We start from the raw sequence: 142,027 nt of genomic DNA, 5'->3' as shown, positions 1-142,027 counted from the left end.
GTGAGTAAACTACAGCCTAAGGGCCAAATCTGGCCTACTGTCTTTAAAAATAAAGTTTTATTGAAGCACAGCCATTCCCATTTGCATATGTATTGTTTATGCACCGCCTTACGACCAGAGTAGTTGCCAAAGACAGCCCATGGCCTGCAAAGTCCAAAGTATTTACTATCTGGCCCTTTATAGAGAAAGTTTGCCGAGACACTAATTTCGATCTCTGAATGACCATATGGAGGACAGCCACCGTGTTGACCTGAACAACACTATGGTCATTTACTTAGGCAAAAAATAAGCTGTTGAAATTCTGGGCCTATTTGCTACCATAGTTTACCCTACTCTCACTAATAATCCTTGCTCAGCAGTCACAGGGTGATTGCCTAACGAATGTATATGGCCCAATTTCCGGTTGTTTGAGCCACTGAGGGTGACTAGTTATGCCCATAGGATTACAAGTCTCTCCTCTACGACCCACCATCAGGCCAAAATTTCCTCCAGATGCTCGAACCAGTCAGTCCTAGGACCTGATTGACACCAGGGAGTCTGACCCCCTAAGTATAACACAGCATCACGGTCCTGGGAAGGTGTAAACATAATACAGTTTCTGCCCATTGAACTGAATGTTAACAGGAAGACGTTCCGCAAAGCAGAAGGAAATGACCTTGGTGATGATGACCCTTGCCAAAGGTAGGTAACCCTTGCCTTGTCACCTACCTGGTGGTCATGATGGCGATCAAGGCTGGCCCTGCTTTCATGTAACTAACTGGCCTTCAATGGTTCACTTTTCCCATTGAGTGACTTTTTTCAGTTACACACTTTTGTAAACTAGAAGTGCTTTTACTGGCATTTCTTTATGCACTGCTTTATTTTTACCATCATTTTAATTTAAAAAATGCAGTCACACATTTTCCATGCATACCTCTAATTTATGGCAGGCTATATAGGTCTTGCACTTATGGAAATGGTATAAAGTCTCCTTTTTGAGTGAGCATGTTGAGGTAAAAAGAGTGACTTCATTTAAAGAAAACTGCTCATAGAAGTACAGACGATACGCTGATGAGGCAAAAAACCATGATATTAGTGTGAGAATAACTGAGGTTCCAGAAACACTGCATATGCCTAGGCTGCAGTGGAGAATGTCATAGAATCCTGGATTCATGGAGTGCGGAGCCACGGTGAAGGGTGCGTGAGAGAGCCCCTCCCCCAGAGCCACCCCCTGTCTTTCCACAAGGAATTCCTAAATGTCACCCAGTGGATTCTCAGACTTCTGTCTCCCAGTTCAGTGTTCTCCGCCACAAAAGCTACACCTGATCAATCCCATGGTTCAGAGACTAAGCTGAGTGAGGGGCCCAGCAGGACATGGACTTGCTGTGCCCAATGCCTGCTCTAATACGAGCTCTCCATGTTTCTGCTGAGTAAACTGTTGGAGGTGGAGAGGTTTGGGGGAGTCCAGATATGACCACTCTCCCAAGTCCTACCCCCTGCTCAGAAGTTAAGGCCTGTTCCTAGGATTTTACTTTCCACGTCATATAGTTCCTCATGGGAAACCAGAGGGATTCCCCAGGGAAAACAATAACCCCAGCCAACTGTCACTTAAACAAGAGACGTATTGCTTACAGCTGAAGTGATGCAGGGGAGTTATACGTATTAAGCAAAAATGAGATCTATTGTAAGGCTTGGTAGGCTGCGGCTTCACCCATCACAATGTGCAGAGTCATCATGAACCAGAAATGGGCTTCAGAGGCTGCAGCCAGACCCAGGCAAAACCTAGGAGTGGCCAAAAAAGATCTCTGTTTGCAGAATTGGCTGGTGTCACAAGCGGGCATGTGATTGAGTAGTGGTTCAGGAGAAGAACTAATCCTTACCTTTTATATTTTGTGAACACAGCACCACAAAATCTTCATCGGCCAAGAGCCAGGGCTGCTTCCCAGGTTGCAAAGGTCAGCTGGCTAGGGCAACAGGGCAGGATGGCTAGCAGGCATGTGCATGTGCACGTGTGTGTGCATTGTGTGTGTTGTGCTGAGTGAGTGGGACTAGCCTTGCTTTCTACTTAGGAGGACCACCCAGATTGTCCCTTGTGGATACACACAGGGATGCTTTTTATTAGCATGCAGTTTATCAACCAGGTTTCTGTCCTGGATAAAAGTAAGGAAGGAACCCTAAAGCTCAGGTCAACTTTTGTAGAGTCAAACAGCTCTGGGGACTGATTCTCATGCTGTCACAGCATCCTCATTTCCATCACAAAATGCCTCTCACCAGCCTGCACATGGCTAGAATGAGTGCTAATGAGCATCTCTTTTTGAATTTGAGTCTCTAGAAGCTTCATTTCAGCTACAGCTCAAGGCCTTGGGCAAGAATCCATCAGCAGCTCAGGGACTGTCGTGTACTTTATGGCTGCTGGTTGCCCAATCTTTCCTGATGTCAATTGCAGTCAGGCCTGGACAAGGGCAGGCTTGCCAAGTGACATTGGGAAAATAGAACATGGCTCCCCAGGTACCTGGTACCTGGCTCTCATCTTTCTCTCTTTTTCTTTCCTTCTTCCTTTCTCTTTCTTTCTTTCCTTCCTTCCTTCTTTCTTTCTTTCCTTCTTTCTTTCTTTCTTTCTTTCTTTCTTTCTTTCTTTCTTTCTTTCTTTCTCTTTCTTTCTTTCTTTCTTTCTCTCTCCTTCCTTCTTTCTTTCTTTTCTTCTTTCTTTCTTTCTTTCTTTTCTTTCTTTCTTTCTTTCTTTCTTTCTTTCTTTCTTTCTTTCTTTCTTTCTTTCTTTCTTTCTTTCTTTCTTTCTTTCTTTCTTTCCTCTCTCTTCTTTCCTCCTCCTCCTCTTCTTCTTCTTTTTCTTCTTCTTCTCTTCTTCTTTCTTCTCTTCTCCTTCTCCTTCTTCCTTTTTTTCTTCTTCTTTCTTTTTCTTCTTCTTCCTTTCTCCTTCCTCTGGTAGATATAGAGTCTTACTATGTTGCCCAGATTGGTCTTGAACTCCTCTCTCAAGCAATCCTCCCACCTTCGCCTCCCAAAGTGCTAGGACTGTGGAGCAGGAAGGGTTGCCACGGTGCCCAGTCTCCCCTGGCTATTTCTATCCCTTCAGTCATACCATGCTCAGCCTGGGTCAATGAACTGACAAGGCAATTTGCCTTAGATAAGGCTACCAATGAGAATATCTCCCTGATGTATAAAAGCAAGAGAAATGGCTGCCAGCCACACTGTGCTGGAAGGCAGAAGCCTCAAGTTCTGGTTTTGACTTTGCCATTGAGTGGCTGTGTGACCTAAGGCAGTGCCTCCCCATCTCTGGGCCTTAGTTTCTTTTGGGAATAAATAACAGAATTGAGTTGAGCCTATGTATTAGTCTACTTAGGCTGCCAGAACAAAATATCACAAACTGGGTGGCTTAGACAACAGAAATCAATTTAAGATCCTGAGACAGCATTAATCTCACAGGGTTATTTTGAGAACTGAGATCCTGCATACAAAACTCTCGGCATAGTGTTTGCCACACAGTAAGCTCTCAGTAAATATTTGTCAATGAATGTATGAAGAAATAAAAGTGGAAAATGCAAATAAGTAAAAACACTGACAAGATTACAGCCAGGAAATGGCTGTTGTAATTCTAATTAGATATATAGCCTTCCAGTGTTTTCCTATGCAAATAAAGACATATGTTACTACTAAAACAGGACCATATCATACCTGTCAAGATTTTCAAAAAATATTTCATCATTTTATTGAAATGTAAGTCACATACCATTAAGTTTACCTTTTTAAAGTGTACAATCTAGTGGTTTTTAGTATATTCCCAAAGTTGTGCTAACATCATCATTATTTAATCCCAGAACATTTTTACCACCGTGAAGATAAAACTCATACCCATTAGCAGTTACTCCTCATTCCCCTCTCTATCCCCTTCCCCCAGCCCTGTCAACCACTTTCGGTCTCCATGGATTTAACCATTCTGGAAATTACATATAAAAAGCATCATACAACATGTGACCTTTTGTGGCTGGCTACTTTCCTTTACCATGATGTTTTCCAGCCTCACCCACATTGTAGCATGTTCTTATGACTGTATGATACGCCTCTGCAAGCATAGACCACACTTTATTTACACATTCATCAGGTCATGGACATGTGGGTTCTGCCCATTTTTTGACTAGGATGAATGACACTGCTCTTTGTGTACCAGTTTTTGTATGGACGTGTTTTCAGTTCTCTTGGTTACACACCTAGGAGGGGAGTTGCTGGGTCATATGGAAACTCTATGTTGAACTTTTTGAGGAACTGTCTGCACCACACAACAATTTATAACCTGTTGTTTTCTCCTTCACAACGTATCCTGTCTTCATTGTTAATAAATAGCTGTGCACATCACTATTTTGAGTGAATACATCATATCTCCTTAGCCAGCTATACCAGAGTGTGTTTAGTTAATTCCCTATTGTTGGACATTTAATGATCCCATGAAAGAGGCTTTGAACGACATCCTTGTGTCCCCAGCAGCTTGTAAATGACAGTTTTCCAGGTGTGCTCAGAGCGCTCTGTATTCCCTTAATTTGGTGATTTCACATTGCCTTGATATCACCCCTGTGGCTTCTCCACCCCATCTGTCTTGTCTACCAATGGTGAGCCCCCTGAGAAGCTGAACCATGTCTTGAAATAGCCTTTGTATTCATTATATGTGGTCAGGTGCCAAGTATTTTGGTAAATGTTCACAGAGTGGATGGGTACATGGATGGATGGATGATTAGAGCCAGGGACTCTGGGACGACAAAGTTCATTTTTACGTTTTGTCCAAAAATTCATGCTTTGGAAAGTCGTGAGTTCTCTGATACTGATGGTGTGTAACAGGGGCTGGGCCAGTTGGCAGGATATTGTGAAGCTAATTCAGGCCTCAGGGGACTAGATGAAATTTAAGATCGCTTCCAAGCTTGAGAGCCTGGAACGCTATGAAACACAAGCTCTGGGAGCTGAGATATGTCCTAACTTACACAGCTGAGCTGTGAGGTGTCAGTGGCTCTAACATTTTCCAAATTTTTTCTGAGGACCTCAGATTAAACCTCCCCTTTGCCTGAAAGCATCTGCCTGCTGGTGCAGGACTTTGGGGGCCCTCACAGCGCACTGAGGTTAGAGTCCTGCAAGGGAGAAACCCTTATGTAACAAGTAGTTGGGCGAGTCTACAGCTCTCTGTAATCTGAGAGTGTAGTCCAGAGTGGTTTGATGAAAGAGGGTGAACTGTGGGTGGGCGTGGCTTGAGGTCCCAATAGAAGCCCAGGGAAATCTGGGGAAAGGCAGCAGGGCTTTTCTGATATCTCCCAGTTAGAGGATTAGGCAATTGGCATCGCAGGGCTGTAACTCGCGGGTGGGGCTGGGCTCCAGGGCTGGACAGCGCAGTCCCTCCGAGCTGCAGGGAGACCTCGCAGGCCCCGAAAACTGTCGCCCTTCCACGATGTGGCTCCGTGCTCTTGTCCTGGCCACTCTTGCTGCTTTCACGGCTTGGGGTGAGTCCTTCTGAAATCAAATATGCGGGGCACTTTTTGAAATCCTTGTTCTGGGCCGAGGTTGACGCAGATGCATAGAAAGGCAAACACAACAGGTCCGGCTCGGCGGCTGTGCGCGCCCTCCGTACTTGGACTTGGACTTGGAGCAGCTGAGCCTGGCCAGCCCGGTTCGCGCAGAGATGCAGGGAGCGTGAACATCCTGAGACCGCCCTGCACTGCTCCCCCCATGCAGGCCGGCAGCTGGCCCACCTCAGACCTCACACACGAGAAATTTAGGCAGCTCAGTTTACTGTCCCTTAATTAGTGCCGTTATGGCTGGATCACGGAAAGCGGCTCAGCAGAATATTCAGAGCATTGACTCTGGAGCCAGAGTGCGTGGGTTTGAGTTCCCACTGGGCGCTTCACAGCTGTGTGTCCCTAGGCAAGGGACTGAGCTTTTCCCTGCTTGGGTTACCCCCTCTCTGAAATAGAGGTGGCATTGCTACCTACCTCACTGGGCTTTGGTGAGGAGGAAATGAGTCGTTGTTTCTAAAGCACTCTTGGCAGCCCCTGGTATGTAGAAAGCTCAAAAAAGGGGTGGATAAATAAAGGCTTTGTTTAAAAACGTAGTATATGAATAGAAAATTTGAGCTGTGGTCAGGCCACTATATCAGGACCTCTTGCCATTAAAAAGACAGTTTCTTACTCATGTTCTCAACAGGAGGAGGACACCAGTGGGCGGGGCACAAGGGGAAGCAGCAGAGCATGGGGAGGGGACAGGGCGGATCTCAGGCCAGGGGGCTTTTACTGTGGCTTCCACTGGAAAGAAGCTGCAAGGCAGGGCAGGCAGGCTGAGGACTGGCGAGTTGGGATAATTCAGGAGGCTCTGGGGCACAGGGACTGTTCCTGGTTGTCTGTACCTAACCCTGGCGTGATTAGGGCAGGTGGGTAGTGGCCAGGGCGTGGCCACCCGACCAAAGAGGCGGTTGGGGTGTGGGCTCCGGGTTGGCTGGACTCTGGGAGGGACAGTTTCTCCAAGGTCAACAAGGCCTCAGATGCCAGAGCATCAGAATACAGAAAGCAAAAGACATGGTACATACAGGGGTGCAGCGAGGGGCCTCGAAATGCCCCCGTGCCATTTTATAGATGGAGAATCTGAGACTCACACAGGGAAATGTACTTGCCCAAGATCAACCCGAAAATCCTGCCTGGGCCTGTCTCTGGGTCCTGAATCCTGACAGCCCAGGCCCCGTCTGCATCCTGTCTTCCTTCTGGCAGCCTGACAGTGTGAGAGCTCTGGAACTGTGGGGAAGGGCAGAGGAAGAGAGGAATCCTATTTGAAACTGAATGTTCCTTTACCTCTGGTTACTCCTGGCGATGCCATCCATTTCCTTCCTTAGGAAGACCATACAGGCTGCCTTCACTTCCTCAGTTTCCTCCTCTGTATAATGGACATGTTGATGCCTACCCAGCAAGGCTTCTTTGAAGATTAAACAAACTGGAATGCATGCCTGGCTCATAGTAGGTGCCCACCATGTTCATGTTTCATATAACAACAGCGGCAACTGCTCTTGTTCTCATTCTTATTTCTGCTTCCCCCCATTCACCCACTTTTTCACCCTTGGCATTCTGGCTGTCATCCTCCTCATCCCGTTGAATGAATCCCTGAGCTGAGAAAGACCAGCCCAGGGGTTTCTTCTCTGCCTTGGCCTTCCTCCACCTCCCTGAAGCCCTCAGCACTCTTAGCTGGTTCCTCGACCTCTTCTTCCCTGGGCTTCCAGGACACTGGAATGTTCTCTCCTCCCTACACTGATGGATCTTCTGTCCTGGCTGTAGTGGTCCCTGTGTTTGATCTTTGTTCTTTTCCCTTCCCTCTCACACTGACATCTTCGATGAAGTCATACACATCCATGGTGTGTATGCTCACTGTCTAGGAGAAGATTCTGCCCTGCTCCCCCACAAACTTCCAGCCTTGAAGTGCGCTTGTCCGGTGGCATCATCTTGCCACGATACCTCACTGACATCTCCACTGAGCCTGTGTAAACAGGGATCCAGCATCACAAGCCATCTCGGTCTTCTTTCCCTTCCATTTCCCCCACCTCTGGTCAGGGACTGAGTCTTTTTCTTTTCTTTTCTTTTCTTTTTTCTTTTCTTTTCTTTCCCTCCCTCCCTCACTCCCACTTTCTTTCCTTCCTTCCTTCCTTCTTTCCTTAGTTCCTTCTTTCCTTAGTTCCTTCCTTAGTTTGTTCATTCGTTCCTTCCTTCCCTCCTTCCCTCTCTTTCTTTCCTTCTTTCTTTTTCTTTCTCTTTCTTTCTTTCTTTCTTTCTTTCTTTCTTTCTTTTTTCTTTCTTTCCTTCTTTCCTTCCTTCCTTCCTTCCTTTCTTAGTTCCTTCCTTCCTTCCTTGTCTCTCTCCTTCCTTCCTTCCTTCCTTCCTTCCTTCCTTCCTTCCTTCCTTCCTTCCTTCCTTCCTTCCTTCCATCCTTCCTTCCTTCCTTCCATCTCACTCTTTCACCCAGACTGGAATTGCAGTTGTGCAATCTCAGCTAACGGCAACCTCTGACTCCTGGGTTCAAGTGATTCTCCTGCTTCAGCTTCCTGAGGAGCCAGGATTACAGGCACATGCTACCATGCCCAGCTATTTTTTGTATTTTCAGTAGAGAGGGGTTTTCACTATATTGGCCAGGCTGGTCTTGAACTCCTGACCTCAAGTGATCTGCCTGCATTGGCCTCCCAAAGTGCTGCGATTACAGGTGAGCCACTAAGCCTGGTCTCCAAGTCTTTCAAAATACCTTTTAGACATAATCATATTTCTTCATATTTTTTCTTTTTTTATTTAAAAATTTAAAATAATTTAGATGGGGTGGGAGGATTTCAGGTGAAGACCAGAAATCCCATACAGTGCAGAAAACATGGAAATCACCAAGGAAACAGGCCACCTGTAATGCCACCACCCATTGCTATGTCGCTAAACATGCTTCCAAGGATGTTCATCTCAGTATTATTTGTAATTAGCAACAACAACAAAAGAGAAGAAGCTAAATATTGACATTACAGGGTTGAATACTGATAAGATGAGCATGGAGTCTGTTGTGTAACTGGGCTTTGCATAAGAGGTTTCCATTGTGATTGGATATTCCCCTTTAAGACCAAATCCGAATTGTTCTGTTCTGTTCTAGCCCCACACCTTGAGGGAGGTGTTGACGTCTTGTCTGTATCCAAAGCAGAGCAGCTGGGAGGACAAGAGGCTGGAAATGATTTCCTAGGAGGGAAGCTTAGATCAACTGAGGTCACTGGAGCCAGATAGGACCTGAGGGGTGGGCAGCAAGATCAAGTGTCTGAAAGGCCACAAGCTGCAGGTCAGATCAGGCCAGTATAGTCCCATGACAGGTAGAACCAGGACTGATGCAGAGGATGCGGGAAATGAATTTCAGCTCAGTGGGGAAGCAGTGTCTGTGCTGCAAGAACGGAGCAGACCTGCCCAGGGCCACCAGAAGAATCATCCTTGACCTGATCACATCCTTTATCTGGAACGGTTCCTGCTGCTTATTTGTCCACTAAAGAAAACTCAAGTGCTTAGCCTGGCATTCTAGGGCCTCCCTGACATGTGCTCTGTCATTCCAGGAATATTTTCCACTCCCCACACACTCCACCTGGTGCACATGGGCCAGCCCCCTCTCCCAGACAGGCTCTGCGTTCTGCTGCTCTGAGCCTCAGCACATTCTCTTCTCTCTGCTGTGTACCACCCTCTGCGTCTCATCTCCTCTGATTCAATCCTCCCCTACCGCAAGTCCCAGCTCCTCCATGATGCCCACAATCAGAAGGCCTTGCCCCTCTTCTAATTCCTAGACTGTCTTATGGGTACCTCTCCCAGGACACGGCCACTTCCTTCCCAGCTGTAGGCCCAGGTCTATATGTGACCCTTCCCTATAAGGGTCAGTGCTTCTGAGAATATGGGGCACCCCTTGTTCGTCCTCTCATCCAGCATGCAGCTCAGTGCCAGGATTGTAATGGATAAATGTTTCCAGAGGCTTCTAAGGGGAAAGCTAAATGTCTTGTTCTTTCCTAGTAGCTCTCCTTCTTGCATTTATTTTTGGCTGGATGTTTTTATGCCTCCAATTCTAATTTGCTCCTTAAACCAGCTCGATGAGTTAGGAAGGACATTGATCCTCATCCCTATGGTATATCAACAGAAACTGAGGCCTAGAGGGTTTAGGTGACTTATTTAAGATTACTCACTTAGAAAGTGGCAAACCCCACCTGGAATCCAGGTCCAGCCTTTTGCTTCTGATGCATCTGATTTCTTCTCCATGTCCAGCAGGGCACTCGTCCTCGCCACCTGTGGTGGACACCGTGCATGGCAAAGTGCTGGGGAAGTTCGTCAGCTTAGAAGGATTTGCACAGCCTGTGGCCGTTTTCCTGGGAATCCCTTTTGCCAAGCCCCCTCTTGGACCCCTGAGGTTTACTCCACCGCAGCCTGCAGAGCCATGGAGCTTCGTGAAGAATGCCACCTCTTACCCTCCTATGTAAGCCAGGGATGGCTGTGGCATGTGTCTGTGGGGGATGTTTGCCTCAAAGTGATGAAGGAAGGAGTCAAGGCAGTTCCCCCGATGGGTTGATCCTTTGCTCTGGAATCCTTAAGATCATTTTAGATCCTTAAGAACATTCCAGAAGTCTCACAGCATTCTGGAGTCCATTATTTAACACATGTTTATTGAGCTCCTACTGTGTGCCAGGCATGTTCTGGGTTCTTGGGATCCATTAGTGAACAAAGCAAAGATCCCTAGGTTCATGGAGCGTGCATTCTAGCAGCGGGAGACAGAGAAGAACAACATGCAAATTACTCCATAGATTATGTGAAATATTAGAACGGGATAAGTGCCTTGGAAACAAAGAAGCACTTAAGCAGGCCAGGGAGATCAGAAGGAAGGATCCCATGAATTCCTCTGTTCTGAATTTTGACACAGTGGGGAGAAGGGAGGGCCAGAAGGTGTGTGGGTGGCAAGTGTACTGAGGTGTCCGCTCAGCAAGTGCTCAACTCTCAAGTGTGCCCAGTTCCGTATTCCTGAGGAGAAGGATGGGAGGTGTGTCCATTCACCCTGGCCAGGCTGGGAAGAAAAGCCCAAAAGTCCATTCACCCTGGCCAAGCTGGGAAGAAAAGCCCAAAGGTTCTAATGGGCCTCACCACCACTCCCCAGGGTACCAAGGACCCTACAGGCATCAGAGTGGACCCCACTCATCTCAGTAGCCAGGCATTCGGAGGCTTTCCAGCAGTCCACCTCTGCCTTCTTTCTTTCCTTTTTAAAAAAATAATATATACTGTTTTTATTTTGTGACTGCAAAAGTAATATATACTTATTATGGAAAATTTAGGAAATTCAGAGAAGGAAAAGTAAGAATATTAAAATCACATACAATATCCCACCACCCAGCGAGAACAACTATCAGTGTTTTAGATGGTAAAGTATTATGATCTAATATGTTGTTCGTATTCCAGTTTTTTGCCTGTTGCTATACTTTCTTCCTTTAAAATGTATGTCATGAGCATCATTCCATCCCATGAAATAGCACAGCCTGATGTTAACAGCTGCATTACATTGGGTATTGAACCATAATTAATTTCCCCAAGCTTTTATTTGGGGTTATTAAGTTACATATGATGTTTTTAATAATATAACATCATGAATGTGAAACCTTTATGCACACTCGTGAATAGTTTTGGATAACTTCTCAGAAATGACATTTCTGAGTGAAAGAGTATATATCTCTTGTTTGATTTCCCTCCCAAAATATTCCAACTACACTCCTCCCACTGATGTATGAAAATCTCCATTTGGCAGACTCTTGGCAATGCTTGGGGTTATTAAAAATGTTTTGACTATTGGATAGGCAAAATAATAATAACAATAACAGCAATAGTATTTTCCTCTTTAGTTTGTGTTTATCTGAAGACCAGTGAAGTTGAGTTCTTTTTCCCTTTCTTCACATTGGAATGTCTTTTGATTATTATTATTATTGTTACGCTGCTTGTACTGGGTATTCTGTAGGAAAATCTCCCAGGATGGAAATCAAGAAGTCATCTTTGCTGGCTCTGATTCTGTCACTTGACAGCTGTGTCATCCAGAGCCTGAGTGCCTCAGTTTCCTCATGTACCTACTGGGGGCAGTGACGCCTGCCTTCCGGTACTTTGAGATCTGGGACTGTGGCTTATAATATACTTGTGTATAAGAACCACATGGCAGGAATCTTCCTGGCTATGTAACCTTGGGTAGGTTCTCTAACCTCTCTGTGCTTCAGTTTTCTCATTTGTAAAATGGAGATAATAGAACCTATGTAATGGGACTGATCTGAGGCTTAAATGGGTTAATATACAAAGGGTACTTAAAACAGTGCCTGGAACACTGGAAGGACTCAATAACTATTACCAGTGTTCATCTATGTTGTATCCTTGAGATCTTTCATCAGGGTAACCAACAGCACTTTCCTGAGAGAGGCAGATGGTAGAATCTTGGCGTGTCAGGGCTCCAAGACCCATGTAGAAATCACTCCCCTCACTTAGACCTGGCAGATTGGGACCCAGAATGGGAAAGGAATTCACCCAAAGTCACCCTGTAAATGCGTGGGAGAGACAAATTAGAGCACAGTTCTCCTGATGTTGTCCCACAAAGATTTCCCTCCTCAGCTATCAGGGAAATGTCACCTCCCAGGGAGGATCAGTGTATTTGTTGTCTCCCCTCCTTGATGCTGGGAGTCCCAAATGCTCCGGGAAGGGAAGAGGTGTGAAGCCCTTCTCACTCTGCTTGGTCTTAGGAGACCTCAGTAAATCCCAGCGCCCCCACCTGGAGCCCCTGATAGCCTCCTACTCACTACAGTGTCGTGAGTCTGTAAATATCTAGTCCATTTTCAGGCTTAAATCTCCCAGTCCAAGGCGCTGCCTTAGATGACACCTGGCTTAGATGTGGTTGAACTTCAGGGGTTCTTGTTTCCCCTTCCCCAGGTGCTCCCAAGATGCCATGGCAGGGCAGGTACTCTCAGAGCTATTTACAAACCGAAAAGAGAACATTCCTCTCAAGCTTTCTGAAGACTGTCTTTACCTCAATATTTACACTCCTGCTGACTTGACCAAGAAAAACAGGCTGCCGGTAAGCCTTGGGATCCCCCGGTCAAGGTGTGTCAGTTCCAGGAACCCGGATCTTCTAGTATAGATGGGAAGGGGATGAAGGCAGCTTGAGGAGGGAACTGCACCTCAAGGCCAGGACCTCAGGGCCTCCACAGGAAACACAGGCTTTCCACTCCTCAGTTTCCCCTCGTGACACAGGGACTCTGGAGGAGTTTGCTGTGCATCTTTAATGAACATCCTAATTGTTCCAAGTTCCCTCATGCTAATAGAAGGATGAGAATAATTACTTTTAGTTACTAGATGAACAATCTGATACACAGAGTGGGTAAGACATGATTTTCAATAATGTTAGCAGTGGAAGAAACTTAGAGAAAAACCAATACCCCAACTCTTTCTTTTCAGATAGAGAAACTGTGGCCCAGAGGGAAGGGGAGGTCACCCAGTAGGGTAGTTTTGGTTCAAGTCTTCTGATCTTCAAACCAGTGCTTTTGACACGGAGTAGGGCATTGAGCTTGTATGTGGCCTTTCTCCAGCACACCAACATTAATCTGGGGTAACTTTCACTGTCCAGGTATGGGCTTTAAGGGAAAAACGTGGGACAAACCCAGAAGCACTTCCTTTTGCCTTTGGCCAAATATCTGGGATTTTTTTCTACCTATTTTCCCTCCCTAATTGTCTTGGCAAAGGCTGATGACCCAGTGAGTCAGCATGTCCCAAATAAGTGAAGGGCAGGAGGTGGGGCAGGCTGCCAGCTGCAGGTTGCAGGATAGGTAGAATCTTCTGGCAAAGGAGGCCACTCCAGGGTGTAAAAACAAGGGGTGTTGTGTCCAGCCAGTCTCCCAGGGGCACCGTGGCATGGTGCCCAGGAGTGGGGGAGCAGGTCTGCGAACGTGGGACTAGAAGTTGTCTCTACATGTGCTTTGTAAGACAGAGGAAGTGGGGAAAAAAGTTTCTTTCTTTCTGTCTTCCTGTCTTCCTGTCTTCCTTCCTTCCTTCCTTCCTTCCTTCCTTCCTTCCTTCCTTCCTTCCTTCCTTCCTTCCTTCCTTCCTTCCTTCCTTTCTCTCTCTCTCTCTCTTTCTTTCTCTCTCTCTTTCTTTCTTTCTCTTTCTTTCTTTCTTTCTTTCTTTCTTTCTTTCTTTCTTTCTTTCTTTCTTTCTTTCTTTCTTTCTTTCCTTCTTTCTTTCCTTCTTTCTTTCTTTCCTTCTTTCTTTCCTTCTTTTCTTTCTTCTATTGTGTACTCAGTGCCCCATATACACAGTCAGACCCGGTGTTTCAGCAAAAGGAGGAACATGAACCCACTCCACACAGCCTCTGCCTTCAAATATCTTGCCATCTGGGCTGTAGAGACATATTCTCTCTTCAGTATGTTATTGCAGGCCAGCCTGCGGGCTCAGCCTTCACACAAAGATGGATGCACACTCAGTCCCTCCCCAGGAGGCAGGCAGGGATTAGATGTGTGGGAGAAACAGGGGCTCTGGGAACCTGGAGGCAGGAGAACCTCCAGGAATGGCCACAGGTTCTAGAACTACATGGTCTAGGTTTAAATCCTGATTCTGCCTCTGCTGAGAGACTTGGAAGTTTCTTAACTTCTCTAAGCCTCTGTTTCCTCAAAATGGAAATCATCACATATGATCAGTCAAGGGTGACCACTAAGCTTGATCTCAGTCCCTGGCTAAGTAGGCAGAGGCAGGCTCGTACCCCTACCCTAACAGTGGACTCACTGCTCTGTGGCCGGCGCCTGCAGTATGCTGGGCAGCTCAAAGTGTGGACTCTGGAGCCAGACTGCCTGGGTTAAAGTCCTGCTGCTACCATTTTTGATTTGTAGGACCTTGGGCAGGTTAAGTGCCTCCATTTTCCCACCTGGAGAATGGGACAGAATTAGTACCTACCCAGTGGATAGTTTATTTTACTGTGCTTAGAACAGCACTTGGGACATAGTTTATGAGTTCTTTTTTATTTTATTAATATTATTATTACAATATTATTATTTTAACCCATTTCACTTCTTCCCTGCTATGTGGACTTTTAAAATGCAAGAACCATGCATGAGGAATTGTTTCCACTCTCATCCTCAGGTATTAGCAGAGTCCCTGGCACATAGTAAGTTCTCAGACAGTGTTAGTCCATTGATTGAAGGCATCCTGAAGCGGGTGGGTTTTAGGCTGCGCTGTGCAGGATGGATAGGATTTGGGAATGCAGAGGCATAGAGGAGGCATTTAAGGGAGAGACACCATCACAGGCATGTGTGCTTCTCGAGACAATCATTCAAGCACAGAGAAGTTTACTTCACCATGAGAGAGTAAACTGAGATGAAGCTGAGATACAAGGGCTCTTCAAGGGTACGCTGAGCTGCATGAACAGTTCAGGCTTGAGGGAGTGAGGGGGAGAACACGACATCCTTAGCCTTTGCTATACCCATGATGATGTTCTCAGCATGAAGAACCTTGGGAGGAGGAGGCACTGGAGGCTGGATAGAAAGGAAGGGGCAGCCAGGGTATGTGCAGTGGGGTGGTGGCTTGGGCCCCGGTTGGGAGAATTTTGGAGGAGAGAGACTGCCTTTTGCAACCTTGTTGGGCGCTGGTGAACTTTGGATAACATCCTCCTTCAGTTGTGACCAACAGGTAGGTCACCAAACAAGACGCCTTCTGAGTGCTCCCTTGCTCTGTGTCCTATAACTGGTATGTTGCTTCCTCCCTGCCCAGGTGATGGTGTGGATCCATGGAGGGGGGCTGGTGGTGGGTGCAGCATCAACCTATGATGGGCTGGCCCTTGCTGCCCATGAAAACGTGGTGGTGGTGACCATTCAATATCGCCTGGGCATCTGGGGATTCTTCAGGTAAGAAATTAGACTCTCCTCACTGCACTTTGACCCCCAACGTGAGGCTGCTGGGACCCAGCTCTGGTCATGTCAGCCCTCAGGGGACCTTAGCTAGGTTCCATAGTAAGGCATCCAAGCCCCTTCATAATAGTACACTACCTACCCTCTCACTCCCCAGCCACACTCATCCGCTTGCCTCTGAGCTTTTCCATGTGCTGTTCCCTCTGCCTGGAATGCTTATTCTACCTAAAGAACTCCTCTTCATCCTGCAAGACCCAGCCCCCAGTTACCTCCACTGAGAGACTCATCTCTTCTTCACCTATGTTTATCCAGCACATTGCGTTTCTCTGTCATGACACTTAGCAGGCAGCCCAGCTCTTGAAGGTTGACACATCTGACTTCTCATGGAAAGCAGGGAAGGGGCAGAGTCACAGAGGGAGCTCAGAGCATGTTGTGGGTGAAGGAATGGGGGCTGCAAAAGGTGGGGTTTGGGAGCATCTGACTCCTTCCTGGAGGAGTGTTGGGGTCCTCTCACCCCATGTTCTGCTTGAAATCTGGCAAGTGCATGAAGCAAGGATGGAGTCTTCCCCATCAGGTCTCCATGGGGACAGGAGTCAGATCTCCTTCAAGGTACAAACTACTATGAACCTTTTCTAAGTGTTACCATCCCAGCACCTCAACCCTAAGCGAGTGTTGGGAGGGCTGTGGGAGGGATTCCACTCACTGATGAGAATATTTGCCTAGGGAGATGGAGGATGGGTTCTGGTCTATCCATGACCAAGGCATCCCAGGTCAGTCTTGGCAGTATCATCTTCATCCCTTTCAGCCACAGCCTGTGTCTCTGCTCCCCATTATGATAAAGCTGCTTCACGATCTCTCTCCACTTCCTCTCCTCCGTGTGTCTCCTCGACCCATGCCAGTCAGGTTTCTTCCTGAACACGCCACTCGGCTGGTCTCATCGCAGTCACCAATGACCTGCCCCTGCTCTCCATCCAACCTCACAGGACCTCGCAGCAGCAGCCAATGGCCGCTCAGCCACTGCAACATGCTTCCTTCCCAGTCCCTTTCCTGGTCCCTCCTCCTCCCTGTCCACAGGCCTCTCTTATCTCCCTCTCCCTCCCTACTAATTCCAGTGATCCCAGGGAGCAGCCCAGAGCCCCTGTTTCCAGCCCATCTCACCTTTGAATCCCGCAGGCGTCACTCGCTGCCTTTTCCCCACCCCTGGCTGTCTAAAGGGCGCCCCACTCTTCCCAGGGACAAGCTGAATCCTTGACTCCCACTGCCCCTCCACAACAGAGACCCCCTGCTCCTCCCACCGCACGCACCTCCACTCAGTTGCTGCTGTCCCATCCTCCCAGGGGCTCAGGAAAAGGCCTCAGGGTAGCCTGGACTCTCTCTTTTCTCACAACCCTCTTGGCTCCACCTTCAGAATCCACTACTTCGCACCTTCTCTCTGGCTCCTTACCCGGTCAAAGCTCTCTGTCTCTCACCTTGATTATGATCCTAACACTTTCAGATTCCTGCCACTTTTATCCTGAGACTATGTCGCACAGTACTGAGAGTGATCACTTAACATGTGTGTTGAATCTTGCAATGCCCCTGCACAAAACCCTGCAGGGGTTCCCATGTTCCCTACGATGACAGCCAAAGTTCTTATCAGGGCCCCAGGGCTCCTCTAGCTGCACCTCCTGACTCACACTTTCCTTCACTGGGCCCCAGGGCCTTTGCACTTGCTTTTTCTTCTTTCTGGAATTCCTTTCTTCGGAGAGTTACAAGGCTCATGTGCTCTTTGTGCTTGTTTTCTGAAGGTCTTTGCCTCCAAAACCTCAAATGCCACTGCCTCCAAAAGGCCTTCCCTGATTGCAATCTGAAATGGCACCCCCTGTGCCACCCCTGTTTTTTTTCTTATTCCTTTGTATTTACCTCAATGCACTTTGACTACCTAACATCATTATATTCTCTCTATACATCTGTTTATCTGCTTGTGATCTGTACTGGGAGCTCTGTGTCATCACAGGTGTTGCCTGTTTTGCTCTCGGATGTGCTCTAGCTCATAGGATGGTGTCAGGCATACAGTAGATGCTCAGTAAATAGTTGCCAGTTGAGTGAATGTAGAACTATACATCACCACAATGCTGTAGGAATAAAGGCAGGGTCTCAGAGATGCTGAAGCCCAGTCTTATTCTTAAAGGCTCCCTGAGAGCCCCCAGCCCCATCTCTAGTCCTGAAGGTCCTGCCATGACATCTCTGCTCCCCACCCTCAACCTGTTCTCTTCCCTACAGCACAGGGGATGAACACAGCCGGGGGAACTGGGGTCACCTGGACCAGCTGGCTGCCCTGCACTGGGTCCAGGACAACATTGCCAGCTTTGGAGGGAACCCAGGCTCTGTGACCATCTTTGGAGAGTCAGCGGGAGGAGAAAGTGTCTCTGTTCTTGTGAGTGCTCCTGGCACCAGGTCCAACCCCATGCTTGATGTGATGCTGATGAGACCTCTTGGATACCTGTCAGTCCAGCTATGGATACCTCTGATTACAATACCTGGATTTGGAACTGACCCTACTCACTGCCTAGCATCAGGAGGTGGAAAGCTAAAGAACAAGCTCTCCTTGACCCCCAGGAAGCTCAGAGCTCAGCTTAGTGTTGCGGGGCCATATGAATCTCCAGTTGCAGCCTGCAATGGTGGCATTCTCCTCTTCTAGCTTGGTTCAGCTCTCTCTCTCTCTCTCTCTCTCTCTCTCCTTCCCACTCATTTTCACATAAGTACTCACATCCCTTCTCTTGGGAAGTAGGGATAGGCATAAATTATGAGTGAGGGCAGGCAAAGACAAGAGGTGGACAGAGCTCATTGTTTAGTTAAAACAGAACTACGCGTGGAGGGGACATGGACACCGAGCAGGCTGGGGATTCCTCTGGGGTGGTCTGATGGCTGGTCCATGCCCAAGAAGGAGGCAACAGTCTCTGTGACTGTTGGGCCTGGTGGGCTAGGGGAGGCGGGCAGAGGAAGGAGGGATGGAGCCGGGGATAGGGAGGGATGGGGCAGGGGTTGTGGGACACAGATGCAACCTGGGGGTGTGAGGGGTCCTGCTGGAGTGGGGGATTGGGTGCGGGAGAAACGGGGAGCTGGGGTGAAAAACCAGATGAGAAGTGCCGGGAGCTGTAGGAAGCCTTCTGCCTGCCTCGAAGTGGGCAGAGGGTCAGCCCACTGCTGGAGTCTTCAATCCTGTGTTGGTTTTGTACTTGAATACAAGAGGAAAAATTTTTATACTTTTTAAAGTAGAGAAAAATGAAAAATACAGATAAGCCTAAGAAAGACAAAAAGCCATCTACAATCCCATAACCCGGGGATAGTCACTGTGCTCAGTTTGACATGGATTTTTCTAGTCTTGTTTCCTTGACTTTTTATTTATCTGTCTATCCATCTATCCATCCATCTACCTATCAATGAATCTACCTATCATCTATTATCTATCTTTGTCTTTTTTATTTACAAAAGTACTTTCCTGAATATTATAATACAATGCAACTATTTTACTAAATATTAAGTGCTGTCCCTTAATAGTATCTTTTACAGTTGCACAGTATTCCATGATAAAAATGAAAAACCATTTATTAGCCCAATTGTATAATATTGGAACTGTGAGTTATTTCCAGTGTGTATCATTATAAACAGCAGAGGCATTCTTAGAAATATTCTTGTGCCGCCAGGATCACTTTTTAGGATAAACTCTGATTAATGGAGATGCTGATTCGGAAGTTGTGGCTAGGAGATGCTAAGCTGCCTTTCCAATAAATTTGTTGGTTAGGCTCAGCTGCCACACACCTCCCATTATGTCCCTGCCCTGTGCTCTGTCCCAATCCCGCTGAGGTTCCCTTGGGTGGCCAGGTGGGCGGAGAGCCTGGCAAGCAGGCAGGGCCAGGTGAGGAGCCATTGCGTCCACTGAGCCCCAGGGTCTCAGGGGAATGGGTCAGGGCAGAGGTGGGGTAGATGTAGCCTGGAAGAGCGAGCAAGTCACTGACCCCACTCCTGAGCATGAACTCTCCTCTCCTCCACTCTGCTCTCAGGTTTTGTCTCCATTGGCAAAGAACCTCTTCCACCGGGCCATTTCTGAGAGTGGCGTGGCTCTCACTGCTGTTCTGGTGAAGAAAGGTGATGTCAAGCCCTTGGCTGAGGTAGGTCTCCTGGTGGACGCCCCCACCCCCTTGGCTCTATGCTCCTGAATCCTCAGGGGTCTCTCTTGCGGTGGGTTCTAGCTAATGTTCTCCTAGAATCACTTGAGGCATCAGTGGCTGAGCAGGAAGGGCGAGGAGACACCTTGATTAACGTCCCAGTTTCACAACCAAGGAAACCGACACGGGGCTTGGAGGGGGTTTGCCAAGGGCAGCAGGTGATCAGGGCAGAGCTGGGACTCCAGCTCATGGTCCAGCAGGCAGTACAGTGCCCTGTCAGTGCCCACACTCCTCCTATGTGCCAGGGCCTGGTGCCATGTTGGGCAGTGGGCAGGGGGCAGTGGGCTGAGATGATGTCTTGTATCTCTCAGGGTCTGAGTTCTGTGGACCCACTTGTGGGCTGTCGGCCTAGAACGGTTCCACACTGAGCGCCTGATAACCAGGGTTGGTTCCTGGAGAATTCACTCATTGTTTCATTTGTTCACACAACAAAACTAGGTGAATAAGTGAAGGCAAGAACAAGAGGTGTGCAGAGGTCATTGTTTGGCTCAAAGCCAGATGTCTGTGTGGAGGAAATGTGGACACTATATGGCCTTATGTGGCTCTGCATTCTAGCCAAACACCTAACAACTCCCCAAGCTTCTGCTATAATGTAGGGAATAGATGAGTAGTTACAGAATCACACAATTACAAAGCGTCACCTATGACAAGAGCAGTGAAGGTGAGGTACTTGCTGCTACAGCAGAATCTAAAGAGATCAGTGAGTCCCGGGGCGGGAAGAGGTTACCAGAGAAGGCTGCCGGAAAAGTGACCAGTGAGTCAGGAGCAAGGAATGTCCAGGGAGTGGGAGCAGCACATGCGTGTGTCCTGTGGCAGGAGGCCGCATCCCAATCGCGAGGGAGAGACAGAGACAGGGCCGACGGGGCCAGCGCAGGGAGAGCAGGGGGAGCATGGCGAGTACTGAGAGCTGGGATGTTGGCAGGGGTCACACTGCACAGGACCCTGGCAAGGATTTTGTCATTGTCTGGAGAATGATTGGAAGCCAAAGGAAGAGGTGACAAATAGGAATCCAGACCTAGGCTGAGGAGTGCCCATTGGAGCCAGTGGCATGGAGGATTTCAGTAGATGTGAAAGCTTGTTTGAGGACAGCATCCAAATTTAAAGGGCTGGTACATAGGAGAGAAAATGGGGATGTCAAGAATTTTTAGAATTTTTGAGAATTTTTTTAGAATTCAATGGTTATAAGCAACAGTCGCCCATTGACCCAACTTAAGTCAAGAAGGAGCATTAGCCTGGTGTGGTGGCTCATGCCTGTCATCCCTGCAATTTGGGAGGCCGAGGCAGAAGGATTGCTTGAGCCCAGGAGTTCAAGACCAGCCAGGGCAACAAAGTGAGGCCCTGTCTCTACAAAATATCAAAATATTGAGCTGGGCATGGTGGTGCAAGCCTCTGGGCCCATCTACATGGGAGGCTGAAGAGGGAGGATCACCCGAGCCCAGGAGGTCTAGGCTGCAGTGAGCTGTGTTTGCACCATGGCTCTCCAGCCTGGGAAGCAAAGCAAAACCTTGTCTCAAACACTTCTTTATAAAGGGAGAATTAATTTTTCAAGGAAATAGAGGTCTGGGATGAGGCTGGGCTTTGTGAAAAAATAGGAAACAGAAATTACAAAATGATGGGAATCGTAGACTCTCTTTTTTCTCTCTCTGTCTGTCTGTCTCTCTCTCTCTGTCTCGCCCTCTACTTCTCCCGTTCCCTGTTTATTTACTCGAGAAACACCCTGGGCATTGATTCTGTCCCAGAACCTGCACCAGACTCTGGCGGCCTGTGCACTTGCTCTGCCTCCCCACCATGGAGCCTGCCTGCTCTCCCTCTGTGCCCTTCTTTCTGGCTGCACTTTGTTTCCAGTCTGCATGAGCACCCTATCTGCCCCTAAGCTTAAGGACTCTCTTTTGGTTCCAGAAAGTAGTCAGGCTGTCTTTTCTGTTGTGAAAAATGAGTGTGTTTACATTAGCAGCTCTCCGCCCCAATTTCAGGTCACTTAGGAGAGAGGCTCACTGTCCTGTCTTTGTTTCGATGTCCCTGGACTCTTAGAAAAGAAGGAAACCAGAGTGTGCTGGGCAGACTGACTCCAATCCCCAGGACAGGCATCAGGGAGCCTCACTCTCAGGAGGGCTTTTTTTATTTTTACATTTTTTACATATTTTTAAAGATTGAAGGAGTTCTTGGTGCACTAATTTGTGTTGCTCTGTGGCTTGACTTAGGACAAAGGTGAACAGACCATCGCTCATGGTCACATTGGATCTATGCCTGCGTGGCCCTTGAGTTAAGATAGGTTTTTAAAATTTTTTTGATGATTGAAAGGAATCAAAAGAAGAATAATATTTCATGAACCATAAAATTATATGAAATTCAAGTTTCAGTGTCCATAAAGGAAGTTTTCTTTGAACACAGTGACACCCATTCATTTACCTCATGTCTATGGCTGTGTTTCATGTCAACAGCAGTGTTAAAGTTGCAGCACAGACCACGTGGCCCACAAAGCCTCAAATATTTACTATTTGGCCTTGATGGGCACATTGCTGACCTATGCCTTAAAGAGTTGTGCTTGATTACTGCTTGCGACTCTAGTACACAAATGAGCAGCTGGAAACTCCTGGCTGTGCCACAGACGCCTCACTCAGCTGAGAAACCCCGTCTATGTCTTACAAGGGAAGACATCGTGTTTTTCTTTAGAACTCACCTTTAAAGCACATTCGCTACCTTCTGAAGTGCCTCTGTGTGAATCGTCTTATCTAGGCCTCCTGCAATTCCGCACGTGTTTATTGTGTGGGAGACGTGGCACTCTCCCATATGTATTAACTCATGAGGTAGGTGCAGTCTTTATTCCCATCCATGGGTGGAGAAACCAAGGCCCAAAGAAATCAGGTGGACTGCCTGCGGCCTAATGGCTGGTAAGTGGAGCAGCCGGGATTTGAAAGCAGACAAGGAAATTCAGGATTCCATGCTCTCTACCGTAGTTCCACCTCGTCTTTCTTGACACATTCAGCTTGAGATCATTACGTCCATTGCAATGGAGATAAGGTAGCAGAGATGAGAGATTACATAATTGACCCATGTTACAATTGAGACAAGTAACGGAGGCAACACTCTGTGGGATCTGGAACCCACACCCGCGGGTCTACAGTATCTTCTGCTGCCCCCTGCCACTTGTACAAGGTGGGCTTGGGATAGTATGCCACTTTCCACTTTGGTGGAGGGAAGGGAAATAGCTCTTGAACTCTGCTGTTGCCTGTGATCTTTGCAGCAAATTGCTATTGCTGCTGGGTGTCAAACCACCACCTCAGCTGTCATGGTTCACTGCCTGCGACAGAAGACGGAAGAGGAGCTGTTGGAGACAACATTGAAAATGGTAGGTGTGCCTGTTCCCATAGCCCAAACCCTGTAAACTTCGTCCCAGACTTCTTCATTTTAGCTCTACTCTTGCCCTGGGACAGTTACCTGGGACAGTGTCTCACCTTTCAGGAACCTCAGTATCTGAATGGGGAATCTGATTTGTCCTTTTTTAGTGTAAAATGCCACACATGTAAAAAAAAAGTCCAAAAACAACATGATAAAAAATTGTGTAACAATCCTCAATCCTGACCAAAATTTATTATTTTGCCATTCTTGTTTTCACACTTATCGTTAAGAAATTAAATGTCATATATTCCCAGGGGACACCATCATTCTGAATTTGGGGGATGGAGATATTAAGCTCAAAGATTTTCAGAAAGATGTCACGATTTATCTTGGTTGACTTAGAAACTGTCTGTATTAGACCTGGTGGTGGTCCAGTTTTCTAGATTTTCTGAGACTCTACCTCAGTTTTCATCCTAGGATAGTCATCTGTCCACCCATTTGTTAATCCATGTACTATGATCTTCTTATCCATCTACCTGTTCACTAATCCATCCAATTAACTCATATCTTTTTATCGATCTAATGTCCACCTATTCATAACTTTGTATTTATCTATTTTCAATCCATCCACCATCCATGGATCATCCAGTCACCTTATATCTTCACTCCATCACCCATTCCTCCCCAACAATCCAGTTATCACCTATCCGCTAGTTTTCACCCATCTATTCATGTAGCCATCCAATTCATGTGAACCTCATATATTGACCAACTCCATCCATCCCTCCATTGATCCATCCATCCATCCATGCTCAGTATGTAGGGGTGGGTGTTAGTGGTAGCGAAACAGACATGAAGTGGACATGCTCCCCGCTCACAAGGAACTATCCAAAGAGAAACACATTCGTATACTTCGCAGGTTGAGTATGGTGGCAGCACAGAGGGGACGCATTCATTATAGTCATCAGGGATGCTTCACAGGGAAGGTGGAGGAGCCGGGTTTGAGACTAGACAGTGGAATTCGGGAGATCATGCCCTTAACCCTGACTCCACCTTATCTTTCTTGAGAAATTCAGCTTTGAGATCATTGTGCCCATTTTAATAGAGGTAAAAAAAAGGATGAATTTTGTAATTGGCCCAGGTTACAGTTCAAATTAGTCACAGAAGCAACACTGTGGGATCTACAACCCACACCTGCAGGTCTAGAGTATCTTCTGCTGGCCCTGCTATCCTCACATATTAGGACTTGTGGACCTTTAGGATTGATGGACAGCCATGGCAGTCTCTCATCACAGGGAAGCCCAGCAGGACAAACACCCAGATGACACAGCACCCAGGGACACTGCAAACTATTGCCTTTGAGGGAGAAGGGTGTAAATTCCAAGCTCAGGAGTGGCCTGATCCCTGGACTCTCTCCTTGGACCTGAGGCTACTCCTGGGTCTCAGGGCCAGCCTCTACCACTGGACTCTACTTGTGTTTCCATGGGTTGAGTCCAGTGTGGTCTTGGGGCTTAGGTCTTGGCTCAGGCTCTAAGTGACCAAAGTGCTCAAGGAATTAAAACACACCTGTTTTCTCATGCCTGGAAGGAGGCGAATATTCCAGCAATTCTGCATGTGGCATCAGAGGACTCAGGTTAAAAGGCAAGAGTTGAGTCTTTGGGAAAACCCATCCCTAAGATCCTGGAACATCCTTTTGAGTTTTTCTGAGATCTTGTGGAAGCGCCTCCATGATTACCCACTGCCTCCTGTACACACACATGCACACACACACACACATAGACACACACACAGACACACACACACAAACACACACACACACACACACACTCCTGACTAGTGGGACTACAATCCTTAATGGAGGGAGCTGCACTGGTTACATCCTGAGCAGAGGTCTGACCTGTGAACTACAGGGCAACATTACAGTCACTGCAATGTTGGTGAACACACACCAAAGAGAAGCGTGGGGTAGGATGAGACTCAGTGAGCTTGTATGAGTCAGGGCTCTCTAATGGGAGATGAGGAGACTCTCCCAAGTGCCTTGAACAGAAAAAGAAATGTGTTGTAATAGCATCGTCTTGTAAACTGGAAATCTCAGGAGTTGATGGCTTCAGGCATGGCTGGATCCAGATGATCACAGGATATTATTGAGAATCTACCATTCTCTATCCTTCAGCTTTGCACATCTGTGTTGGCTTCACTCTTAGGCAGATATGTCTCCTGGAAAGTTTAAAGACAGCATCCTCTCTGCTTAAAAACCCTTTCTTTTTTTATTTATTTTTATTTTTTACTTATTTATTTTATTTTGTTTTTTGTTGTATGATATATGTTTATTTTTTAACGTTAGTCCATCATCCATTCCTACTCTGGTAAAAGTTACTACTTCCATTTTTTATTTTATTATTTTATTTTTTTAAATTATACTTTAAGTTCTAGGGTACATGTACACAACGTGCAGGCTTGTTACATATGTATACATGTGCCATGGTGGTGTGCTGCACCCATTAACTCGTCATTTACATTAGGTATATCTCCTAATGCTATCCCTCCCCTCTCCCCCCTCCCCACAATAGGACCCGGTGTGTGATGTTCCCCTTCCTGTGTTGAAGTGATCTCATTGTTCAATTCCCACCTATGAGTGAGAACATGCGGTATTTGGTTTTCTGTTCTTGCAATAGTTTGCTGAGAATGATGGTTTCTAGTTGCATCCATGTCCCTACAATGGACACGAACTCATCCTTTTTGATGGCTGCATAGTATTCCATGGTGTATATGTGCCACATTTTCTTAATCCAGTCTGTCACAGATGGACATTTGGGTTGATTCCAAGTCTTTGCTATTGTGAATAGTGCCGCATTAAACATAGGTGTGCATGTGTCTTTATAGCAGCATGACTTATAATCCTTTGGGTATATCCCCAGTAATGGGATGGCTGGGTCAAATGGTATTTCTAGTTCTAGATCATTGAGGAATCGCCACACTGTTTTCCACAATGGTTGAACTAGTTTACAGTGCCACCAACAGTGTAAAAATGTTCCTATTTCTCCACATCCTCTCCAGCACTTGTTTCCTGACTTTTTAATGATTGCCATTCTAACTGGTGTGAGATGGTATCTCATTGTGGTTTTGATTTGCATTTCTCTGATGGCAAGTGATGATGGGCATTTTTTCATGTGTCTGTTGGCTGTATGAATGTCTTCTTTTGAGAACTGTCTGTTCATATCCTTTGCCCACTTTTTGATGGGGTTGTTTGTTTTTTTCTTGTAAATTTGATTGAGTTCTTTATAGGTTCTGGATATTAGCCCTTTGTCAGATGAGTAGATTGCAAAAATTTTCTCCCATTCTACAGGTTGCCTGTTCTCTCTGATGGTAGTTTCTTTTGCTGTGCACAAGCTCTTTAGTTTAATTAGATCCCATTTGTCAATTTTGGTTTTTGTTGCCGTTGCTTTGGGTGTTTTAGACATGAAGTCCTTGCCCATGCCAATGTCCTGAATGGTATTACCTAGGTTTTCTTCTAGGGTTTTTATGGTTTTAGGTCTAACATTTAAGTCTCTAATCCATCTTGAATTAATTTACGTATAAGGAGTAAGGAAAGGATTCAGTTTCAGCTTTCTACTTCTGGCTACAATTTTCCCAGCACCATTTATTAAATAGGGAATCCTTTCCTCATTTCTTGTTTTTGTTAGGTTTGCCAAAGATCAGATGGCTGTAGATGTGTGGTATTATTTCTGAGGGCTCTGTTCTGTTCCATTGGTTTATATCTCTGTTTTGGTACCAGTACCATGCTGTTTTGGCTACTGTAGCTTTGTAGTATAGTTTGAAGTCAGGTAGCATGATGCCTTCAGCTTTGTTCTTTTGGCTTCAGATTTTCTTGGCAATGTAGGGTCATTTTTGGTTCCATATGAACTTTAAAGCAGTTTTCTCCAATTCTGTGACGAAAGTCATTGGTAGCTTAATGGAGATGGCATTGAATCTATAATAAAAGAGGACACAAACAAATGGAAGAATATACCATGCTCATGGATAGGAAGAATCAATATTGTGAAAATGGCCATACTGCCCAAGGTAATTTATAAAAACCCTCTTTCTAAACAATTCCTGCACAAATTTTGGGGTAAACTCTATTGGATTGACACGGGTGTATGTCCATTCCTGAGCTAATATTCATGTTCAGAGAGATGGAGCACACCAGGTGGCATATAGATGTATGAATTCATGGAGTGATGGGGGAAGAAGGAGGTCTCCGAAGGAGAATTGCATGTTCTTCCCAGGGGAAGAGGAAGGGGAGAGCGATTGGGGGCTGGGCAGCCACAACCAGTGGGCATCCTCTCCAGAGTTCCATCAACTCTGGCTCAGAGTCCCTGGCCCGTCCTTCCCATGCGGATGCCCAACCTTCCCTGCTATGCCTTCACCCTGTGCTCAGGCTCAGCGGAGCCAGAGTCCTGCCCACTTCTGTTGACCCAGTCACTCAGCTCAGTGTTCTCCTGGGAAGCCTCTAACCCATATACTCTGCCTTTGTTTTCACAGAAATTCTTCTCTCTGGATTTACATGGAGACCCCAGAGAGGTAAGGACCTTTTGTTTCTTGATTACAGGTTTTGAGTCTTAGCACCTTTAAGCTCCAATTAACTGTGAGTGAAAGAATCCTCTCTTGGGTAATTATAGTAACTCCTGTGTGTTTGTTGCTGAGGCCCAGAGAGGGGCAGTGACTCACCTGGGTAACACAGCCAGGAGGACTAGCGGCAGGCCTGGAACCCATTTTCCTGACTCCCAGTACAGTGCTCCTGGCATCACCTCTGCATGGAATGGACGCTGCCCACTCCACTTCTTTTTTACATTGTCTGCTCCTCAAAATGGCACTATGGGAGGAGGCTGAACCAGAACCTTCCACTATCAGGAAGCAGAGATAGCAGGGATGATTAGGCATGGAGAGGGGAAGCCTGAATCTCAGTCCAAGGACACTCGCCTCCTCCCAGCACGCAGGAAACTCCAACATATCCTCCCGATCTCCTCACCCCCACCCCCACCTCCCAGTGGGTTGACTGTTTCTGGTGACAACACCTCTGCAGCATCTTACAATCCTGTCCTCTATGCTGCCTCCCTGGAAGTCACAGCACTGTCCTTAAATGGTCTTGGGAGGAGTACGAGATTCATTCAGCAAAGACTTAATAAACACTTCATATGTGCCAGGACTTGTTTAGGAGCTGGGGATAAAGGAGTGAAACAAGAAAGATTCCCTGCCCTCTTGGGACCCTCCATTACAGTGCAGGGAGAGTGCAATAGAAAAGCAAATCAGGTGTGTATTCTGTTTGATGGTGTGCAGCATTAGTTTGTGGGGGGTTTCAATTGAAGTAGCAGGATCAGGGAATGGGTCAGTGAGAAGGTGGCATTTGAGCCAAGCTCTGGAGAAGGCGGGAAGTCAGCTGTCAGGAAACCTGGAGAAGCCTATTTCAGACAGAGGGAAAAGCCACTGCAAAGACCCTGATGGAAGTGGCCAGTCTGGATGGAGAGGACCGAGTGTGCAGACAGGCTGGCCTGATGCTGAAGAGGTAATAGGCAGTGGGAGAGGGATCATTTAAAGTATTTGGATTTGGATTCTGAGCAAGATGGAAAGCCTTTGGAGGTTTTGCACAGAGGAGTCACATGATCTTAGATCTCACAAAGGTCTCTGCCTCTGGTGTTCAAGTAGGCTGTAGGAAAGGGGCAGAGTGGATGCAGTTGACCAGCTGGGCGGCCTCTGTGTTGCCATAAGCCAGGCAAGGGTTCCTGGCTGCTTAGACAGAGCTGTGGCAGTGGGGATGGGAGGAGTGGTTGGAGTCTGGATATCTTGGAAGGAAAAACTGAGAGGATTTGCTGATGGACAGGATGCAGCAGGTGAGAAAGAGAGGGGAGTGGAAGATGCCCTGAGTTTTCTGACACATGCAAGGTCATGCCCGCACAGGGCAGCCACTTGAAAACTCTGAGTGGACAGCGGCAATCACTTGTCATTGTTGCTGATGGGAGTCTTCCACATGGCTGCCGCCCAACTGGGGTGCTCCTGTCTCTCTCCTCAACATTTATCCTCTTCTACTTCAGCTTCCCTCCCCATTTCCACGTCTTTTGGTGCAGCCTGACTCGCCTTCCTTAACAGAGTTAGAGTATGTCACCCCCACTTCTTAAAAGCCTGGCCTTCCTTATGAGACAAATCCCCTTCCCTCCATGGAGTTAGTCCTTCAAAACACAACTGCATGCGCACTGTGTGCCAGACTGTGCAGAAGGTAGGCTCTGCACCTGTCCGTCCCTCTAGACCCTGCCCCACCGCATCCCTCCAAGCCCAGGACTCTAGGGTGTTTCTGGAATTGACCCTGCCCAGTGACACCTGCAATCTTTTGCTCATGCGATTCCCACTGCTTAGAAATTCTCACTCCTTTCCTCACCTGTCAATACAATTCACTGCCCAGAGCCCACCGCAGGCGGGCGGCGCCTCCTCCACATAGCCTGCCCTGCACCTTCCTTCCAGAGGGTCTGCTCCTCTTGCTGTCCTCCCAGAGCAGGCCTTCTTGAACAGCCTCTCAAAGAGGCAAAACTTGCACCCCAATCCTGTTCCGTATTGTCAGCCATTTTGGATTAGGATCTGCACCTTGTCCAGCTGGGTCTGGTCCACTTCACAAAATATCTCCCCCAGGCAGCCTGAACTAGCTCATCATTCATTGATTTTTGTAGAGCAGACCAAAGGTCCTGGAAGCCATAGGGTCTCAAAGGCTAAGAATTGTCCAGTTCCATCTGATCTCCAGGAGGGAAACACAGCCCATGGGGCGTGGAACTGGGAAGATGGCACAGAGGATTGGGGTCTAGGAGAGGGACCCACAGCAACCCTGCTAACAAGTAATACCTAACATTCATTCAGCTCTTCCAGACACCAGGTGCTGTGCTAAGTATTTCACATGTGTTCAGCCATTTAATCCTCACAATAACTCACCTCTTAGATGAGAAAACTGAGGCCCAAACAGGTGAAACTCCCAGCCAGTAAGTAGCAGAGCCAGGCTTCAGATCCAGTTCATCTGCTTTCTATGTCCATGCTCTATCTTACCAACTACACCATTGTGACTAAATATGAATTATGAAAATATAACTGTACCCAGAACCAGCTGCCCTGATGGCAACACGTGAGTCGGGCTCTCTCTAATCTGTGACAATATAAAAATTATTCATCAAAGGTAAAACCTAAAATTAAGACATGGATCAATATACTGTGAGTTCATCACTGATTCTTTTCTTCATGATTTTCTCTCTAATAGGGAATCAAGTCTTAGTCTAGGCTCCTTGAGTGATGACGATTCAGTACCTCCTCAAAGCCACCCATGGATCAATAACAGTTCTTGTTTAAATACAGATAGATAGCACCATCTCTCCTCATTAATCATGGATTCTGCGTTTATAAATTCACCTGCTTGCTAAAATGTCCTTGTAACCCCAAAATCGATACTGGTGGTACTTTCATGGTCACACACAGGTAGGCAAATAGCAGAGGAAGCTGGATTTGCATGATGGGCACGTTCCATCTGAGATCCGGTGAGGCCACCTCTGTCTTCTCGTTTCATCTCTCATGCTAACAAGTGTCCTCTTCACGGTCTATTTAGTGCCATGTGTTCTGCATTTTTGTGCTTTTTGTGGTGATGTCACTGCTTAGAGTGGCTCCAAGAGTAGCGCTGCTGTCTGGCATTCCTGAGCTAAGCAGGCTGTGCTGTGCCTTACGGGGAAGGTGCCTGTGTGAGACAAGCTTGGGTGAGGCAGGAGCTGCAGTGCTGCTGGCCATGCATTTGGTGTTGAAAAATCCACAAAATAGCACGTGCAGAAAAAGGAGGAAGAAATGGGCCAATTCATACAAAAGGCTGTGATGGAAAGGGCTAAAGTAACACCTCTTGTGTGAGATGGAGCTGTGGAAGTGTCTTTCAACAGAAACCCACACATAAAAGAAGGTTGATGAAAATGTTGTGGCCAGAGGTTTGCAAGAACCTAACACATTATTTCCCCTTGAGTGATGACTCTGTATTCTCTAATTCAGCACTCATGGGAGCTTTATCGGAAGCAACTGCCGGGGCTACCGAAAATCAGCTGTGGACAGAGAGAGGGAAATGCATGCACTTCAAATTGAAATATATAAACATGTAATTTTATATAGATAATACATATATTTCAACCTGAGTGAAGATTTCTTCCTCTTCTCATCACCTGACCAGTGTCAGTCTCTGCCTGAAGTTCTACCCCTGAGTCACAGAGACCTACTCCCTTAAGTTAGGACCTTGAGCATGTGCAGCCATGGCCCATGGCCATGCTGGTCTGTGGTACTGGTCTCACCCTCAGACAGGCAGAGTTGGGGACATGGGTGTGACCAGGGAGGGAATCACAGGCACTGCACTTTTGTCTCCCAGAGTTACCCTTTCGTGGGCACCGTCGTTGATGGGCTGCTGCTGCCGAAAACACCTGAAGAACTTCAAGCCGAAAGGAAGTTCAACACTGTCCCCTACATGGTCGGATTTAACAAGCAGGAGTTTGGCTGGATTATTCCAATGGTGAGAATGTGCAGGCTTCTTGGAAGGACTCACCCACCCCCATCAGCCCTCCTGTCTCTGGTCCCAGGAGTGCTTCCCTCTCTGAGCTTCACTCTGAGTCCTGGGCAGCTGTCCCCTTCAGCAGGAGTTACCATTTCCATGGAAACCTTCTCCAGGAGGGCACAGGGGCCACCTGGGTATCAGGACCCTGGGATTCCCTCTCCCTAGATTCTCTGATTGTCTTCCTATTGAAGAATCCTGAAGTGTCTGTTCTGGGAGGGCCAGTAGAGAAAATAATTGTGCAGATGGGAAAACTGAGGGGGCCTAGGAGTGGGAAGGAGCTGAGGAGTACAGAGAGGCAGTCAGTCAGGGGCTTCCTGGCTTCCCACCTCGGGCTGCCTATGCGTAGTTCCCCCAAAAATCACTCGTGCTCTTCATCATATCATTGGAAATATTCAAAGAAAGTGGCTTCTTCTTGAGTTACCATTGACTTCTAGGGAATAGTAGACATCAGGGTCTACTTGAGAGTGGAGGGTCAGAGGAAGATGAGGATGGAAAAGCTACCTAATCGGGTGCCATGATAAATACCTGGTGATAAAATAATCTATGCAGCAAACTCCAGAGACCCAAATTACTCATGATCAAACCTGCACAGGTACCCCTAAACCTCAAATAAAAGATGGAAACAAATAAATGGAAAAAGTGATTGACTTCTAGAAGTAAAGAAGGGTTCTCCTTCCAGTTGAAGATAAACAAAGCTGACCCTGGTTAAAGTTGTAGGACGGGTTTATTCAGTAACATGATTGCAATAGGGAAAACAGTCCAGCATGGACTGGACTCACATCCCCGAAACAGAAGCCTGGCAATGTTTCATAGGCCAGGTGTGCCAAGGGAAACACACTATGGTCTGTGGGGAGGGGCTTGGTCCGTGTGGCTAGGCCACTTGGATGTCTTCATCCTGGCTCACCTGGGGCAGAAACAAACTTCTCTTATCTTCAGGACAGGAAGCCATGCGTTAGACTGCAGGAAGAACCCACTGAAGTCAGCCTCTACTCCTTCCACAGGGACTGGGAAGATCAGGAGTGAGCTCCCTGAATGTTTGCATTGCAAAGAGAAGGCTCTCAGGTCCTCTGGGAAACAGGGTTGGGTGATAGATTCACATCCCAAAGGGCAGAGAAAGGGTTTATGATTGCAGGCTTTCTAAAGTAACTGCTCTAGTTGGGTTCAGGGGCCTGTCTGCTTCTCTCCAGGTTTTGGTTGGAGCAGAGTAAATTGTCCTGGCAGGGTTGAGCCTTCCCAGGCAGGTATGTTAAGGATACTGGGGTCATTCTAGGGACACAGCCTTAAGCTGCTATAAGCGATGCTAGAGTTTGGTCTGAGTGCAGAGGTTTGGGAAGAATTGTTATGTGCATAGAGATGTGCAGTTCGCCCCTCAGAAGGATTTCAGAAGTTCTACCAAAGACCAAAGCCACGAAGGCAGGATCTAAGGCTTTCAGTGTCATCTGTGACACGTGGCAGTACTTGGGAGGTCTACATCCTCTTCTCCAGAGTCCTCCATTCCACACAGGCCTGGCAGAAACCTTGGCTCTCCATGTCACTGACCACTGTAGGGATCCCAGCCAAACACACACGTGCGCGCGCGCGCGCACACACACACACACACACACACACACACACACACACTGCAAAATACTGCCACAGCTTCTCCTAAAAGAAAAAAAAAGTTTGGTAATCTTCGCAATGCTTGAATTTCTGGATGTAAGCCCATTTGATTAATTGATTTTGCCCATTTCAGTAAAGACCCATGCCCTTAAAATCCCATCAAATTAGAGGACTTTCAGTCTGCATTGGTTTGGTCGGTTGGTTAGTTTGTTTCTTCTCATTAATTCCCAATGATTCATACATGGTTAACTTTTTTTTTTTTTCTTTTTTAACAGTTGATGGGCTATCCACTCTCTGAAGGGAAACTGGACCAGAAGACAGCCATGTCACTCTTGTGGAAGTCCTATCCCCTTGTTGTAAGAGTCTAAGAATCATGGGAATTGGCTGAGACGCAGAGAGGGACAATGACTTGCCACAAATCGTGGAGCAATTAAATGGCAGAATGAAGACTGGGCCTCAGGTTTCCCCCATCTTTCTATCCTTCCCACTTCACTTTTCACCCTAGCAGGGAGTTGCACAGGGCTCGTGAGATTCACCATTGAGGCAGCCCTTCCTGGTGGGCTGGAGAAACTGCATCACTCACCAGGGGGTTGTGGTCACTTTATTGATCTATTTCAGTACATTGCTAAGGAACTGATTCCAGAAGCCACTGAGAAATACTTAGGAGGAACAGATGACCCTGTCAAAAAGAAAGACCGGTTCCTGGACTTGTTAGCAGATGTGATGTTTTCTGTCCCATCTGTGATTGTGGCCCGGCACCACAGAGGTGAGTCCCAGAGGTCGAACAGGGGAGGGACATGGACCCCACCAGCTTCTGTATCTGACCCACCTACCTCCCAGCATAGACAGACCTGGAACCAGCCAAGGGTCAGACTTCAAAGGCTGATTCCATGTAGCACGGTGTGAGGTGCTGTCTGATTTTGGTTTTTGTCAGCAACAGACTGTGAGAAAAGAAAATCCAGAGGCAAGTGGTTCTTTAAGTTGACGATCCCAGATAACCTCTGTAGGGAGTTGGGGAAGTGAGCGAGGAAAGAGATGGAATCCAATCCATGATGCATTGCCAAGCGAGTATCCACTGTGGACAAATGGAGCTGGGAAACTCAAGGAAACAAGGACAATACAGTGCTCAGGGGCGTCCCATCTGAGTGGCAAGGGAGCTGCGGTATTTATCCACCAGCTTCCACTTGTCATTGTTTGAAGGCTCTTGGAAGGAGTTGTTTATTGCCTGTGACTTTGACCTGCTGCACACAGGGCAGAGTAGTCTCTTGTGACCAGACAAAGGCCTCAGGCCGGGAGCTACAGATGCTGAAGGTGGAAGTCAGGCTGGCATGATCAGGAAGTGGGAATATGGGTGAGACATTGACAGCATCTGCTGCCAGGGCTCCATGCCTGGAGTGATCGTGGGACATCGGGCTGCTGTAGGACAAATATTGAAAGATGAGTCGTGGAAGGTTTTTAAGGTCCAAGCCGGCTGCAAACAAGTTTGTTAAGTATTGGAGCTGGATAAAAAGTGGGAGCCCTGCATGGGATCCAGAAGATTGTCCAGCACCAAGAAGTCCAAAGGGAGGAGCCAGGGTGTGTGTCGGGGAGGTGGTCTGGAGAATGGCAATGTCTGAGGCTGGCTTTTGTACATCTCAGTGTGTGCAGTAATGGGCAAGCACAGGGCCAGGGCAGGGTCTATACAGGACCTTCTACCACTGACCCAAGGCTGTGTGGGTGGGGCGTGAGGTTAGGGATGCGCGGGCTCACCTAGAGAGGAGTGTCCTTTCCTGGGTGCCAACCAGAGGAGGCTCACAGGATTCTTTTTCTTTCAGCTGTCATTCGCCTAGTCTGCAAGCCAGGAAATGTCCTCTCTCTAACCATGCTGGAAGGGTTTTTAAATTCGGAACTTAATAAGCATGATAAAAACTAGCTAACGCTGATCTAGCAGGTGCCTAGACACTCGTTTGCACAGGAGGGGGCAGGTGCTCATAACCCTCATTTATTCACAGGGTCCTGATAAAACCATTTAACGAAAACCACTGAAGTTGAATCTGTTCTTTCTTAAACTTGGCCTTGCCCCATGCTGTGCGCCTGATCTATATATAGTGTTTCCATCTCCATCTTCTGATGGTTTGAGCAATACGGAGCCTCTGTTTTCCATCTGATTTCCCATGACTTTGAGTTCAGGTTTTTTTTTTTTCCCAGGACTACACAGATTTTATCAACTTTCCCCTATTGTCGTGTCTCACTCCTTTTGATAAAAATAACATTTCTGAATATAAAATTAACGTGTAAAATTATAGAAAGTTTCAAAAATATGGAAACACAGAAAGAAGGAACTAGGTATCACTCATAATTCCACTACCTGGAGGCAAGTGGTATAAATTTTTTGTGTTTTCATCTAAAGATTTTCCATGTCCTATACACTTTAAGAATCAATTTAATATTTTACTTTTGTTCATACAACACTATGTTGTGAGGATTTTCTGAATGTTGATATAAACTCATCAAAGCATTCCTTCTTCCATGGAATGGCTGCATTAAATTGACTTTAATATTCCTATCCTATTATGCATTTAGCCTGGCTGCCCACACTCTGATGCTACAATAACATTGTGCTCAGCCTAATGTTCGTAAGTCTCTAACCACATGTCTAACAATTTTCTTTGGATTGTTTCTAGAAGTGAATAACTAGGCTGGGCAATAGAAACATTTTAGAACTCTGGGCAAATACTGAAAAATTGCATCCATTGCATAAGAATGTGAATTTCGTAATTTTCCTTCTCATTTGGGATGCTAAGGTTAAATATTAACATAAGCTGCCAGTTTCATAAACCTTCCCCACCAACAAGAAGCACATCAGCCTGTTTTAATCTGCATGTCTTTCATGACTAGCCCTCTCATTGTCTCTGTTTCTCTTATTGTGCCAAATTGTCATTACCCATATCTGTGCCCTACTTTCCTCTGAAGACTTGTGTTGTGATTGTAAGAATTGTATAAATATCAATGGCTTTAACCAAAGAGTTTTACAAAGTACATTTTGGGCAGCATGCTGCCTATAATAAGTTCTCTCATTCCCAAAAGCTCTTTCTTCTATAGTTGGCTCTGAGTTTCTTTGGAAAATGTTCAAGGGGCAAAGGCGAGGTCAAACCCTCCCTTTAGCAAGTTTTGCTTGACCTTGAGGCAGCCATTTAACAGGTGGATTACAGAGTCACAGAAGGATGGCATCTTCCCAAGCACATTTCCTGCTGAGCCGAGGGTGCAGTGAAGGAGACTGACAAAGATGAGTGAATAGATTCTTCTTCATTCTCACATTGAAATGACATGTGCGGGTGGGGCATGAGGTTAGGGATGGGTGAGCTCCTATTGTTAAATCCTTTTGTGGATGAATATTTAAGGATGTTAAGAAATGATGGTTGGAGGTGGTGGCTTATGCCAATACTCTCAGCACTTTGGGAGGCTGAGGTGGGAGGATTGTGAGGACCTAGGATTTCAATACCAGCTTGGGCAACATAGTGAGATCCTGTTTATACAAACACATTTAAAAAGGAAATAATTATACTAAAAAATACCGTATATAATATATGGTATATATACACTATAAAATACCATATATAATATCATCCCAAGTTTATATACGTGAAAGAGAGGTATGCTAAAATAAAAAAGAAGCATTCTCTGAGTGGTAGAGTTATGAGTGATATTTTAAATTTGATTGTTAAAATTCATTTTTAAATGATATAGGATACGGAAAAATTTTAGAAGGAATTACAAAAAATACAGCCCTTGCCTCAGGTAGTGGAATTATGAGTGACATCTAGTTTTGCTTTATGGGTTTCCATATTTTTGTCTCTTCTAATTATTCCTAGTTGTTTTTGTTTTATTTTCCAAATTTCTTACTGTACCCAAAGGGGAAGACGTTGTAAATTTTCTCCACCAGCCTGGCATTGCCCTGACTCTTTCCTTCTTAGTGTCACTTCTCAGTGGATATCATGACCAGTGCAAAGTGCTGAGGCACAGGGCCGGGCGGCCCGCGAGGTAGCCCTGAAGGGGCAGCGGTGTGTGGCTCCAATGAGCCAATCATTGGGAAACTGGCCACTTCTTGGGGTTGGGACAGGAGAGCTTTGTTGCTGGGATAGGAGGGCAGAGCAGAAGGAGAGAGGACAGGGGAGAGGCAAGGTCACCCTTGCTCAACCCCCTCTTTTCTCTGCCAGGACTTTAATGCCTTAACACCCTAACACTCCCTGGCCAGGCAGGCAGCAAGACACATGGGGACAGTGAGATATAAAGCAGTGAGCGCCACAGATTCCTGAGACACAAGAGGCAGATTGTTCCCTCTCTGCGTATGTTTGTATTTAAATAGCCTCACATTCAGACACGCAACTTGGATTTGCTTCAGTCTTCTCAGGATGGGTGAGAAAAACACTGGAAATGCTCAAAATGAGGCAAAACAGAAGACACCTGTCAGGGTGGAGATGGCGTCCAAGTGAATGAATGCGAGACTGTTATCAGTGAATTGCATCCAGTGTAACCAGATGTAGAGAGATTTTCTTCTGTGAGAATTCATCAGCAGGCAAAGGGGTTTATGAGGCTGAGTCAGTGTCCCTGCATTGGCAGTTATTTTAAATGAATTGACCCAGGGTCTCCACATTCATTCATTAAACATTTGTTCATTGAACAAATATCTGGCTCAGATTCCAGTTCCACGTCAACTAGCTATGCAGCCCGGAGCACATCACTGAGCTTTCCTGTGACTCTGTTTCTCTACTGTGCTGACAACCCGAGGTTTCCTGCAGAGCTGGAGACCTTGGTAGCCTCCAGGTGTGTGTCGGGCAACATGAACTGAGCATGAATCTTTGCCTTCTCAGATGCTGGAGTGCCCACCTACATGTATGAGTTTCAGTATCGTCCAAGCTTCTCATCAGACATGAAACCCAAGACGGTGATAGGAGACCATGGGGACGAGCTCTTCTCTGTCTTTGGGGCTCCATTTTTAAAAGGTAATGGCTCCTTGCTGTCCGTGAGCTTGGAGTTAGGAGACCTGGGTTCCAGTGTTGGTGTGGTGGGCTTCAGCAAGTTTCTCCTCTCATAGTCTTAGTTTCCTGATTCTCTATAACAGGGTTGAACATCATTGGGTAGTCCCTGGGCTTCCTCCCACTCTAACACATGTGAGGCAAGATGTGTCTTCATGTGCCCTTTGCACAGACACTCAGAATCCTGGGCTGTGTCATCAACAAGACAGGTGAGGGGTAGTCTTCCGCAGGATTCACTATGACGGGGTTCAATGTCATTGGGTTGTGCCCCAGGTTCCTCCTGCTCTAACACACCTGAGGGAAGATGTGTATTCAGGTGGCCTCTGCACAGACACTCAGAATCCTGGGCTGTGTCATCAACAAGATAGGTGGTGGGACACATGCAGGGCCCTGCTCTAGGTTGAGAAGCCACCGATCAATTTCCCTCTCCCAGGAGTGCTGAGAATGTGACTGAGGATGAGGTTAGAATTGGTGTTAACCCTGAGTCAGGTCTAATGTGTGTCTGTTTGTCTTTCTGTCTGTCTCTAACAAAAATGCATAAACCTTTAAATTTAATACATTTAATAATTATTAATTTAGAAATCACAGGATGCATGAATTTGGAATAGGAGAGGAGACTTTATTTTTGATATGCTTTATAGGCAGCAAGGTGGCCATCCTGCAGGCTGGGAAGGTGCCTCTGGTCAAGCCCAGACATAGGCTCATTGATCGAGGAGGGGTTGGGTAGGAGCTTTATGTGAATGGATTTGCTAAACACACATGTTCAACAGGTTACAGGGGGAGCAATGGATATTCGTGAAGACAGTCCTGACACATGTGTATTAAACATGCATGTAACATGGCCCATGTTCACCTGGTGGTGGAGACCTAATATTTAAATATATTATAATTAGGGCCTATAAGTCCAAAGGTCTTCTCAGGACATAAAGCCTAGCAAGTGAGCAGCCTCTGTACACCGGCCAGGTCCAGTGCATGGTTGGTGATGTTCCTATCTGGAGAAAGTTACTGAAATCAGTCTCTTATGCAATCAAAGCCGTAGTTAAGACTGGAGGGACAGGGTTCTGTTTGTCTGCGTATTCCAGCTGCAGCTGTTGTAATTGTTTTCATTTTGCTTAAGTCCAAGCCAATGCTTGTTTAGCAACTAGAGAAACAGAAGCACCTCATGGCAGTGAGAACAGAGTGGATTCTTTAAGGGGAGAGATATAGGCCAGAACCCTTGCCCTACGTGGCCTTAGGTCTTGTTTTTAATTTGGTGTCTTATTGCCACAAAGAGAGTGTTCTGTCAGAATGACGACCTTTATTTTAATGCTGATGCTGGTCAGTGGTGTCTAAACCACAAAAGAGACGGAGTATTATGAGGCGTGTCTGACCTCCTGTCCGTTCCCAGGCAGGAACACAGTTGAAGGATTTTCTGGGCTCCCCTTAGCCCAGAGAGGGTCTGTTCAGTCAGCTGGGGGTGTTAGGATTTTATTTTTAGTGTACATTATACAATATTTTAAAAAGTCCTCTCACAGTGTCTTCTAAACCTTAACTCTCAGCAGTTACAGATCACATGGGACTCACCCTATGGCTGCTCAGAACGCACCAGCGCCTCTGGGCATCTCACTGTACATGCTTAGGAGCCTTGCGGTTCTGTTGTTTTCCAGAATGTGAATTGTGGGTGTGTGCTGGGGAGGGAGAAAAGACCCAAGAGAGAGCAACCCTGGGAGGTGGGGCTGCCATAGAGGAAACCCTGGGGTGTGGCATTGCCTGTGACCCTGAGCAGGGAGGAGGCAGGCGAGGGTCACAGGAGACAAAGGCAGCCAGCACATGGAATGACGCATGCCCATTGCTGAGCCCTCAGTCAGATATACTCAAAGGTAAAGTACACACAAATGCACCAGGATCTTCTAGAACTGCAGACCTCAGCTCAGTGGGTGTGGAGCATTTGCCAAGACTATGTTTCTAGCAGGTTCGCATGTGATGTTGATGCTGCAGGTCTGCGGACCACACTTTGAGTCACAAAGGCTTTTTTTCTTCTTCCCCACAGAGGGTGCCTCTGAAGAGGAGATCAGACTCAGCAAGATGGTGATGAAATTCTGGGCCAACTTTGCTCGCAATGGGTGAGGCTCTTGGCAAAGACAAAGCAGGAGTGGTGAAGGTGGGCAGGGGTGGGGTGGGGTGGGGCATGCCTATTGGGAAGGGGCAGCTTCTAAGGTTCTAGTGGGATCAAACTCCTGACCCTGTGACCATAGCACTCTGACAATAAGAACTCTCTACAAATGGAGAGGCCACTCCCAGAGATAGTCAGCTCCCCATCTCGGGAGGTATACAAGCCTCTTGACAGAGATAACTTGGGCATCCTCGCACATCTCAGAAGATTGTTGGGAACACACAGCAGCTGTGGGGTAATTCTATTTGATTCTGTTTCCAGAAACCCCAATGGGGAAGGGCTGCCCCGCTGGCCAGAGTACAACCAGGAGGAAGGGTATCTGCAGATTGGTGCCAACACCCAGGCGGCCCAGAAGCTGAAGGACAAGGAAGTGGCTTTCTGGACCACACTCTTTGCCAAGAAGGCAGTGGAGAAGCCACCCCAGACAGAACACATTGAGCTGTGAATGGAAGATCCAGCCAGCCTCGGGGGCCTGGAAGAGCAAAGACTGGGGTATCTTGTGAAAGGGATTGGAGGTTCAGAAGGCATCTTACCGTGGCTGGGGAATTGTCTGGTGGTGAGGGGCAGGGAACAGAGGCCATGAAGAAGGAAGTTTTGTATTTGTGACCTCAGCTTTGGGAATAAAGTATCTTTTGAAGGCCAAATTAGTGTTTGTGTCTCATACTGGAGGTTAATCAATTGTCCTCAGAGACAGAATAATGCTGAAATAGGCAATGTGAGAAGGAAGGTGGCTCTGCTGGGGATGACCAGGCCTAAGGATGAGCAGAGCCCAGAGGGTTGGGCCATGGATGGTGCTCAGGGGAACTCGGCCTTTTGCATATTTCTGGGCCCCCAACAATTTCCAACAATAGGAGTTGGGATGGCCAGAGTGTAGCATCCAGATCCTCTGTTTGGAGCTGTGTGTGGAAATGGAAGTGGCCCAGGCTGAGAATGTGCCTGGATCTGGGAAGAGGGAGACATGCTGAGGTGATCCTGTGGTACCGTTGCATGGCATTTGCTGATGCTTGCACAGGCCTACAACACCTTTCTGAGTATGTGCACTAGCCTCTCAAAACCCCCCGTGAGGCTGAGTCTTTCAACAACTGGTCTAAACTCCTTCTGTAGCCTAGACCACTTCTGGTGTGGGCAGTGACCACCTGGGAGTAAGTCTCCAGAGGGTCATCCTAATACTGTGTCTTTCAGAATCCCACAGGTGATTTCTGGATTCTGTTAGTATGTAGAAAGCTCTAAAGCATGTCATTACCACCTTATCAGCAAGAGGAAGCTGGATTGTCCTCAAAATCATAACTTTTCCTGCACCAAGGAGCTGAAGTTGCAAGGCACATGGTTCCCTTGAAATGGAAGGGAAGACAAGCACTAAGGGGGAGTGGTGGGATGTGAACACTGGCTTACTTCTCACCTGTGTAGGAGACGGGGTGACCATCATGAGTGGAAATACTCTGTGAATTTTAATCAGTGCTGAAGGCCAAGTGTGGTCCACTGTGAGAGTATAAAATCTCTGGGAACCATGGACCCATGAGGAGGTTGACTCCCATTATAGACTCTACTCCATGGGTATCTATCAGGGCCCATGAGAAAGATTAGGGTAGATAGTAAGACTGGAGAAAATCTGCCTTCAGGAATGCAGGCATGAGCCCTGCTCACACCCTTCACCCCTAAAGAACAAAATCCTTCAACCATTGCAGAATGGCCAACAAATCTTGTCCTCCTCAAGGTACTTGTAGACACATACTGAGTTTGAAGATAAGAAATCTTTTAAAACTCTGTAGCCCTGGGAGAGGGACAGGGAGTCATCTTGGGCGCAGATTATTGGTCTTTTACTGCTGGGGATGGTCAATATCTCTGAAAAGCTCCATCTCCAACAGCAAGAAATGAAGGTCCTACATAAGGTGGAGGCTGGATCACGACAAGAGAAGGCATTCCTGGCTGCTACCATGGAGTTAGCAAGTCCCAGGTAACAGAAATGTACTGCTGGGGGAGAGAGCAAAGCATGCAGAGCAACCCTCTGGTAAAAGCAGGTAAACAGAAAGGGCCTAAAGCTGAGAGTGGAACAAGACATTAGGAAAATCCTTCAGAAAACCAGCCCTTACACAAGTGCACTAGAACCAGCACAAGGTAGCACTGGAAGCATTTGAAGCAGATGGTGCATTCAAGATAGCCATAGCAACAACAAAACTATTCTCTGATCACCATACTTGAAACACACACACACACACACACACATACACACACAAAATCAGTGTAGCAGCAGAAGAAAAGATATGTCCATTTCCTGTCACGGATACTACTTACTTCAGTTTCAACTCACTTACCCATGATGTCAAGTATTGAATTCAAAATCACAAACCTTATAAAGGAAGCAAAACCTATTAACAAGAGACAAAGCAGTTGGGCACAGTGATGCATACCTGTAGTCCCAGCTACTTAGGAGGCTGATGTAGGAGGATTGCTTGAACCTGTGAGTTCAAGGCTGTAGTGCACTGTAATTGCACCTATGAACAACCATCTGCACCATAGCCATGGTATTATGGTGAAATAGCATCTCTTAGAGTGAGACAGAGAGACAAACAAAGCAATCAACAGAACCAGATTCAGAGATAACTTAGGTGTTAGACTAACAGACTGGGATTTTAAAAAAACTACGTGGAATACTTCCATGAACAGATGGGTAGTTTCAGCAGAGAGGTAGAAACTATGAGAAAGAAGCAAATAGAAATGTTAGAGATGAAAAAGAAAAATAGTAACAGAAATTAGAAATGCCTCTAATGGATTCATCAGTAGATCTGACACAGCTAAGGAATGAATGAGTTCAGCTGAAGACAGGTCAATAAAAATTACCCAACTTAAAACGAGAAAAATCAGTGGAAAAAAAAAAAAACCCAGGGAATCAAAGAACTGAGAGATAATATCTAATAGTCCAACATATGCATAACTGGAATCCCAGAAAGAGAAGACAGATCAAGCAGAAGAAAATATTTGAAGAGATAATGGCTGAGAATTTTCCAAAACTAAAGAAAAACATCAACGCACAATCCAAGAGCTTGGAAATCCCCAAGCGGGATTCAACAACAATACCAACAACAACAACGACAGCAACAACAACATACACATTTAGACACACACTGAGAAAATATTGACGGCAGCCAGAGGAAAAAGACATTGCATACAAAAAAAGGGATTAGAGCAGACTTCTCATTGGAAACTGTGCAAGCCAAAAAATAATGGAGTGACATGTTTAAAGTATTCAAAGGAAAGTAATCTTTCAGAATTCTACATCCAGCAAAAGCACTTCTGAAAAAATACAAAGAAAAATGTTTTCAGATGAACAATAGAGAGAATTTATAATTACATACATGTGCTACCAAAAATATAAAAGGAAATTCTTCATGCAGAAGTTATATGATACAGACAACAACTTAGGGCGATGATCATGGGAACCCTCAGCTGGTAGGCAGTTCCTCAGAAGCACAGGTTAGTGCAGGACAGGCCTCCCTCTTTTCTCACTTGCAGTTCTCAAAAATAAATGTAGAATGTGCTAGGATGCAACGTCCTGACATGGGGGGACACGGAGGGACTGGCCATCACAGCCCCGGCTCTGTCCAGTCCCTCCCCGGGAACAAGATGTTCTTCAACACTCTAGCCCAGCATGTTATGGTTCCCCCAAAGTATGAAACCCTGGGTGGGCTGTCTTCACAGCCCCGCAGCTGCAGTACAAGCAGGGCATGCGCAGCTAACATTCCATCTACCCCAGGCAGCCTTCTGTTGTCCATTGCTGCCTATGCGTTTGGGTGGGAGTTTCCCAACTCTTATTCCTCCGTCAAACTGAGATTGAATGCCTTCTTGCTACAAGTAAAAACACAGCTTCATAGCTTTGTTGGACGTCGGGTTGTTGTGTCACACTGGATCCAAACAGGCTGATAACAGGCCTGTGGTGAACCTGCATCACAGTTACAACCTGGGACTTGCGACTGGTCTCTGACATGGGGGCATTCTTGTGGGACTGAGCCCTTAAGTTGTGGGATCTGGCGCTGTCTCCAGGCAGATGGTGTCAGATGGGACTGCATTAGGGGATGCTCAGGGGGCGTGCACTGGAGAATTGGTGTGTGGGAAAAGCCCACATCTGGTGTCAGAGGTGAAGTACTGAGGTTGGCGGAGCGTGGAGAGGAAAAACAGTTGGGTTTTTAAGTTCGTGAGTTTTAGACTGGTCCAGGGAAGAGGAAAGAGATGGACCCTTTGCAGAAAAATGCTAGGTAGATGGAGTTTGCTGAACACTTCTGACATGCCAGGTACTGGATCGGATTTGTGTTAGAGGCTGGGGAGGACCCTGAGCCAGAAGGCATTTAATCTCAGTTTGAAAGAAGAATAAGATTTGGAAACTCCCACCCGAACAGCCCATGCGTGATGACGACTGTAGAGACTGAAAGAGCCAAGAGACGAGGCTTGATGCTGTCCCTGCATGTGTCAGTCAAGGCGTCCGCACCACTATCTGGGGACATTGCTGGGAGCCTGGGCCTGAGGTTGTGGTTCTGACTCTGCCCTGGAAGCAGGGTGGCTATCTGACACTGCCCACAAGGGGGCACCAGAGACTCGCTGCCAAATGGGCGCCCTTGGCCAGAATGAGGACCCTGCAATTAGAAACCAGGACAGGCCCAGACAGGGATTTCAAACACTGCTATGGGTGAGAAGGCAGTACTGCTTGGCACCTAAAGACTCAGGCTCTAGATCCAGGCTGCGCAGCTTCATATTCCAGCATTGTGACCAGGGCCGGCTGGTTTCCTGGGCCTGAGGCCTGTGCAGTCACAGGGCCCTGCTGTCAGGAGGGCTGTCTGTGGCTTTAATGCTGTGCTCCTGCTGTCCTGAAATTCTTCAAAATTGTTAGAATGAGCATCCTGTATTTTTTGTGTGTGTTTGTTTGCCCAGCAAATTCCACAGCAGGTCCTGTCTGTCACTTTCCAGCCCAGTTTTCTTGGGCCTTGTGGTGACGTTCACGTGGTTGATACCAAGTGAACTGCTCCTAGGGTTTCTGTGAAGACTCTCTGAGTTACAATGGAGAGTATTTTATCATCAAACACATAATAACTATGCAGTGAGTTTTACTTACTGACTTTTACTTACTTCTATTACTGCTATTATTCTCTCTTCCTTCCTTCCTTCCTTCCTTCCTTCCTTCCTTCCTTCCTTCCTTCCTTCCTTCCTTCTCTTCTCTTCTCTTCTCTTCTCTTCTCTTCTCTTCTCTTCTTTTCTTTTCTTTTCTTTTCTTTTCTTTTCTTTTCTTTTCTTTTCTGAAGTTTTGCTCTTGTCGCCCAGGCTGGAGTGCAGTGGCGCAATCTTGGCTCACTGCCACCTCCACCTCCCCGGTTCAAGTGATTCTCCTGCCTCAGCCTCCCAACTAGCTGGGATTACAGGCACCCGTCACCACACCTGGCTAATTTTTGTATTTTTAGTAGACATGGGGTTTCAGCATATTGGCCAGGTTGGTCTCGAACTCCTGACCTCAGGTGATCCGCCCACCTTGGTCTCCCAAAGTCTGGGATTACAGGTGTGAGCCATCACGCCTGGCCTATTACTGCTATTATTATAGAGTTCAAGGGTACCATGGACTGTTTAACAAAGGCCAATGTGCACTTCCCTGGGTACAGATCCATCTGCTGGGCAGCTCTCAGTCCATCCACCAGGTCGCATTGCCCAGCACTTCTTGGGGAGCCCCAAAATGACTTTGACCTTGGTCCTGACCCAAGGATCCCACAGTCTGACAGGTGAGGCCTCTGGGCTTCAGCTTACCGACCCCTGCTCTGTAGTGTCTCCCCCTCTCTCTGGACCAGAAGGAAAAAACATGCTGTTTCTTCCCCCGCTGAGGCTCAAGGAGCTCTGGGACGCCGTCTCGGACAGGACCACTCGGTGTGGTATGAGGATTCTGCACTGGGTCTGTGGTCAGCTTTCTCATGGTAAGCTTTGAATTTTCCTCCAGCGACAAAGGAGGAAGCACCCAGGCTTTCTTATCAGCTTTCCAAGTGTCAGCAGGAGGGGGACAAGGGAAGGCTGAGACATAAAAGCCACCAGGAGTCAAACACTGAAAAGTGAGTTTGGACTCACTATGACACAGCATTTGGTTGGGTTTTGTGTTTTCTTTAATCCAATCTGAAAATCATTTTTAATTGGGGTGTTCACATCATTTTTGTTTAATATAATTATTGATATGATTGGATTAAAATCTGTCATTTCAGGGGTACTTTTTCATTTGTTCCTGTGTCTTTGTTCTTCTCCTCTCTGCTTGTTTGTGTAGCGAGTATTTATGATTTCATGTTATCTCCACTATTGTGTTATTATTCCTATCTCTTTTTAAAATTATTGATTGGTTTTCCTGGGTATGCAATATACATATTTGATTAATCACCTTATACCTTCAGATAAGACCAATTACACAAAGTGTAAGAATCTTATGAAAGTGTACTTCAAATACCTGTCTCTCGTCTTTCCTATTATTTTTATCGTATATTTTATTCTTACATATGATCAAAATCCACGGTTCATTGGTGCTATTTTTGTTTTAAACAGTAATTAAATATAAGGGAAAATAGCTTACATTACCTTTATTTCGAAGTTCTATGAAGAGCTTCACTTCTTTGATAAATATCCAAGTTTTTGTCCTGTATTATATAGCTTCTGCATAAAGAATTTCCTTTTATATTTTTGGTAGCACAAGTATGTAATTATAAATTCTCTCTATTGTTCATCTGAAAACATTTTTCCCTTTATTTTTTCATCAGTGTTTTTGCTGGATGTAGAATTCTGAAACATTTTTTCCTTTGGCTACATTAAAGGTGTCACTCCATTATCTTTTGGCTTGCATTTTTTCCAAAGAGAAGTCTGCTCTAAACCCTTTCGTTGTATGCAATGTCTTTTCCCTCTGGCTGCCTTCAATATTTTCTCAGTGTGTGTCTAAATGTGTATGTTGTTGTTGCTGTTGTTGTTGTCGTTGTTGTTGAATCCTGTCTGGGGTTTTCCAAGCTCTTGGACCTATGCCTTGATGTTTTTTGTTAGTTTTGGAAAATTCTCAGCCATTATCTTTTCAAATATTTTCTTCTACCTACCCTGTCTTCTCTTTCTGGGATTCCAGTTATGCATATGTTGGACCATTAGATATTATCTCACAGTTCTTTGATTCTCTGGGTTTTTTTTCATGGATTTTCCTCATATTAAGTTGGGTAATTTATATTGGCCTGTCTTCAGCTGCACACTATTCATTCCTCAGCTGTGTCAGATCTACTGATGAATCCATTAGAGGCATTTCTAATTTCTGTTACTATTTTTTTTCATTTCTAACATTTCCATTTGTTTCTTTCTCATAGTTTCTACCTCTCTGCTGAAACTACCCATATGTTCATGGAAGTATTGCATATAGTTTTTTTAAAATCCCAGACTGTTAGTCTGACACCTAGGTTATCTCTGAATCTGGTTCTGTTGATTGCTTTGTTTGTCTGTCTCTCTCTCCCTCTCACTCTAAGAGATGCTATTTCACCATAATACCATGGCTATGGTGCAGATGGTTGTTCATAGGTGCAATTACAGTGCACTACAGCCTTGAACTCACAGGTTCAAGCAATCCTCCTGCATCAGCCTCCTAAGTAGCTGGGACTACAGGCATGCACTACTGTGCCCAACTGCTTTATCTCTTGTTAATAGGTTTCGCTTCCTTCATAAGATTTGTGATTTTGAATTCAATACTTGACATCATGGGTAAGTGAGTTGAAACTGAAGTAAGTAGTATCCGTGACAGAAAATGGACATATCTTTTCTTCTGCTGCTACACTGATTTTATGTGTGCACGTGTGTGTGTGTGTGTGTGTGTGTGTGTGTGAGAGAGAGAGAGAGAGAGAGTATTTAGAGTGTGGTGATCGAGGGATAGTTTTGTTGTTGCTATGGCTATCTTGAATGCACCATCTGCTTCAAATGCATCCAGTGCTACCTTGTGCTGGTTCTAGTGTGCTTTTGTAAGGGCTGGCTTTCCGAAGGATTTTCCTAATGTCTGTTCCACTCTCAGCTTTAGGCCCTTTCTGTTCACCTGCTTTTACCAGAGGGTTGCTCTGCATGCTTTGCTCTCTCCCCCAGCAGTACATTTCTGTTACCTGGGACTTGCTAACTCCATGGTAGCAGCCAGGAATGCCTTCTTTTGTCATGGTCCAGCCTCAACCTTAGGTAGGACCTTAGTTTCTTCCTGTTGGAAATGGAGCTTCGTCAGAGATATTGACCATCCCCAGCAGTAAAAGACCAATAATCTGCGCCCAAGATGACTCCCTGTCCCTCTCCCAGGGCTACAGAGTTTTAAAAGATTTCTTATCTTCAAACTCAGTATGTGTCTACAAGTACCTAGAGGAGGATAAGATATGTTGGCCATTCTGCAATGGTTGAAGGATTTTGTTCTTTAGGGGTGAAGGGTGTGAGCAGGGCTCATGCCTACATTCCTGAAGGCAGATTTTCTCCAGTCTTACTATCTACCCTAATCTTTCTCATGGGCCCTGATAGATACCCATGGAGTAGAGTCTGTGATGGGAGTCAACCTCCTCATGGGTCCATGGTTCCCAGAGATTTTATACTCTCACAGTGGACCACACTTGGCCTTCAGCACTGATTAAAATTCACAGAGTATTTCCACTCATGATGGTCACCCCGTCTCCTACCTGCAGGTGAGAAGTAAGCCAGTGTTCACATCCCACCACTCCCCCTTAGTGCTTGTCTTCCCTTCCATTTCAAGGGAACCATGTGCCTTGCAACTTCAGCTCCTTGGTGCAGGAAAAGTTATGATTTTGAGGACAATCCAGCTTCCTCTTGCTGATAAGGTGGTAATGACATGCTTTAGAGCTTTCTACATACTAACAGAATCCAGAAATCACCTGTGGGATCCTGAAAGACACAGTATTAGGATGACCCTCTGGAGACTTACTCCAAGGTGGTCACTGCCCACACCAGAAGTGGTCCAGGCTACAGAAGGAGTTTAGACCAGTTGTTGGAAGACACAGCCTCATGGGGGGTTTTGAGAGGCTAGTGCACATACTCAGAAAGGTGTTGTAGGCCTGAGCAAGGGTCAGTAAATGCCATGCAACAGTGCCACAGGATCACCTCAGCATGTCTCCCTCTTCCCAGATCCAGGCACATTCTCAGCCTTGGGCCACTTCCATTTCCACAATCAGCTCCAAATAGAGGGTGGGGATACTACACTCTGGCCATCCCAACTCCTATTGTTGGAAATTGTTGGGGGCACAGAAACATGCAACAGGCCCAGAGTTCCCCTGAGCACCATCCATGGCCCAACCCACTGGGCTCTGCTCATCCTTAGGCCTGGTCATCCCCAGCAGAGCCACCTTCCTTCTCACATTGCCTATTTCAGCATTATTCTGTCTCTGAGGACAATTGATTAACCTCCAGTATGAGACACAAACACTAATTTGGCCTTCAAAAGATACTTTATTCCCAAAGCTGAGGTCACAAATACAAAACTTCCTTCTTCATGGCCTCTGTTCCCTGCCCCTCACCACCAGACAATTCCCCAGCCACGGTAAGATGCCTTCTGAACCTCCAATCCCTTTCACAAGATACCCCAGTCTTTGCTCTTCCAGGCCCCCGAGGCTGGCTGGATCTTCCATTCACAGCTCAATGTGTTCTGTCTGGGGTGGCTTCTCCACTGCCTTCTTGGCAAAGAGTGTGGTCCAGAAAGCCACTTCCTTGTCCTTCAGCTTCTGGGCCGCCTGGGTGTTGGCACCAATCTGCAGATACCCTTCCTCCTGGTTGTACTCTGGCCAGCGGGGCAGCCCTTCCCCATTGGGGTTTCTGGAAACAGAATCAAATAGAATTACCCCACAGCTGCTGTGTGTTCCCAACAATCTTCTGAGATGTGCGAGGATGCCCAAGTTATCTCTGTCAAGAGGCTTGTATACCTCCCGAGATGGGGAGCTGACTATCTCTGGGAGTGGCCTCTCCATTTGTAGAGAGTTCTTATTGTCAGAGTGCTATGGTCACAGGGTCAGGAGTTTGATCCCACTAGAACCTTAGAAGCTGCCCCTTCCCAATAGGCATGCCCCACCCCACCCCACCCCTGCCCACCTTCACCACTCCTGCTTTGTCTTTGCCAAGAGCCTCACCCATTGCGAGCAAAGTTGGCCCAGAATTTCATCACCATCTTGCTGAGTCTGATCTCCTCTTCAGAGGCACCCTCTGTGGGGAAGAAGAAAAAAAGCCTTTGTGACTCAAAGTGTGGTCCGCAGACCTGCAGCATCAACATAATGTGCGAGCCTGCTAGAAACATAGTCTTGGCGAATGCTCCACACCCACTGAGCTGAGGTCTGCAGTTCTAGAAGATCCTGGTGCATTTGTGTGTACTTTACCTTTGAGTATATCTGACTGAGGGCTCAGCAATGGGCATGCGTCATTCCATGTGCTGGCTGCCTTTGTCTCCTGTGACCCTCGCCTGCCTCCTCCCTGCTCAGGGTCACAGGCAATGCCACACCCCAGGGTTTCCTCTATGGCAGCCCCACCTCCCAGGGTTGCTCTCTCTTGGGTCTTTTCTCCCTCCCCAGCACACACCCACAATTCACATTCTGGAAAACAACAGAACCGCAAGGCTCCTAAGCATGTACAGTGAGATGCCCAGAGGCGCTGGTGCGTTCTGAGCAGCCATAGGGTGAGTCCCATGTGATCTGTAACTGCTGAGAGTTAAGGTTTAGAAGACACTGTGAGAGGACTTTTTAAAATATTGTATAATGTACACTAAAAATAAAATCCTAACACCCCCAGCTGACTGAACAGACCCTCTCTGGGCTAAGGGGAGCCCAGAAAATCCTTCAACTGTGTTCCTGCCTGGGAACGGACAGGAGGTCAGACACGCCTCATAATACTCCATCTCTTTTGTGGTTTAGACACCACTGACCAGCATCAGCAAAAAAATAAAGGTCATCATTCTGACAGAACACTCTCTTTGTGGCAATAAGACACCAAATTAAAAACAAGACCTAAGGCCACGTCTGGCAAGGGTTCTAGCCTATATCTCTCCCCTTAAAGAATCCACTCTGTTCTCACTGCCATGAGGTGCTTCTGTTTCTCTAGCTGCTAAACAAGCATTGGCTTGGACTTAAGCAAAATGAAAACAATTACAACAGCTGCAGCTGGGATACGCAAACAGAACCCTGTCCCTCCAGTCGTAACTATGGCCTTGATTGCGTAAGAGACTGATTTCAGTAACTTTCTCCAGATAGGAACATCACCAACCATGCACTGGACCTGGCCGGTGTACAGAGGCTGCTCACTTGCTAGGCTTTATGTCCTGAGAAGACCTTTGGACTTATAGGCCCTAATTATAATATATTTAAATATTAGGTCTCCACCACCAGGTGAACATGGGCCATGTTACATGCATGTTTAATACACATGTGTCAGGACTGTCTTCACGAATATCCATTGCTCCCCCTGTAACCTGTTGAACATGTGTGTTTAGCAAATCCATTCACATAAAGCTCCTACCCAACCCCTCCTCGATCAATGAGCCTATGTCTGGGCTTGGCCAGAGGCACCTTCCCAGCCTGTGGGATGGCCACCTTGCTGGCTATAAAGTATATCAGAAATAAAGTCTCCTCTCCTATTCCAAATTCATACATCCTGTGATTTCTAAATTAACAATTATTAAATATATTAAATTTAAAGGTTTATGCATTTTTATTAGAGACAGGCAGAAAGACAAACAGACACACATTAGACCTGACTCAGGGTTAACACCAATTCTAACCTCACCCTCACTCACATTCTCAGCACTCCTGGGAGAGGGAAATTGATCGGTGGCTTCTCAACCTAGAGCAGGGCCCTGCATGTGTCCCACCACCTATCTTGTTGATGACACAGCCCAGGATTCTGAGTGTCTGTGCAGAGGGCACATGAAGACACATCCTCCCTCACATGTGTTAGAGCGGGAGGAAGCCCAGGGACTACCCAATGATGTTCAATCCTGTTATAGAGAATCAGGAAACTAAGACCAGGAGAGGAGAAACTTGCTGAAGCCCACCACACCAACACTGGAACCCAGGTCTCCTAACTCCAAGCTCACGGACAGCAAGGAGCCATTACCTTTTAAAAATGGAGCCCCAAAGACAGAGAAGAGCTCATCCCCGTGGTCTCCTGTCACCGTCTTGGGTTTCATGTCTGATGAGAAGCTTGGACGATACTGAAACTCATACATGTAGGTGGGCGCTCCAGCATCTGAGAAGGCAAAGATTCATGCTCAGTTCATGTTGCCCGACACACACCTGGAGGCTACCAAGGTCTCCAGCTCTGCAGGAAACCTCGGGCTGTCAGCACAGTAGAGAAACAGAGTCACAGGAAAGCTCAGTGACGTGCTGCGGGCTGCCTAGCTGGTTGACGTGGAACTGGAATCTGAGCCAGATATTTGTTCAATGAACAAATGTTTAATGAATGAATGTGGAGACCCTGGGTCAATTCATTTAAAATAACTGCCAATGCAGGGACCCTGACTCAGCCTCATTAACCCCTTTTCCTACTGGTGCATTCTCCCACAAGACAATCTCTCTATATCTGGTTACACTGGATGTAATTCTTTGACAACAGTCTTGCATTCATTCACTGAACACCATCTCCACCCTGACAGGTGTCTTCTATTCTGCCTCTTTTGAGCATTTCCAGTGTTTTTCTCACCCATCCTGAGAAGACTGAAGCAAATCCAAGTTGCGTGTCTGAATGTGAGGCTATTTAAATACAAACATACGCAGAGAAGGAACAATCTGCCTCTTGTGTCTCAGGAATCTGCGGCGTTCACTGCTTTATATCTCACTGTCCCCATGTGTCTTGCTGCCTGCCTGGCCTGGGAGTGTTAGGGTGTTAAGGCATTAAAGTCCTGGCAGAGAAAAGAAGGGGCTGAGAAAGGGTGACCTTGCTCAAAGGGGACAAAAATATGGAAAAAGAAAGGACAAAAATATGGAAACGCATAAAGGAAAACTAGATATCTCTCATAATTCCACTACCTGAGGCAAGGGCTATGCATTTTTTGTATTTCCTTATAAAATTTTTCCATATCCTATATCATTTAAAAATCAATTTTAACAATCAAATTTAAAATATCACTCATAACTCTACTAATCAGAGAATGTTTCTTTTTTGTTTTAGCCTATCTCTCTTTTATGCAAATAAACTTGGGATGATATTATTTATGTTGTTTTGTAGTACACTATAATCATTTCCTCTTTAAATTTTTTTTGTAGAGACAGGGTCTCACTATGTTGCCCAGGCTAATCTTGAAGTCCTAGGGTCTCAGAGTACTCCCACTTCAGCCTCCCGAAGTGCTGAGATTGTAGGGATGAGCCACCACCTCCAGCCATCATTTCTTAACATCCTTAAATATTCATCCACAAAAGGATTTAACGATGGGAGCTCACCCATCCCTAACCTCATGCCCCACCCACACATGTCATTTCAATGTGAGAATGAAGAAGAATCTATTCACTCATCTTTGTCAGTCTCCTTCACTGCACCCTCGGCTCAGCAGGAAATGTGCTTGGGAAGATGCCATCCTTCTGTGGCTCTGTAATCCACCTGTTAAATGGCTGCTTCATGGTCAAGCAAAACTTGCTAAAAGGAGGGTTTGACCTTGCCTTTGCCCCTTGAACATTTTCCAAAGAAACTCAGAGCCAACTATAGAAAAAAGAGCTTTTGTGAATGACAGAACTTATTATAGTAGCATGCTGCCCAAAACGTACTTTGTAAAACTCTTTGGCTAAAGCCATTGATATTTGTACAATTCTTACAATCACAGCACAAGTCTTCAGAGGAAAGTAGGGCACAGATTTGGGTAATGACAGTTCGGCACAATAAGAGAAGCAGAGACAATGAGAGGGCTAATCATGAAAGACATGCTGATGTGCTTCTTGTTGGTGGGGAAGTTTATGAAACTGGCAGCATTATGTTAATTTTTAGTCTTAGCATCCCAAATGAGAAGGAAAATTAAGAAATCCACATTCTTGTGCAATGCATGCAATTTTGCAGTATTTGCCCAGAGTTCTAAAACGTTTCTTTTGTCCAACAATGGTGGAGAAAAAAAAATACTAAAAAAAAAAAAAAAAAAATGCAATGGTGGTGGTGCCTTTCACAATTCCATTCAGTTCATCAGTCTGGCTGCTGCAGAAGTTGAATAACCCCTGGAGAATGACCGTAGACTACCGCACACTCAACCAAGTGGTAACTCTGATCATAGCTGCTGTGCTAGGTGTGGCATCGCTGCTTGAGCAGGTGAATAAGGCTTCTCCTATAACGTATGCTGCAGCTATAGATTTGGTGAATTCAGTCTTTTCCATTCCAATGAGAAAAATTCGCATCTACATGGGATGAAAATTATTCAGTTACAGGGATAGCTGCCTCTCACAATATAGTCCAAAGACATCTACCCTGCCTGGATGTCCCAAGAACATCACACTCATATGTTCCATTTACCACTTCATGCTCAATGGACAGGAAGAGCAAGAGGTGGCCAGCCCTCTGGAGGCTTTGTGCTCCAGAGGGTGAGAGATAAGCCCTTTGGAAACTCAAGGAAGGGACATATCAGTGAAGGCTTGAGGAATCCCATGGGCAGAACATGCTAGGATTTCTCCTCTAAAGTAGAAGAAAAATCTAACCATTTTGCAACTATTGCTCAAAAGAAGGAGGCAAAGTCTCCTTGGCATGTGTAGGCAGCACATTCCACACCGAGACATATGGCTCTAGCCCAAATTCCAGACAACATCAAAGACCACCAGGTTTGAGTGGGGTAGGGTCTGAAGAAGAAATGGCACTGGCAAGTCCAGGCTGTGGATCAATCAGTCCTGTTGCCTGGGTGATGTGATCTGGCAGGCCTGTGATGGTGGAAATGTCAGGGATGGGAGAAGGTGCAGGTGGAGCTCATGGCAAGCTCCAGTGGGAGGATCATGATCTGCTTCCTGCAATTCTGGTATAAGACTATGCCTACCACAGTAGGGAATTAAACCCCTTTGAGAATTGTCTCTGCACATTAGTGGGTCCTGGTATCAAAAAATGCTAGACCACAGGCACCAAGTGACCGTGCATCCAGAACTTTCCATTAAGAGATAAGTCCTGGCTATAAATCACTCTTGGGAAGTATTGTGGGTATGTTAATAGTCACTTTATCTATAGTGACGTTGCATAGTCCTCTCTTGAAGGACCCAGACTGCTTAAAACAATGAGCTCAGTAGGTTTGAGAAGTGGTTCAGGTCTGGAAGGATCTAGTAAGGGATTGTGATTTTTCATTGTTATAGCCGACAAAAACTTCTAATCATCATCTATTGACTTTCTCTGATTTTACAAGTTAAACAATATTCAAATTGGCTTCCTGTCTACTTTACTTCTAGGAATACCGTGTTCTATTAGCCACTGTCATAGATCTCTGTTGGACAAGGCATCTTGGTTGCCACTGTTTTTTTACCCAGTAAGGTAATTATCTCCACCTTACCTCTGGTTATGCAGCACCACCTGGTCTCTGCTATTCCAGACTCATTCACATTGATACTAGGGAGTCTATTTCTATGGTAGCTAACAAGGATTATCACCACTGAGCTTCTCAAATAATTCCTTCCTGCCTAGCAAATTCCTTACTGCCCTAGTGAAGGGATCCTCTGTCACTCTCAGGAAACATTTTCAGATAGTGCGTCCCTATTCTAGGAGATGTATTTATTTTAACAGTTCCACATCCCTGAACCTTCTCATCTCTTCATCAATACTTGGCCATTCTAACAGGCTAATTCTAACATCTCCATCGCATTTGCTGTAGGCTGTCATTATGTCCATGCTTCATGGGTCCACTCTCATAGCATATTAGCATCTGCCCGAGGCATTCTCTGAGGACAGTAAGTCCTGCACCATGAGAATGTGTTCTTGTGCTAATAAATTCTCTCTACCCAGTCTTACCTTCTGCTCCACCCCTCAGGCTCACCACCCTCCAAGACCCACCTCCACGCATGTTTTTCTCTGTTCCTGTCAGGACATAGTAGCCACATCATGCGATTCATTCAGTAGGAAAGCCCTTTTCTCCTGGGAAAAGGACTCATGTTCTTGTTTAAGCTATGCTTAAGGTTAGCCCTTGTTACTGGCCTGGAACGATGAGAGGATTGGGTGATCTTGATGAGGAAAAGCTTTATCTTGGGAAGTATCTATCACGGGTCAAGTCTATGCATTGTTACCAGAGTACAAGTGTCTGGTGTCCCCTAGTAAGGAGAGGCCTGCTTCTGCCAGGCTGGAGAGTTTAGGAGAAGTCGGGTATTCATTGTTCTCAAGTGCATCCATCCAGATGTCTGGGGTCTCAGACATTCCAGGTCTCAGGGTCTCAATCATTCCCTGTTGGTGTCCTAACTTTAGCTTAGAAGATTTTTCAAGGGTATAGGCTCAACCTTAACCTTATGAGAAAACTCTGGGTCTAATTTTCAGCATAGTTTAACTACGGTTCCAGGAGACACAGCTATCTTTAAAAGCTGCTAGGAGACCTTCTGATTTTCACAGTGTACTCTGTGTTGATAGCTGATTAACTGAGACTGCCATTTTTTTCAAGATTTTCAAGGCAGTTAACAAAAGGTAGCCAATGCCGCAATACTTCTGATTACCCTTGCCTCTAGACCTAGAGGTGCTAGCGTTAATGCACGCCTCAGTGCAGCCCGCCCCTCTGAACCACATCCCGGTCCACCACTGACAGTCTTAGTAATAGAATACTGTCTGACTAGCGGGGAGATCCAGTTTCAGAATCTCACTAGGGATTGCTCTCTAGGTCTCCTTCTCATACCTATCGACTGACTTAGTTTGTGTGCCTGAAAACAGAGCCTGAGGCAGGGATTTGGGTAAAAAGGTAGATTTCTTAGGAGCAAGGGTGGAGGGGAGGAGGGAAGGTGAGACGAGGGGATATTCCTGAGACTGCTGCTGTGAGCAATGGGAGCCCCACTTCCTAGGACTTTCATGCAGCACACAGAATGCCTCAGAGCTCCCTCAGCTCTCATGGCCCTTCTGTTGAGGGTTCCTCCTGGGGGACTCCATCTGTCCTGTAATTCTAATCTCACTTGAGCAAAGACAGAAGGGACGTTTCTGCCCTGGGGCAGAAAATAGAAAGCCAGGGGCCCACCCATGCTTCAGGTGGTATGCTGCCAGTGCAAAGGGAGGCTGGGCCTGCACACTACGGTCCACTGCAGCTGTGGCTTAAATCCGAGGTGGGCTGAAGTTTGGTGACCTGCATGAGAGATCACATGGTCCTTGTCATAGTCATCATCATCATTATCATTGGGTATACCACCTATAGAACAAGGGCAGCGTGTTGTAAATAATAGAGTCATCGAAAAAAGTGCTGGATGGGAAGAGGAGAATGATTCTAGCATTTGGTAATGAGGAGGTCTATATGGAGGAAGTGGTTTTTTATGGAATCTTTAAGACAAGTAGGATTTCATAGGGTAAAGAAGTCACCTGAGTGTGGTGGGCCATGCCTGGCCACACCCCTGTAATCCCAGAGCTTTGGGAGGCAGAAGCTGGTGGATGACTTGAGACCAGGAGTTGGAGACCAGACTGGGCAACATAGTGAGACTCCATCTCTACCAAAAAATAAAAAAATAAATTAGCCAGGTGTGGCGGTGTGCACCTGTAGTCCTAGATACTTGGGAAATGGAGGTGGGAGGATTACATGAGCCCAGGAGTTTGTCATGCCACTGCACTCAAGCCTGGGTGACAGACACTGTCTCAAAAAAAAAAAAAAAAAAAAAAAAAAAAAGAAAGAAAGAAAGAAAGAAAAGAAAAGAATTCAAGGCAAAACTTTCCAGGGGAGGAAAATATAACAAACAAACACTGGATGTAGTAATGGGGGTGCAGTGACGAGATGCAGGAGTGGAGGTACAGTGATGGGGTGCAGTGATGAGGTATAGAGATGGGATGCAGCGATAGGGCACAGCCTGCAGGGATGGGAGGTAGTGGCCTGCAGTGGTGGGGTACAGTGATGAGTATATTGGTGAGCGTTCAGTGGTAGGGCACAGTAATGGGGATACAGTGATGTAGTACAATGGTGGGGTTGCAGTGATGGAGTGCAGTGATGCAGTGCAGTGGTGGGGTGCAGTGATGGGGTACAGTGTTAGGGGTACAGTGGCAGGGTGCATTGATGGGGTGCATTGATGGAGTGCAGCAATGGGCTGTAGAAATGGGGAGCTTTGGTGGAGTGCAGTGGTGTGGGTGTAGTGACTAGGGTAGCAGTGGAGCTGCAGTGGTGGGGTGCAGTGGCAGGGGTGCAGTGGTAGGGTAGAGCAATGGGATAATGGTGGAGGTGCAGTGATGGGGTGTGGTGATGGGATGCAGTGGTGGGGGTGCAGTGATGGGGTGCTGCAATGGAGTGTAGTGATGGGGTGCAGCATTGGGGTGTAGTGATGGGGTGCAGTGGTGGGGTACAGTGATGGGGTGCAGTGGTGGGTCACAGTGATGGGATGCAGTGGTGGGGTGCAGTGATGGAGGTAGTGGTGGGGGTGCAGCATTGGGGTGTAGTGATGGGGTGCAGTGGTGGGGTACAGTGATGGGGTGCAGTGATGGAGGTAGTGGTGGAGGTACAGTGATAGGTGTAGTGATGAAGTGCAGTGGTGGGGTGCAGTGGTAGGGTATAGCGATGGGATAATAGTGGAGGTGCAGTGATGGGGTACAATGGTGGGAAGCAGTGGTGGGGTGCATTGGGGGAGTTCAGTGATGGGGTGCTGCAATGGGGTATAGTGATGGGATGCAGTAGTGGGATGCAGTGACTAAGTGCAGCAATGGGCTATAGAAATGGAGTGCAGTGGTGGGGTGCAGTGGTGGGGGTAGTGGTGGGGGTCGTGGTGGAATGCAGTGTGGGGGTGCAGTGATGGGGCACAGTGATGGGGTGCAGTGGTACAGTGCAGTGATGGGGTGCAGTGGTGGGGTTAGTGGTGGGGGTGCAGTGATGGGGTGCAGTGGTAGAGTGCAGTGATGGGGTGCAGTGGTGAGGATAGTGGTGGAATGCAGTGATGGGGCACAGTGATGGGGCACAGTGATGGGGTGCAGTGGTAGAGTGCAGTGATGGGGTACAGTGTTTGGGGTAGTGGTGGGGTGCAGTGATGGGGTGCAGTGGTGGGGGTAACAGTGGGGTTGCAGTGAGGCATTAGTTTGGAATCATAGAATGGAGCCAGATAAGAAAAGATTTGAAGATGAAGTTAGTGTTTGGGTTTAATATGAATGTGTGAGAGGTTTGAAGAAACAGGTTATGAGATGGAAGCTCTAAAGCTTCCCAGCTGTGGGCCCATATGTGGTGTATGGGGCATTGCCTAGTGACCTGATTGCAGCACCAGAGCACCACTCCTTTATTTTGTCCACCTACAGACTGGTTTCCACCCTGAGGCAGCTGTCATTGCTCTCCTACCTTCAAAGTTCCTTTAGCCTCTCTTTATGAGGATCCCAAAGTGGGCTTTGATCTTTACCACCTATCGGCAGAGGTAGATGAACCTATGTTTTAAACCAAGCTGCTTAAAGAACAAGCCCTTAGCCCTCATCTTGGTTTTCTCCCTCAGGGTTTCAGCAGAGTAATCTGGGAGAACAGGGAGAGCCTATCAAAGGTCTGTGTCTCCCAGGGGCCATCCAGGCCACTGACCTGTGCTACTGATGGGGACATCAAGGTCCAAGGTGGTTATTCAGCTTTCTAGAAGATTAAGTAATTTTTCATGGCCCAAGAACTGCAGAAGCCAGCCCATCCTCCCAGATCTTTCTATTGCCTCTCCTTTCCTACTCCCTCCTCCCCAAATTGCAAAGCCTGCAGCTCAAGGGCAGGAAACCTGAGCTCTAGTCCCAGCTGCTGCTTCTCAGCTTTGTGATATTGGATGAGCAATCCCACCTTGCAAAATCCCAGTTTCCTCATCTACAAAATGAGACTAATCGCATTAAATTAGGTAACAGATGCAAAGAAAGCATTTAGCCCAGGTTCTGGTACCAGTAAGGCATTCTGTAAATGAAGGCTAGTGGCATTGATTCCTGACATTATCAGTATTCCTCACAGAGTAGGTCCTGTGCATTAGGGGATGCCTGCGACAGAGGCGGTACCTAGAGAGAACAGCAAATAGAAGATGTTTCATTAGGAAACCATTTCCTCTATAGTTCTCTTTGCATTCTGATTTTGTAGAAGTGAAAGACTCAGTTTGGTGGTATTATAATATGTCATATATATATATATACACACACACAAACATATATACGTATATATATATATACACACACATACATATAATGCTTGTTAATTTCCATTTTTAGCAAGGAGAATTCTTTGCCCCTCTGGTTAATGATAGATAATTACATCTAACTCAATCTGGTAAAGTCCTATTCAGTAATTTAGACAGTCTTTTTAGATAGCATAATCACTTCAAATAAATCCATAGCCTCTCAGATTTGCTCCCCACCCCACCCGCACTCCTTGCCAAGATGGTGTCTGACTGTGTAAGTCAAGGGATGCTAATAGGACCACATGAGTGGGAGGGCTAGGGAGCTTGGACCCACTTGCAGAAGTCCTTGCGTTGTTGTGGTCTCCACAGCAACATCCCGCTGCCCGGGCTCCTGGGAGGAGGATGAATTCTCATGCAGTGAGCTCATGGTCTGTCTTCTCGTCTTGATCAAAGCCCACTGACCCTCCCTGGCTGGCTCAGTGCCCCACCTCACCATGCACAGTGCTCAACACTGTGCTCCAGCACAGTCCAGGCTGTGGTTTCACTCTGTTCTCGAATACATGAAGCGCATCTGTAGTCCCCTGCCCACCTCCGCCTCCTCTAGCTCCCAGCCAGGTTGGTAGTCACCTCTGAGTTCTCTTCAAAGCCACATGGTGATGTCTGGATCCATTTCAAGGAATTGGGGATCCAAGGGAAGTGGGAGCACTCTCTGAGATCTCTCTTGGCCCAACCACTTCTGCTCTGCTGTGGCTGCCCCAGGTTGGTTGAGATGTGGAACCCTTCTGTCAGTATCCTCCTGGAGAACCCTTCACTGCTTAGCACACATTTTGTCCTTGGCACACATTTCAACCCATTACTGCACCCCATCACTTTCCCCTATTGCTGTACCCCTTTAAGACCTATGTCTAAGAGGGGGAGTCAGGGCACTTTGCATAACACATGCTTTCCCTACCTCTCTTCCCTTCTCCTTTCCAAAATCCACTGTACAGAAGGGCCGGATTTTCCTGTTTGTCCTATTTTGGGGATCTTCTCGACCATATACCTCCCCTTCGTTGTAATGGTTGCTAGAGGTAAGGGAATGGTTTTGTGGTATAGAAATGCGAGATATATTGGCTTGTTCTTCCCAAAACACTATCCTTATTGCACTAGGTAGATACAATTTTGTTTAATAACAGCTTTTAAAAGATGTCCATTTAAAGAAAAAAAGTCAAGTAAATTGATAGTGAATTTGGTAGTGGGAATGGTACAAATCAGGAAGACAGAAGGTCTAGGACTGAGCTTTGGGAAGCCACAGGGCACATGTAAGACATTGGGATGAATATGTACCTGGAAAAGTCCAAGGTGTACTCCAAGGGGGAAGAGAGTCATGGCTACGGTTTATTAGAAAATAAGAGAGGTTGGAAAAGCAAAGCACTGAGAAGTTCAGGAGAATCAGGGGAAGGTTCTTGGAAGAGGTGGCAGTTAAATTGGATTTTAAAGAAGAAGCTGGAAAAGAAAGATATCCACACTGTGGGTGGTGATGTTGGCAACAAGATAGTTTGTGTGAAGTGCTTTAAAACAGTTGAGTGAGCAGTGGTGTAGAGAATTGATAATATTTCTGGTCAGATGAAGGGACAGATTTGAAGGCCAGGGAGAATCTTTTTGGTGGCAACCATGAAGGGCCAAAGGGGAAATAATATAATCTAAGAGGCCTCAAGGTTGCCAAGGAGGCTGTAGACCAAATGGCCATTGAAGACTCTTGTTGGCAGGGCCAGCCGGGCTGCCAGTCTGAGCTGGCAGTGTTTGTGCCTTCAGAGCCACTCGCTTGTTCCAGCAGCAACCTTCTTCCTCTTCTCAGAAACTTCTCGGCTTCTCCAGCCTGCACTGTGTTCCACAAGCGGGGCTGGAAACCGCATTCATCCTTGGGCCTCTGGCACTCGTAATCCTAAAATGTCTTGCCTGGTCTGGAATGTCTTTCCTATTTCCCCCACCCCAGAAGTCCAAAGCCGATCAAATTATCTTCCCCCAACTCAAGAGTTAATCATCAGCTTCTTATGTAAATCAGAACAGGAAAGTCTTGCTTGGTCAATTCCTTTGAGAATATTGTTCTGATGCTGTTCTTCAGTAACTCGGCTGCCTCTGCCTGCCTATTCAGCACTTACCAGTTAACAAGAAGCTCTTTCTGGCTCCCGAACGAAGTTCTCTGAGGCCAACAGCAGCCGTCGATGTTCACGGAGTTCAGGCAGGCAGCCAAATGAGTGGGAATTGGGTGCATCCAGGCCAGATCCTATTTTGGGCTATCTGGGTCCTTGTAGCCCCCACCAAGGGTGAGATATCCAGTGGGAGAGGAGGGCTCTCAGAAGATGGGGTGGGCAAGGATTTTCCACTGGTAGAAATGAGGTTATTTTTTAGAGGTCTCTGAGTGTCCGTGGAGAGCTATGTAGTACTTTGATGGCATCAATGTTCTGGTGTTGCCGAGAACCTAGGACCAGAGCTCCCTTCTTGGGGTGGGTAGTGCACAAAAGACCCTGGTTCTGCCCTTGGATTGCTCACACGCTGCAAGGGGTTTAGAGGGATTCTATCCTGAGCACTGGGGAGGTGTGAGGAGCAGAGCCTGTGCTTCTGCACTCCTGGCTGCAGCGACAGGACTTTCAGTAATGAAATGAAATTAGAAACAGTGCTAAGACACCTGGGTCTTGCTAAGTAAGTAGCTGGGCAGTTTCCTTCCCAAGCCTCCACGTTCTGTGTGGTGACTGAGACTCCTGCATGCCCAGTCTCCCAAAGTGCCATGCTGCTGGAAGTAGATGGGTTGATTTCAGGAAGCATCTGCTTGAGAATTTTAAATTTTCATCCATGAATATTCATGTGTATTCAAAAGCATATACCTAACTCACCAACCACAATTCCATAAATGTCATTACTTGGAATTCTTTTAGGTAAAATGTTAAAAGGAGTTTATTGAAATTAAATTTTAAGAAAAAAATAAAAAGCCAGTAATCATGCAGGTGCTGCACAGATGTGCCGGCAGTGGTGCCAGAGGGTGTGGAGTGACAGAAGTGTAGGAACCCCTGGGAAGATGAGTTTGTGGCATCCCAGGATCTACAGAGTTCGGTGTGTGTCAATCCTGTAGAAAGAAAGAGCTCTCAGCAGAAGGGAGATGGGTTCCTGAGTGAATGGGGGAGATTTTGTGGCTAGGTGCTGCTGGGCTCCTAGGAGAAACTAAGTCAGTGGTCTCATGGGGGTGACTTCTAGAGCAATCTGGGAAGAAGCTGTGGACCTGGATTCATGGAGAGGGAAGCTGGATAGTGTCAGCTGCACAGCCTCTGGGTGAAGGAAGCATGTCCCCACTGGGGAGCTCCAAGCTGGGTGGGCCATGACCCTGCCTGTCCCCAGCCTGCTCCTGATTCCTCCATGTGTTCCCCCAGGGCCTTCTGCTGAAGGGCCACAGAGGAACACCAGGCTGGGATGGATTCAGGGCAAGCAAGTCACCGTGCTGGGAAGCCCTGTGCCTGTGAACGTGTTCCTCTGAGTACCCTTTGCTGCTCCCCCGCTGGGACCCCTGCGATTTACGAACCCTCAGCCTGCATCGCCCTGGGATAACTTGTGAGAAGCCACCTCCTACCCTAATTTGTAAGACCAGGTTCGGGCCCAGGGTTGGCTTGTGACTCTGGGAGTGGCACGAATGCAGGTCATGCAGCCCAGTGAGAAAGAAGAGGGGTTGGCATGGATGAGGGAGGAGGGAAAGAGAGGGCTTGAGACTCGGGCCAGTGGTTCGGTAATCTCCTGACTCCTAAACTGACTGATGGCCAGGACGCTGGAGGCATCTTTAAAAATATGTTGATTCTCCAAGCTCCCTTCTGAACTTTCTGAATCAGAATATCCCGAGCTGAGCCCAGGAAACTATTATCTGAATGCTCTCTAGAGACTCTGATCACCAGCCAGGTGTTCTGGAAGTGCTGAGATGGGCTTACTGAGTCGTTTGGTCAGAAGGGACTGTCTAGTTATCTTCTTGTGACCTCTCACTCAAGCCTGACCTCTATGGGGCTCTATTGAGAAGAACCACACTAGAAGGGTGTTAACTCCAGCTGTCAAAACTGTGCCTGATGCAATACCTGGCCCTTGGTGAACTCCATAAATACCCGTGGAATGAACATGTGGATGTGTCTCTGTGACACAGGGACTCTGGGAGGTAAGGAGCTCCTGGTCACTGCAGATTTTCAAGCTCGGGTAGGTAAGCAGTTACCAGGTTAATTGTGGAGGGGTGAGGTGAGGCTTACTGGGTGGGCAGTGAGACTTGAAAATCCCCCTAGAATCTTCCACCTCTTTAGATTCTGTCAAGCTCTCAGGTTGGGCCACATGGGTTCCTGGCAGAAGAAATTTTGGTGGCAGGATATTCCCTAAGCCACAGAAGATGACCCCATGTGGTCCAAGGACTGAGGACATCAAGCTGAAACTCATTTGTTGTGTGCATTCATTCATTCACCCAACTAATATTCATTGAGAACCAACATGATAACTGGCTCTCCATTAGGCCTGGGGACACGGCAGGGGATGAGTCACAGCTGTCCTCAGGAAGCATACCAAGGAGTGATGGTGGCGGGAATGTAAGCAGTAATTGACAGTTAAAATATGAGATGGGAAGGGCAACCATTAGGGTGTCAGGGAAGGGCGCTGAGGGGAAACAAAGACCCACCTGGCCCAGCTTGGATGGGAGGTCAGAGATGGCTTTTCTGAAAGCACTGAGGCCTGATCAACAACATACAAAAGGGGCAGGGAGGCATGAACACCTGTCAGGAGAAGACGAGCAGCGATATTGCACACTATTCTATTATGAAAACAACTAGCATTGATTGTGCACACAGTATGGTAGAAGCATTCACATTACAGCCTCACTTAATCTTACGGTGTATCATGCTCTGCTGGTGCTCTGAGGTACAGAGGTGACTAAAACAGAGTCATAGGCTTTCAGGTGCTCACAGCTGAGCTGGGGATGATGATAATGCACACGCACAAGCTTAGGACAAGTTCTGGGAAAGAACGCAAAGTAGGTGGGTGTTTCCAAAGAAGAGATATGGTAGAACTGGAGAAATCTCAGAAGGCTTCTGGGAGAAGGTGGCAAGTTGGAGTGAATCTGAAACAAAGGGAAGAATGTGAGCACGCAGATGTGGGGAGAGAGCAGTCCAGGCAGAGGGCCCGGCTTGAGCAAAGCCTGGGTGCGGGAGTCTATCCCGTTTGGTTCCAGGTACAGAGGCCGGGAAATGTTCCTTTGCTCTTCTGGGGACAGAAAAGGGAGCCGCAGGGGCAAAGCCCTTGTTATTCGACTGTGTCCTGCCCTCTGCGGTTTGGGGAATTGTTGGGCCAGCTTGGTTTGTTATGTATGTCTATATTATCGTGGTGGCATAGGAGGGTGGTGGGTGGTAATGGTGCAATTATTCTACACCATGTGCTTTCCTAGCCAGGAACCAGATCAAAGAGAATTATAATTTGCTTGCTTGTTTGTTTTGGAAACCATGGGGTTTTGGGCATAATTAGACTTTGTACCAGTAGCTGCCTCTTCTGCTCAGGCAGAGGAGACGGCCAGGCCTCCCTGCTCTCAGAAGAACTGGCCCTTCCCAGGCAAGTTTGCTGATAACTTTTTCTGAGGGTTTTCTCCTCTCCTTCTCCAAGGTGCCTCCAGAACTCAGAGTGGCTGCGCTTAGATCAACACATGCTCAAGGTGCATTACCCCCATATCGGCGAGTCAGAAGACTGCCTGTACCTGAACATCTATGCGCCTGCCCACGCCGATGCAGGCTCCAAGCTCCCCGTAAGGCTGCCTGCTGTGTGTGCTTCAAGCTCCAGCTAGCAGGACCTTGGCCTGGGATCCAGGCAGTGCAGCTGCGTGTTTGGAATCGGAACTACCCCCTGTTGGGAAAAAGGCAAATGTAATCACATTTTAAAAAATCACTTGAATGATAGATTCACATGATCAGTTTTTCTGATTGATTCTTTATTGGCAGTGCCTTGACTTTAAATTTTTATTTTTTTTGTTTTTCCCGTCTGTTCCATATTTCGTGATCTGTAAGCTTTCAGAAAAGACACTGTTTAAAAGGAGCCTGACTTTTGTTTTAATTTGAGGTATCTTTTTTCAAAAAGGATAATTTTTTCCTCCAACTTTTCTATTCATAATGAAGACAGTCAGGTAATCATGTTAAGTGTTTCATTTAAGAATATAAAACATCCCTGTGTCTGTGCATGGGGGAAAGGCATATTCTATTTTTTAGCCACACCCTCGCATCCTCTTCCATTCCCCACGCCTCTGCCAGGGGAAGCTGGCTGTCTTGTATCATAACAGTAGTGTCTATTAAATGCTCGCTGTGTACCAGGCACAGTGCATCATCGGATTTAACTCCTACGCTAACTCAGTGGGTAAGGACGATTTGGACCCATTCCACAGATGGAGAAGATGAGGCAGAGGAAGGGCATGAATGACTTGCTCCATGTTGTACACACAGTAGGCGCTAGATTCTGGCACCAAAGAAAGCACTTTGTCCACCTCCCCTTTCCTCAGTGGCTTTCTTCTCTTTACCTGCCCCAAATGCTATAATCTCTAATATGACCTTAAGAAAGAGAATGGAAGGGATTTGTTATTAAATATATAAACGCCATTTGAATAATGTTTTATGTTCCCTGGTACCAATTTTTCTAATCAATAAAATTTTTACTCTTCCCTGTTTTGTTTTTCTCTTTTTGGGGGGGCGGGGGGTATGGACAAAGTCTTGCTCTGTTCCCCAGCTGAAGCACAGTTGTGCAAACTTGGCTCGCTGCAACCTTCGCCACCCGGGCTCAAGGGATTCTTGTGTCTCAGCCTCCTGAGTAGCTGGGATCACAGGTGCCTGCCACCATGCCCAGCTAATTTTTGGTTTAGTAGAGACAGGGTTTCAGCATACTGCCCAGGGTGGTCTCAAACTCCCAAGCTCAGGCAATGCACCCACATCAGCCTCCCAAAGTGCTGGGATTACAGTCGTGAGCCACTGCGCCTGACCTTTCTTCTTTCTCTTTCTTTCTGCATTTTTCATCCTTTCTCCTCCTCCTCTTCCTCCTTCCTCCTTCTCCTTCTCCCTTCCTCCTCCTCTTTCTTTTTCTCCTCCTCCTCTTTTTCTCCCCTCCCCTCCCCTCTTCCATTCTCCTTTTCTGCCCTCCCCTCCTTTCCTCTCCTCTCTCTGAGAGCTTTTCTCTGAAACATCTTGAGCTGCTTTTGCTCTTATACATGGCTTACAATGGTTTCCATCTTCCTGTGGGTCACAGGCTCGCTGGTATTTAGTGAACAATTTCTGAGCACTTGAAACTTGAAATGTACTATTGCTTATTGTTCTATGAGCTTTAGATGCAGAATTTTGTTTAAACCTCATGATAACTTCGTTAGTGAGATACTTTCCTTCTTCACATTTTAGAGATGAGAAAAATGAACCTTAGGCTAAGTAATCTTCCCAAGGTCACACAGCTAGTCAGTGGCAGTGGGAGTCAAACCCAGGCACTCAGGTGCCAGAGCCCACATGCTTAACCCTGGGCCTTCTTCAAAAGACAAAACCTCGTACCCTGCTTAGCAAGTGGGACATTTCTATTTGGCGTTAAGAACGTGTGCCTCACCTGCATGGGGAGGGGAGGTGGTGCATCCTGGGTTGACTGGACGCTCCTCTCCCCTCCTCAGATCTTGGTATGGTTCCCGAGGGGTGCCTTCAAGACTGGCTCAGCCTCCATCTTCGACGGGTCCACCCTGGCTGCCTATGAGGACATGCTGGTTGTGGTCGTCCAGCACCGGCTGGGAATATTTGGCTTCTTCATGTGAGTCTCTCCAAATAATCAATACCCCAGATCCCCAAGGAGCAGCCATGCAGTAGCCATAGACAGTGCCGTGCAACCTAAGAAGGCGTGAGCCTTCCGGGACGTTGAACAAAACTGGCCCTAATTACTTAGGTAATTTTTGCAGCTGTAGGAAACAACTCCCAAAATTTTGGTGGCTTAAACAACACAAATCTCTTTCTCACTTGAGTAAAGTTTAATTGAGCATCCCTGATCGGCAGACATTCTTCCCCATGGCCAACCAGGGATCTAGCTCCTTACATCTTGATCTCTGATGTGGATTCTTTAGGGCCCTAATCTTCTGCATTTGGCAGGTGGACCAAGAGAACATGGAGAATCATGCAATGGAGCGTCTCCTGGCCCAGCCTGAAGGTGGCACTCGTCACTTCTGTTCACTCATCATCAGCAGAACTCAGTCACATGGCCACATCCATCTGCAAGGGAGCTGGGGCCATGTAGCCCCTCTGAGGGCCCTGGAAGAACAGTGCACTGTTTGTGTGAGCAGTCGGTGGTGTCTACCTGAGCCTCACTCCAAGGCTTCTCAAATGCTCACTTGAGAATCATCACTCCATCACCGTGGCTTCCCTCCCCCGGTCATGCCTAACATGTACTGGGCTTTCACTGAAACAGTCATGGGGCTGCGCACTTGCCATGCATTATTTCAACTCACCCTCAAAATAACCCTTCAAGGAAGGTTCTCTGTTGTTATTCTTATTTCACAGCTGGAAAATGGAGGCTCAGAGAGGCCAAACAACTTCCCGGGGGTCACAAAACAGAGCTAGGTCTCTTGACCCCTTCTATTATCTGCCTAAGTCATGGCGGGAGAAGTCCTGACCAGGGTCCAATGTAAGCAAAGAGGAGAAGTGAGAGGTGGGGCCAGGATTATGCTTGGGGGTCACTGTCACATACTATGGGAAAGGCAGCAATGATTCCAACATGAATCCTGCCCTACAGAGGCTCCTGACTATGGGGGAGATAATACAGGGACAAAAATATCCACATTACCAAGAAGGAGATGGTTAATTCTCCAAGAGTGAGAGGCCATGGGGCTGTGGAAACAGAGCAAGGAGTTGTCAGGGATCAAGGAGGCTTCAGGAGAGGGGTGGCATTGGAACTGCACCAGAAGGATGTGGTTGGGTTTGAGGAGAAGGGATTCGGAGAACATGTGCTTGGCAAAGGGTGCTAACTGTGCAAAAGCTAGGAAGTTGGGAGGGAGGTAGCAACACACAGGGATGAAGCAATGCTTTTGCAAACTGCACTGTGCCTGTAGTCCTGTAATGTGGCTCTGGGAGTGCTTTGCAGGCAGGACAGGCTGACGGGGTGCCCTGACCAGAGCAATTACACTTCTGTGCCCAGGAAACCCTTGCTTTCTAGTACAGACGTTCTAGTACACGTTAGGATTCTGCATAAGATTCCTTTGGTAGAAAAGCTTTCAACAATTGTTTATCATATCTAGTTTTGTTCATAGGTAGATGAAGCTATAGCAGGAGATGGATGTGGGAAGGCAAGGACAGGCCTGATAGGGAAAGGCCTTGAATGCCAGGCCATACATGGAATTTGGGCTTTATCCAATACAGATTGAGGGACCAGGATTACCTTTCTCAGAGTAGTGTACCAGGAACCTCACTCTGGAGCAGAGTGGAGGCTGAGCCAGGGGTGCCCAGCTGCAGATGGGGAGCCCCACTGGGAGGCACTGTCTTGATGCATGCCATGGGGTCATTCATACACAAAAGCAATAGCTAACATGTATATAACATGTGTGTATGACATGATTATTGTCTGCCTGGCGCTGTTATTCTTCACAGCCATGTGGAGTGGGCACTATCATTATCCCCATTTTAGATGTGAGAACCATTGAGGCAAAGCAGGTTAAGTGACTTGCCCAAGGTCACCCAGATAATAAGTGACCAGGCTGTGAATCCCGTGCTTGAGGCTGAGATGGTAACCATTAAGGTATAATGCTTCTCGGATAAACAGAAATGAAGAAAAGGGGACCAGGGTGGGAGCCACAGTAGAATGGAGGTGAAATTGGCAGGGCTTGACTCTTGACCAGATGCAGGGTCCTGGAAGAGAGAAGGTGGAGTCAGAGCCAGCTCAGTGGTCATGGACAGTGGAGGGGACCAGGGGAAGGAGCAGTCTGGGGAACTGGAAAACGGAGGGGAGTAGAATGTGCCCCAGGATGACATGCATATATGGTGTGCACTGCATGCATGCTTTCAGTCTAGACATTTCTTTGGTTCTATGGCATTTCCACTTGTTTCATTTGTTCTCCCATTAATTCCATCCTGGAAAACATACAATTGGCAGGGGCAGCAGCATTGGGGCATGGGATCCCAAAACTGCAGCTTTCTAGCTCTTGGGCAAGGGGGTTTAACCTCTCTGTGCCTGAATTAAAGAGTTGATGTATCCATTGGTGTCCTGACAGCAGGCTCCAGGTTTAGTGGAAGGGAGTTGGCATGAGCTGCTATTGTGGAAAAAAGCAGCCTCTGCCCAAACACTTCCCATCAGAGATGGAGCATGGGGTGGTGGGATAAACATCGCAGTCTCTCTCTAGCCCACCCTCATGGCACACAGCTGAGGCCTGGGTGATGCCATTCCTAGAGGTCAGCTTTTGGGGGGCAGGGCAGAGAAGGGTGGAGAAGACCCAAAGAAGCAAAGGGAGAAAAACCAACACCACCTACAACATAGCTGTGAGGGTTGTATGAATATTAGCCTTAAAGCCCTTCGAACAGTGTCCCGTACTTGCTGCAGCTGCTGTTATTGTTCTTTTTGTTTGTTTGTTTTGAGACAGCACTCTGTCATTCAGCCTGGAGTGCAATGGCACGATCTCGGCTCACTGCAAGCTCCACCTCCTGGGTTCATGTCATTCTCCTGCTTTAGCCTCCTGCATAGCTGGGACTGTAGGTGTCTGCAACCACACCCGGCTAATTTTTTTTTTTTTTTTTTTAGTAGAGACGGAGTTTTACCGTATTAACCAGGATGGTCTTGATCTCCTGACCTTGTGATCTGCCCACCTCAGCCTCCCAAAGTGCTGGGATTACAGGCGTGAGCCACCATGCCCGCCTGTTATTGTTATTATGACTATTATTAATTTAGTTTCATGGAAAATTCTGTGCCCAGGAAACCCTTGCTTTCTAGTACAGACCAACTCTCAGGATCGGATTCTTGGATTCCAGACCAGCCTGGGCAACATAGGATTCATGGATTGGGATTCATGGATTCTGAGGAGCCCATGAATACTTGAAATTGCACCTACAATATTGTATGTGCATTTCTTCTCGGGTGCATAGCTTTCATCAAATTCTCAAAGAAATCCAAATCCAAGCAAAGTGTGAGAACTGAGCTCAGTTTCCCCAGCTCCTCCAGGCCTCTGACTCTCAGTCCCCTCCCCACTGACGCCTGCCCACAGCCTCTGCTGAGAACGTCCAGGGCTGTGGGAAACACACCATGGCTGACTGAGAATTCTCACCCTGCCTCTTGTCCTCAGCACATGGGATCAGCACGTGCCAGGGAACTGGGCCTTCAAGGACCAGGTGGCTGCTCTGTCTTGGGTCCAGAAGAACATCGAGTTCTTTGGTGGGGACCCCAGCTCTGTGACCATCTTTGGCGAGTCTGCGGGAGCCATAAGTGTTTCTAGCCTTGTGAGTTCTTTGCTTTGTGAATTGAATGAATCTCAGTGCAGGAGGTTCCAAAAATGATGAGTCACTGGCATTTGATTGGTGCCTTCATGTTGAGCAAACACTTTAATACACATTGTCTTCTTCAAGCCTCACACACACACATATGAGTTAGGGGCTCAGTCTAATTTCACAGACAAGACAGCTGTCATTGGGAAAGTTTAAACAAATCATCTAAGGTCACGGAGTGAGTAATAATTTGAGGAAAAATCCCTTGTATTTGTAGAGGAGAAACCCTAGCATTCAATTACCAGAGTGGTAATTACTTGTTTAATAGGAAACTCAGCTAAGGCATTAAATGCCAAAAGATGCATATAAATATTTTATTTTAATTGAAACTATAAAATGTAAATTCCCTCACCAACAATTTGATACAGGGCCTTATGTTTGCAGAGTTGGTCTGCTGACTTGAGTTCCAATGTGGATTATCTTGCATAAACCACCTGCAAAATTCGCTGTCCTCAAATTGCAGTTTCGGTTTCTTTACAGTGGGTGCAAACTTAAGGATGCCTGCAAAGTCGCCTGATTTTAGTGCATTTGGGATTTTTATACTTTTCCTGTAAATATTTTACTTCTTTCTTGTCCACACAAAATTTGACAGCAATATATATATATATCTGTCTCTCTCTCTCTATATATATATATGTATATCTGTATAGTATATATATACACATACACACACATACATGAATTTTTGGTTTGTTTTGTTTTGAGATGGAGTTTCACTCTTGTTGCCCAGGCCGGAGTGCAATGGCGCAATCTAGGCTCACGACAACCTCCGCCTCCCAGGTTCAAGCAATTCTCCTGCCTCAGCCCCCTGAGTAGGTGGGATTACAGGCATGTTCCACCATGCCTGGCTAATTTTGTATTTTTAGTAGAGACAGGGTTTCTTCATGTTGGCCAGGCTGGTCTCAACCTCCCGACCTCAGGTGATCCACCTGCCTTGTCTTCCCAAAGTGCTGGGATTACAGGCACGAGCCACCATGCCCGGTGACAGCAATATATTTTTTTGAGACAAGGTCTCACTCTGTTGTGCAGGCTGGCAAGCAGTGGGGTGATCATAGTTCATTGCAGCCAAACTCCTGGTTACAAGCAATCGTCCTGCCTCAGCCTCCCAAGGAGCTAGGACTACAGGCATGCGCCACCTTGCCCAGCTAATTTTTTTTTTTTTTAGAGATGAGTTCTAGCTATATTGCCCAGGATGGTCTTGAACTTCTGGGCTCACGTGATCTTCTTGTTTTGACTTCCCAAAGTGCAGGGATTATAGGCATGAGTCACTATGCGTGGCCCGATGCAATATTTTTTAGCCATCTCTTATCAAGAATTATTTTTCCAGACATAATTAGATTTTCTTTTTACACATACAGTTCATTTGTTCTCATGATATTTCATTGATTATGTAATTACAATAACAAGTGCAATTGACAAAATGGGTTTGGAAGTGAACAAACCCGATTCTTGCCAAGAAACTGGTGAGAAGAGAAATGTACAGAGGTGCTGGAAAATGGCCCACTGGCTCAGTGGTCAGCATTTCCTTGGCATCGGTTGGCAGGTTAATTGCAGCAATCAGTGACATGGTGGTGAGTTAAGAAAGCTTCTGCTGAATAGCACTTGACAATATCTGTGGTCTTTTTACATCTTCAAAATTACCTTCTAAGGTGGATTATATTAACCTAATTTTTCATATATTATAACAGCCTTTATTTCATGAGCAAAATTGGACCAGACCCTGTGTGAAGAGTTCTGTTTATTCCTTCTTCTGCTTTTCACAACAGTTTTGTGATACGGGCTCAATTTTTACTCCAGCTTTACAGGGGAGTGAACTGATACTTAGAAATATTAAGCAACTTGGCCGGGTGCGGTGACTCATGCCTGTAATCCCAGCACTTTGGGAGGCTGAGGTGGGCAGATCACGAGGTCAGGAGATTGAGATTATCCTGACCAACATGGTGAAACCCCATCTCTACTAAAAATACAAAAATTAGCTGGGCATGTTGGCACGCCCCTATAGTCCCAGGTACTCTGGAGGCTGAGGCAGGAGAATCACTTGAACCTGGGTGTTGGAGGTTGCAGTGAGCTGAGATCACACCACTGCACTCTAGCCTGGCCACAGAGTGAGACTCCATCTCAAAAAAAAAAAAAAAAAGAAAAAGAAATATTAAGCAACTTGCCTGAGGTTACCTAGCTAGGAAGTGAAGGAGCTAGAAATCACATGTCTGAATATTTGACATCAAAGTCCATGAAGAACCAGGGTCTCAGAGAGGTTAAGTAAGTTGCCCAAACCTTCACAGCTAGTCCTTTAACCCCCAAACCAGGGCTTTTTCCCCCTCTAAGCTTAGAGCTTTTAAGGAGGCTTCCTGGGAAGGTTTCTTTGAAGAGGAGTGAATGGTATGTGTGTCGCTGGGGAGTAACTTTTCCTGGGTCTTCTGTGTTCTCTCTCCAGATACTGTCTCCCATGGCCGAAGGCTTATTCCACAAAGCCGTCATGGAGAGTGGGGTGGCCATCATCCCTTACCTGAAGGTCCATGACTATGAGAAGAGTGAGGACGTATGTATACTGTTAACACTTTGCCGGCTTCCTCTCCTCAGTTAGCAGAGAATGTGGTCAGGCCCCTTCTCACCATGTGTTTGGCTTTCCTTAGTGACCATGCCAAAGGAACCTCATGCTGGCCCAAGGTGAATCTTGTTCCTCCATGAAAGTTCTGGTTCCACAGGAAATGGAACTAGCTACACAACGCCACACCACTGGTGTGCACAAGTGTGTGTGTATGTGTGTTATGGTTCTTACATCTTACCCCTTATTCTTTGCTTGTGATATATAACTCAGTGCCCTGTATCCTATACAGCTCTTCTGTGCCTACACTACTCTGCTGGGAATGGATACCCAGGACATTATGTTAAGAAAGATTCAGAGGCTGTTTCCAGCTCAGTGGGAAATAACGCTGTGACTGATTAGTGTTGTCTGGCTTGGGATTATAAGAGGCATCTATCACACAATATTTCTCATCTGTCTCTTGTCTTAATTATCTACTAGATCGTGAGGCCCTAGAGACCAGGATCTCTCTGTCCTTCAGGCCCCCAACATAATACTTGGTATATATCAGGCAGCCATAAGTGTTCTGAATGAATGAGTTAACAAATGAGCTGTTTCATTCAATGCACATTAATTAAGCACTGGGCTGTGGAGCCATCTCTTGAGTATTAATCATTTTTGTGGTAAATTTTCTTAAACATCTTACAGAAAGTAACAGTATATACCAAGAGCAGTAACATAGAGTTATAAAGTTATAAAAAAATACCCTCAATATACAGAAATATTGATTTTGATAACATTCTCCATAAAACTATTTTCAGTTTGGGCATATATTTATTCATTTGACACGCATCACTGGGTGCCCACTATTTTCCCTGCTCTGTTAGAGCTTTGGGACTTATCAGTGGAGAAAGCACATCCTAAACTTCAGGGCAATCTAATCTTTTTATCACCTATCCTTGGATACGATTAAATCCTGGAATCCATGGATAAGTTTGGGAAGTGGTCCCACAATTGTGCCAGACTCCACATGCTTGCACGTTTTCCCAGGGAGAGGGTCTGTGACTTTGATTGGATTCTCAGAGTATCCATGACTCCCAGAAGATTAAGAACCATCACTTTCAGGGAGCGAGTTCTACAAATATGGAAGGTTCAGTGACAAGGAAAGCAGATGTTCAGCAATGGGCCAGGCATGGAAGGTGGGGAACATCAAGCTTATAGGAGATTGGATGAGGAAGGGGTTTCTGGGGGATGCAATGCCCTGAAAGGATATCGTGGAGAGAAGAACTTAGGCCTTATAGAATGAGAAGGATTAGTATAGAGGCAGGAAAAAAGACAGGTAGGACATTCCAGGCTGTGTGTGGGCCTGGGGCTTGGGCAGGGCTGACAAGCTAAGAATCTGATCTGGAGCCCTGCCTCTACTGACAATGAAGGAGCTTGCAAAGCTGCTCCTCGCTCTTGGTGTTTCTGTCTTCATTTAGCACCTCAAGATTGGGCTTCTAGACTCTGGAGGGGCCAAGTACCAATGCAGCCAAGCTCACAGGACTGATCTCTTTGTGACCATGAACCTTGATTCCATTCCATGGTCACAGACTGGCAAACTCCCATCCCCAGCTGTGGTGTTCACTAAAGATGACAAGGAGAGCCAGGCAAGAGAGTGAGGGTGATGCAGTGGCAACCTGTCCGCCATGTGCACCTTCCATTATAGGGGTGTGGGGCTAGGCAGGGGTAGCAGGATGGACTCATGTATGGAGGACAAACCTGTGTCTGATTGGAGGATATTTTCCAGCTTCCATTTTCCTAGATGCTTCCAATGTCATGCTCTAACCTGGCCCTTCTCTGCAAAATAGCTGTAGGTGGTTGCACATTTTTGTGGGAACAATGCGTCAGACTCTGAGGACCTGCTGAGGTGCCTGAGGACAAAATCCTCCTGACCCTCATCCAGGTGAGGACAGACAGGACAGTTTTGGAGGGAGACTTGCCCTTTGAATGGAGAGATTAACAAATCCTACGCCTCTGTTATTTATTTGGATTTGGAACATTGAAAAGAGGAGGATTGGGGATACTTGGTAACAGCTGCAAAAAAAAATAAGTAGGGGTATAGAACCCTTGTAGGTAATTTAAGAAAATTGTTGGGGCAGGGGTGCCACTTAGCCTGGAGAAGATTCAGCAAAGTACAAGGCTTGTCTCTAAGTCCCTGAAAGCATCTCACTGGAGAGAGGGACCACCCTTGTTACGCATGCTTCCAGAAGCTGAAGTCAAAATCAGGAGCTGGAAGTTCTATTAGGAAGTCATTTTAGTTCTGCATAACTGAAAACTTTTCAAGACCTCAGTTGTCTGGAAAATGACTGGGCTCCTTTAGAAGGTGGTGAGATGCCCACCTCTCCAGGTATTCAAGCAAAATCTAGCTGACCTCTGACAAACTTTCAATCAGTGACAGATAATTGGACCTGGTAATCTTTATCTCCCTTCCAATCTTGAGAGCCTTTGATGATAGTCTTTGAATGAACAAGATCGTTATCTTTCAGATTTCAACATTTGCTAGTTATGAGGTGTGTACCAAATGTCCACTCTGAGCCATGCTAGACTCAGTGAAATGGAGAGTAAGTCCTGGACTTGATGTTGTGTCAAACTCTTTCATGTGCTCCTTTCTACCCAAATTCCAAAAGAGAAACCTAAGGAAACCATGATTAGGGCTGAGTGTTGCTTTCTGAGACCCAAAATATATCCAGGCATGTCCAAGACACTGTCACTCAGGGACACACTTGAGGAAGATGTTCACACCAACCCCTACAGTCCTGAGCACTCCATCTACCACCATTTTTCCCTTTGCATTTGGCCAGTAGTTCTGAAAGTTGAATATGCATCAGGATCACTTGGAGGACCAGCTACAAGAAGGTTCCTGGGCTACGCCCCCACCACAGAGTTTCTTATTGAGGAGCCTGAAGTGGGCCTGAGAATGTGCATTTATAACAAGTTCCCAGATGATGCTGATGCTGCTGGTCTAAGAACCACACTTTGAGAATCTCTGGGCTAGGCTGTATTAGTCTCTTCTCAAGCTGCTAATAAAGACATACCTGAGACTGGGTAATTTATAAAGGAAAGAGGTTTAATAAACTCACAGTTCCACATGGCTAGGGAGGCCTCATAATCATGGTAGAGGCTGAAGGAAGAGCAAAGGCACATCTTACATGGAGGTGGGCAAAAAAAAAAAGCTTGTGCAGAGGAGCTTGCTTTATAAAATCATCAGATATCATGAGATTTATTCACTATCAGGCAAATAGCATGGGAAAGGCCTGCCCCATGATTCAATTACCTCTCACCGGGTCCCTCCCACAACATGTGGGAAATACGGGAGCTGTAATTTGAGATTTGGGTGGGGACACAGCCATACCATATCACAGGCCACTGTTTTTCTTGGTAGATATTATTATTATTCCCATTTAGCAGATGAGAAAATAAGACACAGACAAGTTTAGCCCCCTGGCCCAAGTATGTGGCAGAGCTGCCAGGGACTGATATATTGAGCTGGGCCCATAGTGTTTGTTTTTACTTTTTAAGTGCATTTAAACCAGTGCTAGACTATGTTGGCTTTGCTTGGTCAGGAATTGGGACAGCAGATTTTGTGAACAGAAATTGCTGATGATTTTTTTTTCTTCCTTATTGCAGAAAACAAAGCCTTTCACTCTAGTGGTTGATGGTGCTTTCTTTCCTAATGAGCCTCTAGGTCTATTGTCTCAGAAAGCATTTAAAGCAATTCCTTCCATCATCGGAGTCAATAACCCTGAGTGTGGCTTCCCGCTGCCTATGGTAAGAATTCTGGCTGTCCATGCTGCCATCTCTCAAACCATGATGCAGCTCTTGGCTTCAACAGCTGGGCATTTCCACAGATGACAACAGGTGTTGTAAATGCTGAAGCCCACCAGCCGAGCACACAGTGATCACCTTTCCTCTCTCTGAAAGGACCGGTCAAGTCACAACAAGTGTCTGCCTTCCTCCTCATGTGATGAGGCTTAGGGTGGAAGAAACAACTATATAAAAAGGAAAGAGGGCATGGGTCCACTTCTTCTTTGTTCAGACAATATTATAAATGATCGTTTCCAAAAAATGCAGTTACTACTTCAGAGCTGACATTCAGATAGGTTTGAAAAACTTCAGTCCTTTAAACTGTTCATGTCCAGCCTTGGTTCTGACATTTTGATATCTGAGAATGCTAAGGTTGTATAAGTTGCAAAATTGTTAAATCATTTTATTTATTCAACAAGTATGTACTGAGCATTTATTAGAGACTTACAAAAACTGAGCATACGAGCTTTCTGGGAGCTTACACTCTGGTGGGGAGAGACAGATGAGACACGAAGTTGAGAAGATGATTTCAGAGAGTGATAGATGCTATGAAGGACACAAGTGAGGAGAGAAGGTATCCTTAGAGAGGATAACAGGTGGTCAGGAAAGGCTCTTCTAGGAAGAGTTTGTTGAGCTGAGGCCCAGGTGCCGGGAAAGACCCATGATTTTTTTATTCCGTGTCTTAGAAAGACTCTCTTCATTGGAAATAAACTTTTCATCTGTGGAAGAGTAGAGAGTTCAAATTCTCAATACTGTTGAAGTTCATTTATATAGATTGACCTCCTCATTTTAAGCTGGAGGAAATAGGCTTAAAAAATAAAGAGGTTCATCAGATTACAAAGCTAGTTGGTGGCTGTCTAGAACCAGAGTCCCGAGTTCATTGAGTTGTGAAAGCATGTTCTACCATTATTAATTTGACCTCCGGGGCAATGTTTTGAAGTAGGACTAGGGATTTTTGTCCTCATGCTGCAGACGAGGCCACTGAATCACAGTTCATGGCTTAAGTAAGGCTTTTCAGTGATTTCTGGGTGTGTGTTAGAAAGAAGAAGGCAGGTGCTAGTGATGACAACCGCCACTGTAACTACTGTAACCAGTTCCCCAGTAACTTCCAGTGCCAAGCACAGGCCATCCAAGCAACAACTTTAAAACAGGCATGATTTTCCCTATTTTAAAGAAACTGAGGCTCAGAGCAGCTAAAGCGGCTTTCCAGTATCTCCCGGCTAGTAAGGAGACAGTGGTGTATAATTTTTATGCATTTAGGCTCCACCTTTTTAATTTAATTTAATTTAATTTAATTTAATTTAATTTAATTTTTGAGTCAGAGTCTTCCTCTGTTGCTGAGCCTGGAGTGCAGTGGTGTGATCTTGGCTCATTGCAACTTCCACCTCCTGGTGATTCTCCTGCCTCAGGCTACTGAGGAGCTGGATTACAGGCACCCACCACCATGTCCAGCTAATTTTTTTTTTTTTTTTTTTTTTTTTTTGGTATTTTCAGTAGAGACCAGGTTTCACTATGTTGACCAGGCTGGTTTCCAACTCCTGACCTCAAGTGATCCACCTGTTTTGGCCTCCCAAAGTGCTGGGATTACAGGCGTGGGCCGGTGCCCAGCCTAGGTACTGCCTTTAAATGCCGAGTTCTCTGCTTACCTGCTGTGTGATATTAGGGGAGTGGCCCACCCTCTCTGAGCCTCCACTCCTTCTTCTGTGAAATAGGGCTCATCTTAGCACCTGCCTCACAGGTGTACATCAAATAACCTGGCATACAATCAGTGCTCAGTAAATGCTAGATATTGGAGTTATTCAAGTGACAGAATTTGCAGAGCTCAAAAGCCTGTGTGGGTGCTGAAATTCCATGTGAATTTGCAGTTAAACCCATTGCAAGCTGTTAGAGACCACAGGAAATCGCTGAGTTCCTTAATGTACAGAGAAGGTGTTTAGTAGTTAAAATATGCTTGTGGGTAATTTAAATGGCTCTGAGGGTTCCCTGAGATTCCAGGAGACAGGTACGGCCCTAGTATTCATTTAAGTATCCACAGTATCCACCATAGTGATTCATTACCCCAAGATTTTCAGCAGAAAACATACCAAGAAAATTCATTTGCCACGTGGATATTGTTTCTGACACCTCATGTTTTAAAGCTGTAATTTTGCCAGAACATGGTAATTTAACAAATAATCACATGAAGTGCTTACTACATACCAAGTACCAATTGTAAGTGCTTTACAAATATCAACTCGCTCAGTTCTCATCACTACCCTCGCAGGAGGTACTTGCTGCAAACTCCATCTTACAGATGAGGAGCCTGAGGCAGGAAGAGTTGAGTCCCTTGCCAAGTTTTCAGGTGGTGAGGGCAGTGCAGGGAACCTGTGTTTTCAGCCACCAGCCTCACCGCCACTGCCTGACCTCCCACTGTGGCTTCTCAGAGGCCCCACCCACAAAGGTCTTGAGAAGGAGAACAACAAACACCAGTTTGGAAATTTTCTGGCTTCTCTTTGAACTTGATGTCCAAGCCAAGTTGGGGCCTCTTAGGCAGTCAGGGCTGCCATAATAAAATACCGTAGACTGGGAGGCTTAAACCACAGACATTCACGTTCTCACAGTTCTAGGGACTGGAAGTCCAAGATCAAGGTGCTGATATCGCTTTGTGTGTCTAAACTTTCTTTTCTCATAAGGACATCAGCCAGATTGGATTAAGGCCCACTCTAACAGCTGCATTTTAACATAATCACCCCTTTATAAGTACTATTTCCAAATAGTTGCATTCTGAATTGCAGGGGATTAAGGCTTCAATGTGTGAATTTTGAGGGGTCCACAATTTAGCCCACAATGGGAGCCTTCTCACAAGGTGGGCACTCGGGCCCCACAGGCTGCAGGTGGAATGACAGGGAACAGCTGCCTTTTATCAAAAGTGAGAAGAAATTAACTATCTGACCAGGACACTGAGCCCACTTCCACACGTGGCTGCCTGGGCTCGATGGCTCCTTACCCAGCTTCTCCTGTGAAAGTTGGCTGCCCATGCCTTCAGGGAGATGGGTTTACCTTCTGATGACCAGATGGCTTACAGAGGGCACTGCTTCTCTCCACAGAACGAGGCTCCTGAGATCCTCAGTGGCTCAAAGTCCCTTGCCCTCCATCTGATACAAAACATCCTGCTGAGTAATGTGGGAGGCTGCAGTACTCCAGAGACACATGCACTTAACAGATAGCCCTGGGTCACACTCAGGGGGAGAGGCCAGGGGCACAGACACTCCTCATTCACTCAGTCATTCAATAGACGTTTCCTAAGCACAGGTGTATTAGTCCATTCTTGCACTGCTATTAAGAAATACCTGAGACTGGGTAATTTATATAGAAAAGAGGCTTAATTAGCTTATGGTGCTGCAGGCTGTACAGGAAGCATGATGCTGGCGTTTGCTCAGCTTCTCGGGAAGCCTCAGGAAGCTTACAATCTTGGTGGAAGACAAAGGGGAAGAAAGCACGTCTTACATGGTCAGAGCAGGAGGAAGGAGAGAGGAATGAGGTGCCACACACTTTTAAACAACCAAATCTCATGAGAGTTCTATCATGAGAATAGCACCAAAGGGATGGTGCTAACCATTCATGAGAAACCACCCATACGATCCAATCATCTCCCATCAGGCCCTGTCTCCAGCATTAGGGATTACAATTCAACATGAGATTTGGTGGGGGACACAGGTCCAAACTATATCAATAGGTCCATAAACCCAATCCACAATCCCCAACCTGGAAGAGCTCCAAAAACCCAGAGGCTTTTTGTAACCCACCCAGCAGCAGAATCGGACCTCAACTGATTTGTGGCTATCAGTCATTTTTGTTCCCACACATTTATTCATGTTATTTATCCCACTATTCAGATGTTTCTCCGTGGATGCATTAATGTGGGTTTTGGGGTGTTGCCCCCACCCCGAGCCTGTGTCATAACACGCAGCATGGGTGCTGCATTATCTACCTACAGTCTGAAAAGCTCTGAATGCTGAAACACACACAGGACTAGGGACCTGTATTCACCACACACCAGCCAGGCATCAGGCCAGGCTCTGGCAAGACCAGTCATTTACTCATTCATTCACTCATTTATTGTTCCATCACTCATTCATTCGTTCACTGCACAAACTTAGCAGTATCTGGTCTTACTCTAGACACTAGGATATAGAGATGGATTGTTTTCCTTCCTTTCTTTTCTCCTTTTTCCATCTTCCTCTTTTTCCATAAACATTTATTCAGTGTGGACTCAGTGCCAATATTCATTTTGTTCACTTGTCCATGGAACACATGTTTAGTGAGAGTCCACATGCCCCTGCACTTCCCTGGCCACTGGGGTGCAACATGGGGTGGACAGAGATGACAAGACACTGCAGTACAGTACACACGAAGCACAGCTATGTCCAAGGCCCTGTGGTGCACACAGAAGGGGACAGGCAGCTGTCTTGGGGAGAAGGATTTGGAGGATTAATGGAGCTTGTCTGGTGATGGAATGGGTGGGTGGATAAACTGGGAAGAAACAAGAGTACCAGCTGGGAGCAGAGGGTTGTGAAGAGATTGGCTGAGGGTTGGCTACAGCAGGAGAGAATGCTTTCAGCTATTGTAAGCTATGTAATGAGTATAGACTTCATCCTAAAGACTGAGAACAGAAGGAAGAAGGACACGATTTGATTTCTATTTTAGGAAAAGCCCTCTGAAACTGGGCACGGTGGCTCACACCTGTAATCCCAACATTTTGGGAGGCCAAGGCGGGAGGATTGCTTGAGCCCAGAAGTTCAAGAATAGCCTGGGCAACACAGGGAAACCTTGTCTCTTCAAAAAATAAAAAAATTAGGCAGACCTGGTGGTATGCATTTGTGGTGCCAGCTACTTGGGAGGCCAAGCAGGCGGATTGTTGAGCCTGGGAGTTTGAGGCTGCAGAATCTCTCCACTGTACTCTAGCCTGGGCAACAGAGTGAGACACTCTGTCTCAAAAAGAAAAAAAAAAAGGTAGGAAAACAGAAAGAAACAGTACACGCAGATATCCCTCAGGTCCCCCTGGTGGAGGGATGTTTGATGAGTTGCAGCTGTCTGATGATGAATTGGGACTAAGGTTTGAGAGACATTGATGTTATAATTTATACACTGGAATTCTCAGGTGGACTGGAGATGGCCTCATGGAGAAGATGCTCATTGATCTGAGCCTTAGGGGAGGGGAAAAACTGAGCAGAACGACATTTCAAGTAGAGTGGGAAGTAGGTTGTGTGGGAAAGTGCAAGAGGAATGGAAGGGCACATGGTTCTCCTAGGCACGGTAGCATGCTAGGGGCTGATTTTTAAACAGTAAGTAGTTCTCTGATGCAGAAGGCATAGCCTTACCCCAGAACCCTAGGACTTTGCACTCTGACTGTCCTATGGGGACTCACCTGGGACTCTACACAGCATCTATACCCACCTTGGACACCCCCAGCACCATGGGTTCTGCTGGTTAGATGGCCAAAGAGGCCAGGCCCTTACGCCATAGACTGGACCTACTGCAGAGACCTCCCTTGCTCTGGCCTGATTAAAAACCACCAGCCTCCTGAGGACCCGATAAACAAGTCCGAGCAGCATTCTCCAATGTGGTGTACACTGCCTCGCCTCCAAATTAGGAAGAAACCCATCAAGGGCTGTGCTGCTGTCTTAGTGGTAGGAGTTTGAGCTACAACACCTTTCCAGCATTTCCTAGAGCACCAGATCCCTGAATCTTCATGGAATTTACCATGCACTCTCTACCATTAGTGCCTGGGGGAAGTTGAGAGGGAGAAGCCTGGGAGGCAGGCTGGTGCCAGGTCAAGGAAGCATTGAATGTCCTATTAAGGCACTCAGCAATGGTGCCTGAGGGAACCAACAGGACTGAATACCTGCTCTGGGCCAAGCAGCATACTTCTCTCTTCACATCTCATATAATCCTCTACATCCCTACAGATGAGGAAACTGAGGCTCCAAGAGACCAACTAGCTTAGGTAAGATAATAGCTAAGGGCTGGAGGCAGTGCTGGTACCAGGAGCAGGGCTGATTTCATGGATGTTCTGCCTGTGTAGTCACAGAGGACCTTGTTGCTCAGAAGGGTCCTACATTTGGTTTAATGCTCCCTTGTCACTATCTTGAAATTCTTAATGATTTTTTCAACAAGGAGCTTATGTTTTTACTTTGCACTGAGCTCCACAGATGATGCAGCCAGTTCTGCCCAGCAGTGACTCATTCTGAGACATGAGAGAGAAAGGCCTGTGGTCAGGAGCATGGGATTTGGATGCAAATAGACTTGTGAAAGAATCATGGTTCTTCCAGTTGGGGCCCAACCACTTCACCTCTCTAAGCCTCAGTTTCTTAATCTGTGAAACGGGGCTAGTTTTGATACTTGCATCATAGGGTTGCTGTGTGGATTAAATGAAGCAATGTGGGTAAAGCATTCAGAATCATACCTGCGCAGGTGAGTGTTTAACGTGTAGGTCATTGTGGTTGACCTGGAGCTCCTATGACTAAGATTTTTTTTTTACAGCACATCCCGCCTCAGTATTTGTACCTTGTGGCTAATGAATACTCCCATGACAAGCACTCCCTGACTGAAATCCGAGACGGTCTTCTGGACTTGCTTGGAGATGTGTTCTTTGTGGTCCCTGCACTGATCACAGCTCGATATCACCGAGGTGAGTCTCTGGGCACCCCGCTCCAGGACCACAGCCAAGCCAGACTGGTGGCCACAGAGATCCATGTTGTCTACTGACTGGCTGCCTCCTCTGCCTCTGTTCCCTCACAGAGAGAGTGTCTGTGTCTGGATGGGAACGTGCCATGGGGACCTGTGTCATTCACCTGCCTTTCAGAGTTTGGGAATGCTGATCAGTTGTTTCTGTTTCTTCCCCTTCTTCAGGACCATGTAGAAAATTCTCATCTCCCTATAATTTTCTGGGCACTGTCCCCTGGGATTTCTTCTTTCTAGAAATGTCTTCCCCAGCATCTTAGCCATATGTAGTAATGGAACAAACATTTTAGCTATAAGGAGTAATGGAGCTCTTAAAATAATAGACTTCAATTCAACTATTGTAAAGGCAGACAAGTACTCCACCCCGTAACATTAGATTCCACATTCTTCTCAAGTGCACATACAACATCCTCCAGAATCAACCATATGTTAGGCCATCAAACAAATCCCAATAAATGTAAAAGGATGGAAATCATGCAGAGTATCTTCTTCAACCACAAGGGAATGAAATTAGAAATCAATAACAAAAGGAAATCTGGAAAATTCGTAAATATTTATAAATGAAATGGCACACTCATTTTTACGTTTTAAAAATTGTAAATATGCTTAATAAAAACTTTCCCATTTTAAACATTTTAAGTGTATAGTTCAATGGTATTAAGTACATTCATATTGTTGTACAACCATCACCGCTATACATCTTCAGAACGTTTTTATCAACCCAAACTGAAAATCAGTACCTATTAAAAATAACTCCCTACTCCTCCTTCCCCCAGACCCCAGTAATCACCATTCTACTTTCTGTCTCTATGACTGACATTTTAGTTACTTTAGTGACTTTAGTTACTCAATGTAAATGGAATCATTCAATATTTGTCCTTTTGTTTGGCTTATTTCACATAGCATAAGGTCTCAGGATTCCTATATGCTGTAGTATACATCAGAATTTCCTCCTTTTTTAAGGCTGAATAATGTTCCATTGTATGTATATATCACATTTTGTCTATCCATTTATTCATTAATGGACATTTGCATTGTTTCCACCTTTCGGCTATTGTGCAATGAACAATTGGCTATTGGCTACAATTGGCTATTGACTATAATGCTGCAGTTAACACAGTTGTAGAAATATCTGTTCAAGTCCCTGTTTTCATTTATCTGCGGTATATGCCAGAGGTAGAATTGCTGGATCATATGTAATTCTAAGTTTAATTTTTTTGAAGAAGTGTCATGGTGTTTTCCACTGTGTCTGAACCCTTTTACATTCCTACCAGCAATGCACAAGGGTTGCAATTTCTCGATATCTTGACCAACATTGCTGTTTTTTAAATAATGACTATTCTAATGGGTTTGAAGTAGTATCTCATTATGGTTTTCATTTGCATTTTCCCAATTATTAGAGATGTTGAGCATCTTTTCATGTGCTTATTGGACGTTTGTATATATGTTTTTAGAGAAATGTCTGTTTAAGACCCTTGCCCACTTTTGAATTGAGTTGTTTTTTGTTGTTGAGTTTTAAGAGTTCCTTAATCTTAAATATATATGTGTGTGTGTGTGTGTGTGTATATATATATATGTAGTAGAAATTAATCCCTTACGAGATATTATGAGATATATGAGTTGCAAATATTTTCTCCCATTCTGTGGGTTGCCTTCTTACTCTGTTGATAATGCACCAAAGTTGCACAGCAGTTTTTCATTTTGATGAAATATAATTCATCCAGTTTTTTGTTGATTGTGCTTTTGGTGTCATATCTAAGAATCCACTGCCAAATTCAACGGTATGGAAATTAACCTATATATTTTCTTATAAAGGTTTACAATTTTAGTTTTAAATTTAGGCCTTTGATCCATTTTGAGTTAGTTTTTCTATATAGTATGAGGGAAGAATCTACCTTTATTCTTTTGTATGTGTTATATACTAGGGTGGCTATAATTTTTTTAAAAAAGAAAAAGAATAAGAACAAGTGTGAAGGATATAGAGAAACCAAAACTCTCAACTACTGTTGGAAACATAAAACAGTGCAGCCACTGTGGAAAAATGTTGTGGCTATTCCTCAAAAAGTTAAACATAGTTTCCATATAACCTAGCAAATCCAGTCCTAGGGGTATACTCAAGATAACTGAAAACTGATATTCAAACAAAAATTGTATGTGAATGTTCATAGCACCCTTGTTCATTATAGGCCAAAATGGTAACAACCCAAGTGTTCATCAATTGATGAATCAATAAACAAAATTCAGTATATACTTACAATGGCTTATCAGTTTGCCATGAAAAGAAATGAAATACGAATGCATGCTACAATACAGATGAGCCTTGTAAACATTATGCTAAGTGAAAGAAGTCAGGTACAAAGGGCCACATGTTGTATGATCCCACTTATACGAAATGTTCAGATTAGGCAAATCCATAGAGACAGAAAGTAGAATTGTGTTTTCCAGAGGCTGAGAAGTGGGGCTCAGGGGGAGTGACTGCTAAATGGGTCTGAGGTTTCTGTTTGGGGTGATGAAAATGTTCTGGACCTAAATAGTGGTGATAGTTTCACAACATCTTAAATGTACTAAAAACCACTGAATTATATACTTTCAAATAGTTAAAGTGGCAGATTTCACTTATGTACATTTACCTTAAAAATATTGTTAGGAAAATGAGAAGGCAGACCACAGACTGGGAGAAAATATTCATAATACAATTATTTGACAAAATCATCATATCCAGAATAGAAGAACCCTTACAGTTCAGTAATGAAAATAAAGTATTTTCCAAGAATGGGTAAAAGACTTGAACTTCGAGAGAAAGTTCCAACAAGGTAGATCTTGGTTGAATATGGAGGACTTTTTTTGAGAAGCAGAACTACTGACTTCTCAGACGTGAGCTCTTCATCACCAGGGATATAAGCTCTGCTGTAACAGGAAATTCCAGCCTCAGATGAGGAAGGGGGAAGTGAGGCTGGCTTAGGTAGCCTCTTGTCTCTGAGCTGTCCCACCCCTTGGTCTATACATTGATAGATGGGGACACAGAGCCAGCCCCCTGCTCCACGCTGCCTGCATGTCTGACCTTCCCTGACCTTTGTTCAGATGCTGGTGCACCTGTCTACTTCTATGAGTTTCGGCACCGGCCCCAGTGCTTTGAAGACACGAAGCCAGCTTTTGTCAAAGCCGACCACGCTGATGAAGTCCGCTTTGTGTTCGGTGGTGCCTTCCTGAAGGGTGACATTGTTATGTTCGGTAAGGGACTGGCCACTCCCCACAGTTCACATGAAGCCCCCTGCTTACCCCACCACTATGCAAGAGCCCGGAGGACTTCGGGGTTGGCATTTAATCACCTCTGTGGTTTACAGGCAGATGCAACCTTTCTCTGGAAAATGCCCTCACTTCCATTTTTAGAAGCCAAGATGAAAAAGCACCGTGACAGTTGCTTGATGAGGGCTTCTCTTTGTACTGAAACCTACAGGTGTGGCCACTTAGGAACACTCAAGCAATCTAAATAATTTAAAATAGATATATATATTAGAACCATTTTCTTCCTTTTCTTTGACCACGGGTCTTGCCCTCCCTCCCCTTCCCAGAAATCCCATGAGGCCACAATCTGAGGCTTTAAGAGGCAAGGACCATGTTTTTCATAATTCCAGCTCCAAGTGGTCTGCACCCAGATGAGCTCATGTAAAGCCTTGTGAACTGTTACTTGTGATGTTAGCTCATTTATTCTTAAATTTATGACATATTTGGTGCCTAAAATAAACCAATCAGATGAGGTTGTCAATCGAATAAATTTGCAGGGAAAAATACACACAGGAGCTATCACTGAACTATTTGGTTGGAAACATTACACAATGCAGGCTCTTAACTTATTCACACTGGCCTCCTGACAAAGAGGACGGAACATTCCATATAGAGTGTGTTTGTGCACTGTGGTTTATTCATTATTTCAGTGTTTCATCCTCATCTTACAACACAGATAATAAAGAACTTCCTCCTAGGTTGTCATAAGGACTAAATAAAATAAGCCCCATAAAGTAAGAGTGAATAGCTAATAAATGTCACTGTTATTTCTCAGCAACCATTCCTGAGCCCATACTATGTAATGGCACAGGGACTCCCTAAACTGGAAAAAGTGAACAACATATGTATGAAAAGGTGAAATTCCTTGATGTCTAAAGAGGAAAATTCGTAAGAAAAGAATAACCTAATTGAAAACTGGGTAGCAGATACAAACAGACAGTTCATGGAAAAGAAAACACAAGTGCCTTGTAAACATATGAACATCCACTTAACCTCCCTCATAACAAGGAAACTTCAGACCATCCTTCTTAGCAAGGAATTATTTTTCATCAATCAAGGTTGGAAAAAACAAAACACTTAAAATAATGTATTCTAGCAGGTGTGAGAAACAATTTTATACATTAATAGAGAAGTCTATCAACATTTAAAATGCATGTAAGGCTGGGTGTGGTGGTTCACACCTGTAATCCCAGCACTTTGGAAGTCTGAGGTGGGAGGATTGCTTGAATCCAGGAGTTCCAGAACAGTTTGGGCAACATAGTAAGACCCTCTGTCTACAAAAAAAAAATAGTAAACAAAATTAGCCAGGCATGGTGGCACACACCTGTAGTCCCAGCTACTTATGAGGCTGAGGTAGGAGGATCACTTGAGCCCAAGAGTTTGAGGTTACAGTGAGCTATGATCATGGCCCTGAACTCTAATCTGGGTAACAGCATGAGACTCCTGTCTCAAAAATTGTTTTTATTTTTATAAAATAAAAAAAAATATGTGTAGTCTTAGCCAGGTGTGGTGGCTCATGCCTGTAATGCCATCACTTTGGGAGGCTGGGGCAGGAAGAATTGCTTGAGCCCAGGAGTTGGAAGCTGCAGTGAGCTATGATCGTGCAACTGCACTCCAGCCTGGGTGACAGAGTGAGACCCCATCTTTATAAAAATAAATAACGTAGATTGAAATGCATGTAGTTTTTAGCCTGGCAATTCTACTTCTAGAGTTTTTGTGTAAGTATACTTCCACATGTGCAAAAGTATATATGCACACTAAAATACTGCTTTTACCAGCAAAAGATCGGAAACACGACACATACATTATGTATTTATATATAATTGCATATAAATATGTATTTATATATTACATGTTCATAGAACAACAAATGGCAGTTTGATAAGAGACAAGTCCTATATATGAGATCAATTTTAATAAAAAGAGCAATATGTAGAATACGTGTCCAGTCTCCTGCCAGATGTGTAGAAAGGTGTCCATTTATACCCTGGAACCTGCAGAGCCTGTCTTTGGGAAGGTGCCTCTGAGGCTCGTCACTGGGTGTCTGCAGGGAAGAGATGAAAGGGAAACATTTTCATTGGATGTTAGATGCTCTTTCTGCATTTTGGATTTTCTACTTTTTAAATAAAGAAATACAAAAATTAATTGTAAAAATGTGTGTGAGAGGACAGAGCCAGACGGAGAGAGAGAAGGAAAAGAGAGAGGAAAGAGAGAGAGAAGCAAGAGAGAGGGAAGACAGGGAGAGAAGGAACAGAGAGACAGGGAAGAAAGACAGAAGGGAGAGATAGAGGGAGAGAGAAGGAAGAGAGAGAGGGAAGAAGGAGAGAGGGGAGAGAGAGGAAGAGAGAGAAGAAAAAGAGGGAAGAGAGATGGAAGACAGAGATGGGGAGAGAGAAGGAAGAGAGGATGGAGAGATGGAAGAGAGAGAGAGGGGAAAACAGAGACAGAGAGAGGGAGCAAGCTGGTCTGTGTCCCCAGGGAACCTGCAGCATCATGGGACTGGCTGCAGGAACATGGGGTGGACAGGGAAGATGTGTGTTCAGCTTCCACCATTCAGAAGCCACAATTCCTTGGGCAGGTGCCCATTTCTCTGAGCTTTAGTATCTGCATGTGTAAAATGGGTACAGTGACTTGGTAGGCTTGTAAGGTTCCAGTGGGAGGAGGGGTGTGAAAGGGATTCATCAAATACAAGGCACCCCGGGCATCCTGAGCCTCACCCAGAGCAGCAGCATTTTGTGATTATCTCCTTCAGAAGGAGCCACGGAGGAGGAGAAGTTGCTGAGCCGGAAGATGATGAAATAAATACTGGGCTACCTTTGCTCGAAACGGGTCAGTGAACCTCCCAGTCTCCCCCATGCCAAGGCCTGGGGTGTGAGGAGGAAAATCTCACCCCTGTTTCTGCTCTCCCTTCCAGGAATCCCAATGGGGACGACTTGCCTCTGTGGCCAGCCTATAATCTGACCGAGCAGTACCTGCAACCAGACTTGAACATGAGCCTCGGACAGAGACTCAAAGAACCGCGGGTGGAGTTTTGGACCAGCACCATCCCCCTGATCCTGTCTGCCTCCGACACGCTCCGGAGTCCTCTTTCCTCCTTAATTTTCCTCTCTCTCCTCCAGCCTTTCTTTTTATCTTGTGTTCCTTGGGAAGTTATCTTTCTGTGATTTTGGTTTCCCTTCTCCTCCTACATTTTTTCCCTGCAATCATTAGCTTCCTTCTGAGTTCAGCTACGTTCTGTGGGGATCTTTGCAGAACAAGCTGCTTTCGATGATATTTTATGGACTTAGGAATGATCCTTATGGAATTATTTTCAACATGAAAAAGTGCAAATTGTCTTGAAAGACAGCAAGATTTCTTCAATAAATTTGGAGGAGGGCTGATTTTATAACTCATATGAAATAAAATCGAATGTAAAATATGGATAAGGGGGCAGAATTTAATTCTGTGCTGATAACACTCCCCCTGCCCCCAGCACCCACTTTCTATCAGAGAAGATGTCTGTGAATGTTACCCAAAATGTGAGTCCACCACCCCAACCCATCGGGGCTTCAGCCACAAGCCAAGTATGGATGTCTTGTACATCATGGGTTTGAGCTGGGTCTCTTCTGTGGCTCAGAGAGATGTGTGCGTGATGGGGTATCCTCAGCCATGGAAACCTGACATCATCCAAAATAAAAAATAGAAGTCAAATTCTAGGTATCAAACATCAGATCAGCAGTGCCAAGAAGAAATGAAGCTTCTGTGATGGGGTCGAGATGAATCTATCATTCAATAAATCCACACTGGCTGGGTGTGGTGGCTCACGACTATAATCCCAGCACTTTGGGAGGCTGAGGTGGGTGGATCACTTAAGGTCAGGAGTTCAAGACCAGCTTGGCCAACATGGTGAAATCCCATCTCTACTAAAAAATACAAAAATTAGCCGGGCGTGGTGGTGTGTGCCTATAGTCCCAGCTACTTGGGAGGCTGAGGTGGGATAATCACTTGAACCCGGGAGGTGGAGGTTGCAGTGAGCAGAGGCTGCACCACTGCACTCCAGACTGGGTGACAGAGCAAGAATCCTTCTCAAAAAAAAAAAAAGATAAGATAATAATAATAAAAAAATTAAAAAATAAATCTACACTGAGCGTCTGATATATACCAGGCGTATCCCCACCGGGATACAGCAGTGAAGAAAACCTGGCTGCTACCCAAGAGTGAGCAAACAGACATTAAGCAAACATTCACGCAAGTGGATATCTCATACTGTAACTTTGATAGGTGTTACTCAGGAGAATAAGGTGTTTTCAAGAAAGTGTAACAGAGGCAACCTAAGTTAGATTAAAGTCTTAGGAGGCTCTCTCTGGAGAAATAGCATTTACATAAGAAAGGACAAATCAAAATTAGTCACAGGGTAGGGAGAATGTTAACTACTGTCATTCAAAGGATGCACTCTTACTTTGCATAGTCACATAATCCATATTATATCCATATAATTCACCAGGGTCATTATATTTTCTTCACAATTGCTTCAAGATTACATAGGATGCATAGACTAGGAGGGTTTCTGAGATGCCAGTAACTCATCTGGGTGAAAGATCTCCAACCCAGAGCCTGAATCTGACCCCCTGAAGTGTTTTGTTTGGCTCACACAACGTTAAACATGTTTTGGAATTTGTTGCCAGCAAATTTTAAATTAAGGAAATTTCACATTAAATGCCATATTTCCAGCTTCTTCAGGAAACAACAATAACAAGAAATCCCAGAGGATACTATTATAGAGCTGCATCCCCACATGATAACCAGCACTTCTGGAGGTACATACAACACCTTTTATGCAAATTACAGGGTGCTCCTTCCTCAAAACCTTCTACAGACATCTTCAGAAACTGCCATGGATAAATATCTGCATCTATGATGCAAATGACACCTTCTGTAAAGGGTTACCCTTCTGCAGTGCACTCCCTGTGCAACTGTCCTTAGCAAAAATAGAGTAATCTACAGGAACTGAGTGGTGGCTGCCCCCTTTACAGAGGCATAAGTTCTCCACTTTCCCCAGTCTGCACCATTCCACTTTGTGCTGTGCCTGGTCCATTTTACTCACTGATATTACCCAACCTCTAAAGGTGTTTACTTTTGGACCCTTGACCTCTCATTTCATAGTGAACCTCAGAGAAGTGAAAGGATTCACCCAAGAACACTCAGCAAGTATGCAGTGTCAGCAAGTTAGCAGTAAGTCAAAACTAGACCTTAAGGCTCTTGTCACTTCAGAGCAGGACTCTTACTGCCATGCGGCTACCTCTCTCACCAGATGGTCCAAGGCATTCGGTTGTCTCTGGATTAGGTGGTTGTGGGAGGGGTGGATCAGAGATGCTCTGGGCCACTTAATGCCTCTAGGTCACAAGAAAGCAAGCTGGAAACAGAATTGCCTCTGCAGCTGCAGAAAACTAATTTCTATATTGATATTTGGAAAAACTAACAGCTAGAAAACACCACTCAACTCTTTTTTTAAAATACAATCATATTAGATGACATTACATGCATCATTTATATATTGCTTGCAGTGCCAGCATCTTCAAATATGGTTCTAATTTTGGTAGATATCTTGCTAGGGGGAGCACATTACTAAGTTATCCAGATATAGGGCCTCTTTCCTTCTCTTTCTGTCCACATGCAATCAGATGCATTGTGGAATTAAAGTTGACATTTATTTAAGTGCCACTTGGTGTCTTTTTTTCCCCCTTTAATTTAGAATTTTCTATCTGGGGTGTAAGTAAAAGAATGGCTTGGAGGGCTTTTCGAAAATACCAATGGCCAGGCCACTAGCCAGTCAATTGGAAGCAAAATCTCCTTGGATGGGACATAGAAGTCTTTTTCAGTTTTCCAGCATTTTAATGAACACTCCTGATTAAGAACCACTGGGTCTTGGACGCTTTGTTCATTTCTTTTTACTCCTTTTTCTCCAAGAAATATGGGATTATGTGAAAAGACCAAATCTATGTCTGATTGGTGTGCCTGAAAGTGACGGGGAGAATGGAACCAAGTTGGAAAACACTCTGCAGGATATCATCCAAGAGAACTTCCCCAACCTAGTAAGGCAGGCCAACATTCAAATTCAGGAAATACAGAGAACACCACAAAGATACTCCTCGAGAAGAGCAACTCCAAGACACATAATTGTCAGATTCACCAAAGTTGAAATGAAGGAAAAAATGTTAAGTGCAGCCAGAGAGAAAGGTCGGGTTACCCACAAAGGGAAGCCATTCAGACTAACAGCAGATCTCTCTGCAGAAACTCTGCAACCCAGAAGAGAGTGGGGGCCAATATTCAACATTCTTAAAGGAGAGAATTTCAACCCAGAATTTCATATCCAGCCAAACTAAGTTTCATAAGTGAAGGCGAAATAAAATCTTTTAGAGACAAGCAAATGCTTAGAGATTTTGTCACCACCAGGCCTGTCCTACAACAGATCCTGCAGGAAGCACTAAACATGGAAAGGAACAACCGGTACCAGCCATTGCAAAAACATGCCAAAACGTAAAGACCATCGATGATAGGAAGAAACTGCATCAACTAACGAGCAAAATAAGCAGTTAATATCATAATGACAGGATCAAATTCAAACATAAAAATATTAACCTTAAATGTAAATGGACTAAATGGTCCAATTAAAAGACACAGACTAGCAAATTGGATAAAGAGTCAAGACCCATCAGTTTGCTGTATTCAGGAGACCCATCTCACATGCAGAGACACACATAGGCTCAAAATAAAGGGATGGAGGAAGATCTACCAAGTAAATGGAAAACAAAAAAAAGCAGGGGTTGCAATCCTAGTCTCTGATAAAACAGACTTTAAACCATCAAAGATCAAAAGAGACAAAGAAGGCCATTACATAATGTTAAAGGGATCAATTCATCAGGAAGAGCTAACTATCCTAAATGTATATGCACCCAATACAGGAGCACCCAGATTCATAAAGCAAGTCCTTAGAGACTTACAAAGACACTTAGACTCCCATACAATAATAATAGGAGACTCTAACACCCCACTGTGAACGTTAGACAGATCAACAAGACTGAAAGTTAAGAAGGATATCCAGGAATTGAACTCAACTCTGCACCAAGCAGAACTAATAGACATCTACAGAACTCTCCACCCCAAATCAACAGAATATACATTCTTCTCAGCACCACATCACATTTATTCAAAAATTAACCACATAGTTGGAAGTAAAGCACTCCTCAGCAAATGTACAAGAACAGAAATTATAACAAACTGTCTCTCAGACCACAGTGCAATCAAACTAGAACTCAGGACTAAGAAACTCAATCAAAACCACTCAACTACATGGAAACTGAACAACCTGCTCCTGAATGACTAATGGGTACACAACGAAATGAAGGCAGAGATAAAGATGTTCTTTGAAACCAATAAGAACAAAGATACAACATACCAGAATCTCTGGGACACATTTAAAGCAGTGTATAGAGGGAAATTTATAGCACTAAATGCCCACAAGAGAAAGTAGGAAAGATCTAAAATTGACACCCTAACATCACAATTAAAAGAACTAGAGAAGCAAGAACAAACACAATCAAAAGCTAGCAGAAGGCAAGAAATAACTAAGATCAGAGCAGAACTGAAGGAGTTAGAGACACAAAAAAACCTCCAAAAAATAAATGAATCCAGGAGCTGGTTTTTTTGAAAAGATCAACAAAATTGATAGACTGCTAGCAAGACTAATAAAGAAGAAAAGAGAGAAGAATCAAAGAGATGCAATAAAAAATGATAAATGGGGATATCACCACTGACCCCACAGAAATACAAACTACCATCAGAGAATACTATAAACACCTCTACGCAAATAAACTAGAAAACTTAGAAGAAATGGATAAATTCCTGGACACATACACTCTCCCTAGACTAAACCAGGAAGAACTTGAATCCCTGAATAGACCAATAGCAGGATCTGAAATTGAGGCAATAATTAATAGCCTACCAATCAAAAAAAGTCCAGGACCAGATGGATTCACAACTGAATTCTACCAGAGGTACAAAGAGGAGCTGGTATCATTCCTTCTGAAACTATTCCAATCAATAGAAAAAGAAGGAATCCTCCCTAACTCATTTTATAAGGCCAACATCATCCTGATACCAAAGCCTGGCAGAGACACAACAAAAAAAGAGACTTTTAGACCAATATCCCTGATGAACATCGATGCAAAAATCCTCAATAAAATACTGGCAAATCGAATCCAGCAGCACATCAAAAAGCTTATCCACCATGATCAAGTGGGTTTCATCCCTGGGATGCAAGGCTGGTTCAACATATGCAAATCAATAAACATAATCCAGCATATAAACAGATCCAAAGACAAAAACCACATGATTATCTCAATAGATGCAGAAAAGGCCTTTGTCAAAATTCAACAGCCCTTCATGCTAAACCTCTCAATAAATTCGGTATTGATGGAACGTATCTCAAAATAATAAGAGCTATTTATGACAAACCCACAGCCAATATCATAATGAATGGACAAAAACTGGAGCCAAATCATGAATGAACTCCCATTCATAATAGCTTCAAAGACAATGAAATACAGAGGAATGCAACTTACAAGGGATGTAAAGGACCTCTTCAAGGAGAACTACAAACCACTGCTCAGTGAAATAAAAGAGGACACAAACAAATGGAAGAACATTCCATGCTCATGGATAGGAAGAATCTATATCGTGAAAATGGCCATACTGCCCAAGGTAATTTATAGATTCAATGCCACCCCCATTAAGCTACCAATGACTTTCTTCACAGAATTGGAAAAAACTGCTTTAAATTTCATATGGAACCAGAAAAGATCCCACATTTCCAAGACAATCCCAAGCCAAAAGAACAAAGCTGGAGGCATCACACTACCTGACTTCAAACTATACTACAAGGCTACAGTAGCCAAAACAGCATGGTACTGGTACCAAAACAGAGATATAGACCAATGGAACAGAACAGAGCCCTCAGAAATAATACCACACATCTACAGCCATCTGATCTTTGACAAACCTGACAAAAACAAGAAATGGGGAAAGGATTCCCTATTTAATAAATGGTGCTTGGAAAATTGGCTAGCCATAAGTAGAGTGCTGAAACTGGATCCTTTCCTTACACCTTATACAAAAATTAATTCAAGATGGATTAGTGACGTAAATGTTAGTCCTAAAACCATAAAAACCCTAGAAGAAAACCTAGGCAATAGCATTCAGGATATAGGCCTGGGCAAGGACTTCATGTCTAAAACACCCAAAGCAATGGCAACAAAAGCCAAAATTGACAAATGGGATCTAATTAAACTAAAGAGCTTCTGCACAGCAAAAGAAACTACCATCAGAGTGAACAGGCAACCTACAGAATGGGAGACAAATTTTGCAATCTACTCATCGGAGAAAGGGCTAATATCCAGAACCTACAAAGAACTCAAACAAATTTACCAAAAAAAAAAAAAAAAAAAAAAACACACAACCCCATCAAAAAGTGGGCAAAGGATATGAACAGACACTTCTCAAAAGAAGACATTCATACAGGCAACAGACTCATGAAAAAATGCTCATCATCACTCACCATCAGGGAAATGCAAATCAAAACCACAACAAGATACCATCTCACCCCAGTTAGAATGACAATCATTAAAAATCAGGAAGCAACAGGTGCTGGAGAGGATGTGGAGAAATAGGAACACTTTCACACTGTTGGTGGGACTGTAAACTAGTTCAACCATTGTGGAAAACAGTGTGGCGATTCCTCAAGGATCTAGAACTAGAAATACCATTTGAGCCAGCCGTCCCATTACTGGGTATATATGCAAAGGATTATAAATCATGCTGCTATAAAGACACATGCACACGTATGTTTATTGCTGTACTATTCACAATAGCACAATAGCAAAGACTTGGAATCAACCCAAATGTCCATCAGTGACAGACTGGATTAAGAAAACGTGGCACATATACGCCGTGGAATTCTATGCAGCCATAAAACAGGATGAGTTCATGTCCTTTGTAGGGACATGGATGCAGCTGGAAACCATCATTCTCAGCAAACTATTGCAGGAACAGAAAACCAAACACCGCATGTTCTCACTCATAGGTGTGAATTGAATAATGAGACCACTTGGACACAGGAAGGGTAACATCACACACCAGGGCCTGTTGTGGGGAGGGGGGAGGGGGGAGGGACAGCAGTAGGAGATATACCTAATGTAAATGACAAGTTAATGGGTGTAGCACACCAACATGGCACATGTATACATATGTAACAAACCTGCACATTGTGCACATGTACCCTAGAACTTAAAGTATTAAGGAAGGAGACCACTACTACTCCTGCTGCCCTCCTCCCCCCACCTTGCCTAGTTCACAAGACAGAGAGAACCAAATAAGATAAATAGCCAGACAACCTTGGCACCACCACCTAGTCCTAGGAGTTAAACAAAGTAATAATAATAACATCAACCCCTGGCCTAAACTACTTGTGTTATCTGTAAATTCCAGACACTGTATGAAAAAAGCATTGTAAAACTTTCTGTTCTGTTAGCTGATGCATGTAGCCCCCAGTCACGTTTCCCACGCTTGCTCAATTTATCACAACCCTTTCACGTGGACCCCTAAAAGTTGTAAGCCTTTAAAAAGGCCAAGTATTTCTTTCTCGGGGAGCTCGGCTCTTAAGACGCGAGTCTGCCAATGCTCCCGGCCAAATAAAAAACCTCTTCCTTCTTTAATCCGGTGTCTGAGGAGTTTCGTCTGCAGCTCGTCCTGCTACATTTCTTGGTTCCCTGACCAGGAAGCGAGGTGATTAATGGATGGTCGAGGCAGCCCCTTAGGTGGCTTATGCCTGCCCTGTAGAGCATCCCTTTGGGGGAATCTGGCCAGCTTGAGTGATGCAGATCCTGAGAGTGCTCCTGGGTAGGCATTTGCCCTGGCGGAACACCTCGTCAGAGCAGTGCACAGCAGGCCCCCATGGAGGATCAACACAGTGGCTGAACACCAGGAAGGAACTGGCACTTTAAGTCTGGACATCTGAAACTTGGTAAGACTAGTCTTTGGAACTTGCCCACTCCATTTGAGTGGAAGCATGGCCTGATTACCCATGGCGTGCCTGTACCGGCACTTTGGTTTTTGTTTTTGACTTGAATTGATTGCTTGATACTTTGGTTTTTGTTTTTGACTTGACTTGAATTGTTCGACACTTTGGTTTTGGTTTTGACCTGGCTCGGATTTCTGGATACTCTGATTTTGGTTTTGATTCTGGTTTGGTATAAACTGAAAAGGTGTGTGTGTGCCCATTTTATCCATTCTTTGTTTTGTGGTGTGTGTGTGGTGTGAGTGTGGTGTTTTGTCTCAAGGAAACATGGATCAGACACAAAGTAAGCCCACTCTGCTAGGAACTATGTTGAAAAATTTTAAGAAGAGATTTAATGGAGACTATGGGGTTACTATGACATCAGGAAAACTTAGAACTTTGTGTGAAATAGATTGGCCAACATTAGAAGTGGGTTGGCCATCAGAAGGAAGCCTGGACAGGTTCCTTGTTTCTAAGGTATGACACAAGGTAACTGGTAAGTCAGGACACTCAGACCAGTTCCCATACATAGACACTTGGTTACAACTGGTGCTAGACCCCCCCACATTGGCTAAGAGGGCAGGCAGCAGCAGTGCTAGTAGCAAAGGGACAGACAGCTAAGGAAGGATCCCGCTCCACTCGCCGAGGGAAATCAACTCCTGAAGTTCTGTTCGACCCAACATCAGAAGATCCATTGCAGGAGATGGCACCAGTGATCCCAGTGGTGCCCTCCCCTTACCAGGGAGAGAGGTTCCCCACTCTTGAGCCCACAGTGCTTGTGCCTCCGCAAGACAAACATATCCCTAGGCCACCCAGAGCAGACAAGAGAGGAGGTGAAGCCTCGGGAGAAACCCCTCTCTTGGCAGCTGGTTTACAACCCAAAACTGGGGTACAAATGCCCCTGAGAGTAACCAGTGTGTTTATTGTAAAGAAATGGGACACTGGAAGAACAAATGCCCTCAGCTAAAAGGAAAACAAGGAAAGACATTGATTTTCTTGTAGATACCAGTGCTGAACATTCTGTAGTAACCACCCCAGTCGCCCCCTTATCCAAAAAGACTATTGACATAATTGGAGCCACAGAGGTTTCAGCAAAGCAAGCTTTCTGCTTGCCTCAGACTTGTACTGTAGGAGGACATAAAGTGATTCACCAGTTTTTGTACATGCCTGACTGTTCCTTGCCTTTGTTGGGAAGGGACTTGCTTAGCAAGCTGAGAGCCACTATCTATTTTACAGAGCATGGCTCTTTGCTGCTAAACTGACCTGGAACTGGAGTCATTATGACCCTTAAGGTATCCCGAGAGGAAGAATGGAGACTTTTCTTAACTGAGCTGAGCCAAGAGATAAGACCAGCTCTGGCTAAGTGGTGGCCAAAAGTGTGGGCGGAAGACAACCCTCCAGGGTTGGCCGTCAACCAAGCCCCCGTACTTATAGAAGTTAAGCCTGGGCACAGCCGGTTAGGCAAAAACAGTACTCAGTCCTCAGAGAAGCTCTTGAAGGTATCCAGGTCCATCTCAAGCACCTAAGAACCTTTGGAATTATAGTTTATTGTCAGTCTCCATGGAATACTCCCCTCCTGCCGGTTCCCAAGCCAGGGACCAAGGACTACAGGCCAGTACAGGATTTGCACTTGGTTAATCAAGCTACAGTGACTTTACATCCAACAGTACCTAACCCGTACACATTGTTGGGGTTGTTGCCAGCTGAGGACACCTGATTCACCTGCTTGGACCTGAAAGATGCTTTCTTTAGCATCAGATTAGCCCCCGAGAGCCAGAAGCTGTTTGCTTTTCAGTGGGAAGATCCAGAGTCAGGTGTCACTACTCAGTACACTTGGACCTGGCTTCCCCAAGGGTTCAAGAACTCCCCCACCATCTTTGGGGAGGCATTGGCTCGAGACCTCCAGAAGTTTCCCACCAAAGACCTAGGCCGCGTGTTGCTCCAGTACGTCGATGACCTTCTGCTGGGACACCCCACGGCAGTCGAGTGCGCTAAGGGAACGGATGCCCTACTTAGGCACCTGAAGGACTGTGGGTATAAAGTGTCCAAGAAAAAAAGCTCAGATCTGCCGACAACAGGTACGTTACCTGGGATTTACTATCCGACAGGGGGAGCGCAGCCTGGGATCAGAAAGAAAGCAGGTCATTTGCAATCTACCGGAGCCTAAGAGCAGAAGGCAAGTGAGAGAATTCTTAGGAGCTGTGAGGTTTTGCAGACTGTGGATCCCAAACTTTGCAATATTAGCCAAGCCTTTGTATAAGGTCACAAAGTGGGGGACCAGGAACCTTTTGAATGGGGATCCCAACAACAGCAAGCCTTTTGTAAGTTAAAGAAAAAAACTTCTGTCAGCCCCAGCCTTGGGGCTACCCGATCTGACAAAGCCTTTTACATTGTATATGTCAGAGAGAGAAAAGATGGCAGTTGGAGTTTTAACCCAAACTGTGGGGCCCTGGCCGAGGTTGTGGCCTACCTCTCTAAACAACTAGACTGGGTTTCTAAAGGATGGCCTCCATGTTTGAGGGCCTTGGCAGCAACTGCCCTGCTAGTACAAGAAGCAGATAAGCTGACTTTTAGGCAAAACTTGAACATAAAGGCCCCCCATGCTGTGGTGACTTCAATGAATACTAAAGGACATCATTGGTTAATGAATGCTAGACTCACCAAGTACCAAAGTTTGCTCTGTGAAAAATCCCCGTTTAACCATTGCAGTTTGTAACACCCTGAACCCACCACCTTGCTCCCAGTATCACAGAGCCCTGTCAAGCATGACTGTGTAAAAGTGTTGGACTCAGTTTACTCTAGCAGACCTGACCTCCGGGACCAGCCTTGGGCATCAGTAAACTGGGAAAGAGCAAAAAGAGAAAGAAAGACTAAGAGTAAGTGTAAAAAAAAAGAAATTAGTCATGTGAGAAGACGTGGACGTGGATGTAAATGTGAAAGAAGTCAAGTTAGGCAAGGATTCAAGAGCCGGACAAGGCTAGAGAGAGATTAATGTGCGAGATGCAAAAAGAAAGGACACTAGAAAGATAAATGTTCAAAAAGGCAATAAAGGAAATGGCCAAGGGCTGCCACACCTTGAAGGAACCAAATACTGATCTGATCAGACTGACAGGAGCTGAAGAATGTGAAGACTAGGGCAGACCTGGCACCTTCTCATTAGGTTCCCAGGAGCCCATGGTCACATTAGAAGTTAAAAGCAGCAAGATTCTGCCGTATCTGGATTCCAATTTCTCACTGAAGGCTAAGCCACCAAATAGAGTTACAAAGGGGGAGTGGTGGGGAGAAAACCCCCTCTAAGCAACTTAAACAGTAAAAAGAGCCATACCTTGTGAAAACTTGCTTATAGACTTTACCGAACTGCCCCATGCTGGAGACTATTGTACATGCTAGTGCTTGTTTGCTCATTTAAGATAAAATTAGGTTTTTGCCTATGGTCCTCCTCCGAGTCAGGTGCACCCCCATCAAACAAACTAGGTATTTGCCCTATAACATTTTGTTCGGTCGACCACCCCCAAATTATAGGTCAAATTAAAGGTGACCTCCAGAAACTAAAGAAATTAACCTTAAGAAAGCAAATGTAGGCTTTAAAAAAAGCCATACAAAGTGTTCACAATTAAATAAATGAAAATGCCTATAAGCCTGACACCGCTTTAAATCTAGTGACTCTGTAAAATCTAATTTTTCTAGGACCCATATAGGATGGGCCCTATACTGTAACCTTGTCCACTCCCACTGCTGTTAAAGTTGCAGGTGTTGTGTCTTAGATCTACCACAGTCAGCTAACACCGGCAGCTCAGGACAAGTGGACCAGCCAGCAGGATGCAGATCATCCAACCCGGCTGATCCTGAGACGAGACCAAGCTGCTGCTGAGGACAACAGCCCTGCTCTGGTCACTCCGGAGGCTGACCAGTCTACGCATGGCTGAAGTTTGAGGAGACAACAAGCCCTGTTCTAGTCACACACCGGCAGCTGACTAGTCTATGCACGGCCGAAGCTTGAGGACTCGTCAAGCAAGTAAATATAGTTAAAAATCTTAAGACTAATAGTTTTCCTGTAATGCTGTTTTCCTAATATTCTGTCGCTGTCTTCAACCTTTTCCCCAAGTAAGGACCTCTTTTGCCCTTGCTGGATATGTATATGCTGTACATTGTTTTGTTGTTACTACCCCCCATAACCACGCTAGAAGAAACACCTATATAAGGTGTCCCCACTGTACATTTACTACTTAGGAAACCCAGACCTGTCCAGCCCAGCAACAATTCCGGGTCTTACAGTCATTCTTTAAACATACAAACCAGGAGTTACCAGAACTTCTTCCTTTAGTAAAAACAGAAAAAGCCTATTTGCTCAGTTGGCTGAAAACATTGCTGGCAGCCTAGATGTTTCTTCATGTTATGTTTGCTAAAAGGCTAACATAAGAGACCAATGGCCTTGAGAAGCAAAAGAGTTAATGCCTCAAGATAACTTAACTCTTTCCCCAAACAGATGCCCTGAGTTCAAGCATCTGGCTCTTAAAAACTTCTGTTATTTTAAAAAACTGTGTTACTCGCTAAGAAAAAGCTTTTCAGACCCAGTGACAAAACTAACCTGCTGAGGACATGACAAAGTTGATGCATGTGCCTGTACAAGTTTAACACAGGTTTGATCCTAGGTCTTCATTTAGAAAACAGTTTCCAGCTATAAAAATTTAAAACCCTCATTATAAGTATATTACTAGTAATAGAAAGTTGCTTGCTGCTCCCCTGTGTATTACACTTGTTCCTTCAAATGATAAAAGGTTTTGTAGCTACCATGGTTCATCAGAAAACTTCAGCACAAGTATATGACATAAAACACTATCGTTCTGTCTTGCAAAGAGACTCAGAAAGTAAAAATAAAAGTGAGAACTCCCACTAATTAGTGAAAATTCTCAAAGGGGGGGATAAGGAAGGAGACCACTACTACTCCTGCTGCCATCCTCCCCCTTCCTTGCCTAGTTCACAAGACAGAGAGAAACAAAAGTAACATAAATAGCCAGACAACCTTGACACCACCACCGAGTCCTAGGAGTTAAACAAAGTAATAATAACAACGTCAACCCCTGGCCTAAACTACTTGTGTTATCTGTAAATTCTAGACACTGTATGGAAAAAGCATTGTAAAACTTTCTATTCTGTTAGCTCATGCATGTAGCCCCCAGTCATGTTTCCCACGCTTGCTCGATTTATCACGACCCTTTCACATGGACCCCTAAAAGTTGTAAGCCTTTAAAAAGGCCGAGTATTTCTTTCTCGGGGAGCTCGGCTCTTAAGACGCGAGTCTGCCAACGCTCCCGGCCGAATAAAAAACCTCTTCCTTCTTTAATCTGGTGTCTGAGGAGTTTCGTCTGCGGCTCGTCCTGCTACAGTATAATAAAAAAAATTTTTAAAAAGCAAAGGTATATGATTAAAACCAAAAAAAAAAAAAAAAAAAAGATGCTGAACCATGTCTTGAATTGGCCTTTGTATCCATTATACATGGCCAGGTGCCAGGCATTTTGGTTAATGTTCACAGAACGGGTGGGTACATGGATGGGTGGATGATTAGAGCCAGGGACTATGAGCAGATGAAGTTCATTTTTTACATTATGTCCAAAAATTCCTGCTTTGAAAAGTAGTGAGTTCTCTGACACTGATGGTGTGTGACAGGAGGCTGGGCCAGTTGGCAGGACACTGTAAAGGTAATTCAGGCCTCAGAAAGGGGACTAGATGAAATTTAAAATCGTTTCCAAGCTTGAGAGCCTGGAACGCTATGAAACACAAGCTCTGGGAGCTGAGATATGTCCTAACTTACCCAGCTGAGCTGTGAGGTGTCAGTGGCTCTAACATTTTACAGTTTTTTTCTGAGGACCTCAGATTAAAGCTCCCTGTGCCTAAAAGTATCTGCCTCCTGGTGCCGGCCTTTGGGGGCCCTCACAGTGCACTGAGGTTAGAGTCCTGCAAGGGAGAAACCCTTATCTAACAAGCAGTTGGGCGAGTTTATAGCTCTCTGTAATCTGAGAGTATAGTCCAGAGTGGTTTGATGAGAGAGAGTAAACTGTGGGTGGGCGTGGCTTGAGGTCCCAATAGAAGCCCAGGGAAATCTGGGGAAAGGGAGGGCTTTTCTGCTATCTCCCAATTAGAGGATTAGGCAATTGGCAGCTCAGGGTGGTAACTCAGGGCCTGGATGGGCTCCAGGGCTGAACAGGGCAGTCCCTCTGAGTTGCAGGGAGACCTCGCAGGCCCGGGTACTGTCGCCCTTCCACTATGTGGCTCCGTGCTCTTGTCCTGGCCACTCTCGTTGCTTTCACGGCTTGGGGTGAGTCCTTCTCAAATCAAAAATATGCGGGGCACTTTTGAAATCCTTGTTCTGGGCCGAGGTTGACGCAGATGCATAGAAAGGCAAACACACAACAGGTCCGGCTCCGCGACTGTGCGCCCTCACTACTTGGACTTGGACTTGGAGCTGCTGAGCCGGACCAGACCAGTCCGCCCGGAGATGCGAGATGCAGGGAGGGTGAACATCCTGAGACCACCCTGCATTGCTCGCCCCCGTGCAGGCCGGCAGCTGGCCGACCTCAGGCCTCACACAGGATAAATTTAGGCAGCTCATTTTACTGTCTCTTAATTAGCCCTGTTTTGGCTGGATCACGGAGAGCGGCTCAGCAGAATATTCAGAGCATCGTCTCTGTACCAGAGTGCGTGGGTTTGAGTTCCCACTGGGCGCTTCATAGCTGTGTGTCCTTAGACAAGGGACTGAGCCTTTCCGTGCTTTGGTTACCCCCTCTCTGAAATAGAAGTGGCAATGCTACCTACCTCACTGGGTTGTAGTGAGGAGGAAATGAGTCGTCGTTCTTAAAGCACTCTTGGCAGCGCCCGGTATGTAGAAAGCACGAAAAAGGGGTGGATAAACATAAAGGCCTTGTTTTAAAATGTAGTGTATGAATGGAAAATTTGAGCTGTGATCACGCCACTATATCAGGACCTCTTGCCATTAAAAAGACAGTTGCTTACTCATGTTCTCAAAAGGAGGAGGACACCAGTGTGGGGGGCACAAGGGGAAGCAGCAGAGCATGGGGAGGGGACAGGGCGGATCTCAGGCCAGGGGGCTTTTACTGTGGCTTCCAAGGATAGAAGAGGAAAAGCATGACAGGCAGGCTGAAAATTGGAGAGTTGGGATAATTCAAGGGGCTCTGGGGCACAGGGGCTGTTCCTGGTTGTCTGTACCTAGCCCTGGCATGATTAGGGCAGGTGGGTAGTGGCCAGGGCGTGGCCACCTGATCAAAGAGGCGGTTGGGATGTGGGCTCCGGGTTGGCTGGACTCTGGGAGGGACAGTTTCTCCAAGGTCAACAAGGCCTCAGATGCCAGAGCATCAGAATACAGAAAGCAAAAGACATGGTACATACAGGGGTGCAGCGAGGGGCCTCGAAATGCCCCCGTGCCATTTTATGGACGGAGAATCTGAGACTCACACAGGGAAATGTACTTGCCCAAGGTCAACCCAAAAATCATGCCTGGGTCTGTCTCTGGGTCCTGAATCCTGACAGCCCAGGCCCCATCTGCATCCTGTCTTCCTTCTGGCAGCCTGACAGTGTGAGAGCTCTGGAACTGTGGGGAAGGGCAGAGGAAGAGAGGAACCCTATTTGAAACTGAATGTTCCTTTACCTCTGGTTACTCCTGGCGATGCCATCCATTTCCTTCCTTAGGAAGACCATACGGGCTGCCTTCACTTCCTCAGTTTCCTCCTCTGTATAATGGACATGTTGATGCCTACCCAGCAAGGCCTTTTTGAAGATTAATTTAAACGAACTGGAATGCATGCCTGGCCCATAGTAGGTGCCCACATGTTCATGTTTCATATAACATCAGTGGCAACTGCTCTTGTTCTTATACTTGTTTCTGCTTCCCCCCATTCACCCACTTTTTCACCCTTGGCATTCTGGCTGTCATCCACCTCATCCTATTGAAGTGAATCCCTGAGCTGAGAAAGACCAGCCCAGGGGTTTCTTCTCTGCCTTGACCTTCCTCCACCTCCCTGAAGCCCTCAGCACTCTTAGCTGGTTCCTCACCCTCTTCCTCCCTGGGCTTCCAGGACACCAGAACATTCTCTCCTCCCTACACTGATAGATCTTCTGTCTTGGCTATAGTGGTTCCTGTGTTTGATCTTTGTTTTTTTCCCTTGCCTCTCACATTGATGAAGCCATACACATCCATGGTATGTACCCCTCATGGTTTAGAAGAAGATTCTGCCCTGCTCCCCCACAAGGCTTCCTTCCAGCCTTGAAGTGTGCTTGTCCAGTGGCGTCATCTTGCTAGGATATCCCACTGACATCTCAGTGAGCCTATGTGAACAGTGATCCAGCATCACAAGCCAGCTCTTTGGTCTTCTTTCTCTTCCATTTCCCCCACCTCTGGTCAGGGACCAAGTCTTTTTCTTTTCTTTTCTTTCTCTTCCTCCCTTCCTCCCGCTTGCTTTCCTTCCTTCTCCCTCCCTCCATTCTTTCCTTCCTTCCTTCCTTCCTTCCTTCCCTCCTTCCTTCCTTCCTTCCTTCCTTCCTTCCTTCCTTCCTTCCTTCCTTCCTTCCTTCCTTCCTTCCTTCCTTCCTTCCTTCCTTCTTGCTCTTTCACCCAGACTGGAATGGCAGTTGTGCAATCTCAGCTCACTGCAACCCCTGACTCCCGGGTTCAAGTGATTCTCCTGCCTCAGCCTCCCCAGGAGCCAGGATTACAGGCACATACTACCATGCCCAGCTAATTTTTGTATTTTCAGTAGAGAGGGGCTTTCACTATGTTGGCCAGGCTGGTCTTGAACTCCTGACCTCAAGTGATCTGCCTGCCTTGGCCTCCCAAAGTGCTGAGATTACAGGTGAGCCACTGTGCCTGGTCTCCAAGTCTTTCGAAATACCTTTTAGACATCATCATATTTCTTCATATTTTTTCTTTTTTTATTTAAAATTTTAAAATAATTAGGATGGGGTGGGAGGATTTCAGGTGAAGATCAGAAATCCCATACAGTGCAGAAAACATGGAAATCACCAAGAAAACAAGCCACCTGTAATGCCACCACCCATTGCTGTGTCAATACACATACTTCCAAGGATGTTCATCTCAGTATTATTTGTAATTAGCAACAACAACAAAAAAAATGAAGCTAAATATTGACATTAGAGGGTTGACTATTGATAAGATGACACATGGATGCTGTTGTGTAACTGGGCTTTGCATAAGGGGTTTCCATTGTGATTGGATATTCCCCTTTAAGACCAAATCCGAATTGTTCTGTTCTGTTCTAGCCCCACGCTTTGAGGGAGGTGTTGACGTCTTGTCTGTATCCAAAGCAGAGCAGCTGGGAGGACAAGAGGCTGGAAATGATTTCCTAGGAGGGAAGCTTAGATCAACTGAGGTCACTGGAGCCAGATAGGACCTGAGGGGTGGGCAGCAAGATCAAGTGTCTGAAAGGCCACAAGCTGCAGGCCAGATCAGGCCAGTATAGTCCCATGACAGGTAGAACCAGGACTGATGCAGAGGCTGTGGGAAATGAATTTCAGCTCAGCGAGGAAGCATTGTCCATGCTGCAAGAATGGAGCAGACCTGCCCAGGGCCACCAGAAGAATCTTCCTGGACCTGATCACATCCTTTATCTGGAACGGTTCCTGCTGCTTATTTGTACACTAAAGAAAACTCAAGCGCTTAGCCTGGCATTCTAGGCCCTCCCTGACTTGTGCTCTGTCATAACAGGAATATTTTCCACTTTCCCCAGACTCCACCTGGTGCATGTGGGCCATGCCTCCTTCCCCAGGCAGGCTCTGCGCCTCAGCACATTCCCTTCTCTCTGCTGGGTACCACTTTCTGCGTCTCATCTCCCCTTATTCAATCCTCACCTACCTCAAGTCCCAGCTCCTCTATGATGCCCGCAATCAGAAGGCCTTGAGCCCTCTTCTAATTCCTAGACTGCCTTATGGGTACCTCTCCCAGGACATGGCCACTTCCTTCCCAGCTGTAGGCCCAGGTGTATATGTGACCCTTCCCTACAAGGGTCAGTGCGTCTGAGAATTCGGGGCACCTCTTGTTCATCCTCTCATCCAGCATGCGGCTCAGTGCCAGGATTGTAATGGATAAATGTTTCCAGAGGCTTCTAAGGGGGAAGCTAAATGTCTCGTTGTTTCCTAGTAGCTCTCCTTCTTGCATTTATTTTTGGCTGGATGTTTTTATGCCTCCAATTCTAATTTGTTCCTTAAACCAGCTTGATGAGTTAGGAAGGACATTGATCCTCATCCCTATGGTACATCAACAGAAACTGAGGCCTAGACGGTTTAGGTGACTTTTTAAAGGTCGCTCACTTGGAAAGTGGCAAACCCCATCTGGAATCCGGGTCCAACCTTTTGCAGCTGATGCGTCTTGATTTGTTCTCCATGTCCAGCAGGGCACCCGTCCTCGCCACCTGTGGTGGACACCGTGCATGGCAAAGTGCTGGGGAAGTTCGTCAGCTTAGAAGGATTTGCACAGCCTGTGGCCGTTTTCCTGGGAATCCCTTTTGCCAAGCCCCCTCTTGGACCCCTGAGGTTTACTCCACCGCAGCCTGCAGAGCCATGGAGCTTCGTGAAGAATGCCACCTCTTACCCTCCTATGTAAGCCAGGGGTGGCTGTGGCATGTGTCTGTGGGGGATGTTCGCCTCAAAGTGATGAAGGAAGGAGTCAAGGCAGTTCCCCTGATGGGCTGATCCTTTGCTCTGGAATCCTTAAGATCATTGTAGACCCTTAAGAACATTCCAGAACTCTCACAGCATTCTGGAATCCATTATTTAACACATGTTTATTGAGCACCTACTGTGTGCCAGGCATGTTCTGGGTTTTTGGGATCCATTAGTGAACAAAGCAAAGATCCCTAGGTTCATGGAGCATGCATTCTAGCAGCGGGAGACAGAGAAGAACAACATGCAAATTATCCCATGGATTATGTGATCTGTTAGAACGGGATAAGTGCCTTGGAAACAAAGAAGCAGTTAAGCAGTTGAGGGAGATCAGAAAGAAGGGTCTCATGAATTCCTCTGTCTTGAATTTTGACATAGATGGGTAGAGGGGTGGGCCAGGAGGTGTGTGGGTGGCAAGTGTACTGAGCTGTCTGCTCGGCAAGTACTCAACTCTCAAGTGTGTCCAGCTCCCTATTCCTGAGAATACACGATGGCAGGTGTGTCCATTCACCCTGGCCAAGCTGGGAAGAAAAGCCCAAAGGTTCTAATTGGCCTCACCGCCACTCCCCAGGGTACCAAGGACCCTACAGGCATCAGAGCAGACCCCACTCATCTCGGCAGCCAGGCATTCGAAGGCTTTCCAACAGTCCACCTCTGGCTACCTTCTTTACTTTGCTTTTTTTTTTTTTTAATAGTTTCTGTTTTTATTTTGTGACTGCAAATGTAATATATACTTATTACAGAAAATTTAGGAAATTCAGAGAAGAAAATGCAAGAATATTAAAATCATATGCAATATCCCACCACCCAGAGAGAACAACTGTCACTATTTTAGATGGTAAAGTATTATGATCTAATATGTTGTTCGTATTCCAGTTTTTTGCCTGTTGCTATACTTTCTTCCTTTAAAATGGAATGCTACATTGAGTTAATTTGGATGCCTGCTTTGCTCATTTATAAGTATGTCATGAGCATCATTCCATCCCATGAAATAGCACAGCCTGATGTTAACAGCTGCATTACATTGGGTATTGAACCATAATTAATTTCCCCCAAGTTTGTATTTGGGTTCATTAAGTTACATATGATGATTTTAATAACATAACATCATGAATGTGCAACCTTTATGCACATTTATGAATATTTTAGGATAACTTCCCAGAAATGATATTTCTGAATCAAAGAGTATATATCTCTTGTTTGATTTCTCTCCCAAAATATTCCAACTACACTCCTACCATTGATGTATGAAAATCTCCATTTGGCACACTTTTGGCAATGCTTGGGATTATTAAAAAATGTTTTTCGCTATCGGATAGGCAAAATAATAATAACAATAACAGCAATATTATTTTCCTGTTCAATTTGCATTTATCTGATGACCAGTGCAGTTGAGTTCTTTTTCCCTTTCTTCACATTGGAATGTCTTTTGATTATTATTATTACTGTTACGCCGCTTGTACTGGGTGTTCTGTAGGAAAATCTCCCAGGATGGAAATCAAGAAGTCATCTTTGCTGACTCTGATTCTGTCACTTGACAGCTGTGTCATCCCAGAGCCTGAGTGCCTCAGTTTCCTCATGTACCTAGTGGGGGCGGTGACACCTCCCTTCTGGTACTCTGAGGTCTGGGACTGTTGCTTATAATACACTTGTGTATAAGAACCACATGGCATGGATCTTCCTGGCTATGTGACATTGGTCAGGTTCTCTAACCTCTCTGGGTTTCAGTTTTCTCATTTGTAAAATGGAGATAATAGAACCTATGTAATGGGACTGATCTGAGGCTTAAATGAGTTAATATACAAATCGTCCTTAAAACAGTGCCTGGAACACTGGGAGGACTCAATAACTATTACCAGTGTTCATCTATGTTGTATCCTTGATTGTTCATCAGGGCAATGCAACAGCACTTTCCTGGGAGAGGCAGATGATAGAATCTTGGCATGTCAGGGCTGCAAGACCCATGTAGAAATCACTGCTCTCACTTAGACCTGGTAGATTTGGGACCCAGAATGCGAAAGGAATTCACCCGAAGTCACCCTGCAAATAAGTGGCAGAGAGAGGACTAGAGCACAGTTCTCCTGATGTTGTCCCACAAAGATTTTACCCCTGAGCTACTGGTGGAAATGTCACCTCCCAGGGAGGATCAGTGTATTTGTTGTCTCCCCTCCTTGATGCTGGGAGTCCCAAAGGCTCCGGGAAGGAAAGAGGTGTGAAGCCCTTCTCATTCTGCTTGGTCTTAGGAGACCTTAGTGAGTCCCAGCGCCCGCACCTGAAGCCCCTGATAGCCTCCTAATCACTACAATGTCGTGAGTCTGTAAATATCAACTCCATTTTCAGGCTTAAACCTCCCAGTCCAAGGCCCTGCCAAAGAAGACGCCTGGCTTAGATCCCACTGAACTTCAAGGGTTCTTTTCTCCCCCTCCTCAGGTGTTCCCAAAATGCCAAGGCAGGGCAGTTTCTCTCAGACCTATTGACCAACCGAAAGGAGAACATTCCTCTCAAGGTTTCCGAAGACTGTCTTTACCTCAATATTTACACTCCTGCTGACTTGACCAAGAAAAACAGGCTTCCGGTAAGCCGTGGGATCCCCTGGTCAAGGCGTGTCAGTTCCAGTACCCCGGATCTTCTGGGACAGACCAGAAGGGGATGAAGGCAGTTTGAGGAGGGAGCTACACAGGCCAGGACCTCAGGGCCTCCACAGGAAATACAGGCTTTCCACACCTCAGTTTCCCCTCATGACACAGGGACTCTGGGGGAGTTTGCTATGCATCTTTAATGAACATCTTAATTGTTCCAAGTTCCCTCATGCTAATAGAAAGATAAGAATGATTACTTTTAGTTACTAGATGAACAATCTGATACCCAGAGTGGATAAGACATGATTTCCAATAATGTTAGCAGTAGAAGGAACTTAGAGAAAAGCCTACACCCCAACTCTTCTTTTTTAAATGGAGAAACTGAGGCCCAGACAGGGAAGGAGAGGTCACCCAGCAGGGTGGTTTTGGCTCAAGTCTTCTGATCTTCAAACCAGTGCTTTCGACATGGAGTAGGGCATTGAGCTTGTATGTGGCCTTTCTCTAGCACACCAATATTCATCTGGGGTAACTTTCACTGTCCGGGTACAGGCTTTAAAGGAAAAATGCGGGACAAACCCAGAAGCACTTCCTTTTGCCTTTGGCCAAATATCTGGATTTTTCTGTACCTATTTTCCCTCCCTAATTGTCTTGGCCAAAGGCTGATGACCCTGTGAGTCAGCATTTCCCAAATAAATGAAGGGCAGGAGGTGGGGCAGGCTGCCAGCTGCAGGTTGCAGGGTGGGTAGGATTTTCTGGCAAAGGAGGCCACTCCAGGGTGTAAAAAGAAGGGGTGTTGCATCCAACCAGTCTCCCAAGGGCACCATGGCATGGTGACCAGGAGTGGGAGAGCAGGTTTGCAAATGTGGGACTAGAAGTTGGCTCTACATGTGCTTTGTAGACTCGGGAAGTGGGAGAAAGGCTTACTCATTAATTAATTAATTCATTCATTCATTCATTCTTCTATTGTGTACTCAGTGCCCCATATACACAGTTAGACCTGGGGCTTCAGGAAAAAGAAGAACATGAACCCACTCCACGCAGCCCCTGCCTTCAAGGATCTTGCCATCTGGGCTGTAGAGACATATTCTCTCTTCAGTATGTTATTGCAGGCCAGCCTGCGGGCTCAGCCTTCACACAAAGATGGATGCTCATTCAGACCCTCCCCAGGAGGCAGGCAGGGATTAGAGGTGTGGGAGAAACAGGGTCTCTGAGAACCTGGAGGCAGGAGAACCTCCAGGAATGGCCACAGGTTCTAGAACTACACGGTCTAGGTTTAAATCCTGGTTCTGCCTTTGACTAGCTGGACATTTCTTAACTTTTCTAAGCCTCTGTTTCCTTAAAATGAGAGTTATCACATATGATCAGTCAAGGGTGACCACTAAGCTTGATCTCAGTCCCTGGCTAAATAGGCAGAGGCAGGCTCATACCACTACCCTAACAGTGGACTCACTGCACTGTGACTGGCGCCTGCGGTATGCTGGGCAGCTCAACGTGTGGACTCTGGAGCCAGACTGCCTGGGTTAAAGTCCTGCTGCTACCACTTTTAAGTTGTAGGACCTTGGGCAGTTTAAGTGCCTCCATTTTCCACCTGGAGAATGGGACAGTATTAGTATGTACCCAATGGATAGTTTATTTTACTGTGCTTAGAACAGCACTTGGGACATAGTTTATGTTATCAGTTATTTTATATTTTATTAGTATTATTATTACAATATTATTATTTTAACCCTTTCACTTCTTCCCTGCTACATGTGGACTTTTAAAATGTAAGAACCATGCGTGAGGAATTGTATCCACTCTCATCCTTGGGTATTAGCAGAGTCCCTGGCACATAGTAAGTTCTCAGACAGCATTAGTCCATTGATTGAAGGCATCCTGAAGTGGGTGGGTCTTAGTCTGGGCTCTTGAGGGATGGATAGGATTTGGGGATGCAGAGGCATAGAGGAGGCATTTGAGGAAGAGACACCACCACAGGCATGTGTGCTTCCCGAGACAATCATTCATGCACAGATAAGTTTAATTCACCAGGAGAGAGTTAACTGAGATGAAGCTGAGATACAAGGGCTCCCCAAGGGTACGCTGAGCTGCAGGAACAGTCCAGGCTTGAGGGTGATGGGAGTGAGGGGGAGAACACAACATCCTTAGCCTTTGCTATACCCATGATGATGTTCTCAGCCTGAAGAGCCTTGGGAGGAGCAGGCACTGGAGGCTGGGTATAAAGGCATTGCAGGCTGGGTAGTTGGAGTGTGTACAGTGGGGTGGTGGCTTGGGCCCCAATTGGGAGAATTATGGAGAAGAAAGACTACCTTGGGCAACCTTGCTGGGCGCCGGTGAACTTTGGATAAGATCCTCCTTCAGTTGTGACCAACAGGTAGGTCACCAAACAAGACACCTTCTGAGTGCTCCCTGGCTCTGCGTCCTGTAACTGGTATGTTCCTTGCCCGCTGCCCAGGTGATGGTGTGGATCCATGGAGGGGGGCTGAGGATGGGTGCGGCATCAACCTATGATGGGCTGGCCCTTGCTGCCCATGAAAACGTGGTGGTGGTAACCATTCAATACCGCCTGGGCATCTGGGGATTCTTCAGGTAAGAAATGAGACTCTCCTCACTGCACTTTGGCCCCCAACACAAGGATGCTGGGTCACAGCTCTGGTCATGCCAGACCTCAGGGGACCTTAGCTAGGTTCCAAAGTAAGGCATCCAAGCCTCATCACAATTGGACACTACCTACCCTCACTCCCCATCCACACTCGTCTGCTGGCCTCTGAGCTTTTACATGTGCTGCTCCTTGGCCTGGAATGCTAACTCTACCTGAAGAACTCCTCTTCATCCTGCAAGACCCAAACCCCAGTTACCTCCACTGAAAGACTCATCTCTTCTTCACCTATGTTTCTCCAGCACATTGAATTTCTCTGTCATGACACTTAGCAGGGAACACAGCCCTTGAAGGTTGACACATCTGACTTCTTGTGTAAAGGAGGGAAGGGGCAGAGTCACAGAGGGAGCTCAGAGCATGTTGTGGGGAAAGGAATGTGGGCTGCAGATGATGGGGTGCGGGAGCATCTGACCCCTTCCTGAAGGACTATTACAGCCACCTCACCCCATTTTCTGCTTGAAATCTGGCAAGTGCAGGAAGCAAGGATGGAGTCTTCCCCATCAGGTCTCCATGGGGACAGGAGTCAGATCTCCTTCAAGGTGCAATTACTATGAACCTTTACTAAGGGTTAACATCCCAGCACCCTAATCCCAAGTGAGTGATAGGAGGGCTGTGGGAGGGATTCCACTCACTGATGAGAAGGCCTAGGGAGATGGAGGATGGGTTCTGGTCTACCGTCAGCAAGACATCCCAGGCCAGTCTTGGCAGTATCATCTTCATCCCTTTCAGCCACAGCCTGTGTCTCTGCTCTCCATTACAGTAAGGCTGCTTCATGATCTCTCTCCACTTCCTCTCCTCCGTGTATCTCCTCCACCCGTGCGAGTCAGGTTGCTTCCTGACCATGCCACTCGGCTGGTCTCCTCGTGGTCACCCATGACCTCCCCCTGCTCTCCACCCAACCTCACAGGACCTCCTAGCAGCAGCAGATGGCTGCTCAGCCTCTGTGACATGCTTCCTTCCCAGCCTTTCCTAGTCCCCAACTCCCCCTGTCCACAGGCCTCTCTTGTCTCCCTCTCCCTCCCTACTAAGTCCCAGTGATCCCAGGGAGCAGCCCAGAGCCCCTGTTTCCAGCCCACTTCACCTTTGAATCCCGCAGGCATCACTCACTGCCTTCTCCCCACCCCTGGCTGTCTAAAGGGCGCCCCACTCTTCCCAGGGACAAGCTGAATCCTTGACTCCCACTGCCCCTCCCCAACCGAGATCCCCTCCTCCTCCCACCGCACCTCCACTCAGCTGCTGCTGTATCCTCCCAGGGGCTCAGGAGAAGGCCTCATGGGCAGCCTGGACTCTCTCTTTTCTTACAACCCTCTTGACTCCACCTTCAGAATCCACTATTTTGCAAACTTCCCTGCCTCGCTCCTACCCCAGCCAAAGCTCTCTGTCTCTCACCTTGATTATGATCCTAACACTTACTTTCAGATTCCTGCCACTTTTATACTGAGGCTGAGTCACACAGTACCAAGAGTGATCACTTAACATGTGCATTGAATCATGCAATGCCTCTGCACAAAACTCTGCAGCGGCTTCCCATGTTCTTTATGATGACAACCAAAGTTCTTGCCAGGCCCCAGGGCCCTCTCCAGCTGTACCTCCTGACTCACACTTTCTTTCACTGGGCCCCAGGATATTTGCACTTGCTTTTTCTTCTGTCTGAAATTTCTTTCTTTGGATATTTGCAAGGCTCATGTGCTTGTTGTGCTTGTTTTATGAAGGTCTTTGTCTCCAATACCTCAAATGCCACTGCCTCCAAAAAGCCTTCCCTGATTGCGATCTGAAATGGCATCCCTTGTCCCACCCCTGTTTTTTTTCCTTATTCCATTGTATTTACCTCAATGCACTTTGACTACCTGACATCATTATATTCTCTCTATACATCTGTTTATCTGCTTGTGATCTGTAGTGGGAGCTCTGTGTTGTCACAGGTGTTGCCTGTTTTGCTCTCAGATGTGCTCTAGCTCATAGGATGGTGTCAGGCATACAGTAGAGGCTCAGTAAATAGTTGCCAGTTGAGTGAATGTAGAACTATACATCACCACAATGCTGTAGGCATAAAGGCAGGGTCTCAGAGATGCTGAAGCCCAGTCTTATTCTTAAAGGCTCCCTGAGAGCCCCCAGCCCCATCTCTAGTCCTGAAGGTCCTGCCATGACATCTCTGTTCCCCACCCTCAACCTGTTCTCTTCCCTACAGCACAGGGGATGAACACAGCCGGGGGAACTGGGGTCACCTGGACCAGCTGGCTGCCCTGCGCTGGGTCCAGGACAACATTGCCAGCTTTGGAGGGAACCCAGGCTCTGTGACCATCTTTGGAGAGTCAGCAGGAGGAGAAAGTGTCTCTGTTCTTGTGAGTGCTCCTGGCACCAGGCCCAACCCCACACTGGATGTGATGCTGATGAGACCTTTTGGACACCTGTCAATCCAGCTATGCACACCTCTGATTACCCTGATACCTGGTTTCAGGACTGATGTTACTCACTGCCTAGCATCAGGGGGTGGAAAGCTAAAGAACAAGCTCTCCTTGGCCCCCAGGAAGCTCAGATCTCAGCTTAGTGTCCCGGGGTGATATGAATCTCTAGTTGCAGCCTACAATGGTGGCATTCCCCTCTTCTAGCTTGGTTGAGCTCTCTCTCTCTCTTTCTCTCTCTCCTTCCCACTCGTTTTCACATAAGGACTCACATCCCTTCTCTTGGGAAGTACGGATAGGCATAAATTATGAGTGAGGGCAGGCAAAGACAAGATGTGGACAGAGCTCATTGTTTAGTTAAAACAGAACTACGTGTGGAGGGGACATGGACACTGAGCAGGCTGGGGATTCCTCTGGGGTGGTCTGATGGCTGGTCCATGCCCAAGAAGGAGGCAACAGTCTCTGCGACTGTGGGGCCAGGTGGTCTAGGGGAGGCAGGCTAGAGGAAGGAGGGATGGAGCCAGGGATGGGGAGGGATGGGGCAGGGGTTGTGGGACACAGACGCAACCGTGGTGTGTGAAGGGTCCTGCTGGGGTGGGGTATTAGATGCAGGAGATACTGGGGAAACTGGGATGAAAAACCAGATGAGAGGTGCCAGGAGCTGTAGGAAGCCTTCCGCCTGCCTCAAGGTGGGCAGAGGGTCAGCCCACTGCTGGAGTCTTCAATCCTGTGTCAGTTTTATAGTGTGGTTTGATGTAGCCTGGGAGAGCGAGCAAGTCGCTGACCCTACCCCTGAGCATGGACTCTCCTCCCCTCCACTCTGCTCTCAGGTTTTGTCTCCATTGGCAAAAAACCTCTTCCACCGGGCCATTTCTGAGAGTGGCGTGGCCCTCTCTGCTGTTCTGGTGAAGAAAGGTGATGTCAAGCCCTTGGCTGAGGTAGGTCTCCCGCTGGATACCCCCACCCCCTTGGCTCTGTGCTCCTGAATCCTCAGGGGTCTCTCTTGCGGTGGGTTCTAGCTAATGTTCTCCTAGAATCACTTGAGGCATCAGTGGCTGAGCAGGAAGGGCGAGGAGACACCTTGATTAACGTCCCAGTTTCATAGCCGGGGAAACCGACACAGTGCTTGGAAGGGATTTGCCAAGGGTAGCAGGTGATCAGGGCAGAGCTGGGACTCCAGGTCATGGACCAGCAGGCAGTACAGTGCCCTGCCAGTGCCCACACTCCTCCTATGTGCCAGGGCCTGGTGCCATGTTGGGCAGTGATGGTATCTTGTGTCTCTCAGGGTCTGAGTCCTGTGGACCCACTTGTGGGCTGTTGGCCTGGAGCAATTCCACACTGAGCACCTGATCACCAGGGTTGGTTCCTGGAGAATTCACTGGTTGATTCATTTGTTCACACAACAAAACTAGGTGAAAAGTGAAGGCGAAAACAAGAGGTGTGCAGAGGTCATTGTTTGGCTCAATGCCAGATGTCCGTGTGGAGGAAATGTGGACACTATATGGCCTTATGTGGCTCTGCATTCTAGCCAAACACCTAACGCCTCCCCAAGCTTCTGCTATAATGTAGGGAATAGATGAGTAGTTACAGAATCACACAATTACAAAGCGTCACCTATGACAAGAGCAGTGAAGGTGAGGTACTTGCTGCTACAGCAGAATCTAAAGAGAGCTTTGAGTCCCAGGGCAGGAAGAGGTTACCAGGGAAGGCTTGCCGGAAAAGTGACCAATGAGTCAGGAGCAAGGAATGTCCAGGGAGTGGGAGCAGCACATGTGTGTGTCCTGTGGCAGGAGGACGCATCCCAATCACGAGGGAGAGAGAGAGACAGGGTCGACGGGGCCAGCGCAGGGAGAGCAGGGGGAGCATGGCAAGTACTGAGAGCGGGAACATTGGCAGGGGCCACACTGCACAGGACCCTGGCAAGGATTTTGTCATCGTCTGGAGAATGGTTGTAAGCCAAAGGGAGAGGTGATCAATAGGAATCCAAACCTAGGCTGAGGATTGCCCACTGGAGCCAGTGACCTGGAGGATTTCGGTAGATATGAAAGCTTGTTTGAGGACAACATCCAAATTTAAAGGGCTAGTACATAGGAGGAGAGAAAATGGGGATGCCAAGAATTTTAGAATTTTTGAGAACTTTTTAAGAATTCATTTGTTATAAGCAACAGTTGCCCATTGACCCGACTTAAGTCAAGAAGGAGGATTAGCCTGGTGTGGTGGCTCATGCCTGTAATCCCTGCAATTTGGGAGGCCGAAGCAGAAGGATTGCTTGAGCCCAGGAGTTCGCAACCAGCCAGGGCAACAAAGTGAGACCCTGTCTCTAAAAAAAAAAAAAAAATTAAGCTAGGCATGGTGGTGCAAGCCTGTGGGCCCATCTACATGGGCGGCTGAGGAGGGAGGATCACCCGAGCCCCGGAAGTCTAGGCTGCAGTGAACTGTGTTTGCACCATGGCACTCCAGCCTGGATGACAAAGCAAGACCTTGTCTCAAAATCTTCTTTATAAAAGTAGAATTAATTTTTGAAGGAAATAGAGGTCTGGGATGAGGCTGAGCTTTGTGAAAAAACAGGAAACAGAAATTACACAATGATGGGAATCCTAGACTCTCTTACTCTTTTTCCTCTCTCTCTCTCTCTGAATGTCTTTCTCTCTGTCTCGCCCTCTACTTCTCCCGTTCCCTGTTTATTTACTTGAGAAACACCCTGGGCATTGATTCTGTCCCAGATCCTGCACCAGACTCTGGCGGCCTGTGCACTTGCTCTGCCTCCCCACCATGGAGCCTGCCTGCTCTCCCTGTGTGCCCTTCTTTCTGGCTGTACTTTGTTTCCAGTCTGCATGAGCACCCTATCTGCCCCTAAGTTTAAGGACTCTCTTTTGGTTCCAGAAAGTAGTCAGGCTATCTTTTCTGTTGTGAAAAATGAGCATTTTTACATTAGCAGCTCTCCGCCCCAATTCCAGGTCACTTAGGAGAGAGGCTCACTGTCCTGTCTTTGCTTAGATGTCCCTGGACTCTTAGAAAAGAAGGAAACCAGAGTGTGCTGGGCAGACTGACTCCAATCCCCAGGACAGGAAGAAGGGAGCCTCTCCCCAAGACAGTTATTTTATGTTTATATTTTTACATTTTTTTAAAGATGGAAAGAGGTTCTTGGTGCATTAATTGGTGTTGCTCTGTGGCTTGAGTTGGGACAAAGGTGAACAGACCATCGCTCATGGCCACATCTGGATCTATGCCTGCGTGGCCCTTGAGCTAAGGATGTTTTTTAAAAAATTTTTTTGATGATTGAAGGGAATCAAAAGAAGAATAATATTTAATGAAAAGAATCAAAAGAAGAATAATATGTCATGAAACATAAAATTACATGAAATTCAAATTTCAGTGTCCATAAAGAAAGTTTTCTTTGAACACAGCGACACCCATTCATTTATCTCATGTCTATGGCTGTGTTTCATGTCAACAGCAGTGTTGAAGTTGCAGCAGAGACCACGTGGCCCACAAAGCCTCAAATATTTACTATTTGGCCTTGATGGGCACATTGCCAACCTGTGCCCTAAAGAGTCATGCTTGATTACTGTTTAGGACTCTAGTACACAAATGTGCAGCTGGAAACTCCTGGCTGTGCTACAGACGCCTCACTCAGCTGAGAAACCCTGACTATGTCTTACAAGTGAAGACATCCTGTTTATCTTTAGAACTCACCTTTAAAGCACATTCGCTACCTTCTGAAGTGCCTCTGTGTGAATCGTCTTATCTAGGCCTCCTGCAATTCTGCACGTGTTTATTGTGTGGGAGACATGGCACTCTCCCACATGTATTAACTCGTGAGGTAGGTGCAGTCATTATTCCCATCCGTGGGTGGAGAAACCAAGACTCAAAGAAATCAGGTGGACTGCCTGTGGCCTAATGGCTGGTAAGTGGAGCATCTGGGATTTGAAGGCAAACAAGGAAATGCAGGATTCCATGCTCTCTACGCCAGTTCTACCTCGTCTTTCTTGACACATTCAGCTTGAGATCATTATGTCCATTGCAATGGAGATAAGGTAGCAGAGATGAGAGATTACATAATTGACCCATGTTACAATTGAGATTAGTAAGAGAGGCAACACTCTGTGGGACCTGGATCCCACACCCACGGGTCTACAGTATCTTCTGCTGCCCCCTGCCACTTGTACAAGGTGGGCTTGGGGTAGAACGCCACTTTCCACGTTGATGGAGAGAAGGGGCGTCGCTCTTGAACTCTACCACTGCCTGTGATCTTTGCAGAAATTTGCCATCGCTGCTGGGTGTCAAACCATCACCTCAGCTGTCATGGTTCACTGCCTGCGACAGAAGACAGAAGAGGAGCTCTTGGAGACGACATTGAAAACGGTAGGTGTGCCTGTTCCTGTAGCCCAAACTCTGTAAACTTGGTCCCAGACTTCTTCATTTCAACTGTCCTCTTTCCCTGGGACAGTTACCTGTGACGACTTGTCAACTCTCAAGAGTGTCAGTATCTGAATGGGGAATCTAATTTGTCCTTTTTTATTGTAAAATGGCACAAATGTAAAAAAAAGAAAAGTCCAAAAATAGCATGATAAAGAATTGACCAAATTTAATATTTGACCAAAATTTAATATTTTGCAGTTCTTGTTTTCAGATGTAATTTTGAGAAACTAAACGTTACAAATATTCCCATGGGACGTCATCATCCTGAATTTGGAGGATGGAGTTATTAAGCTCAAAGATTTTCAGAAAGATGTCACAATTTATCTTGGTTGACTTAGAAACTGTCTGTATTAGACCTGGTGGTGGTCCAGTTTTCTAGATTTTCTGAGACTCTGACTCAGTTGTCATTCTAGGATAGTCATTTGCCACTCAATCATTAATCCATCTACTATGATCTTCTTATCCATCTATCTGTTCACTAATTCATCCAATTCACTGATATATTTTAATCAATCTATATCAACCTGTTCATAACTTTTTATTTATCTCTTTTCAATCCAGCCACCAATCATGGATCATCCAGCCACCTTATATCTTCACTCCATCACCCATTCCTCCAAAACCAACAATCCAGTTATCACCTATCCACTAGTTTTCACCCATCTATTCATGCGTTCATCCAATTCAATTGTACCTCATGTATTGACCAACTCCATCTATCCCTCTAATGATCCATGCTCAGTATGTAGGGGCGGGTGTTAGAGGTAGTGAAACAGACATGAAGGGGACATGCTCCCCGCTCACAAGGAACTATCCAGAGAGAAACACATTCGTATACTTCGCAGGTTGAGTATGGTGGCAGCACAGAGGGGACGCATTCATTATAGTCCTCAGGGATGCTTCACAGGGAAGGTGGAGGAGCCGGGTTTGAGACCAGACAGCGGAATTTGGGAGTTCATGCCCTTAACCCTGACTCCACCTTGTCTTTCTTGAGAAACTCAGCTTTGAGATCATTGTGCCCATTTTAATAGAGGTAACAAAGAGATATAAATTTTGTAATTGCTCCATGTCACAGTTCAAATCAGTCACAGAGGCAACACTGTGGAACCCAGAACCCACAACTGCGCCTCTAGAGTATCTTCTGCCACCCCTGCCATCCTCACATATTAGGACTTGTGGACCTTTAGGATTGATGGACAGCCATGGCAGTCTCTCATCACAGGGAAGCCCAGCAGGACAAACACCCAGAGGATACAGCACCCAGGGACACTGCAAACTATTGTCTTTGAGGGGGAAGAGTGTGAATTCCAAGCACAAGAGTAGCCTGATCCCTGGATTCTCTCCTTGGACCTTTGGCTACTCCTGGGTCTCAGGGCCAGCCTCTACCACTGGACTCTGCTTGTGTTTCCATGGGTTGAGTCCAATGTGTTCTTGGGGCTTAGGTCTTGGTTCAGACTCTAAGTGAACAAAGTGTTCAAGGAATTCAAACACACTTGTTTTCTAATGCCTGGAAGGAGGGAAATATCCCAGCAATTCTGCATGTGGCATCAGAGGACCCAGACTAAAAGGGAAGAGTTGAGTCTTTGGGGAACCCATCCCTAAGATCCTGGGACATCCTTTTGAGTTTTTCTGAGATCTTGTGGAAGTGCCTCCATGATTACCCCCTGCTTCCAGTACACATACATATAGACACAGAGACAAACACATATAGACACACACACAGAGAAACACACACAGACACACACACACACAGAGACATACAGACACACAGAGACACACACCACACAGACACCCACACACAGACACACACACACACACAAAGACGCGCACACACACACACACACACTCCTGGCTAGTGGGACAACAATCCTTAATGGAGGAACCTGCACTGGTTACGTCCTGAGCACAGGTCAGACGTGTGGGAACTGCAGTGCAACACTACAGTCACTGCAATCTTGGTGAACACACACCAAGGAGAAGCATGGGGTAGGATGAGTCTCAGTGAGCTTGTGTGAGTCAGGACTTTCTAATAGGAGATGAGGAAACTCCCCCAAGTGCCTTGAACAGAAAAAGAAATGTGTTGCGATAGCATTCTCGTGTAAACTGAAAATCTCGGGAGTTGATGGCTTCAGGCATGGCTGGATCCAGATGATCACAGGATATTATCGAAAATCTACCATTCTCTATCCTTCAGATTTGCACATCTCTGTGCTGGCTTCACTCTTAGGCAGATATGTCTCCTGGGAAGGTTAAAGACTACGGCACTTATGTTCTAGCTACTTAAAACCTCTGTTACTAAATATTTCCTGCAGAAGTTTTGTGGTAAACTCTATTGGATTGACATGGGTGTATGCCCATCCTGGAACTAATATTCATGTTCAGGGAGATGGAGCCCCCTGGGTCACATATCAATATCTGAATTCATGGAGTGATGAGGGAAGAAGGAGGTCTCCGAAAGAGAATTGGCGAGTACTTCCCAGGTGAAGAGGAAGGGGAGAGGGATGGGGGGCCAGTCAGCTTCAACGAGCGGGCGTCCTCTCCAGAGCTCCATCAACTCTGGCTCAGAGTCCCCGGCCCATCTTTCCCATGCTGGTGCCTACCCCTCCCTGCTATGCCTTCACCCTGTGCTCAGGCCCAGCAGAGCCGGAGTCCTGCCCACTTCATTTCGGCCCAGCCAGCTTGGCACCAGGAGGGAGAACCTGACACCTCTGTTGTCCCAGTCACCCAGATCAGTGTTCTGGGAAGGCTCTAACCCACATCGTCTGCCTTTGTCTTCACAGATGTTCTTCTCCCTGGATTTACATGGAGACCCCAGAGAGGTAAGGACCTTTTGTTTCTCAATTACAGGTTTTGAGTCTTAGCACCTTTAAGCTCCAATTAACTGTGAGTGAAAGAATCCTCTCTTGGGTAATTATAGTAACTCCTGTGTGCTTGATACTGAGACCCAGAGAGGGGCAGTGACTCACCTGGGTAACACAGCCAGGAGGACAAGCGGCAGGCCTGGAACCCATTTTCCTGACTCCCAGTCCAGTGCTCCCAGGCTTCACCTCTGCATGCACTGGGCTCTGCCCATTCCCCTTTTTTTACATTTCCCACTCCCCATAATGGCACTATGGGAGGAGGCTGAACCAGAACCTTCCACTATCAGCAGGCAGAGATAACAGGGATGATTAGGCATGGAGAGGGGAAGCCTGAATCTCAGTCCAAGGACACTCGCCTCCTCCCAGCACGCAGGAAACTCCAACATATCCTCCCGATCTCCTTACCCCCACCCCCACCTCCCAGTGGGTTGACTGTTTCTGGTGACAACACCTCTGCAGCATCTTACAATCCTGTCCTCTATGCTGCCTCCCTGGAGGTCTCAGCACTCTCCTTAAATGGTCTTGGGAGGAGTACATGAGATTCGTTCAGCAAAGACTTAAACACTTCATATGTGCCAGGACTTGTTTAGGAGCTGGGGATATAGCAGTGCCCTCTTGGGACCCTCCATTACAGTGCAGGGAGAGTGCAATAGAAAAGCAAATCAAGTGTGTATTCTGTTTGATGGTATGCAGCATTAGGGGATAAAGTTTGCAGGTGGTTTCAATTGAAGTAGCAGGATCAGGGAATGGGTCAGTGAGAAGGTGGCATTTGAGCCAAGCTCTGGAGAAGGTGGGAAGTCAGCTGTCAGGAAACCTGGAGAAGCCTATTCCAGGCAGAGAGAACAGCCACTGCAAAGACCCTGAAGGAAGTGGCCAGTCTGGCTGGAGAGGACCGATTGTACTCTCCAGTACTGAATTCAAAGTACTTGGATTTGGATTCAGAGCAAGATGGGAAGCCTTTGGAGGATTTGAACAGAGGAGTCACATGATCTTAGATCTTACAGAGGTCTCTGCCTCCGGTGTTCAAGTAGACTGTAGGAAAGGGGCAGAGTGGATGCAGTTGACCAATTGGGCGGCCTCTGTGTTGCCATAATCCAGGCCAGGGCTCCTGGTTGCTTAGACAGAGCTGTGGCAGTGGGGATGGGAGGAGTGGTTGCAGTCTGGATATCTTGGAAGGAATAGCTGAGAGGATTTGCTGATGGACAGGATGCAGCGGGTGAGAAAGAGAGGGGAGTGGAAGATGCCCTGAGTTTTCTGACACAAGCAAGGTCATGCCCGCACAGGGCAGCCACTTGAAAACTCTGAGTGGACAGCGGCAATCACTTGTCATTGTTGCTGATGGGAGTCTTCTGCATGGCTGCCGCCCAACTGGGGTGCTCCTGTCTCTCTCCTCAACGTTTATCTTCTTCTACTTCAGCTTCCCTCCCCATTTCCACGTCTTTTGGTGCAGCCTGACTCGCCTTCCTTAACAGAGTTAGAGTATGTCACCCCCACTTCTTAAAAGCCTGGCCTTCCTTATGAGACAAATCCCCTTCCCTCCATGGAGTTAGGCCTTCAAAGCACACCTGCATGCGCACTGTGTGCCAGACTGTGCAGAAGGCAGGCTCTGCACCTGTCCCTCCCTCTAGACTTTGCCACATGGCATTTCTCCAAGCCCAGAACTCTTGGGTGTTTCTGGAATTGACCCTGCACAGAGACACCTGTGTCCTTTTGCTCCTGCGATTCCCACTCTTTAGAAATTCTCACTCCTTTTCTCACCTGTCAATATCATTCAGTGCCCAGAGCCCACCGCAGGCGGGCAGCGCCTCCTCCACGTAGCCTGACGTGCATCTCCTTCCAGAGAGGCTGCTCCTCTTGCTGCCCTCCCAGGGCAGGCCTGCCTGAACTGCACAGCCTCTCAAGGCACCCAGACTTGCACCCCAATCCTGTTCTGTATTTTTAGCTTTATTGGATTAGGATCTGTACCTTGTCCAGCTGGGTCTGGTCCCTGTCACAGAACATCTCCCCCAGGCAGCCCAAACTAGCTCGTCAATCATTGGCTTTTGGAGAGCAGATCAAAGGTCCCTGAAGCCATAGGGTCTCAAAGGCTAGGAATTGTCCAGTTCCATCTGATCTCCAGGAGGGAAATACAGCCCATGGAGCGTGGAACTGGGAAGATGGCACAGAGGATTGGGGTCTAGGAGAGGAACCCGCAGCAACCCTGCTAACAAGTAATACCTAACATTCATTCAGCTCTTCCAGACACCAGGTGCTGTGCTAAGTATTTCACATGTGTTCAGCCATTTAATCCTCATAATAACTCACCTCTTAGATGAGAAAACTGAGGCCCAAACAGGTGAAACTCCCAGCCAGTAAGTAGCAGAGCCAGGCTTCAGATCCAGTTAATCTGCTTTCAATGTCCATGCTCTATCTTAGCAACTACACCATTGTGACTAAATATGAAATATAAAAATATAACTACCCAGGACCAGCTGCCCTGATGGCAACACGTGAGTCAGGCTCTCTCTAATCTGTGACAGCATAAAAATTATTCATCAAAGGTAAAACCTAAAATTAAGACATGGATCAAAATACTGTGAGTTCATCACTGATTCTTTTCTTCATGATTTTCTCTCTAATAGGGAATCAAGTCCTAGTTTAGGCTCCTTAAGTCATGACGGTTCAGTACCTCCTCAAAGCCACCCATGGATCAGTAACAGCTCTTGTTTAAATTCAGATAGATAGCACCATCTCTCCTCATTAATCATGGATTCTGCGTTTATAAATTCACCTGCTTGCTAAAATGTCCTTGTAACCCCAAAATCGATACTGGTGGCACTTTCGTGGTCACACACAGGCAGGCACAGAGCAGGGGAAGGTGGATTTGCATGATGGGCACGTTCCATCTGAGATCCGGTGAGGCCACCTCTGTCTTCTCGTTTCATCTCTCATGCTAACAAGTGTCCTCTTCACGGTCTATTTAGTGCCATGTGTTCTGCATTTTTGTGCTTTTTGTGGTGATGTCACTGTTTAGAGTGGCTCCAAGAGTAGCGCTGCTGTCTGGCATTCCTGAGCTAAGCAGGCTGTGCTGTGCCTTACGGGGAAGGTGCCTGTGTGAGACAAGCTTGGGTGAGGCAGGAGCTGCAGTGCTGCTGGCCATGCATTCGGTGTTGAAAAATCCACAAAATAGCACGTTCAGAAAAAGGAGAAGGAAATTGGCCGATTCATACATGAGGCTGTGATGGAAAGGGCTAAAGTAACATCTCTTGTGTGGGATGGAGCTGTGGAAGTGTCTTTCAACAGAAACCCACACATAAAAGAAGGTTGATGAAAATGTTGTGGCCAGAGGTTTGCAAGAGCCTAACCCAGTATTTCCCCTTTGAGGGATGCCTCTGTATTCTCTAATTCAGCGCTCATGGGAGCTTTATCGGAAGCAACTGCCAGGACTACCAAAAATCAACTGTGGACAGAGAGGGAAACGCACACACTTCAAATTGAAATATATAGGCATGTAATTTTATATAGATAATACATATTTTTCAATCTGAGTGAAGATTTCTTCCTCTCCTCATCACCTGACCAGTATCAGTCTCTGCCTGAAGTTCTACCCCTGAGTCACAGAGACCTACCCCCTTAAGTTAGGACCCTGAGCACGTGCAGCCATGGCCCATAGTCACGCCGGTGTGTGGTACTGGTCTCACCCTCAGACAGGCAGAGTTGGGGACATGGGTGTGACCAGGGAGGGAATCACAGGCACTGCATTGCTCTCTCCCAGAGTCACCCTTTGTTTACCACCGTGATTGATGGGCTGCTGCTGCCGAAAACACCTGAAGAGCTTCAAGCTGAAAGGAAGTTCCACACTGTCCCCTACATGGTCGGAATTAACAAGCAAGAATTTGGCTGGAATCTTCCAACGGTGAGAAGGCGCAGGCCTCTTGGAGGGACTCACCCACCCCCATCAGCCCTCCTGTCTCTGGTCCCAGCAGTGCTTCCCTCTCTGAGCTTCACTCTGAGTCCTGGGCAGCTGTTCCCTTCAGAAGGTGTTACCATTTCCATGGAAACCTTCTCCAGGAGGGCACAGGGGCCACCTGGGTTTCAGGGCCCTGGGATTCCCTCTTCCTATATTCTCTGATTGTCTTCTTTGAAGAATCCTGAAGTGTCTGTTCTGGGAGGGCCAGTAGAGAAAATAATTGTGCAGATGGGAAAACTGAGGGGGCCTAGGAGTGGGAAGGAGCTGAGGAGTACAGAGAGGCAGTCAGTCAGGGGCTTCCTGGCTTCCCACCTCGGGCTGGCTATGCGTAGTTCCCCCGAAAATCACTCGTGCTCTTCATCATATCATTGGAAATATTCAAAGAAAGTGGCTTCTTCTTGAGTTACTATTGACTTCTAGGGAATAGTAGACATCAGGTCTACTTGAGAGTGCAGGGTTAGAGGAAGATGAGGATGGAAAAGCTACCTAATCGGGTGCCATGATAAATACCTGGAGATAAAATAATCTATGCAGCAAACTCTATAGACCCAAATTACCCATAATCAAACCTGCACAGGCACCCCCAAACCTAAAATAAAAGATGGAAACAAATAAATAGAAAAAGTGATTGACTTCTAAAAGTAAAGAAGGGTTCTCCTTCCAGTTGAAGATAAACAAAGCTGACCCTGGTTAAAGTTGTAGGACGGGTTTATTCAGTAACATGATTGCAATAGGGAAAACAGTCCAGCATGGACTGGACTCACATCCCCAAAACAGAAGCCTGGCAAAATTTCATAGGCCAGGTGTGCCAAGGGAAACACACTGTGGTCTGTGGGGAGGGGCTTGGTCCGTGTGGCTAGGCCACCTGGATGTCTTCATCCTGGCTCACCTGGGGCAGAAACAAACTTCTCTTATCTTCAGGACAGGAAGCCATGCGTTAGACTGCAGGAAGCTTCCATTGAAGTCAGCCTCTACTCCTTCCAAGGGACTGGGAAGATCAGGAGTGAGCTCCCTGAATGTTTGCATTGCAAGGAGAAGGCTCTCAGGTCCTCCAGGAAACAGGGTTGGGTGGTAGATTCACATCCCAAAGGGCAGAGAAAGGGTTTATGATTGCAGGTTTTCTAAAGTAACTGCTCTAATTGGGTTCAGGGGCCTATCTGCTTCTGTCCAGTTTTTGGCTGGAGCAGAGTAAATTGTCCTGGCAGGGTTGAGCCTTCCCAGGCAGGTATGTTAAGGATACTGGGGTCATTCTAGGGACACAGCCTTAAGCTGCTATAAGCGATGCTAGAGTTTGGTCTGAGTGCAGAGGTTTGGGAAGAATTGTTATATGCATAGAGATGTGCAGTTCGCCCCTCAGAAGGATTTCAGAAGTTCTACCAAAGACCAAAGCCATGAAGGCAGGATCTAAGGCTTTCAGTGTCATCTGTGACACGTGGCAGTACTTGGGAGGTCTACATCCTCTTCTCCAGAGTCCTTCATTCCACACTGGCAGAAACCTTGGCTCTCCATGTCACTGACCACTATAGGGATCCCAGTCACACACACACACACACACACACACACACACACACACACACACACAGCAAAATACTGCCACAGCTTCTCCAAAAATTTTTTTTTTCGTAATCTTTGCAATGCTTGAGTTTCTGGATATAAGCCCATTTGATTAATTGATTTTGCCCATTTCAGTAAAGACCCATGTCCTTAAAAGCCCCCAAAATGAGAGGACTTTCAGTCTGCATTGGTTTGGTCAGTTGGTCAGTTTGTTTGTTTATTCTCATTAATTCTCAACGATTCATAAATGCTTAACTTTTTTTTTTTTTTTAACAGTCGATGGGCTATCCACTCTCCGAAGGGAAACTGGACCAGAAGACAGCCATGTCACTCTTGTGGAAGTCCTATCCCCTTGTTGTAAGCATCTAAGAATCATGGGAATTGGCTGAGACGCAGAGGGGGACAATGACTTGCCACAAATCATACAGCAATTAAAAGGCAAAATGAAGACTGGGGCCTCAGGGTTTCCCCCATCTTTCCACCTTTCCCACTTTGCTTTCCACCCTAGCAGGGAGTTGCACAGGGCTTGTGAGATTCACCATTGAGGCAGGCCTTCCCAGTGGGCTAGAGAAGCAGCATCACTCACCAGAGGATTGTGGCCACTTTATTGATCTATTTCAGTACATTGCTAAGGAACTGATTCCAGAAGCCACTGAGAAATACTTAGGAGGAACAGATGACCCTGTCAAAAAGAAAGACCTGTTCCTGGACCTGATAGCAGATGTGATGTTTTGTGTCCCGTCTGTGATTGTGGCCCGGCACCACAGAGGTAAGTCCCAGAGGTCGAACAGGGGAGGGACGTGGACCCCACCAGCTTCTGTATCTGACCCGCCTACCTCCTAGCATAGACAGACCTGGAAATAGCCGAGGGTCAGACTTCAAGGCTGATTCCATATGGCGTGGCATGAGATGCTGTCTTATTTTGGTTTATGCCAGCAGCAGACTGTTAGAAAAAAAAAATCCAGAGGCAAGTAGTTTTTTAAGGTGATGACCCCAGATAACAGCAGTAGGGATGTGGGGAAGTGAGAGAGGAAAGAGATGGAATCCTATCCATGATGCATTGCCAAGGGAGTATCCACTGTGGGCAATTGGAGCTGGGAAACTCAAGGAAACACGGAGAATACAGTGCTCAGGGGCGTCCCTTCTGAGTGGCAAGGGAGCCGGGGTATTTGTGTCCCAGCTTCTGCTTGTGATTGGTTGAAGGCTCTAGCAAGGAGTTGTTTATTCCCTGTGACTTTGACCTCCTGCACACAAGGGCAGAGTAGTCTCTTGTGACCAGACAAAGGCCTCAGGCCGGGCCCTACAGATGCTGGAGGTGGAAGTCAGGCTGGCATGACCAGGAGGAGGGGATATGGGTGAGACACTGACAGCATCTGCTGCAAGGGCTCCATGCCTGGAGTTATCGTGGGACACAGGGCTGCTGTGGGACAAACACTGAAAGATGAGTCGTGGAAGGTTTTTAAGGTCCAAGCCGGCTGGAAACAAGTTTGTTAAGTATTGGAGCTGGATAAAAAGTGGGAGCCCTGCATGGGATCCGGAGGATTGTCCAGGACCAAGAAGGCCAAAGGGAGGAGCCAGGGCGGGTGTGGGGGAGGTGGTCTGAAGAATGGCAATGTCTGAGACTGGCTTTTGTCTATCTCGGTGTGTGCAGTAATGGGCAAGCACAGGTCCAGGGCAGGGTCTATGCAGGACCTTCTACCACTGACCCAAGGCTGTGTGGGTGGGGTGTGAGGTTAGGGATACGTGGGCTCATCTATAGGGAATAAACAACTCCTTGTAAGAGCCTTCAACCGGTGTCCTTTCCTGGGTGCCAACTAGAGGGGGCTTACAGGACTCTTTCTTCCAGCTCTCATTCGCCTAGCCTGCAAGCCAGGAGATGTCCTTTCTCTAACCATCCTGGAAGGGTTTTTAAATTTGGAACTTCATAAGCATGATAAAAACTTGCTAAAGCTAATCTAGCAGGTGCCCAGACACTGGTTTGCACAGGAGGGGGCAGGTGCTCATAACTCTCACTTCTTCACAGGGTCCTGATTAAACCCTATAACCAGGACCACTGCAGTTGAATCTGTTCTTTCTTAAAGTTGGCCTTGCCCCATGCTCTGCATCGGATCTATATATAATGTTCGCATCTCCATCTTCTGATGGTTTCAGCAATACTCAACTTCTGTTTCTCATCTGATTTCCCATGACTTTGAGTTCAGCGTTTTGTTTTGGTTTTTCCCAGGACAACACAGATTTTATCAACTTTCCCCTATTGTCCTGTCTCACACTTTTTGGTAAAAATAACATTTCTGAATATAAAATTAATATGTAAAATTATAGAAAGTTTCAAAAATATGGAAACACCGAAAGAAGAAACTAGGTATCACTCGTAATTCCACTACCTGGAGGCAAGTGGTATAAATTTTTTGTGTTTTCATCTAAATATTTTCCATGTCCTATATACTTTAAGAATCAATTTTATATTTTACTTTTGTTCATACAATACTATGTTGTGAGGATTTTCTGAATGTTGATACAAACTCATCAAAGCATTCCTTATTCCATGAAATGGCTGTATTAAATTGACTTTAATATTCCTATCCTATTAGACATTTAGCCTGGCTGCTCACACTCTGATGCTACAATAACATTGTGCTCAGCCTAATGTTCGTAAGTCTCTAACAGCATGTCTAACAATTTTCTTTGGATTATTTTGAGAAGTGAATAACTATGCTGGGCAATAGAAATGATTTAGAACTCTGAGCAAATACTGCAAAATTGCATTCCATTGCATAAGAATGTGGATCTCTTAATTTTCCCTCTTATTTGGGATGCTAAGGTTAAATATTAACATAAGACTGCCAGTTTCATAAGCCTTCCCCACCAACAAGAAGCACATCAGCCTGTTTTAATCTGCATGTCTTTCACGACTAGCCCTCTCATTGTCTCTGTTTCTCTTATTGTGCCAAATTGTCATTACCCAAATCTGTGCCCTACTTTCCTCTGAAGACTTGTGATTGTAAGAATTGTATAAATATCAATGGCTTTAGCCAAAGAGTTTTACAAAGTATGTTTTGGGCAGCATGCTACCTATAATAAATTCTCTCATTCTCCAAAGCTCTTTCTTCTATGGTTGGCTCTGAGTTCCTTTGGAAAATGTTCAAGGGGCAAAGGCGAGGTCAAACCCTCCCTTTAGTAAGTTTTGCTTGACCTTGAAGCAGCCATTTAACAGGTGGATTACAGAGTCACAGAAGGATGGCATCATCCCAAGCACATTTCCTGCTGAGCCGAGGGTGCAGTGAAGGAGACTGACAAAGATGAGTGAATAGATTCTTCTTCATTCTCGCATTGAAATGACATGTGCGAGTGGGGCATGAGGTTAGGGATGCATGAGATCCAATTGTTAAATCCTTTTGTGGATGAATATTTAAGGATGTTAAGAAATGATGACTGGAGGTCATGGCTCATGCCAATACTCTCAGCACTTTAGGAGGCTGAAATGGGAGGACTGTGAGGGCCTAGGATTTCAAGACCAGCCTGGGGAACATAGTGAGATCCTGTTTATACAAACACATTTAAAAAGGAAATAATTATACTACGAAATACCGTATATAATATATGGCACATATATACTACAAAATATTGTATATAATATCATCCCAAGTTTATATACGTGAATGAGAGATATGCTAAAATCAAAAAGAAGCATTGTCTGAGTGGTTGAGTTACAAGTGATATTCTAAATTTGATTGTTTAAATGGATTTTTAAATGATAGGATATGGGAAAATTTTAGAAGGAATTCCAAAAAATGCATAGCCCTTGCCTCAGGTAGTGGAATTATGAGTGAATTCTAGTTTGGCTTTATGTATTTTCATAGTTTTGTCTCTTCTAATTATTCCTAGTTGTTTTTGTTTTGTTTTCCAAATTTCTTACTGTACCCAAAGGGGAAGACGTTGTAAATTTTCTCCACCAGCCTGGCATTGCCCTGACTCTTTCCTTCTTAGTGTCACTTCTCAGTGGGTATCATGACCAGTGCAAAGTGCTGAGGCACAGGGCCGGGCGGCCCGCGAGGCAGCCCTGAAGGGGCAGCGGTGTGTGGCTCCAATGAGCCAATCATTGGGAAACTGGCCTTTTCTTGGGGCTGGGACAGGAGAGCTTTGTTGCGGGGATAGGAGGGCAGAGCAGAAGGAGAGAGGACAGGGGAGAGGCAATGCCATCACCCTTGGTCAGCCTCTTCTTTTCTCTGCCAGGACTTTAATGCCTTAACACCCTAACACTCCCAGGCCAGGCAGGCAGCAAGACACATGGGGACAGTGAGATATAAAGCAGTGAGCGCCGCAGATTCCTGAGACACAAGAGGCAGATTGTTCCCTCTCTGCGTATGTTTGTATTTAAATAGCCTCACATTCAGACAAGAAACTTGGATTTGCTTCAGTCTTCTCAGGATGGGTGAGAAAAACACTGGAAATGCTCAAAACGAGGCAAAACAGAAGACACCTGTCAGGGTGGAGATGGCGTCCAAGTGAATGAATGTGAGACTGTTATCAGTGAATTGCATCCAGTGTAACCAGATGTAGAGAGATTTCTTGTGAGAATTCACCAGCAGGTAAAGGGGTTTATGAGGCTGAGTCAGTGTCCCTGCACTGGCAGTTATTTTAAATGAATTGACCCAGGATTTCCACATTCATTCATTAAAGATTTGTTCATTGAACAAATATCTGGCTCAAATTCCAGTTCCACGTCAACCAGCTAGGCAGCCCGGAGCACGTCACTGAGCTTTCCTGTGACTCTGTTTCTCTACTGTGCTGACAGCCTGAGGTTTCCTGCAGAGCTGGAGACCTTGGTAGCCTCCAGGTGTGTGTCGGGCAACATGAACTGAGCATGAATCCTTGTCTTCTCAGATGCTGGAGCGCCCACCTACATGTATGAGTTTCAGTATCGTCCAAGCTTCTCATCAGACATGAAACCCAAGACGGTAATAGGAGACCATGGGGATGAGCTCTTCTCTGTCTTTGGGGCCCCATTTTTAAAAGGTAATGGCTCCTTGCTGTCCGTGAGCTTGGAGTTAGGAGACCTGAATTCCAGTCTTGGTGTGGGGGCTTCAGTAAGTTTCTCCTCTCCTTGTCTTAGTTTCCTGATTCTCTATAACAGGGTTGAACATCACTGGGTAGTCCCTGGGCTTCCTCCCACTCTAACACATGTGAGGTGGGGTGTGTATTCATGTGCCCTTTGCACAGACACTCAGAATCCTGGGCTGTGTCATTAACAAGATAGGCGGTGGGACACATGCCAGGCTCTGCTCTAGCTTGAGAAGCCACCAACCAATTTCCCTCTCCCAGGACTGCTGAGAATATGAGTGAGGGTGAGGTTAGAATTGGTGTTAACCCTGAGTCAGGTCTAATGTGTTCCTGTTTGTCTTTCTGTCTGTCTCTAACAAAAACTCATAAACCTTTAAATTTAATACATTTAATAATTGTTAATTTACAAATCACAGGATGTATGAATTTGGAATATGAGAGGAGACTTATTTTTAGTCTTTATTTATAGTGAACTATTATTTATAGCCAGCAAGGTGGCCATCCCACAGGCTGGGAAGGTGCCTCTGGCCAAGCCCAGACACAGGCTCATCAAATGAGGAGGGTTTGCGTAGGAGCTTTATGTGAACGGATTGACTAAACATACGTGTTCAACAAGTTACAGGGGAAGCAATGGATATTCATGAAGACAGTCCTGACACATGTGTATTAAAAATGCATGTAACATGGCCCATGTTCACCTGGTGGTGGAGACCTAATATTTAAATATATTATAATTAGGGCCTATAAGTCCAAAGATCTTCTCAGGACATAAAGCCCAGCAAGTGAGCAGCCTCTGTACACCGGCCAGGTCCAGTGCATGGTTGGTGATGTTCTTATCTGGAGAAAGTTACTGAAATCAGTCTCTTATGCAATCAAAGCCGTAGTTAAGACTGGAGGGTCAGGGTTCTGTTTGCGTATCCCAGCTGCAGCCATTGTAATTGTTTTCATTTTGCTTAACTCCAAGCCAGTGCTTGTTTAGCTGCCAGAGAAACAGAAGCACCTCGTGGCAGTGAGAACAGAGTGGATTCTTTAAGGGTAGAGATGTAGGCCTGAACCCTTGCCTGACGTGGCCTTAGGTCTGATTTTTAATTTGGTGTCTTATTGCCAAAAAGAGTGTGTTCTGTCAGAATGATGACCTTTATTTTATTGCTGATGCTGGTCAGTGGTGTCTAAACCACAAAAGAGAGGGAGTATTATGAGGTGTGTCTGACCTCCTGTCTGTTCCCAGACAGGAACACAGTTGAAGGATTTTCTGGACTCCCCTTAGCCCAGAGAGGGTCTGTTCAGTCAGCTGGGGGTGTTAGGATTTTATTTTTAGACAATATTTTTACATTATACAGTGTACATTTTACATTACACAATATTTTTAAAAGTCCTCTCAGTGTCTTCTAAACCTTAACTCTCAGCATTTACAGATCACATGGGACTCACCCCGCAGCTGCTCAGAACGCACCAGCGCCTCTGGGCATCTGACTGTGCATGCTTAGGAGCCTTGCAGTTCTGTTGTTTTCCAGAATGTGAATTGTGGGTGTGTGCTGGGGAGGGAGAAAAGACCCAAGAGAGAGCAACCCTGGGAGGTGGGGCTGCCATAGAGGAAACCCTGGGGTGTGGCATTGCCTGTGACCCTGAGCAGGGAGGAGGCAGGCAAGGGTCACAGGAGACAAAGGCAGCCAGCACATGGAATGACGCATGCCCATTGCTGAGCCCTAAGCCAGATATAGTCAAAGGTAAAGCACACACAAATTCACCAGGATCTTCTAGAACTGCAGACCTCAGCTCAGTGGGTGTGGAGCATTCGCCAAGACTATGTTTCTAGCAGGTTCGCATGTGATGTTGATGCTGCAGGTCTGCGGACCACACTTTGAGTCACAAAGGCTTTTTTTCTTCTTCCCCACAGAGGGTGCCTCAGAAGAAGAGATCAGACTTAGCAAGATGGTGATGAAATTCTGGGCCAACTTTGCTCGCAATGGGTGAGGCTCTTGGCAAAGACAGAGCAGGACTTTTGAAGATGGGTGGGGGTGGGGTGGGGCGGGGCATGCCTATTGGGAAGGGGCAGCTTCTAAGGTTCTAGTGGGATCAAACTTCTGACCCTGTGACCATAGCACTTTGACAATGAGAGCTCTCTACAAATGGAGAGGCCGCCCTGTGATAGTGAGCTCTCCATCTCGGGAGGTATACAAGCCTCTTGACAGTGATAACTTGGGCATCCTCACACATCTCAGAAGATCGTTGGGAACACACAACAGTTTTGGGGCAATTCTATTTGTTTCTGTTTCCAGAAACCCCAATGGGGAAGGGCTGCCCCACTGGCCAGAGTACAACCAGAAGGAAGGGTACCTGCAGATTGGTGCCAACACCCAGGCAGCCCAGAAGCTGAAGGACAAGGAAGTGGCTTTCTGGACCAAACTCTTTGCCAAGATGGCAGTGGAGAAGCCACCCCAGACAGAACACATTGAGCTATGAATAGAAGATCCAGACAGCCTCGGGGGCCTGGAAGAGCAAAGACTTTTGCGAAAGGGATTGCAGGTTCAGAAGGCATCTTACTGTGGCTGGGGAATTGTCTGGTGGTGGGGGGCAGGGAACAGAGGCCATGAAGGAGAAAGTTTTGTATTTGTGACCTCAGCTTTGAGAATAAAGTATCTCTTGAAGGCCAAAATAAATGCTTGTGTCTTATACTGGAGATTAATCCATTGTTCTCAGAGACAGAATGATGATGAAATAGGCAATGTGAGAAGGAAGGTGGTTCTGCTGGGGATGACCTGGCCTAAGGACGAGCAGAGCCCAGAGGGCTCAGCCATGGATGGTGCTCAGGGGAACTCTGGGCCTGTTGATCGTTTCTGGGCCCCCAACAATTTCCAACAATAGGAGTTGGGAAGGCCAGAGTGTAGCATCCAGACCCTCTATTTGGAGCTGTCTGTGGAAATGGACATGGCCCAGGCTGAGAACGTGCCTGGATCCGGGAAGAGGGAGACATGCTGAGGTGATCCTGTGGTACTGTTGCATGGCATTTACTGACCCTTGCACAGGCCTGCAACACCTTTCTAGTATATACACTAGCCTCCCACAACCCTACATGAGGCTAAGTCTTCCAACAACTGGCCTAAACTCCCTCTGTAGCCTGGACCACTTCTGGTGTGGGCAGTGACCACCTTGGAGTAAGTCTCCAGAGGGTCATCCTAATACTGTGTCTTTCAGAATCCCATGGGTGATTTCTGGATTCTGTTAGTACGCAGAAAGCTCTACAGCATGTCATTACTGCCTTATCAGCAAGAGGAAGCTGGATTGTCCTCAAAATTATAACTTTTCCTACACAAAAGAGCTGAAGTTGCAAGTTGAAATCGAAGGAAAGACAAGCACCTAGGGGGAGCAGTGGGATGTGAACACTGGCTTACTTCTCACCTGCAGGGAGGAGACGGGTTGACCTTAATGAGTAGAAATACTTTATGAATTTTAGTTTTAATCAGTGCTGAAGGCCAAGTCTTGCGCATGTGTGCAGGAGGGAGCAAACATCTTCTTGGGGCTGGGACGGGAGAGATTTGTTGTGGGGATAGGAGGGCAGAGCAGAAGGAGAGAGGACAGGGAAGAGGCAAGGTCACCCTTGCTCAACCCCTTCTTTTCTCTGCCAGGACTTTAACGCCTTGACACCCTAACACTCCCAGGCCAGGCAGGCAGCAAGACACATGGGGACAGTGAGATGTAAAGCAGTGAGCGCCGCAGATTCCTGAGACACAAGAGGCAGATTGTTCCCTCTCTGCGTATGTTTGTATTTAAATAGCCTCACATTCAGACACGCAACTTGGATTTGCTTCAGTCTTCTCAGGATGGGTGAGAGAAACACTGGAAATGCTCAAAAGAGGCAAAACAGAAGACACCTGTCAGGGTGGAGATGGCATCCAAGTGAATGAGCAACCCTGGGAGGTAGGGCACATTGAATGATGCATGCCCATTGCTGAACCCTAGGTCAGCTGTGCTCAATGGAAAAGTACACACACATTCACCAGGATCTTCTAAAATTGTAGCTCCCTGGGTGTGGAGCATGCGCCAAGACTGTGTTTTCTAGCAGGTTCGCACGTGATGTTGATGCTGCTGGTCTGGGGATCACACTTTGAGTCACAAAGACTTTTTTTCTTCTTCCCCGCAAAGGGTGCCTCAGAAGAGGAGATCAGATTTAGCAAGATGGTGATGAAATTCTGGGCCAACTTTGCTCGCAATGGGTGAGGCTGTTACCTGAAGCTCTTATGACCCAGCAAAGCCACTCATAGGTATATATCCAAGAGAAATGCACTCATGTGGTCATTAAAAGATATGTCCTAGAACATTCTTCATAACAACACTATAATAGTCTAAAACTAGAGACTATCTATTATGGACTGAATTATGTTCCCCCCAAAATTCCTATGTTGAAGCTCCAACCCCTCATGTAACTTTATTTGGAGATAGAGCCTTTATGAAGTTAATTACAGTTAAATAGGTCGTAAGTGTGTGGCTAGCGTCCAGTGGAACTGGTGTCCTTATAAGAAGAAGAAACACCAGAGCGTGCGCTCTCTCTCTCTCTCTCTGTCTATTTCTCTGTCTCTCTCTCTCTCTGTCTCACTGCTCATGCACAGAAGAAAGGCCACATAGGACACAGTGAGAAGGCAGCTCTCTGCAAGCAGGAAGAGAGCCCTCACCAGGAAATGAGTCAGCTGGCACCTTGATCTGGAACTTCTAGCCTAGAGAACTAAGCAAACGTGAATTTTAGTTGATTAAGCTGACTCATTTCCTGGTGAGGGCTGTCTCCCTTGTTTGCAGATTGCTGCCTTCTCGCTGTGTCCTGGTCTGGAACTTCTAGCCTTGAGAACAGTGCAAATGTGAATTTCAGTTGATTAAGCCACCCAGTCTATGGTATTTTGTTACAGAATTCCGAGCAGACTAATACATTCTCCAAATACCCTAAACCAGTAGAATGGATAAATTATGGCATATCCATACAATGAAAAACTATACAGCAATGATAACAAACTGCAGCCATATACAACAATACACGTGAATCTCCTAAACATAATATTGAGGGAAAGGAGCCAGATGCAAGAGTATGTGATGCTGTTCATATAAAGCACAAAACCTGGAAAAAGTAATATTGCTGTTAGACGTCAGGAATGTGATGACCATTTTGGGCAGATAGGCAAGGAGGGGGAAGTGAGCAGGGCCTGGAATTGAGCTCCATATGGCTTCTGGTATGCTGGTAATATTGTCTCTTGATCTGGGTCCTAATTACACAGTGTTATCAGTTAGTGAAATTACCAAGTCGTAATATATACATAGCATGTATGTGTTTGTGTGAATGTGTATGTGTGTGTGTATATATATATTTCTTATATTATGTTTTATTCAATAAAAAACTTAAATGTTTGTACCAGACTTTAAGAACCTGTTATCTAATATAGGAGACAAGATTGATACAGATAAAATTACTGGTGATCATATAAATTATAGTTACAGGATAGAATATAAATGCTCAAACGCAGCAGTGATTTTAATCAGGACTTTATCGTATGTACTAAGAGAAATCCAAATGAAACTTACCTAAAGCATATATTGAATAAATGTGGTCTCTCACATGAAAAGTTCAGGAGGTAAACAGAGCTTGAAACACAATTACATAAATAAATGTAATTAATGAAATAAATAGATTAGATAGATAATAGATAGAAGATAGATAATTGGTAGAAAGATGATAGATAGACAGATAGATAGATAGATAGATAGATAGATAGATAGATAGATAGATAGACAGACAGACAGACAGACAGACAGACATTTTATGGCATTATCTTCCTATAAAGAGAGAAGTCTGTTTCCTACAGGTCAAGGTAGAAAAGCTGTCCTCCAGGCACCCATGATATGCTCCAGCAACCTTGCCAACACCAGCCCTGCTGCCCGTGGGCTGGCCCCCTTGCCACCACTGCTCAGGGTTACACTTCCGCCCCGCTGTGGCTGGCCATCCGCTTTCGTAGCCGTCCTGTAATTTCAGACTTGAGCTCCACCCTATTCGTGGAGCACAGCAAGCTCTTGGCAATGAATTCCCTTGTATTTTGACACAATCATGGTGAGGTTTTTTTCTCCCCAGTCCTTCCCGTCCCAAGGAATAATGAGGCACATTATTGATAGAAATTTTTAGCAGAGCACATGGGGCAGGAATGAGTGGAATCTGTCCCTGCTTGGGGAAGGGAGTTTCATTTAGTAGATGGGTTACCCGGGGCAGCACCAGGTGGGGCAGCTACCCAGGTGCAGGGCCTGAGCCCGCTTCCCACCCTCCCCTGCAGCTCTGCTCTGGGGGAATTTTCTTTTTTCTTTTTTTTTTTTTTTT

The 142,027-nt window shown here is 46.1% G+C and overlaps 3 protein-coding genes and 1 pseudogene across 8 annotated transcripts; 3 read left to right on the top strand and 1 right to left on the bottom strand.

The window, feature by feature from the left end:
- The first annotated feature begins 5,268 nt into the window (after nucleotides 1-5,268).
- On the top strand, nucleotides 5,269-40,962 carry LOC105494076 (liver carboxylesterase 1). 2 transcript variants are annotated; one of them, XM_071084557.1, is made up of 14 exons: nucleotides 5,269-5,477; nucleotides 9,777-9,981; nucleotides 12,453-12,597; nucleotides 15,279-15,412; nucleotides 17,678-17,831; nucleotides 19,459-19,566; nucleotides 22,868-22,972; nucleotides 27,487-27,525; nucleotides 31,370-31,510; nucleotides 33,427-33,507; nucleotides 33,770-33,917; nucleotides 38,002-38,133; nucleotides 40,196-40,268; nucleotides 40,580-40,962. In XM_071084557.1, exons 1-14 carry the CDS (start codon nucleotides 5,426-5,428, stop codon nucleotides 40,761-40,763), a joined length of 1,701 nt encoding a protein of 566 aa, XP_070940658.1. In that variant the 5' UTR covers nucleotides 5,269-5,425; the 3' UTR covers nucleotides 40,764-40,962. The 2 variants fall into 2 exon arrangements, with proteins under 2 accessions (XP_070940658.1, XP_011760482.2); XM_011762180.2 differs by having other exon boundaries at nucleotides 9,774-9,981.
- An 8,804-nt stretch (nucleotides 40,963-49,766) lies between these two features.
- Nucleotides 49,767-52,558, bottom strand: LOC105494075 (liver carboxylesterase 1-like). 4 transcript variants are annotated; one of them, XR_011616155.1, is made up of 3 exons: nucleotides 50,645-50,683; nucleotides 50,455-50,527; nucleotides 49,767-50,143 (listed from the first exon to the last, which is right to left on the bottom strand). XR_011616155.1 is itself a non-coding variant. In XM_011762178.3 (3 exons), exons 1-3 carry the CDS (start codon nucleotides 52,536-52,538, stop codon nucleotides 49,960-49,962), a joined length of 369 nt encoding a protein of 122 aa, XP_011760480.2. In that variant the 5' UTR covers nucleotides 52,539-52,558; the 3' UTR covers nucleotides 49,767-49,959. The 4 variants fall into 4 exon arrangements, 2 of the variants coding, with proteins under 2 accessions (XP_011760480.2, XP_070939802.1); XR_011616154.1 differs by having other exon boundaries at nucleotides 50,641-50,668; XM_011762178.3 differs by lacking the exon at nucleotides 50,645-50,683 and adding an exon at nucleotides 52,427-52,558.
- A 10,156-nt stretch (nucleotides 52,559-62,714) lies between these two features.
- Nucleotides 62,715-91,580, top strand: LOC105494074 (carboxylesterase 5A-like; annotated as a pseudogene).
- Nucleotides 91,581-105,685: 14,105 nt separating this feature from the next.
- LOC105494077 (liver carboxylesterase 1-like) lies at nucleotides 105,686-138,338 on the top strand. Of its 2 annotated transcripts, none has more exons than XM_011762181.2 (14): nucleotides 105,686-105,821; nucleotides 109,924-110,131; nucleotides 112,625-112,769; nucleotides 115,226-115,359; nucleotides 117,618-117,771; nucleotides 118,662-118,769; nucleotides 122,092-122,196; nucleotides 125,034-125,072; nucleotides 128,869-129,009; nucleotides 130,894-130,974; nucleotides 131,239-131,386; nucleotides 135,502-135,633; nucleotides 137,576-137,648; nucleotides 137,958-138,338. In XM_011762181.2, exons 1-14 carry the CDS (start codon nucleotides 105,770-105,772, stop codon nucleotides 138,139-138,141), a joined length of 1,704 nt encoding a protein of 567 aa, XP_011760483.2. In that variant the 5' UTR covers nucleotides 105,686-105,769; the 3' UTR covers nucleotides 138,142-138,338. The 2 variants fall into 2 exon arrangements, with proteins under 2 accessions (XP_011760483.2, XP_011760484.2); XM_011762182.3 differs by having other exon boundaries at nucleotides 105,687-105,821; nucleotides 109,927-110,131.
- The last annotated feature ends 3,689 nt before the right edge of the window (nucleotides 138,339-142,027 follow it).

The sequence above is a fragment of the Macaca nemestrina genome, chromosome 18 (assembly GCF_043159975.1).
Source record: "Macaca nemestrina isolate mMacNem1 chromosome 18, mMacNem.hap1, whole genome shotgun sequence".
Classification (NCBI taxonomy): Eukaryota; Metazoa; Chordata; class Mammalia; order Primates; family Cercopithecidae; genus Macaca; species Macaca nemestrina.
The sequence above is the reverse complement of the archived record's forward strand: the minus strand, read 5'-3'. Positions and strand labels throughout refer to the sequence as shown.

What these genes read in the sequence shown, in the direction of transcription:
- LOC105494076 (XM_011762180.2), top strand. Translation starts at nt 5,426, where the DNA reads ATGTGGCTCCGTGCTCTTGTCCTGGCCACTCTTGCTGCTTTCACGGCT. An exon ending in GCCACCTCTTACCCTCCTAT is followed by an intron (nt 9,982 to 12,452) that starts GTAAGCCAGGGA and finishes CCCCTTCCCCAG; the next exon opens with GTGCTCCCAAGATGCCATGG. An exon ending in TTGGCTGGATTATTCCAATG is followed by an intron (nt 31,511 to 33,426) that starts GTGAGAATGTGC and finishes CTTTTTTAACAG; the next exon opens with TTGATGGGCTATCCACTCTC.
- LOC105494075 (XM_071083701.1), bottom strand. Translation starts at nt 51,004, where the DNA reads ATGGGACTCACCCTATGGCTGCTCAGAACGCACCAGCGCCTCTGGGCA. An exon ending in TCAGTCAGATATACTCAAAG is followed by an intron (nt 50,528 to 50,697) that starts GTAAAGTACACA and finishes TCTTCCCCACAG; the next exon opens with AGGGTGCCTCTGAAGAGGAG. An exon ending in GCCAACTTTGCTCGCAATGG is followed by an intron (nt 50,144 to 50,454) that starts GTGAGGCTCTTG and finishes TTCTGTTTCCAG; the next exon opens with AAACCCCAATGGGGAAGGGC.
- LOC105494077 (XM_011762181.2), top strand. Translation starts at nt 105,770, where the DNA reads ATGTGGCTCCGTGCTCTTGTCCTGGCCACTCTCGTTGCTTTCACGGCT. An exon ending in GGCATCTGGGGATTCTTCAG is followed by an intron (nt 115,360 to 117,617) that starts GTAAGAAATGAG and finishes TCTTCCCTACAG; the next exon opens with CACAGGGGATGAACACAGCC. An exon ending in GCCAACTTTGCTCGCAATGG is followed by an intron (nt 137,649 to 137,957) that starts GTGAGGCTCTTG and finishes TTCTGTTTCCAG; the next exon opens with AAACCCCAATGGGGAAGGGC.